Source organism: Lepeophtheirus salmonis, chromosome 8, assembly GCF_016086655.4.
Source record: "Lepeophtheirus salmonis chromosome 8, UVic_Lsal_1.4, whole genome shotgun sequence".
Classification (NCBI taxonomy): Eukaryota; Metazoa; Arthropoda; class Copepoda; order Siphonostomatoida; family Caligidae; genus Lepeophtheirus; species Lepeophtheirus salmonis.
Genome location: NC_052138.2, coordinates 36,919,258 through 37,063,436, shown reverse-complemented (window position 1 = coordinate 37,063,436; position 144,179 = coordinate 36,919,258). Strand labels below are relative to the sequence as shown.

Sequence of the window (144,179 nt, the reverse complement as noted above, 5' to 3'; positions counted from 1 at the left end):
GTTAAATCTAGGCTAGTATAGTCTTGTAAAGATTGTTGAATTCACGTGCAGATAACCTATTTAACTCCTTGTGATCTTTAATTGTCGAGACAGTGACCTAGATGGGCGATTAGTTCGTAATCAATGAATATACAAAGTTCAAAGCTAGGTTGGAGGTTGTGGTTGAAGCTGGAGATGGCTGGTTTGAGTTATTGACTTCACTATGGACCCCTAAATGTAAAAGCAAAAGTCTTGTGAATTGCTGAATTAATTTTGGTTGTTAATAATTTGAAATATAAATTATCCGGTACCGGTAAACCGGACAATACTAACCTATTTAATAATTTTTTTTCAAATGCCCTAATTGTCATTATTTCTGAGCTCATATGCCTAAAATAAGTACGCTGGATGATCATTTATCTCAATTTTAATTTGCCTTTTTCTCTATCAGTATAAAAGGTTAACATCATAATTATGTTTGATTGTTCGACTTGCTTCTGGCCATTTTGACTTAATAAAAAAGGAGTATTTCAACACTTTATAAATGTTAAACAACGCCCAAAACCTAATGTATATTTTTCTTTCCAGATATTATATGTATGTATATCATGAATTAATAACAGCCAGTCATAGGATGATGATGAACTGAGTACCCTAGTCGACGTTGATTTTCGTTAAGCATTTGAAACAATTAATTATGACTACATTCCCCATTCTACGAAGAAATTTCTTTCAAAGTGTTTTTATAACCTTCTTTAATCTTTACTTTTTAACGGATTTATACAATTAATATAGACTAAGAAAAAAGTAATCTGATAATGTTAAAAAGAAGCTGTTGTCAAGCATGTCCAACTGTTCCTCTATTGTTTGTTATGGCCATAGAAGAATTAGCCATAAAAATTAAGCAAAAGTATGGTGGCTGAAGTATTTTATTTGATGACAAACCCTACACAATTGATCTCTAAACCGACAATATGACGTTGTTTATAGAAGCCAACTCATCCACCCGGCTCATTAGGAGGATTGAGCCTATGTTGTCATTTTTGAAAGATTTAAAAAGAAGTCTGGGTCTGAATTTTATTAAAGAAATACTGGTATTCTTCCATTAGGTGAATAGAGTCCAGTTATAGAATTAAATCTTGTGGGTTGCACTATCAAAGGAAAATCAAATGTATTGGGCATTGAGTATGAAAGTAAAGGAGGATTTGATTCAAAATGGGTTACTATGAAGGCTTTCATATATAAAACAAACTATTGTCGTCGAAGTTTCAATCTCCAGACATGTTTTGATTTTTATTATAACATAATAAGTACATATAAAGTAATATAGTTAGAGTTCATGACCTGAACCCCACTACAAACTCCATATTAAATATTGTACAATATCGGGTTTCACTAACAAAATCTACAAGACATCATTTATATCCACGGCCCCTGGCACTTAAAGATAATGATTTCGCATTCATGTGCTGATGTTTAAAATAGGATATGTCAAAATTTCGTAATAAAATTTAAACTACTATAGACTTTGGCTATTATGATAGGCAATCAAAAAATTTACGTCTCAATACCAGATTCTGACAGACTATATTGTTTCATAGGAACCATTTTTTCATGATTTTCCACTATTTTAATTATATATAACTTCAATTTCCTAAGTGTTTTATATTAAAGTATCTTAAATAATCGATGCACCAATTAGCCTTGCATTTGTTGTCCTGGCTTAAGATCTAAGAACACCATTAAAATTGAGAAAATATGGTTAATTCTAGCTTAAAATGAATTATTTCTTCTTAAAAAACATTAATTTCAGAGTATTTTTATCTAATAACAGGATCCCTTAATTTAATCCTTTTTCTCTCCAGAATACCATTAAAAAGCAGTTATCCGGGAAATGAGAGACTCAACCAACTAGGGATTAATTTTAAAACTTTTTTCTTTCTTTTTGGATAAAAAATATGATAAAGGTAACAGTGTGAGATAGTTAATTGATAAAAAAGTATAATTACTACCTATAACTGAATAAGTAGTAACAAGTAATAACAATTAAGTATGAACAAATTATTTCTTGGTCCATCTTTTTTTTTTTTTTTTTTTTTTCGTTTTTGCATTACAGCAATGAAGATCCAATTATATTTTATTATTGAGTCTATAGATATATTAATGTTTGTATGCATCATGGAACTTCTTATAATTATAAGTAATTGCTTCGCTTGGATTGCTATAAATCATAACAGCAGCAAAATTATTTATTTTCCTGTGTTTATATGGTCTACTTTTTAGTATGTAGTGTAGACAGTACCGGGATCGATTCATATTTTTCTTCCCCGGAAAAAGGACCTATTTTGTAATAAGCAATCAAAAACAGACGTTGGTAAAGGTTCAGGACTCTTTGCCCATTTTTGCGTCGTACATGACATTTCAGTTTGGGAAAAATGTTACTTTTAGATGCCTCTTGCACAGGGTTCTACAAAAAATTATAACAAACTTTGACATTATTCAGATACTGGTTCAGTACATCACCTCCTAATTATTCGTGCTGATGTAAAAGTTTAAGTTAGTAAAAAATAATTTTCTTATTAGTTGTGAAGATGGAGAAATACGATCAGACATCAAGTAGTGTTTTTTAATTTGAAATTTTTAAAATTCTTTGAACGCGAATACCTTTATAATTTGTTATACTAGAGTTCTATACTTGGAACCATCGAATTTTCCATCATTCAAAAATGGTGTAGTTGGTCTTAATTTAGTAATTGTAACCAACTGGAGACTCGTTTATGGAATATTAAAATGTATGTAATATCAGTGGTTTAATGGTTAATTTATCCGCAAAAATATTGTGTTTCCTTTTTTTTATTCATTTTATCAAACATACAATATCAAAATGTAATCTTAGTTAAAGGAATAGCGTTTGAATAAAAAAAAAGAACATTATCTTGTGATATGTTGAACTACACAAGGGAACTACAAAAAATTGAGCACATATTGGAGACCTTATTTTTTTCAAAGCAAGGTGTACAATATTTTTAACTAATAATTGAATCCAAAAAATATCAAACATACAATTTTTATCTAATAGCATCATATTAGAACAGTAATAGAGGCCTAAAAGTGGCCTATCTTTACTCCAAAAATACTTTTTGACTTAAAACTATATATCTTAAGAGGCCTCTAATTTTGCAAAAGTCTGGTCTTTTTAATTATCCGAAACACAAAAGATATTTGTGCAGGGTGATACAAATATTAACTTGAAAGCAGTAGAGTTGAATGTATAGTAATACTACAACTACCTAAGTTGTAGGGGGCGCTGATTTCATTCTCTGCAGTAGAGAAGGGAATTCATAAGTACTACTCAAGTAATAGTTATATGATTATATATAAGTTTCTGTCGTTATGTTAGGTATCTTTTTTTTTTAACTTTCTCACATACTAAAAGGTTTTAGCAATTGTTTATCATGAAATTTTGTGAATCTGACATAAGCCATCATTGTGATATTGTATGTCAGGAAATTATAATATAAAATTAAAGGAGCTGAGAAAATAAAGTAGCCTTTTCAGTCAAAAAATCTTTGTATTTCTCCGTCACCGTAGAAAAAATATAGGAAATATTAGCATCACTGAATTCAGAAGTAAAGGCAATTTTTTTTTTTTACAATTATTTAATATCACTACCAATAGCCTATAATAATAGTTTCGAAATGTATTCATTAATTTAATACTAAATGATGAAAAAATAGTTGAAGGTATTCATTTGACGTCAGCTTTGTTGATATTACCTATCTAAGAAGAGGCATAAATAAACAATTACTATACCAAGAATAACTTTTAGTCGATAAGTATTCATTATATAACAGGGTTACCTCAGTCAAAATACAAATTTACATGTAATTGTTGTCAGCTGTCGTTTTTTATACTTATTTCCCTATATTATTATGCTGAATCTTGATTGGTTGAATACGAATTAGCTCTTGTTAAGTTGTGAACATTGAATTTGTTTGATAATTCCTTCTAGTGCTTCATTGTTTTATTTTTTCTCAACAACAAGGTCTTTATTTATAAATACTGGATGTATAAAAATAAATACGTAAAGGAAAATTGTGTTTCTATAAAAATATTATTCAATATTTCAGTAAAAAATTAAAATCCTAATATAATCCTAATTTAATATCCTTCAAAGGACCTAAAAATGAAAAACAATCTATTTAATACAACTATTTAGTACAAAGCAATACAATAATTTCACAATTTTTTTGCCAAAACCATCCTCAAAATAGTGTTTGGCACAATGTTTATTGAATATGTGAGTCCTCAGCTCTAATAATTGCATCAATACAAGGCCTAAATTCCTGACATACCTCAGACTCGAGTGTATTTCACTCCTTCTTGATGGAACCCTCTAAAGACTGTATATTCCTGTGAGGAGTTTTATAAGCCCTCTTCTCCAGACGCGTGTAGATAGAGTAGTCCAATGGGTTCGTACCTGGAGAGGAGGGTGGCCATATGTTGAAAATCCCAGAAAGTTGTGAAAGCTGTCTCTCAGGAAGGCCTGGGGCATAGTGGTGCCATGACACGGATCTTCGTCTTGAGTGAATACAAAGTAATTCCCGAATTTTTATCTGGCCCCAAGTAGCACTTTCTTATCCAGAAGTTCAATGTAAGTATCTGCATTGAACTGCTCCTTCATCTGCATAAAAGTTGGAGGGCATACTTTGCCTGTGCCAGCCGCAACCTCCAAGACCATGGTTACGGTGAATAAGTCCCTGGCAAAATATACAGTAGGCCCTGAGCTCATTAAATATGGGCATGGGGACATGTCCCGTGAAAGAAACTTCAAAATTTCAATTCGTTGTTGCCGCCTTTTACTCGTTCTCGTTTGTTTTGTGTTAATTAAGTCGAAATAATGCAATATGGAATTTTGAGTGACAAAACTTACCCGTCACCGAGTTTGAAGATAACAAATTTCTGATTTATTAAAATTTAAATGATGTTGACTACTGCATAAGATCTACCCTGTATTATATGTACACTCAGACTTAAAGTTTGTCTGTAAAGTTCTGTATACTGTAATATTATAAAAGTACTTCAGTACTTGAACTTTTTAACAGAGTGCTTTATTCATTATTTAATAGTAATTCCAGAGGTGGGAAGATTTTGGTAACTTCTATAAATTGATTTTGGGCCTATTTATCCGGGGTTTTTTTTTGTTTTTATTGGGAAGAAAGATTGCGAGATACAATAAAAGTATTGAAATGTATATTATTTAATGGGGATACTTATTGGCTATGTTGCTGGGTATTAATTTGAGTTTCCACAATATTGCAAATATTTCATATGACCGTCAACAGACAAAAAGGATAGAAAGAAAAATCCAAATAGAGTGTGGATTACATTTGTATATTTCAAAAGAATTATCGTTCATTTATATACACAAATCATTCATATTAACCCTTTGGTTCTGTCAGTAATGTCATCTAAAGTAGTCAAAGTTAACCCTCCGAATAAAAGATTGAAAAATGGTTAGACTTTTATTGAAAGGATCATATCAGGGGCATTTTAAGTCTTAGTGATGGGAGGATTAATCGGAATCTGGAATGGGAGATTCAATTGTTTTTTTTCTGGAATCAGAATCGTGATGGGAAAATAATGTTTATTTGCCATTCCAATTCTTATTTATTACTTTTCTACGTTGTGAAAAAAAATAGCCTCCTCCTACATTAATTTATATTTAATATTTATTCTTCATTAAATTTACAAGAAAATTTAAGATATAATACTTAATTAAATTTTTCAACTTTTTATCTGATAAAATTTAACCTTCTATGAATATCTATGTATTTTTTAAATTCTTGGCGGAAAATTTTAATATTTTGTTCAAAAAATGTTATATTATAAATTAGATTTTTGAATTTATTGTAAAAAAACAGCTTAGATTTGGGAAATTTTTCTCCATAAAATTAAATTATTTGATATTAACTTTGGGATTTGGAATTTTTTTTTTCAAAACATGTAATTATTTTAGAATATTTATATAATCTTGAATAAAATTAAATATACAATTGTAAATCTAAATTTTTTTGTCTCAAAATTTAATATTTTTAATTTTTCAAATTTTTTCCAAAAATAACAACCCTTAATCTGAAATATAATCCTTTAGACACCTTTATAGCGAAATTGTATTTTTGAACTTTTATTTAAAATATTAAAATATTGCAGTGGAATCCGCATTGAGATTTTTTCTTTTTTGCAATATTCCCTTCACTACTAAGTATCTTAATTCAAATAATAGTTTTATACTATAGTAAACATTCTTGGGTATCTTAATTCATCCCAAAATTTACAATAATAAAATTTAAAAAGTTGATATTATCTCATTTATTAGATTTTTGTTCATTTTTTTTTTTGAATTGACGAAGCTAATATTATGTATGTGAGTACTTTCCTGTGTTTTTATTTTAAAGGAGGTACATTTATGTTTGTATACTAAAAAGGTTTATTACAGGCTTATATATATATATACATACTTGTACCTAAATATGAACACATAAACATTTTTATATTTCGTTCTTACATTTAACTCCAAGAGCTTTACAGCAAGAAAAACAAAAAGTTATTCAGGAAAAAAAGTTTGGAAGCAAAATAACTCAAATATTGGGCCTTTTCTTCCAAAGTTTGCTTATTATATTTGTGTGGTGATAACATACACCTAGGGTTCTTATTCTGACTTCTGATTTTTTTATAATTTCTTGAGCTAAAGCTCTTATACTTATAGCTAAATACTTACTGGAACATCCTGAATTTAATTATTTCATAATAATAGGTGGAAGAACGTGTAATTTCACATTTAAGCTAAGTATGTTCTGTTGCCTACGAGAAACCAACTTCATAATGCCCTTCTCATGAAAGCCATTGTCCAAAATGGCAAAAATTCATAGAACCAATTTTCAGAGGCCTCTAATGAGGCCAAATTTGTACCCCATTCACCTTAGCCATAGATAGGAACAGGTGGTATTCACATGGTGCTAGCTCTGGTTTGTAGGATGTATGTATAAGGACTTCGCATTAGAGCTTCTTTAATTATTTTTTAATTATTATTAGTGTTGATATCCCATCTTGAAATGAAATCTCCCTTTATCCAGCATTTTTTTTAAAAAGAAGAAGTGATTAACTTGATCAAATCATACTTCAACTGTACTCCCCTTATACGAAAATAAAAGAAAATAAAATTTTCCCCTTTTTTTAACGTCGTGTACATAAGAAAATAAACAAAAGGTAATCAAGCAGTCAATAATAAACTACAGTAATTAATTTATAAAATTGATCATGTACAGCACACAGTTGGAGAATCTGGTAGGATCCTGGCGATTCCAAAAGAAGGACGGAGTCTATCTTTGGAAACATTGTCGACTTTTGCGCCCAAGTCCAATTTAAAATAACGATCGTATTTTCCCAGGATTTTAAAAGGACCCCAGAAGGTTGGAGAAAGAGATTCTCTGATTGGCTTATTTTTAACAAAATTAAGGATTGTCAAATGTTTCTCTCTGGGTTACTCGTGCGGAAACGTGAGCCACCTTGTCCTTCATCTCGAAGAAGCGCCCCACATCAGCATCTATCTTAGGAATAGGAAACAAATCGAAGAAGCCTGAAGCCAAAGATCCAGAGCGACCAGTAAGTAACTGGAAGGGCGAATATTTATATGTTTCATCCATTGGTACTGAATTCCTCAGCCCCACAAAACAACAGGCAGAGCATTAATCCAATTTTCTTTCTCTTCTAGTATCCGTGCAACAAGTCCAGTTTTTAGGGATATGTGGAACCGTTCAATAAGCCCATTTGATTCAGGATGATGTGATGTGGTCCCCCTGTTCCATGTGTGAAATTCACAATGATGGCAAGTACTTCAAATCTTGATATCCAACCGTCCAAGAAAGCTCCAGCCACTGTAGTTGAGGTGATATTTGAAATTGAGATCACTCCGGCCACCTCGTATACCGATCCATTATTGTCAGGGCAAAGCGCTGTCCTTTGACGAGTGTGAACAGGCCAATTATATCAATGTGAATGAAGGCAAGTCTCGCCAATGGTGGATCGAAAGAGGAAGTGGGCATGGATGTTCTAGAAGGCTTCGATTGTTGACATGCGATGCATTCTTCAGTATATAAAAAATTAAAAATAGAACGTGATTTAGGCTATGCATAGAGAAGTGATGCCCTTCATAAAGTCTCTTTGAATACTGGATGGTTATCTTTGTGGTTTTAATGAATGATTCGTTGTTGAAGTTCTGGAGAGGACACTACGGCCCAAAATAAGTCTTCGTTGCTGAGGCCTGCAAGTAAAGTTTCTGAGACACATTTAAGATAGGGTTAAACTTTAAAATTTGTATTCAATCGAAATTTTGAATGATAATAAGAGACTTTTCTTAAATTTTGCAGATGTTGAGGACTTGGAAAAAGATCCACTAGGACTCTTATTAATCAAAGGTGCAACAGAAGGAGAAGAAGATGGATCCTCGACAGTAGAAATGGAAGTGTTTGTGACTTCCTTCGCAGCAATACACATATCTGCTAAATTATTTGTCGTAAGTGTTGATTGTACTCTCAAATATCTCTGTTGTTCCTTTGGAGCATTCCTTATTAGTGGAAGTTTAATTAAACTTCCACATAAATGGCATTTTCTCGTAATCTATGTTCCACATCCGCTGACTACTGTAGTCGTAGAACCTCTGACCATTGCAAAACAGTCCCATAAATGTAATCATCGTCTTTAAATAATTCAAGCATAACGATCTTTTCTCAAAAAAAGAATCAATCTCAAGCAATTTTGATTCTAGGAGAAGAACAAAACATGTAAATGAAATGACCGAACTAAAGGTGAGCAATTAGCCTCTCCTTTGAAGACTAAGATGATCCGAGATTTTCCTCCGTGAAAAAGACTTATTCATACAAAGCCTTGGAAAGTAATATAAGAAACTTGCTATTAACTGGGAAAAAGAAATAAATATCCTGAAACCAAAGTTATTTTTTACTTGTTGTAAGGTGATATCCTGAAGAGCAGAGAATGATGAGCTCAAAAAAAAAAAAATACGGCTATGATATGGAGTGCAAATACTTTTGCGTTAACAAAGATTTAAAAGAAAGATAGAACAATATGAGGAACATTGATATAAAATGTTGAAAGAATTTGTATCAGAAAGGACTCTCAACTCGCAGCAGAATATTCATGAATTTTACCAAAATAAAATAGAATCAATTTTAGCGGAGAAGCTACAACATTATCAATCTTTTTTTTTTTTTAGTGTTCCTTCAATTGGTTAGATGAAGTTGAACTGATTATATGTCAACATTATAGTATTAAATCAACTCCATCTAGCCTTTAATCTTGTGTAAAGTACACAAGATTTATACGTTATACGAATGACATGTACGCTGACCTACGTACATTGAGTTCAAGAGAATAATTTCTCCCGAGTACATTGTCCATGAGCTACGACTCCATGTTACTATCCTTCATTAAAAAATTAGAGAAAAACATGCTAGAGGAATATAACAAAATTATTACCGACATACAATAAGAGCCAATTTTCATCCTTAAAAGAAAAGTATACAAATGAGTTGAGAGAGTTAATGGCTAGATTTGACTCTGAGCATCTGCCCTTTCGTTCATCTTTGAACCCTGATCGCCAAGAGGCTAACGCTCTGCGTGTTCAAATACGACCCCTCCCTGGTTATGACTCATCTAGTTTGCTTCTTACTAATTGACTGGACGATTTTTCTCCAGTCCCATTCTTAATAGAGGACTTTCTAAAATTCCTTCCTTCCATGAAGAGGATTTGAGTTTTCGTACTGATACAAAAAAAAGACTATATCCCGAAGGGCTATATGTATAAATGAAAATCAAGAGCATTATCTGATAAGTTTTGAATGTCAAGATTAAGTGAAATATTTCACAATTTATTGTTAAAAAAAGTAATAGGCGAAATGTTTCCAAAGTTTTCCTAGGAGAACAAAAGTTATGGTTAGATCATTTGAGCAATTTCTTTAACAGATATTTTTCTAAAAATAATATATAAATTTTACTCTTTTTTAAAAAAAAATATTGTTAAGGAGAAAATTAAATTATCTTTTTCATTACATAACAAATGTATTCATAGTAAGATATAAGAAATAGTCTTTAGTTTGTCAAAAAAATTATAGTAATAAAATTTCCTTGCCCTCCTAAATCTGGGCTTTAACCCCTCAGAGTACTAATTTAGTGATTTTCTCAAATAAGACAGTGTAGACACTGTTTTTAAGTAACAAATAAAGTTCAATACAAATGCTAAATAAAACATTTGCCCTTGAAGAAAATAACATTTTAATAGCAAATGTAAAAGGTATAAGTTCATTAAATTTCTTTTATTTCATGTTATTAAATACTATAAATTTGCATATAAAAGTGTTATTATGGTATAAAAGTTTTACTTTCACTTAAATTCTACAAAAAAAAATACACAATATGAATATTGTATTAAATGCTAATAATCTAAAATATCAACTATGTAAATTAAAAGTTAATTTTGAAGAAGAAAAAAAATGCTAATATTAAACTATATTTTTTTTGTAAATAAGATTAGGTTAATGTAACAAAATCATAGAGAAAGGTAGTGAAGTTTTAGAAACTAATAAAGATAAACTTATCTTTCTACACGATTGTTATGTATGTCATTAAGTCTCGGAAAGAACCTTGTGTTTAAAATTAGCAAGGAAAGTGGTGAGTTCATGTGATGTCCATACATAAATGACTTGTAACACAAACAACATGATCATCAATGACGTTGACTCTTTTGAAGATAAATACATGGGTAGAGATGTAAGTTTTAAGCACAGCTCGTATGTGATAAAAATGATGCCCGTAACAATCTATAAAATGTTTTGGAGGAAAGCAAATAAGCTGGCATGACGTTTTGTTAGATTAGCTACAAGCAGAACAAAGGTCGAACTAACGCGTATGTCAATCTTCAATACAACTCTCGCTATAATAAGGACTTATTTTTATAAATCCCAATTTTTAAATATAATTTTATTTAGCCTTTCAAAATATTAATGATAGATTTGGGAGATTATCCGGGCTTTAATTCAATTCAAGAATCAATAATTATTGAATAAGTATGCTTCAAACTTTGGTTCAATGAATCTAATTATTTTGAAAGTTTTTTTACTTTAAAATGCTTTTATAAATTTTTTGAAATAGATTTAATAAGTGTACATTATTGTTGGATTCAGGAGATGAATCAAAGATATGATCATTAACAGATTGAGAAGACTATTTATTTATCTTAAAAACGATATTTTTTTACATTGGCAAAACTAATTTTATAAAATTGTTGGAGCTTATAGGGGAAATACTTTATTTTAGTTTTTTTGTTCACATATAATTTTTATCTCTTCTGCTGTCGCGACGTCAAATATAATTTTTCTTTCTTCTGCTGTTGCAACGTCAAATAATTTATTTTGCAATTAGTCCGTATCATCACTGGCTCAATTTTTTTCTATCTTATTAGTATGTGACAAGAACAAAAATCGCAAAAGATTGCAACCTTTCTTGCTACCGGCAATGTCCCCAAAACAGTTATTACGGCCAAATATGACATAAATTTAAACTAACAGTTGATTATGTTAGTATATTTATGCAGATTTTAAACTAAGCTGCATTTAAATTTTATTCGAGTTGGTGCCATTGGACGTTGTTTTTCATAAGCCCCACTCACGTGGTTACTTTATACTTAGATATTTTCCACTCAGGAATGAAGAATGACGATACCACTTTTTGGACATTGTAACCTTAATTTTATATTCTAATTTGGTAGGTGAAGTTTTTTGCATTTCTTGGAACCCTCAAGGAAATATATTTTTTAATTTGCTATTTTCATATAAAATAGTACCATGCACAAATATATAAGGATCCCCATTCCCTGATGGTTCCTATACTTGTGTAATATATATATATATACATCTAATTTTTATAGATATAGAATATTAATACTATGTATTATATAAATGTTTTTTATTAGATGTAGCGTTACCCATAATTGAGGCACATATGTATAGGGCTGCTGAAGACAATTGAATAAATTTAAAAATATTATATTTAGTATCCACTCTGAGCTAAATATTTATAGATGTTAAAATAATACAAAATTTCTACAAATCATGATGTAAAAGAAGATTTTTTTAATATCGAAAACGATGTATTTAAACTAATAGCATATATATAAATTATTTTTTTGCGTCAAGTTTTTCTTTTTTATTTCATTTTTCTAAAGAAGTTGTTGTCAATGTACAAATACAATATATTGAAAACTTTTTTCGAAAATACTCAATTGTACTAAAATGTAATACTCTTATGCACGTATAGAAAACTCTCACTTTCTTATACTTTTTTTAGGTTACTCCATGATTAAGGTATTTGTACAAAGCACTTTTGATTTTTTTACTTTTTTTCCTCATAAAGTAATACATAGTCCTTAAATGGCTACGTTAAACTAAGGTCACTTTCCTAAATATAATGTTTGTAGAGTAACTGCTTAAAAACCACCCCACATACATAATTAATCTAGTAAAAGATATGCTTTACAAAGTTAATTTTCATTCTTTTGTGATAATTTTTTTTTTAATTCAGAATATCCTATGAGAAAAATTTATTTAATAATACAATAGTTATTTCAAATGTTTTTTTCTTGTATCCTTCATCAAAAACAATTAATTAGAACTGCAAACGGACAAAAATTGTTTTAATATGATGTTCACAATAACGTATAAACGTTCTAAAACTGAATATGTGTATTTTTTACTCAATGATGTTTTTTTGTGTTATAATATATATGTTATTTACAAACTGTAACTTGTATCCGCCATGTGATGATGTATAATTGCCCAAAACTAGAGGTTGGCACAATTATTTTTTTTGTCCACTAGAGGTGTTGAATATAACTTGATAACTAACAACACAGCCTCAATAAATTCACTCCTATAATTAAAATGCAAAGGATAATTTTGCAAATGCAAGAAAAAATTGATAACATTATTTGGAAAAACTATGAAGTAACGTGTATGTTGTTGTAATAAAAACCACATGACGTAGATACAATGGTCAATGGACTGGATAGCAAAGTTGTAACATTAGTGTTTCCCTGTCCTTTTTTCGTATTGTGTTCACGAACAAGCTGGACTCCCATTACATAAATATGTTACTCATTACCTGTGGTCGCCTTTAATAAAATCAGAATTACAGTCACATAATTTATTTCTGTAGTGAATGTGTTCTCCATGCCTGTAAAAGGAAAGAAAAAGGTTTGGTGAGTTTCTATTCATGGTCCCTAAAACTTTTACTAGCATGACTAAATTACAATGAACGGAATTTTTATGGAATCAAGAAAAGACCACTCAAAACCAATTAGTGATATATAAATACCCTATTTGGCTTATTTTTTATGCAATATGTCCACCTTGACAAAAAATAATAGCCTCGACAAGCTGGCGAACAGATTGGTAACTCATGACGACAAAGGCGTATCCTTAGCGTACCACACTGTCATAATGGCAGCACGAAGTGATCCAAATTTTGATTACATGTGCAAAGGACATTATTCTGTAAGAAGCCCCAAACTGTAAAATCCAGTGTATTGTTGTTAAGGCTGTAAGATGTTAAGGGATGCCAGAAGTCAGCTATATTGCTGTTGCAAAAGTTTCAGTTATTCTTGGCTGTAATGTACTTCCTGATGTTGTAGGCAGTTTGGACGGAGATGGTAATGGTCTCTGAAGCCTTTTCATAACTACCACCGTTGTCGAGGAGATCACAGGAGCGCTGGCTATTTAGTTGTTGCTCTAACATTTTTATTTTTAATGTCATAGGAAAAAAACAAAAGTTATGTTTCAGCTATCTTTTCGTTGCGTAATGAAACAACGGGAATAAAATTGTAATTAAATTCTACTTTTACCTTTGGGTATCCCCTCTGAACTCAAGCCTACAGGTACGTTCTACTACTTCGTTTACATCTTTGGTAGAAGCTAATTTTTCAAATTACGATTTTGTATGTCTCAAAACATCTTGTGTAATTGCATCATCACTCATTTTATAATTTTAATTTGTTCTTTTGTCTTATTTTTATTTGCTTAAATAACTTATTTGTTTTTTATTTACGAGTAATATAATCTTATATTGTTACAACATATTTTTTTTGATTTTTTGAACTTTATTTTGTACTACAAAATACTCCCAGAAAATCATTTAAAAAAAAAAGAAATAACCAAATTTTATTTAATTATCAGTCAATTAAAAAAATATTATAAATTATTCATTTAAAAATATGTGTCTTATTTTTTGGTTGCAATTTGTTTTTCTAGAAAGATGGAGTCCCTTACCAATTCTCAATAGCCATCCAAAAACAAAAGAGGAGTTGCTTGTTAGGTCACCAATAACATGACTTTTTTGGAAGTTTAGTCCTATTTAATATTCCAACATTTTGTATGATATGGTGGAAGATAACAGTCACTTAAGTTAGGAATCGCTTTATTGTCATATTGTTCAAATATGGAAGATTCAATGATTCATCTCCATATTTTGGTAACAGCTTGTACACTTTTCAACTTGTACGAGCAGATTGTAAGAATTACAACTTGTACTTTTTCTTGTTGAGGGTTCCACTAAAGGTGGGTTACCCAATTATCAAGTATGTACGAATATATGTGTATAAGTCTGGAACGGGCCAATAGACAATGTATTGCTCAAAACTGTACATATTATTATCTTCAAATCTCAACAATTCTTCATATCAAAAACAAGAAGTTCCGTAATTTAAAATGACATTTTTTTAAAGGTAAAAATGCCACAAGAAACATATTTTGGATGCCAATATGCTTCCAAAGTTCATTTTCTTAAGAGTAAAATACAATACAGAGGTTTCACGATAAATTTATACAGTATTTAACATGTAGCAATCCAGAAGGGACACAATTTTGAAACTTTGCGGTGACTGACACTCTTCAATCACCATTTCCAAGCTTTTGTGATACAAAAGGAAGAGAAAATAAGAATTCAATGTTTTTAAGCCATATGGGGAGTCAAGAAGAGTTGTATCGAAAGCTCACTAACAAAGAAAAAAAACACATAAGAACCCCGAGATTGATTACTCACCTGAAACAATTAATGTCAATACTGGATGGCCACTTACTAACCTCGTCAATTAAAGAAATGTTCGACTCCATTGATTCACAAGACTGATAACAAGACATTTGATTCAATAATGTTCACTAAGTAAACCATTTTTACTGAGAGGATAAATGATGTCGCGAAGCCTAGGAGAGATTCAATAAGATATGAAGCAAACTTAAAAATTTCGATGCAAGTAAATAAATCCAGTCTTTATAATGACCCTGGGATTCGTTAGTAATTAGGATTTATCATTTATCAAATTAAAAATAGTCAAAACTGATGTGTATTTAAAGATTATCAAGGACAAAGGGAAGTCCTGAATGAACAATATAGGTATTACAGCAGTATTCAACTCTAGGTCATAAACCCAAAATAACCTTGTAATAGAAGAAAGTAATTTTTTTTTTTTGGTACCCTCAAATCTGGTCCTTTAACTCACCCGACATTAACCTTTTAGATCTCTATGTCTAAGTTAAATTCAAAGACAAGTTTGTGAAGGTTCTAGCAACTCCATTGCAAAATTTATGACCGACATTAAGAAGTTTATTGCAGTAATACAGACTCAGGAACTTCTTGCTGTTTGCAAGTCCTTCTTGCATCCCCTGAAGCTTGTATTAAGGTCAAAGGGTATCACATTGAATAAGTATTAAATGTAATATGCATATTTTAAAATGAGTAAAATAGTTTATATACTCCTTTTGTTTTCTAGATGACATTAAAATATCCCTTTTTTTTTTTTGCGTAAATTTATTATAAACATCTTGTAAACTATTTAGATTATTAATCTGTATATAGAAAATAAAGTTTGTGGGTGAGTCCTTTATGGATGCCAACACCATTAGGCCTAGGAGGTTGAAACTTTATGGGTTCCTCTTTTGAACCTTTGAATTCTTTCTTTGTGACTTCTTTGTTGTATGGATTGCCATTGACTGTTTTAGGCGAGAAAACCATATATTTATCACTGACCATTGTTAACGTAATTTACCACTCCATCCTTGGCCTGAGCTATAAACTGGGTAACCTAATGCTAGTATTTTTAGACATATTAAACTAACCAAATGACAAAAATTAGGAATTTAGTAACCCCGGATATTTTTATTTATTCTTCTAAACCAGTAAATAATCATCAAATGTCCAAAAATGGTCATTTTTGGGACACATTTTGATTTAAAATCCGTAAAATGTCCGAAAAATTAAGATTTTGGTGTTGTTTTATTTAAATTATCAAATTGAATCCAGTTACATAATTGTTATTTTATTCAGTATTATGAAAAAAATATTTTTTTAAATTATTTCAACAATCTTTCTCTATCTTTCCTCAAAGTATCTGCATTTTAGTTCCAAGTATGCTGCTAATAAATAAATATTCCCTTTTGGTGCTCCATATAACGCCAATTTATTTAGACATTTCTCTTCATTTTTACTACTCAAATCTCGTTTTTTGATACCAAGTAAAAATATATTATTATTAAATATACTTTCGTTGTTGTTTATTTATGCCAAATAAAGCACCTTATTTTACCAATCTATAATTTTGGACTACAAAAACTATTAATTAAACTTTTCAAAATACATTTTATTTATTTTCTATGAATTTCTGAGTTAGATTTGTTTTTATTTAAGCATATTTTTATATTCTATAACATTAATATTTTTCTTATATTGTACATATTTTTTTTTCTTTTTTGTCGATAAAATTAATCAGTAGACTTTGAAGAATGATTACTGTGGAAAAAGGCTAAGTCGTGTTGTTCAAATCCTTGATATAAAGAATTGAATCATCATCTCGTTTGAGGTTAAGTGAACTGTATGGCAGAACACTGATATTTCCAAAATCACTTCCATCTCAAATGTCACTTAATTTTGATATCCTGAATTGCCTATATTCTTGCTTAGAGCTTGATGTTAGATACAGTAGAACATACTCAGAGTGAGCATCACATACGCCTTTCTCATCAAATTATATGAAGATCTTTTTTACTTTTTTTGAAAGTGCATCTTTTTTTTTCATGTTATGAATTAATTGTATTTGATGTAACATATGTATGTGATGGACAGACTAAAATATTAAAATCTACTTTAATCATTTATTTTAAATCCTTTTTGTTTTATCTCCAATTAACTCATGCATTGGGATGTACAGTCGTACAAAAAGATAATATTTATTTATTGGTAGCATATTTGGAGCTAAAATAATTATACTGTTTGGCAAGTTAGAGAAAGATTGTTAAAATATTATTAGAAAATATATATTTCATCTATAATAAAAAATATTATACAATATTCCAAACTTCGTCATTTAGGTACATTCTAATATATACATGGAATTTTTTTTTTAAATAAAGTTATACAAACTTTATATTATATTATTAAGATTTTTAATACGGTTTTGCATACATTCACATTTAAAATGCAAAACTCATACTAAGTTTGCAGAGAGGGAAGACTCCTCCGAGTCCTAAAAGTTTAATTTATAAACTTCAAAGATATGCACTAGTAAACTGTATTAATTTTTAAAAAAATTATTCATTTCAAAATTTCCCTACTTTTAAAGTACTATGGGTATAATTAATTAACAAGATGCCAAACAATTTAAAAATGTAAATGATTTAAGTGTACAATAATTATTGATAATGATTTCAATAAAATGAATAAATTCAATTTTTTTCAAGAAATAAGCATTAAATACTTACACTTTTTAACTTTTATTTAAGAAGAAAATATATAATTTTATAACTAAATAGTTTTAACAAATTCTTAAATTTTAAATTATAATAAAAATACAGGGTAGGATAGAAGAACAAGGATTGTAAATTAACTTTTTTTTCCTCGTTACAATTAAAGGTTTAGTGATTATTTTTTAATATTCTGTTTTCCTGTTCATTTTATATAAACAAACTATACTTATCTAGTTATTACGTCATCATGAACGAGCAACAAGCAAAAAACAGTTTATCTCGGATCTCCTAGATACTGGAGTTAAATAAAGGATGATATGGACATTATTAAGTGTTCTAGGAGCCTGGTTTTTAAGTTGACCAAGATGACAAAAATTGAGAAAACCTCCCATGATGTCAGAAAGTGGAGTACATAATTTTAATAGGAATACAAAGTTCTTGTTAAGTTTGGAGAAGAATATAAAGGAGAATCCCACTAAGTCGATGAATCGCTTCTTAAACGACTTCTTTGTGCCTCCTAGGACCATTAAAAGGGCTATAAAGCATTATTTGTGATCAATTTGTAAGAATAAGGTGCAAGAAAATCCTCACATCGATCATGGCAAATGTGTCAATTTCGAAAAATTTATCAGGCACGAAGATCTTCATAGTTGATCAATTCAACAACCGCTGGCTTGTAGAAACAAAACAAGAGGTCCAAGGGGCTCACCACACCATATCTCCGGCCCAAACAAGGTTATCCGGCGTGTGACCTCTGATGAAAAGAATAGGTCTTTGTTTTTGTTCAAGGCTGGACAGGAAATCAGCCAGGAGGCCTACTATAAGGTGCTTAGATACACCATCTTGCCATGGCTGAAGACCAACTACCCGGAGGGTAACTAAATGTTTACTCCGGACTGTGACCCCTCTCACATTTCCACCAAGTGCCAAAGTTGTGCGCAGATAACAGGTTCGATTCTGGTACAAAGAGATGTAACACCCTTCGTCGCCAGATTTGTAACCCACTTGTCTTTTGGTGAGAGAAACCAACAGGAACACACACCCAAAGGTGGACTCCCAGTTTGTCATGAACTCTTGCACGGCCTTCAGGTAACGTGTAAAGGCTGTGATTGATAATAAAGGTGGCAATATTGCGTGAAAAAAGTTTTGCAAAAACCTTGACTACATTTTTTGAAAACATTTTTTTTTTTCTTATTATTGAAAATATAAAATTATTGATGTATTATTAAACCCATCTCTCGAGACCATATTTTATTGCCCTACCCTGTAAATTAAGTTTATTCTTTATTTAGATTCTAAATATTATTATAGTTATTTTAATATTTTGTATGCTGATAACATTTTATACTTAATAAATTTGTTAGAATGATTTAAATTTAATTCAACCCAATCTTCTATGCAACGTATCGAGAGGATTGGTAAGGAGGGAAGGGGGGATAAATAGCTTAAGGCCCCTTAAAAATAGTTAAATACCCTTTGCCATCAAATTGGGCCGGGGGTAATGTGGGATTGCTAAAAACCATTGCCAATACATCCAAAGAGCCTCTTTAATGTCAAAAAATATTTCCATCCCCTTGGGTTGTGCAGGGTACTTGAGGGTATCCCTGGATCCTTAAAAACCACTGCCAAAGGATCACATATATCCAACGAATCCCTCTAATACCAAATTATAGTTTCAACCCTTTGGGCCTCAGGTGTTTAACAATCCCATACTACCCCGGGCCAATCTGAGGGCGTAGAGTATTCAACCATATTTTATGAGGCCCTAAGCTATTTATCACCCACCCCTTCTTACCAATCCTCTCGATCCAATTCTTGGAACATTAGACTGAATTTGAGAAATTGCAAGGAAGTTGTATTACCCTTGAAGATGTTCCCTTCCGCGATGCAACAAACAAATATTTTTAGATATTTCTCATAAATAATATTAAGCGAATTTATGATTTTCTATGATTCATCTTGATGTTTGAACAAGATACAGGCAATTTCCCTCCATGGCAATTTTCCCCAATGCCGTTTTCCACGCACGATATTTTATTCTTTTAGATATAATTTTCTAATATATATGCCTCATTATATAAAATTTTATTATAATTGCAATGGCCTTATTTTTAAATTTTAATTTAAAAATAGGTAATAAAATAAATTATGTTCTTTAATAAATGAAATTTTGTGTTCTTAAAAAAGTATAAACAAATTATATTATCTATTTTCTATAAAGTTTATAATGTTTTTTCCAATTCAGAGGAATGGAACTAACATTCAAATTCGTTTCGAATTTCTCAAACGGATCTACTATTTAATTGTAAATTAAGTTAAAAAAATTCAATAGTTTATAAATGGACACTTCTAATCGCACTCTAACTCAATGACATAAATTTTCCATACAATGTATGAAAATGAATATTTCGGCACTATTAGACTTTATTTGCTTAAGTAACATAGACGGTATAAATTATGTTGTGTCCCACTTCACGGTCCTTAAAGGAGGTAAAATCAATACCTTGTCGTGGGTGTACCCAGGATTATATATATATATATTTATTTTTTTTGGAGGGTGCGTTTTTGGTTTTTGGAAAAAAATTGAAAAAATAAATTTTTCGAAAAGAATTTCAAAAATCTACAGCTATTCACAAAAAAAAAATAAAATAATTTAGAAAAATAAATATAAATAAAATATTAAATTTTCTAATAAAAGACTTAAAAATTTCTTCATTGTTTTGGCCTACAACCTCCCAGTCCACCTTCTGCGGACACGCCAGTTTTTGACTTCAATGAGGTTGTTTTTCTCTTTTTTATTATTATGTTATATAATAAAATAAATTATATAACTAAGTAACAAAATAATAATGTTTTAATTGTATTGTATTATAGTGAAAAAATAAAAATTTTGCTCGATATGTGCCATAATCTTAATACATATATTATATACCTTATGGGGCTTAATAAACCATCGATATGATTATCAAAAATTGAAGGACCGGTCCCATTGCTCGACAGCCCTAAGGACCAATGGGACAGATTTTAATACCATATTGGACCTAGTAAATCAGGACCAACATGACACTAGTTACCATTTTACGTAAAGGCAATGATGTAAATCCAGTGTTTTTGAGGTATCCGGTGAATTTGTACTATTAAGGAGGAATTTTCTTTTCGTTAGCAGTTGTCATTATTATTCGATTCCTGAGTAAAGATCATCCTTTCTTAAATAGATTCAATTATATTCATAAGCTGTTGAACGTTCGTGTGTGCTCATAAAAGTCGGAGCGTAACCCTGAAGATTTGTTCCAGATTTATAATTGTAAGTCCTTGTTAAACTCATAATAGAATTGGGAATCGACATCGGTGTAATTCTAACAAATGTCATTGTTTATATATTTTTCTCCTTCTTCTCTTGTCACAGATGAGTGTAGCTGATCTAATGAAAAGTTTTGAGCATTATTATTTCTCTCCTTCAAAACATTCTTCAAAATGTCAGGGTTACCATGGAGATTTTTGGTTTCTTTTTTTAACATGCACATTCAACACTGGATTTTCATAATTGTATATCGGCATCAGTGAAGAAATTTCAATATTTTTTACTATTATATTTTATGCTTGGGAATTCATAATTCAAAATAGCAGTTGGACAAAGGAATATTACAACTTTTAGTTTATTTTTATATTTATAAATCACAATAAAAAAGAGATACTATAAATAACGTTTTCACAGACATAATAAATTCCATCATAACTGACGGCAAGGCCATTTTTGGTACTAAAAATAGGTATTTTAATCACATTAAATGAACAAAATTCCAATATATCTTGATGTAACTCTATGAAATGGTTTTAACGATAAAAACAATTTAATATCTGCATGGAATACTACTTGATACCTAAGATAAACAGGGATATTGGAATTAAATAAAAGTAATATTTACTTAAAATCCCTAAAAATGTCATTTGTACAATTGTATTTTTGAGCTATTAAGGAGGAAAAAAGTATAATCATTAGTAGCAAATATAGCTTTATTTCATGGATCTAGTTTATTTACGGTCTAAAATATGGAAATAAGATTGACAAGCTTGTAAATGTCATATTTGCTACAAATATTAGGATTTAATATATAATAAAACTTGACATTAGAGGAATACTTTTTTGATGCACAATAAGGTTTCCATTCTTTTATTTGTTGGTTCCATTTGAATATCCAATGGTTTACTTTTTTTCCAAAGTATACATAAAAAAGTGTTTTTATGTATTATGAATTAGTTATAAGGATCTAAAGAAGACTGTTGTATTTCATCATTTTTTAGCCTAAAAATGGAAATAATTCCAGTTCAAAAACGGATTCGGAATCTATAGAAACATTTTTATAATCATAAAAAACACTTTTTCATAAGTTTTATTAATTTTACCTTTAATTTGCTGATTGTTTTAACAGTGTAAATGACTCTGAACAATAAAAGTACCAAACTACTATAATCAAAGATATTTCAGAATTCAGAAAACTGAGATCCGTTTTGTATTCTGTGTTAAAAGAAAATTCCTTTTTTGGCTTTAATTCAAAAGTACAAAGTTCGGGTTCCCACGTGTAATATATTCGAAATTTTATGATTGAAGTTTTTTGAAATTGCTCAATACAGGGATTTCAAAAATCATGCATCAATTATGATAAGTATAGTATTATAAGGGTAAAATTTGGTGTAAAATTTATTCAGAGGAAAAAATCACACGAGGCTTATATAAAATTTTTTGGCAACTATCGTCGTTGTAATTGCAGTTTTTGTACGTCTACTAAACACAAGAGGTCCCTAATTAGCATCTTGTTATCTGAAAACGTATCTACTATTATCAAAATCCCCACTGTTTTTATTATTCCGTTAATAATACCCCAAATCTTTAGGATATTATATAACATAAAAGTATATTAAACTACTGCTCAAGGAAACTTTAAAAATCTCCATTATTATGGTACCTTTTAACTTCACGACTATTGCTTCTTGGGTATTTCACCCCCAAAAAATCCCTTTTATTAATCTTATCTATTTCTTTGATAAATTTTTATAAGTCTATATTTTTTGCTGGCGTAAAGCAAAAAATGACCTCGATGTTCGGATGACACACACTGCAGGTCTTCCCTTCCTGAGACACTGAAAATGTGCGGTCAAGGGAGTAGGGGACTATAGGGGGCCAAAAGTGTTCAAAATTAATTAAAATACTCATTCAAAAGAGTCTTGTAACGGAGAAGATTTCATTGATGATGTCCCCATGGGCTCTTCACCCTCACAAGGTTTTTCTTCGCCCACTTTTTTGATAGCTCTTTAACAGTCTGGTGTGAAACCCACAGATCTCTGCCATGGGACTTCGTGGACCTAAGGAAATGGGCCTGGGCTGTTTTCTTTAACATTTCCGGGTTCAATTTGGACTTTATGACAGAGCCATTCATCCTTCCCGGCTTTTCGGACTTGCTGACGGCGTAGACGTGGTCTTGGAGATTAATTTTGTATGCTTTATTATATCGAAGCATATATAAATTTCGATCACTCTATCTTCATTAACTTTGGAATTAGTAATTGTTCAGATTTCAATGGATCATCCGGTATTTTGAGAAAAATCATTCTATCTTGCTTTTGTGTTTATATGCCACAAGTTTGTATAATTATAAATTCATATTCAATTTTTTAATATCAAATAGTAGACAATTATTATTATGAACACACTTGCTTCAGGCTTATTCAATTTACCTTTATACCAGGAAGCGATCCGAGTTATTATGTAGATAAGGTATTTATTTATGTATGAATGAATATTTGATAAAAAATATTGATATTAATCTTATTATTTTAATGCATAATCATCTATAAAACCTAATAAAATACCAATAGTCATTTATTTTTATTTCAAATCATTACTATTTCACTTCGAAACATATTCTAGTACGATGATAATTTTTTCATAAAATCAAAGTATCAGATTTAATGACATTCAACTTCTTTCAGAAAAAAAATCACCGATCTCTTTTCAGCCCCACCCTATTTCTACCCCGAGGTCAGTTCATCCAGAGGAAAGTTTAACCCATGACAAGTGCATACCTTAGAAAAGGCATCCCAAACAATATCACATGGCATTGAAAGTACCAGGTATCACACATAGATGGTGCTGTTTTTTTAATTCACGGTTGTTGTTTTTTTGAATTAGTAAAATACAGCTGTCAAAATTTCTTGACAATCTGTTTTTAGTTCGTGAGTTATTGGCCAAGTGTGATGCGACTCTTGTTATTTCTAAAAAAAACCATTAATAAAAAAATTTCATGTTTAAATTTTAAACTACTTCTTTAAGGGAAAAAATACTGCTTTAACAAAGCATTGGCTTGAAAAGTGGTATGGGGACTCCGCTCCATAAAGAAATAAAAAAAAAGTAAAAATGAACATAATTATTTAAAAACACGACAATCTTTAACAAGAAAATAAATATGTATTTGAAATATATCTTAATGAAATAAAATCAACTTAGTTGTATTAAGTTTAGTAATGAAAATTGTGTGTATTTTTTAGCTCGGGCGTTTTTTTGAGAATTGTTAATCTAAAGAATGATTTTTTTTATTCTTGAGCTCCTGTCATTATTATTGAACGCCTGAGGAGTGAACTTCCTTTTAACTACATTCAATTAGATTCAAAACCTGATTTAAGATTCGTTTGTCCTCATACAGGACAGACAGTAACCTTTAGGATTGGTTGCATTATTGAACTTGTTCGACGTTGGATTAATTCTTGCATATGTTAACGTCGATTTCATTCTCCCCGTCCTCTTTCGTCACGTTATAGCTGATATAATGAAATATCATGATAGCTATGCCGCTCTCCTCCAAAAGATTTTTCAGATTGTCACGGTTACACGGCTTCTGGTTTATTATGCTATCTTAATTACAGATCCTACAGAATGTGTCTAATCATACAAAAATCGAATAAAATAAAGCAACTTAAATGGAAGCTTATCTATTTCAAATTCTACCAATCCAATATTGTAGTTTTATACTCTCATCTATGTCAGCCTAGAGATATCCGTCAATCGTATCACCCAAAGTAAATAGACCACATAGTCTAGTCCTCTGCCTTTCTTAACAAGCCTTCCATAGTTTTTAAAGGACTTTGACTATCTTTTATCAATTAAATCTCTTGTTCTGACCTATACTTGTGATGGTTATGCACAACTTAGTTGCTTAACTTCTCTTCTGTAAAGTTCATAGTTGATTAAACCTAGGCTGCATTCTGCCCTCAAATTATGTATGAGTACTTTTTTTAACTTTTGTGGGTCCATATGAATGACTGAGTGCTGAGGAGACTCATCATATTTACCAAAGCCAAAAATTTCACCTCTCTGGTTTTGAGAAACTCTAGCCAATTCAAGAAGTATTCTATGAAGTGTATTGGCTAAATGAAGTATTTTGCTAAATACTTCTTCTCAGTACTTTGAGTTGTAAAACCTCTCTTTGGAAACAAACTTCAATGCTAGTTTGTCTGCTTGTAGCAAAAGTAAAGGATCTATATCTAATAATTCCTTGTGTTAGTTTCGAAACGATTGAATAATTTTGCTCAATGTTGTTTCAGCCGATGTGGTCATAAATAGCAAAGATTAGTGTCAAATGATTGAATTGTTTATCCTTAAGACTGATTAACTAATTTAATTGTGGTAAAATGCAGACTTCACGTGACTTGTGATCATAGTCATGATTGATTAAGTGAGTCAAAACGGTCTAGTACTTGTTCACTGTCACTCGATGGTGATGTTGTTACATTGATAAGGAAATTGAAATATATTTTATCTCTACCTTATATTATTTCTACTTCAGACCATTGCCTTGTGGTAAGACGATTAAACATAAAACTTGGGTGAACATTGCACAAACGTGAGCAGGGTTTTGTACACAGTTTAAACAATTGGCTAATAATTCATCCAAATTTAAATAGTGAGCTGTTTGATCAATTAAGACATATTCAACTTTCTCAATCAGCGATTTGACTAGACTCATATAATGACTAAATGCACATAAGAAGTTGCAGGGGAGGAATATATCCATGGAAAAGTATAAAATCTTTAACTTTGGAGGTAATGTCCAGGGGATGATAAAGCTGATCAATCAGGAAAAAAAGTACTTCAGTACACATTTAGAGAAGGGGTGTTTTGAAGTGTTTTCAAACCAAATGCTCATTTTAATTGATTTTTATAGTGTAACTTTTTAATTTTCATGTGTACTATTTTATTAATTAGCAATTAACGTTGCTTGAATGTGTTCTGAAATTTAAGATAATTAAATCAATTATTAACTAATGGTAATAAGTATTCATATTTTAAGGGCACGGTGATTTCACCAATTTATGTATAATCAGTATCTAAAGTATTTTAAAAGTAGTATTTATTACAAATTTAATTATCTAATCGACTTATATATATTTCATTTCGTAACTTTTTTACGCCATCTAACACTGCCTATTTATTTAATACTATCAGTTGTACCCGGCATTGTCCAGGGTAATTAGACATCAGTTATAAGACCAATTTGTCTTCGATAATATATAAAATAACTCCCAAAGAAATCATCAGTGTTAATTTAATTTCCGTTTTTATAGGTACACTCCCATGTAATTACTCCATACATTGATAATTATATCAATTCATATGACGTGTTCCTTCCTAAAGAATCAAAGAAGAAGAGTTTTAGAAAAAAATAATAATATGTTTGGATGACTGATGAGTACTTTCGTCTACAGGAGCGCTGTTTATTTGCCTATTTTTGAAGATTATAATGACAGGAAATATGCAAATACAACCTTATCTTGCAAGTGGCAATATGAAACAGCTGGATAAACACACTATCTATACCCAGTAAAACATGACACGTACCATGCTTTGTTAATATGCATTTATAGACGTTGAAAAAACGATAATTTTAAATTAGGTGAAATATCAAAGGTGGTTTTAACTTCATTACAGTTTTTCTATATATATACAGAACGACAAACTTTGTTATATTAGTTTAATATTATATAGGGATTTCAAAATTAAACCTAAAAAACCAATCATAAATAACATTTTTTGCCAGTAAATCTATTTCACACCTAATTTAAGTTTTTTTTGTGTATATAGCTAAAATATAAAGCAACTTAAAAAAATATTAGCTTACAAATATATTCCTCCGGTTTACTTGATTTTGGTATGATTAGACACATTTTGCAGGAACCTTAATAAAAATAACACAATAAATCATTCATCTTTATCATGAAACCATTTTTTTATCAATTGATTCTAACTTACATTTTCATTTACATATATAGATATTTCACGTCAAAATATGTCTATCATTATTATTAAATAATTGATAGTCTTTTTGAACATACCTACAAAAACTGGCTGTTCAAAAAAATAAGTTCTTAGTGTTTGTGAGTCATCATCTGTCTTGAAAACTCAGCTAAGAATGTATACAATTCACAAAAGGTTTGTTTTCTGCGATCTTCGTATAAGTGCAGTATTCTGTACTACTGACGCTTCTTTGTAATTAAGAATATACTACAACAAATTACGATCAGGTATTAAAATACCAGGGTAATTATCTAATTCTACTTGATTTAAAAGTAGATAATCCGTGTCAGCTCCGTTTAAAAAAAAAATTACCAATACTGAATCCTTAGTATTCCCTTGTTTAATTATTTCATATTTATAACACATGGTCTACTTAGATGGCGCTATTTTTAATAATTAATTTTATATTCAATTAATAAAACCTTCAAAAAAATCGATATTTTATGCCAATCTGTTCATTAGTTTGTGAGTTATTTTGCGAAGTCTGACAACACTACTTAACTTATTTTCAAAGCAATGCATCATAAACAGTTCCTTGATTTAATTTTAAACTGTTTCTTGAACAGAAAAAAATACCGTTTAAGCTAAGTAATGGCTTTAAAAGTGTAAGGGTGACTCTGTTCTTTAATGCAAATAAATAAAATAATAGTTTTATTCTAAATTTGATGGATATAAATTAATATAAACATCCAAATCAACGTAATATCTTTTTTTTTCAATTCATAATACGTAGAGTCATCTCCTTTAAAATATGCAAGAGTAGTCAACTTATGAAAATAAATAAAAACTGATGAAATTAATATATATTTCATCTTTGTAAATTTTAAAAAAGCGAGCCAGGAATGTATATCTGTTTCAGTGTCTATCAGAAGAGGGGTCCTCAAAGTGTTTTGAGGTGGGCTTACTGTCCTACACTATGAAAACTTCCCCTTCTAGACATATAAATAAATATGAATATTTCATTAAGTTCTTAACAACCCAAAATATATTATCATTCATCTTAAATAAAACAAACAAAAATGAATGACGTTTTCGTTACGTATGCAATGACGTCAAGCTTTTTCAAATACAGCATAGAAAATTATCTTCATAATACAATAAGGTCATAGATGAATATTACTATGTTAAATTTTTTATAAACATATATATATATATCATTGTAAAATGTATTATGAACATGATTTTCTCTTTATACGTTGTGAAAACAATGAAAGTTAATTTGTACAAAGAGTTAGTTTGTAATTTGGTCTCAGAGCTATGAGGCTTGGAAATTCTTTCGATATTTATTACTAAACTGTAGAGCCACTCATAACTATCTTTCTCATTGTTATCTTTAACTGCGTGACAAAGAATATATATATATTACTTCCACAAAAAAAAAATTATGTATAAAAACAAGGTTAATTACACCAGTTAACAAACTTTTACACTTGGATGATGCTGTGTTCCTCATCGCTTTTACTTTGAGAAACATGAAAATAACAATAAAATAACCCGAAATTTTTGATTTTGGGTTCTACAAAAAAATATATTTTTTATAGTATCAATGAGCCTTGCTAGCTGAATAAATATACAAAATATACCTTTTCAAGCAATCCTGAGATTTTGGGAGATTTCCTCTAGTTACGTGGTTTTCAAATGGGGTAAACGTACTCTTAGGGGTACTTCAAGGCACACCAGATGTACTTGAGATTTTGAACAAATATTTTCAAGTGGTATATAACTCAGGGACGTCCGCAGGAAGTGCCCTGAAGGGGATGTAACCCCCTCCCTATTAAGGACTTCTTCTTTTTCACAAGAAATGTAATATTTGATTTTTTTTCGAAAAAATTAATTTTTGTGAATAGTAATGGATTTTAAAATTTATGTCCAAAGAAATGTTTGGAATTTTTTGTGAATAGCTGTGGATTTTGATTTTTTTTTTTTTCTAATTTTTTTTATGTATTTGTCAAAGATGAGTTCAGAGTCACTCACCCCTAGCCTATGCAAATGTATGTTGATAAGAAATTTAGCAACGGCTGAGGTACTATGGTCTTTTATAGGCTTGTTGAGAGAGAGGATTATTTCAAAGCTGATCTCGTTTTTGGTCTCTGCACTGGTCAAATCATGACTGGAACACCTTGCAGAACTGAACGTTTGTCTTTAATTTTATGGACTATGGATATTATAATCTCCAAAACCTACCTATTTTATAAGGTTTGGTGATTTAAAAAAATCTACTTGTATCCCAAAAAAATTTATTTTGTTGTCAGCTGCAAATCAATTATTGCAAATAGAAGAGAAGATAGGATCCAACACTAACTATGTCAGTGACAACTTTAATACTTGTTAATAAAGAGAAAGACAACCTTGAAATGGAAACACTGAAGTGTACTATTTATGTGTCCTTCTAAAAAAAATGAATTGCATAATGGTTAATCACTCATAAATCAGACCGTTATGAATTGTTACTCATTTCTTTTTAGATTTACGACATTCCATACTATATCACCTATGTAAAATAAATGTTATGCGATGTACACTTACTAGTCTTATTGATACTTTATAAACATGTTATTGTTATGATTAATCTCTCTCCAGAATAATAAAAGTTATTTTGTGTTTATATATGTTACATACGTCATATAAACGTGATGTAATTACAAAAATAGATTCATCTATAACAACAATAAAAATCTTTTGATATTATTTGATTTTATAACATACAAAAAATTTCTTGTTCAAAATAATGTTAATATTTCCGTCTCTTTAACAAAACTGATATGAACAATGGTATTCCTTCAGTAATACGATACGATATGTCTCACTCTCACCCTTCTCCTCGAGCTCTTTCTAAAAAAAAACATCTTTATATACGCTTCAAAAAGACTCATACCATTTAATCTATCAATTAGTGTAGCTATCAACCCTTCGTTATGAAACTGGGATTTTCTGCACCCCTTAAAAAAAAAGGCATTTAATCTATTTAAAATAATGAAAGAAATTTTTATTATGTTCCACAAACATTTTTCCCAATAAATGCAACATTTTTGTTGTTACTAAAATGTATTTCCTTAGAATTATTCACAAATTTTTCAATTTGAAATTAAAGTTTTGTCAATTGAATTAATTTGATCACTTTTAGTTGTTCTTTTACTTTGTTTATTTCATTTTTTTTATTTTTTTTCAATTTAAGGGATAAGCCTTGCTACAAATGTAAAATCACCTGTTATCCCATATATCACACACAAACTCATCAAAGTTAATGAATACATTTTAGTACCAGAAGTTTGTAAAAAGTGCGTAATATTTGTGAAAAGTTTATATTGAGAATGAAATTATAGTATTTCAACTCTAATAACAATTACATATTATATCTTGTTGATGCACACATCTAATTTTGTTCAGATTAATTTGCGTAATTTTGAGTCTATGTCAACTGTGTATCACGAAATAAAACAAGCTTAATATTTGTTTAATGATTAACCCTAGTTCATTAACTATGTCCAAAAAAAGTATATTACCCAACGGAGGGTAAAATATCATATAGAAATATATTTTTCCTAACAGAATATGTGATTCACTGAAATATGAATCGAATTAATTAATTAAAAACGGTTATGGTATATTATTAATAAAATAAAACATTATTTCCTATAAAAAAACGTCGTTTGATAAATATTACAAAAACTATCAATATAAAGAGCCCACTCAAAGATATTGTTTTCACTTGATGAAAGATTTTATAAGAAACAACCTAACATTTTATTAAATAATAAATTCGTTTCTCAAAAATAATCACATTTAAAAATGTTCTTGGACATTTATCTTTGTCCCAAGTGCTGCTGTCGCTAAAACCGGGCCTAACTGGAATGCCATAGCAATAAAACAGACGTTCATGTTATGAGTTGACATGTTAAATCTAAGCAATGACTGGACAACTATTTTATGTTTGAAAATTTGAATTTCCCAACTATTTAAATCTCAATAGGTTTAGTAGATACATACATGAGACCCTTGCCGGTTTTAGAGTTGGGTGAGCCTAGGGCAAAGATATATGTGTGAAGATCTTTCCTTTTCAAAATTGGATTTTTTTTAAATCAATTGTTTTAAAAATAACATGCTGGCTATTTTTTTTAAATTATCTTTCTTTATAAAATAATGTTTATCTTTAACCTTTTAAAATAACCTTTTGTTTCTGTAGTATAAGGTCAATCATTTATCTATGTATAAAATAATAATTTAACAACTCATTAGTCCCTTATTAATATTTATGCGATTCTTTACAGCTTGAGACAACTCTATTTTCTTGAAATTATAGTGTATAATTTGTATGGAAAATTATACATTTCCATACATTTGGTCGATTTAATTACGTGTATAGAAAATAATTTTAATAAAAAAAATATCTAGGGTTACATTTGCATTCATAAACAAATTAGGTCAATTTTTATTCAGAAATTATTCCAATTAACCATTTGGAAGCTTCCCAAATTTCAAGTGCCTAAAATTGAATGTCACAATAAAATAATGATAAATTAATAGGTTTCTATTTGAAAAAGTTATATGGGGGGTAATGTTAGGCTTTCAAATATAAAAAAGTTTTAAACTATAGATACACTTCTTGAGATTCTTCATTCTTGCCGGAAATTCGAATAAAAAGCTTACAATTAACTCAAAAATATCTTTGAATTATTGACTTGTACCGGTTGGTCTATTAAAATCTATACACTTGCTATTTCAATAATTAATGATGGTTGGGAGTTGATATTTATTCGTATTTCGATATATTAAAGCATAAACATTTAGTTATAATACCAAACAAATGTGAGCTACAATCTTTTGTACAAATCGAGAAAATGACTATTTAAAAATGATCGACGAATTTCCATTCACGCTCTCCAAGCAGTTGGGCGTCTCTTGGACCATCATCTATGCCCACAGCAAGTCTTAAACGTTGGAGAGGAAAACGGACTCGGAAAAGAAAAATTGGATCAGGAAGAGTAAAAAGCAAAAACAACCCGTGCCAATCTCCTCTAGTACATGAGGGACCATGCAAGAAATATTGGGGTTTCACACCAGATTGTCCAGATAACAATAAAAAAATGGGGGGAAGAGTTTTGTGAGGGTGGAAAGGCCACTTTGGACACCGGCAATGAAAGAAACCCATCTCCTTTTTCCAAGACTCTTTTAAAAAGTCTTTTAAGTTCTTTTGAACTCATTTTTGATACTTTTGGCCTCTGATGCCAACCACCTCAACTACACCATTTTGGGTGCATGTCGAGGAGAATGCCTGCAGTGTCCTTCATCCAATCACCGAGCCCCTCAATGCCACTGTCAGTCCGCACTGAGATGCAAGACACCATAACAGAGGACTACATCTGCACTGGGTGTCAGCGTTTCCGTCCTCCCCTCGAAGCCATCATTGCTGCTAAGGACGGCTACATAAATGAAAAAGAAAGCTCAGATACACATCTACTTATAGTGTTAATTTTATTGAAACTTTATTATTGATTAATAAACTATATCTTGTTAAAGTTTAAAATTCATAGAGCTCAGATTTTTATGCACCACTTGATATATTAATATGAAATAAATAAATACGTTGGGATTTTCTTCCTTACTTGGTTTTTCCTTAATATTATTTTATTTTGATACATCACATATGAGGTTCATTTATTGAGAGTATTTGATACCTATATTGTATGTAACAATTAATCCTTTCATTGATTCATTGTTCACAGCCTTGTGAATAGCAATTCCACTTCATTCATCTTTAAATAATATATTTATAAATCAAGTATATTAATATTAAGCAAATATTCAAATTATAATAAGACCTATGCATACTTATTTTTTGTGTTTAACAGGTTTTATTTTAAGTACACTTCATTACATCTATGACAATATATTATAAAGTTACCTCAAAAATAACCCATGGGAAGAAAAATTGCACTACTTTTTTTTTAATTCACTTTATTTAACTTCAAAAGACAGCTGTTAAAATTTCATAATAATCAGTGTGACAACGCTACTTTTATTATTACTAAAACAATGGATTAAGAAAAACCTTTTTTTTAGTTAAGTATGTGAATTTTTTGTCTATGTCTTACATAAATTCGCAATGTATTTCTTAGTTAGCTCTAGATCTTTCAACTTATTTTCCTCTTATCTTATTTTAATTCTAATTAGCCCTGATTTTGGGTCTTTCTTATCTTTTGATTTTTGAGAGAAAGGTTGCCATATACAATAAAATTAAGTTCAATATAAACCAATGTAATGGTTCAAAATAAGGTTCCTTTTTTCAGTTATGACTTCTACAAAAACGGAATCGACTCTACATATTTACCAACATACATGGATGTTCAAAAGTCTTAAACATCTTAGATTTGGCGGTAAAGTATACTACCTGCAATCTGAGTTCAATCCCTCTCTTCTGATTTAAAAAGAAGACCATTTAAAGATTTAAGAAGTTTGCTATCTGAACATTGTCTCGTCCGGAGTGGATTGCAATAAGGACACTCTGCCTTTACTATGATTGTGGAATAAATACTTTGTTGATCGATGACATTGTTTTTAAAATGACAACTAGCACTTCAGACTTTCTGCCAAAACAACAAACAACGTCCTCTTTGCGCATGCACTCAAAGTTCATTGTTAAACATTGCCAGCACGCTATATAATATCCATTAAGTAATGAAACGGATACAAAACTTTTGTTTTAGAATGAGTAAAATTTATGTTATAAAAAAATTTGTGCATACATTTTTTATTATCGATAAATCAATCAGAATTTTTTTTGTATAAAAATTATTTTCAATAGTAGTTTATAACTAACGTTTTCTTGATTATTAATAAGGAAATATAAATGCCTATATATTATATTCTCCCCAAGGGAGTGTTGCAAATCAATTTAACAAATAATTTTGCCATAGAAACACTACTTGAAGTTATCATTGCAATTGTTTTGTTATATTAAGTTTAATACAAGTAATGATATTAATTTGAAGGAATCATTAATAAGCTGTAGTTCTATTATTGAATACGTAATTCAAAATAATTATATTCATAACAATATTTTGCACTAGCAATCTTTCGCACCTTCATTCTTTTGTGATCCATGGATTTTATCAATGATTTCTGGAGTAGTACCCTCAATAGGGCGTCCAGAAAGTTCAGTGTCACTTCTGCTCATTTGGCCACTCAAAAAATTTTGAAGCCACATAAAAACTGTTTTTATCAAAGATGCAACGTCACCTTAATGTTCAACAAGCTTCTTTTTAGTACCTCCAGAAATTTTTTCTTCCATAAAGTAATGCTTAATCAACACACAAAATTATTTTTCGTCTTTTTTTTTTTGAAAATCACTCCACTTCCTTTATTCAAACGAATGTCACAAGAAAGAAAAAGACTGATCTTGCTGAAAGTTGGTGTGAGTTCTTCCAAAAGCTGTTACTAACTAAATATAACCTCGATACGAGACAGTAGTGCCATTTCTCGGACTTTGCATGGATTTTTCAAACGACCCTCGTATTATGAACACAAAAAGGTTTCATTGTTATTTGTGTTATTGTTTTGTTCCTTTAATTAGTCTGATGAAGTTGACTTTAATTAAATATTTGTAGTCATTAAAGTATTAAATTTTTTTCATTTTAACTAGAAATTGTCTTTGAAGTCCATATACAGTAACTATATTTCCTCATCCAGGAACAACCAACACATGAACCTACATAAGTTGATTTCAAGAGAATAATTTCTTCCGAGCAACTACGTCGTTCTATTTGGATTATAACTTTTATGTTAATTTATATAAATCAAGGATCTTCGTTTATACCAGTCATTGATAAGATTATTAATTCAATGTAATGATTATTCTCATAATAATAAATAACAGTTAATAACAAGAAAAATACAAAATATTTTTGCAAAAATTTACTCTATTTCTTCGTTATCAAAAAATTCACGATTTTACATTTCGGAGAAGGTTGGGTAGAGGGGCTGTAGCACATGAGTCAAGCAACGAAAAATTACTTTTTCTTTTAAACATGTTTGAAGAAGAATCATTTATTTAAATAATGTACAATTAAAATGTGTAAAATTGAGTTATATTTGTAAATATGTTATTATTTTATTTTAATTAAATTAGTAGTTCTATGTGCCTTGTATTTGGGAATGACTTTAAGGTTCTGGTTGTGTGAAAAGAAGCAGAAAAGTAGATAACTGACAACAAAACACAATGTATATAAAATGTTGGTGAAGAAGTATTACGCCGTGGGCTAAATCTTTTTCAATTTAACATACGGAACCAAAGTTACAAATCGCAACTTCCTTAAAAGACAATGACATGATTAAAAGCAAACTTAACTCAAGATTGCTACTTATATTTATGCATAAAATTTACTTTTGTATGTAACTAATACATAAAGATTTATTCCTATACATACTTTAATAGTACTTGAAAATGACGGAGTGTAAACTCTTTTCTTTTGATAATGAAAACATATATACATACATATATGTATATATGAACATTTCGAACTTAAACTTTTAGCATCAGATGTACGGAATGCGATGCGTTAACTCTAAAATGAAAATTATATCATGTCAACTTTGTTGTAAAATAATTTCCAATTGTTCAAATCCGAGCCTTTCCAAAAAAAGGTATTTTTATAAGCATTTGAACTGTATGTTTAGATTACTTTTTGGAGCAATATACTTTTTAATTATCCTTAAAACAGTTTATACTAACACCAGGACAGTGGAATTTTTTTGCACCCATCGGTGTTTATTTGTCAAACATGTACCTGGACATATTCAAACTCATTGTTTTGATGTTTAGCAGGTAATTACTACTTTTATTGTGAATGCAAAATTGGACTGTTAATTAATATTAATTTTTTCGTATGTAAGAAGGTTTATTGATTATTATAATAAACATTTCGTCATCTCCTCATCATGAGTGAGGAAGACGCCTAAGAGTAGCACATTTCAGATCTCCTAGATGCTAAGTTGAGTTAGTGAAGATGATGAAAAGAGATGTGGCCACTTCCTCGCAAGATTTGAACAGGGTTGACCTTACTCTGTGCGGCACTTTGAAGAGGAAAACTTAAAAAAACTCAACATCAAATGTGGACATACTGAAGGCTGCCATAGTGGTTACGTGGGACAAATTGTCTGAAGTATTGGTCATCAATTCCTGCAAGGTCTTTTGGTGACGTGTAAAGGTCACTAAGTTTGTTCTAAAGCAAAGTTTCGAGATCACGTTTTGCTGACCAACTCAATACATTAGTTTAAAAGACTGAAACATCAAAATTTTGTTGGCCAACGTAGTTTTGATCAATTTTGATACGAGAAGTGCACGAAAAGAGATTCAGCTCTGTCGTTCTAGGGTGTATACTATTATTTCTTGTTTTTTAAATTTCAGTGATTTCAGTAAATTTCATTTTTTTTTTTTTAATTTTTACAAAAATTATTAAAAAGATATAATGAACATTCTAAATCTAAAAACAAAACTTTGTAACTATTATTAAACTTCATAGCCAGCTTAAAATTGTTTAGTTGTTCATGTCAAATATATTATTTGTTAAGAATTCACTTTTTCATCTAATGGCATGGGGTTAAGTTGATATAACCAGTCAAAAAAGTTATAATTTAAATATCTCTTATCCATCTTTTTTTAAATGCTGAATAAAAAAACAATAAACATACCAGGAAAGGGTTAAGGTCAAATTAAGAATAGTCATAATTCAGTCGCATAATAAGTTTTTTATTTACATATAAATCTAGTTGGTACAACTCAGTGACACTGGACTAAATTCGTAGTTTATATTTTCAGATATTTTTGATACTATTTTCATATAAAAATGAGAGGGGGTTTAATAATTATCATGTTATCAGCAGTCAAAGCTTTATATAGTGATCTCTATCGCAGAGATAGTATCTCGGAGTTACCATATTTTTTATGGCATTTTTTTAGACGTAGTATAAACATTTGACAAATTCCAGCTTTTCCTATCATCTATAAATATGTATATTTAAATTCTAAAATGTAATGGTGGGGTTTAAAGTTATGGTTTTTTTTAATACTAATTTTCTACACACACTCAGTTACTCTTCTGCACAAATAATATGTTAAAGCTTCTGAAAAAAATATTATGCCTTGGCGTTATGGAAATAAAATTTTATGTTAAGATGTAATTAATAACTATTTGTATATACCTATTTAACATTGATTAAATTGTTCTTAGTATAAGGATTATAAAATGTAATTCTAGGTTAAATCAATTGCTTCGTTCAAACTATTTAGCTTGAAGGGAAGATTCTATTGAAGAAAAAAAGAACGGAGGAAGGGGATTAGGACTCAAGTTCATATTTTGAAAACCTAAGACTTATATTTATACCAAAATCAAGGTAAAGGATGGACTTGATATAGTTTTATAAGAAAAATATTCAGAATCATTTCAGTGTATAATAAAATACTCTTCAACATATATTTTAAAGGCAAAAAAACTACATTTGAGTCAATACTACAAAACAGTTGAGTTTTAATTACGGCCATTATTTTTGAGTTACTTCTTCTATCTAATTTACAGTTGACTCAGAAAAGCCGTTAGATTCTACTAAACAAGTACATAATAATATACTTGAAATAAACTCGATCAAAAAAATGAATTCGAGGTGTGAGCAACGACTTGAACCACAACTTCAGACTCAATACTTAAGACTTTGAACTAATCTTGGATTTGCAATACAGAGACTTTCTCTCACTTTTTGTCAATCCATGTCAAAATTACACGTGAATTGAATTGTAATTGTGAGTAAACAGTTCATTATATTGAAACAAGTATTTTTAGTGTTTTCAAATATATCTATTATTTAATTAAAAATAATAAGAAATTACGTAAACATAATAATTTTAGTCGTTCAAATGATTTATCATTTAATTAAAACCGTTTTATTCAAAAAAATTACATAATTCTTACAATTCATTTTGCTTGTGGTCATTCTGGGATTAAAAAAACTATCTATAGAACATTTTATATATCGCTGATTTGTTTTTGTTTTTCCACCAAAAAATACAAATCTATCAGGTTTTACTATATACAAATGTATAGAATGATTGTTTAAATTTAAATTTCATTATCATCTTTATTAGACCCTAAAGAATGAACAATAATATTTAATATCCTTCACATTTCCATGAAGCAGAGCAGTTAAAATGCATTTCAATAACATGTCTTTAATAATTAATTTTATTATTGCATGATGCAAAAATTGAATTATCTATGATACACTTAAGAACACATTAATATCCTAAACATCGTCATTAATTAGGTTTATCGTTTCATTAAGCAGTTCTCAAACTTTTTATAGTTTGTTCAGTATAAGAAAATGTCATCATGATTTTCAAGTACATCCATTATTTTCAGAATATAAAATAGCGGCAACTTAATCTATTTACAGAAGTGGGGACATGTAATTAAGACATTCTGCTCGAGCTACGCTTGAGGCCACAGTTTGAAAACGATTGACTCGACTTGATATCACAATCTAAGACTTGAGACTTTAACTTTAACTAGCACATGTAAGGATTTGACCTCAAAGCTTACGACTCAAAAACTTGTAACTCAATTCAAAAGCTATTTTTTTTTACCAAACTCAAGAAAAGCTTTTGCAGTAAGTGGCTTATGTTACAATTTTGAACTAAATAAAAATATTCAAGGACTTGAAACGACTTAGATTTGTGAATAAAGACTTTAGACTAGTGTTTTATGATCCTTAGTTATTCGGATCAGTCCAATCTTATGAAAAGTCCTATTGGTCTTTAGGATTGTGGATCCTTGGGACCGGTTCTTAGGACTTACAGTCCTTATAACTGTCGGTCCTTGGAATATTTCATAATGGTTCATTAAGCTAAATAAGATATAATAGATATGTTTTAAGAGCATTACACATATCTAGCAAAAAAAAACCAACATTTTTGATACGTCATCGGTTTTTCCTTCTTCATGGACTGACAATTGGGACAAGACTTCACCATACACCACTATTTGAGACATGGTTTAGGCTTGCCGTATAAGAACATTTTCCCCACCTCTACCTATCTATGAAGTTTAACTACCATAACAAGGAGCTCGTGCTCTACAGTTTGAGAACTACTCCCATAATTCATTGCTCCTAAAAGAATATCAATTAAAATGATTCAATCACTAACAATTAAAAAGTCGGATAGTTAATAACGTGCAATTCAAATTATATTTACCTTTTTTAAATCCCATGAGTCCAGAATTAATGTTATGTTTGTAATAACTATTATAATTAACAACTATTTAAGTGCAATACCAGGTAGTTTGTTTCTCTATATTTTTGACGAAGTTCGTTAATTTTTTTCTATTTATGGGGGAAAAATGAATTTAAATATAAATCATTTATTCAAATATCGTTTAACATCAGATTTTATTAATAAATAATGTTTAAACAAAGTTATTGCGAATCTAGCTCTCTTGCATCCAAGGGACATCAATGTTCCATAAATTCAATATTAGATACTGCGCATGTTTTAAAACATATTTTTTTTCTACCATTTGTTTGATAGCTATGATTTCAAACTTATTTCATATTTTATACTAATTCATTAAAAGTGAGCTTTGAATATTTTGTATGCTACTAAATATTATAATTTTTCAATTTAAAAAAAACTTTAAACCTATATAACTTGTCTTATTTTTAAAGAAAATTATCTGTTACTCAAAAATATGGTTTTTTTTTTAAATATATTAAGACATATGTATATGTTTAAAATATTGTTTAATTCTAATGGATGTTATGTCAATGATGCAATGTAACAATGTTAGAAGGAATTTAAAATTCAATAGTTTCCTTTTGAACCTGTTAAATCTGATATAAATATTAAAAAAAGACATCTTGATACCAAAATCATCCCTCTAGCTTCAATATTAAGGAAGTTATGATCAATTTATCATCGAAATTTAATCCTTTTTTCATACTATTTATTTATATTAAATATAATTAATCTCAAATTGATTGTCTCTATTTAACTAATGAAAATCCAGCATTTCTATGGGTATTCCCAAAACATCTCAATACTTCCCCGCCCACGCCTCTTGCATGTGTGTTTCTCTTTAAATTGTCATTTTGAACATACGTAATATGTTTGGGCAAATTGTATACCTTTCAATTTCATTGTCTAGAAATGGATTATAAAATTATAAGATTAGGCATTATAATAACCAATTATTATTGATATTTTCATTTCCTTTTGATTTATTAAAACTACTTGGTAATTATGTATTATGATTGCTGTGACTCGTCAGGAATTTAAACTTTATAATGACCCATAGAATACTTACATTTGAGTAATTTGTATTGCAATAGTAAAAAATTAAATTAGTAAGCGATCATCAATAGAATACTCAATTATTGTTCGGTAAATCCTTCATTTAAAATTATTCATCTCATTTTTTGATTACAGCTTGTACAATTTGCTTATACAGGTTGAAAATTTTACAAAAGAAATACATAAGAAGTTATTTTTACTTGAATTTTTGAGTCACTGATATCCCTTTGTCAATCTACTAACTAGTATACTATTGTTATTTTCTGCACAATATCTTTGGTTGTGCTAATTATATTGAGACACCTTGAGTTGAATTAAATGTAGGTGATGGAAAGGAAAGGCAATATAATATAATTTAAAAATTGATGGTGGTCTTACGATTAAAGTTCATTCATCTTATCTTAAAAATACACACATTCAGTCCAGATTTATTTTTAAGTTGCTGTATCTATTGTTTATCGTATCTATATGATAGAAATTGCTCCCAAAAATATTGCCTGTAAAAATTTATTAGAGAAAATAGTTGGTTGTTTTTGCGAAATTATTATTAAATTATATGGAATACCTTGTATCATTTTGTGAAAAATATAATTATAAAACACGTTTTGGCTTTATGTATGTTCATAAGAATGTACAGAGTTTATAAGAGCCACCGGGTCCACCGTATATAGTCCATGATGTATATCGTAATATATTTTGATCTAAGAAATAACAATGTTGTCGTTTTCATGAAGTATTGCAGGTGTATATATATAGGATGGGATGTGTATACAAAATAGTCCTCTATGGTAACCAACCCTATGTTTACGGGCGCCAAGTCGTCTTTTGGCATTTTCTTAGAGGCCAACTGGGCTTGATTTAAAAACATTCTATGTTTTTTTTATTCGTTTATACATATTTTTTTAGCTGATAGCTCTAAAGCTTTTTGGGAATCTTAAAGTAGACCTTAGATTTATAAGAGGTTCGTTACCTCTTATATAAATCATCTTTCTATTTTTAAGTATATAAATTCATGATTCATGTCCCTTTTAATGTATTGTAAGATTTTAATTAAAATTAAATGCTGGTATACTAAAATGAATTTTGTATATTAAAAAAGAAAAAAAATGAGATTTATTTTTTCTCAAACTTTTATTATTATTTTTTTCATTCTCGAGACGAGAATACGTATGAATTAATATAAGCATAAATGTTAATCCGGTCTGTTTTTGAGCTGGCCCGTTAATTTGTACTTGGTAGTATAAAGAATGAATTTTATTTTCCTAAGTATTTTGTGATTATTATTTCATTCCGGAGAAATAAACATCCTCTCCTAAATAGATTCAATTATATTCAAAACCTGTTTGAACGTTCGTGTGTGCTCATAAAAGACGGAGCAGAACCCTGAGGGTTTGTCATATAGTTATAATTCTAAGTCATTGTTGGATTCAGAGTAGAATTGGGGTTCGACATCTGAGTAGTTCTAGCAAATGTCCTTGTTGATATCCCTTTTTCCTTCCTCCCTTGTCACAGCTGATTTTTGGTTTCTTTTTTTTTAACATGCCCATTCCACAATGGATTTTCTTTCACCTTTGAATATAAGTATTAAGAAGTTTCGTGTGAGTGTGCTCATGAAGGACAAAAAGAAACACTAAAGATTTATTCTTCTGTATTATTAATGCAAAAATGATCTTTTAGCCGGCCCCTAATTACTCCAACCAATGCTGGGTACTACCGCTATACAGTATAAAATAATGAACCATTACACTTAATTTTTTAAAGATAAAAAACTCCTTTCAAACTTAAAGGGACGTCAGTGTCTCATAATTTTCTCAGCAAAACAGACAAGAAATAACTTTTTTATAAATTAGAATAATGTAAGTTTCTTTCCTAAAAATCTCAAAAAATCGCTATTCAACAAAAGATACCTTCTGAGTTTGAAAGAGCTAGTGAGATAAACACTAAATAAATAATCAATCCAAAATAATTCAATAAATATGATTTGATTTTTTGTACTTAAAAAAAATTGATTTAACACAATTACGCGGAAAAATATTAAAAAACGAAGAATTTTTCTTTCTTTATTTATTTTTAACAATTCAATTTTCATATTCTTCTTAATACTTTTTCCCGTTTCTACTAATTATGTTTGTCTTGAAAGTACCAAATTGATACCTTTGTAAATTTAATTTAAAAAAAGTAAGCCAAATAAAAAGATTGCGTGGTTAGTTTTATTATAATCTTCCGTACTTTTCAACCTTGATAAATTGGAAGTAGGAACTACACCAGTAATACCCTAACTTTTCACCAATGCAGAGACCCGAAGTGTAATTTTGTACTTATTTTTTTCCAATATTTGTTTTGATAACCTGGTGCCCAGGTTGGGAATCTCCGGTGTAGTATTTTAGGAAAATACAACAGAATATGGATTGAAAACTTGTAAATCCTTATTGTACCAAAGTTACCAATAATAGTACAAAAAATCAATTCAAACTTTTATTGATATTTTCGTCTTCCTCAGTGGATGGAGGGGTGTTGATGTCACACATTTCTTTGATTGCAACATTTATCTAATAAAAACTAGTGAAAGTACATAAAAAAAAGTACTTTTGCATGTTTTTTTATTCCAAAATGATCATATTTAATTATTTTACTGCCCCATTGAAAATGTCCTGATTTGCATTTAAGAAATCTTTGTTATTTTATACTTACTGCAAAAATAAATAAAAATATTACCATTATAAATTACAGTAATATACCTGAGGTTTATCAATAATGAAAATTCACCTAATATGAGTAAACAAAACAGTACAAAAGTGTTAGATAACAACTGGGTTAGGCAATCTACAATTATTTATTTTAAGTAAATCTTCAATTGTCAATTACATGACTATTTGAGATCTTTTATTTATGCAACACTGGGAACAAAGGAATTGAAACGTTCAGTAATATTATACAATCTATATTAATTAATCAACGTGCCCATATTTGTCTTTATGAATGTATGATAAACAGTCAAGGGGCGCACTGAATGTATATAAATAATATATGGAAATACTCTCTGATGTGTATCATAAACGGTTCTAGGGTACATTGCCGAAAAACTTATTTCCAAAAGCATCTTTGCCGCACGGACAATTTGACAAATGAATACTTTTCCGAGCGGGCAGTTTATCGAATAAACAGTTAGCTGAGGGACCATTTTGCCGAATGAAAACTTTGCAAAATAAAAATAATAATGTGCATAATGATGATTTATGCTCCAATACATGATTCCCATTCACGTTACTCCAAAATTAAAAGATAAAATGTTTGATAATTTGTGCAATATATATGTTTATTGCTATTATGTAAGATGCATCTTACCGGTTTTGAATATAGAGTTTTATCAAAGTTTATTAAGACCGAATTTCTCCAATCTATAATATAAATCTAATTTTATCTGAATTTACTAAAATACATTGGGATTTAACAAATCCTAATCCTGAAAAGTATATAATTATAATGTTTATAAAATAATTTTTACTCTCATTTGATTTATTTTTAATTGCATTGGCAACGGGGTTTGATGCAACAATTTGTGAATCGCATTCAAATATAAGCTGTAGAAAAACTATTAATTTTCAAACGGATTAGCACACTATAGGACAAATGTGGTTGTGTTGTATTAAAATTTGAAGTTGAACATCCACTGGATAATTTCCTTGGTCTACCCTACAATGACATGAACTTACTTGCTTTTGTGTTTAAGACCAAATTGTTGTTAGTCCCTTTTCTTATTTGAAACAGAGGTCGTCGGATCAATGACTTATTTATTAACATTAAATATGCATTGTTGTATATTCTATACAATAATACAAATGTACACTATCCATCATTTAACTATGTTAGGTGTAAAGGTATTGTAAGATTTATAAGTTGTTTTTCGAACGAATGCATTATGTTTTTCTTCTACATATAATCATATAACCCAGGGATTTATAGGACATTGACATCAGGACTATTCTTTTTATTGTCTATTATCATATTACACAAATATTAGGATATATACATATAGATAGTCAAACATACCAACAGGGATTGAGAACATAACTTCCTTTTTTATACCAGGTGATCCATTCAAATTATAACACTTACTTATTCAATGATTAATTAAGTTTGAGTGATTGAAATTAATTCATATTTCGATATATTAAAGGATTAGCAATGGTAACAAAACAAAGCAAACATGATCTCTCTGTCTTACGAACAAGCAGAGAAAATGACACTTGAACATGATTGGTAAATTTCCAATGGTACACTCCAAGCATTTGAGTGTCTCTAGAACCCATCTACGCCGTCTTCAAATCCAAAACGTCGTAGAGAAAGAACGCTCTGTCAAAAAGGTCAAACTGGACTTGAAGGAGTTAGAGAAAACAGCTCAGGCTGAGGGTCCATGCAAAATATATCGGAGTTTCTCACCAGGTTGTCCATCAAGCTATCAAAAATGTGGATGGAAATATCTTTGTGAGGTTGGAGAGGCCACTTTTGAGACCAGCAATGAAAGAAACTCCTCCGCTGCAATACTCTTTTTTGTCCCCCCCCCCCCTACAGCCTTGATGTCAACCCCTTTGAAACTATAGGTTATATGTCGAGGGAAGGCCTGCAATGTCTGTCATCCAAACACCTCGGCCCTCAAAGCCATTTTCAGCCAGTTCTGGGACGCAATGAAAGATTATACATCTGCGGCCTGGGCGTTTTCATTAATTACTTAGAGAGCTAAGACACTCGAAATTAAATTTTTTATTTATAAATTAGATTTTTTGGGTTTTATAATTCAAAGTTTTGATATTTTCATGGCCCACTCGGTAATGTATGGCAATTAGTTATGTCAAGTTCAGCCTTGATCTGATCCAGTTTAGTCCTGCATATCATTCCCTAAAACTTATAAAGTTTTGTCATTCAAATTTGTACATTTTGAAACCAAAAAATCAGATAAATAAATTATAATGAAGAATTTACAGCCATTTTCGTGAAAAGGATAATGCAATAACGAAAAATTCCTTTGAGGGTCGCTATAATCGTATTATTAATCTATTTTTTCACAATTTTATTATAAGATGATAAGTATTTTGGGGCACACAACCAAGTGGTCCATTAAAATCTGAATACTTTGAATTTTAAACATCAACAATATATAATTGATTAATTTCAACAAAGTTAATATAATAAATAGAAGTGTGTTGGAGCTCTCTTAATCATTTATGTAGCCACCCTTAGCAGCAATGATGACATCCAAGCGGAGGAAGGTCTGGCACCACCTGGTTGTGCAGTCTTCTAACATGGCGTTCCGTTGCTCGCTTACGGTGGCTTTGAGGCCTCAGTGTTTGGATGACGGACACTACAGGCCTTCCCCTATACATGAATCCTAAGGTGCAGTAAAGAGGTTAGATATCAGGGCATTCGGAGTACCAAATGTATCAAAATAGAGTCCAAAAGGACTTAAAAAGTCTTGCAACAGTTTGGTTTATTGCTGGTGTCAAAAGTACCCTGCCCAACCTCACAAGGCACTTTCCATCAACTTTTTTTGATAGCTCTCCAGACTATCTGGTGTGAAACTCCGAGATCTCTTTCATGGGTCCCCATGGACTTTAGTGAATTAGCTCGAGTTTTTTTCTTTTCTCTGGGTCCAGTTGGGTATTTTTGACAGAGCTCTTCTTCCTCTACAACGTTTTGGACTTGCTGACAGCGCAGCTTAGACGCTGGTCCTAAACTGCTAGGAGTGTACAGTTGACAATTGGAATAATTTTCTGGACTTGTACGTAACTTATAGAGGTCAGGTTTTTAAGCTAATTATTTACGTTTTAATACATCAAAATATCAATTCATTTCAATCACTTAACCTTCATAAATTATTGAATTTCAATTGACGGCCCCCTTAAAGCTCAATGGCTCAATAAATAGTATGTCTGGAATGGTGATGTTAATATGGTGCAATAGGGTTAAAGATTTTGACATTGGCAGATATGAAAACGACATTTAAGTCTTCTAATTTGGTTGCCATATGATTGAAATTCAAAATTAATTCAGTAAATGCTCTAACACAAACTGGATAATTGCTGTTTTATAAAAACAAACTTTGTATGACAAATGATTACTCACCAAAAATACCCATAAGTTTAAGTTTTAAAAATTGAACAAATGCTATAACAAACTGGTTAATTGTTATTTCATAAAATAAAAAAAACTTCATTCAAGATGTGCCTATACAACAAACTCTACTTAAAGTTCTGTTATCAGATGTACAGGGTGGGGATATTAAATACAGATTTATTTCAGGCTAATGTATATACCAATCTATTTCTCAACAATTAGATCACCATTTAACAAATCATTTGCTCTTACAAATTTAATTTTTAGGAGGGTCATGTAATTGCATTTTTGATAAGTGTCCTTTTCTTTTTGAATCTCAAAGTTTCAATTAAATAAAAAAAATTCATATTGGGCATTGGCGACACACAAAAAAAGTTTATATTTTATTTCATTCATGAAAATTATACACTTTATTTTTGATAAAAAGTGACACAAAGACGTATGGCAAAATTGTACAGAATATTATATTAAGTGTCTTTTCTCCACTAAATGAATGAATTTACATTATTTACCTATTGATCTGTTTTGATCAATATCGATATTCATGTATAGATCTGATATTTGGACTACTTCCTGAAAACTATTTGATTAATCCCCTGGAAAAGGTAAAAATGAGTTTGAGTCGTTTACTCTATATCATAGACGTATAATTAAGGATGTTGATACCCTCCGCCGAATTTGAATCAGAAACATACAATGGTTTCCCTCATCCAGGATACTGAACAAAGGCTCTCTGATCATAATACCAATAGCCTCCCAAAGCCAATATAAGGTTTTTCAAGTACAGTTTTTATAGATTGTCTAATTTTGGTAATTTTATAAGCTCTATGCTTTCTTTAGGGAAGTGAAGCTGATATCAAGCAATTTTTAGTTAATTATTTATTTTGTGTGTGTGTGACATATTTATATTTTTAAATAAATAATATCTACGTTTAGGGTTTCTTTTGTTATTATTAGTATATATATATATATTTTTTTTTAAATTTTAATTTCCTTACCTTAAATGTATTTTTACTAACACTGATAACTATTATATTATATAAATACTAAATATAAGTCAGAGAAGATAATTGCAATCCAAGGGAGACCTGCATGTCACTTTGCATCCTTTAATCCTCTTTTTCTTGATGTCATTAAATGAGAGGGATTTTTTTTTTTTTACTATTTTGAAATGTTTCATACCAAGGTCCTTCCCAACAATTCATCTGACTGTTTCCTTTGACATGTAGTCATCTTCTCTCTGATAGCATTGGTAAGCCTAGAGGTCTTTTTTCTTCCCTGTCTTTGCCTCCTCGAAGTTTGGTTAGTTTTTCAAAGACATTTACATCAACAAAATATCAAGTGAAACATTTTTTAATTACACAACAAACCTTACTGAATTCAAGTCAAAGGATTTTAGTAAAGAGATGGAGTAGCCCAAGGAAGACCTTCCAATAAGTCATTGCAGCCGCCCATAAGGCCAAAAAAGTAAAGGATGTCTTAGCTACAAAATTTCCTTTCTTTTAGGATGGGATTTTTAACCTGCAACCCTTACCTGGACATGAAACCCTTGACACTTCCATCTCTGGTTGAAGGTTGAGGTTTATCAAGTATCAAATGACAATGCTCCGAATAAGATCTTCACGAGGTTCGCCCTGGCCTGCTAATGCTTCCGGTGCCGTGTGATAATACCAAGAAAGGAGTATCTCATTTTAAATAATTTAATGTCAATGAATGTAGCAATCAAATATATAAACAATTATGATTTGTTTCTTAATTAGAAGCCTTTTAAGATTTTCCCAATTTATTTAGACCAATACATTAAATTAATAATATTATCAATGGCTGAGGGGTTTTTTGGTTCCGAAAAATGGTCAAATATTGACCCAGATAAACTAATATACTGATAAAATCGTCATTGTTTATCTAAACTACAAAAATCATAGTTTGTCGTAGATTTAAGAAAAATCCAAAAATTAATTATTTCTATTTGTATTAAGCTATCAATGCTTATTGATATTAAATATAAGGTTGTTCTGTGATGACAAACTAAACATAAAATTGCCTATAAAGATTATCGTAATTTTTATCAATGAAAAAGTAATTAGGAACGTACCATCGTAATCCAAGGGGAAACATTTGTTGACTTGTATTATATGATTATATTACTCATCTAGCGTATTTTTAGATTTTTTAATTATTAACACTTATATCAATATTTTAATAAATAAGGTCAAATTAAAAAATGTCATATACATTTAATAGACAACATTTACAAAACAAACGATTGTATTTTTCCATATGTTGTATTTATTCGAAGTTAGAAAAGGGTTATTGTTAAGGCAATTTGATGTCGAATGACCAGGAATGCAGGAAAAGATATTTACTCTCAATAAAAAAAATTGCATATATACAAAATAGACTGATGATAATACTTAACTTAGTTGAGCCCTGATTAAAAAATAATAATAGCCAAAAAATAAGAGAAATGTCTATCCATTCTTCCAATTCTGTCAGAAAATATAAATTTTTAAGTAGATATATATAATTTATTGTATTACGCTGTTAATAATTTTTTGGGGAAACTCTTAAATAATGAAATCTATCAACACCTCTGGTTATAAGTATATTTTCTCTAAATGAAATCCTCATCTTAAATATGTATTTCATTGTAAGCGCTAAAATCTGAACACTTTGAATTATAAAATTCAACCAGAGATAATTTATTAATTAACAATGGAATTTCAACAAAATTAAAACTATAAACAGATATGTATGTGACTAATCTCTATTAATCATGAATGTATCCACACTTAGCAACAATGATGGGTTCCCGGCGGCAGGGGAAGGCCTGACACCCGCTTCAGATATAGTCCTCTGTAATGGTGTCCTATTGCTGGTTGTCAGTTGCTTTCAAGACCTTGTGTTTGGATGACAGACACTGAAGGCCTTCCCCTGAAAATGCACCCAAAAGGTTTAGTCGAGGAAGTGGGCATCAGGGCTTTTGGAGAACCAAAAGTGATAATAAGAGTTCAAAAGAGCTCCAAAAACTCAATCAAAAGAGTTTTGTAGCGGAGGAGATGGGTTTCTTTACCTGCGGGTGTCAAAAGTTATGCCTCCACCTTCACAGGGCTCTTTCTGCCCACTTTTTTTATAGCTCTCTGGGTAGTCTGGTGTGAAAGCCCGATATCTCCTGCATGGGCCCTCATGGAGCTGAGGGGATTGTCCTGGTCTTTTTTCTTTAACTCATCCATGTCCAGTCTTGCCTTTTTGACTAAGTCCTTATTCCTCTCCAACTTTTCGGACTTGCTGACGGGATAATCGTTGGTCCTTGGGATGTCTAACTGCTTGGAGTGTGGGAATGTAAATTCGTCGGTGACGTTCAACTGTCATTTTCTCGACTTGTACGTAAGCTTGAGAGCTCAGGTTTTTTTTTTTTTTGGTAACTATTTTTGTATGATTTAATATATGGAAATATGAATTAATTTCAATGACTCAGCCTTAATTTATTATTGAAGTAGTAAGTTTGCAAATTTCAATAGACCACCCGATATTTAGTAAATTTTTAAGAAAATATGTCAGCTTTATCCAAAAATGAGTTAAATATAGAAACTTAAAGTCCATTATGGTACCTCTAAATATATATTGATTTTTGTTATTTTTCTATTTAAAAAATGTGTTAACCCTCCGTTAATCAACATCCCTTTATAACGTGGTTAATGATCCTAATAAAAAAAAGATATCCCCAAAATAAAACTTCTTTAATGATATGATATTGCTTATGAACTATCATAATAATTACATCATTCCAAGTTGATAGCCTATAAGTTTTATTTAATTTATTCATTTTGCAAACGTAAATACAATTAAAAAAGCTACATATACTTCTATGATATTTAAAAAAATAATGATTATTTTAAAATAATATTAAGAACTTGACTTTGGCTCAAGAATATTTCATAAAATTAAATATTTAATAGTGAATGCTAATTTTGCAAGTCAGTTTTGGTATGTAGTTGTTGCGTGTATTATATGAAATATTTGCTGATATATTATTACATTTCCTCTCGTAAAATAATCTTCAAAAGGGAATAGGAGAAACGCTCTTTAAGAAAAACAGTTAATTATATACACTAAAACTGGGAAAAAAATTGTTCAATTCGCGAATAATTCCTAAACAAAACATTATCAAAACAAATAAAGAATATCATTGGATCAGATTTAATGAAAAAATCAGAAAAAAATGTAGACTCAACAGAATAAAAGAAAACATTCTTATCAACCTCGGGTTCTTATTATTCCAATTAACTAACGGAGGATTAATATGTATTTCAATTAAACTAAATAGATAAGTACCCACATTATTTCAGTAGAATAAGTAAAACGAATTGGATGGAGGAATGTTATTTACCAAAAGAAATGGGTCAATTACCAATCCATGATTTACTCAGTTATTATGACATAAATAATATCAGCTAGGTACATATTATATTAAGGAAAGCATCATAAATGTCCTTTATTAGATGTCTATGACAAACAAAAATCATCTCACTCCCATTGGATACAACACACACAAAGTTTTTATGAACACTGTTAGACATTTCTCCCCAGGAGGGACGTTATTTATCAATATAAAGAAAGAGGTTAATGTATCAATGACGATCCTTATGCATTACAATTATTGGTATTAGTGAAAATCCCCATATTCCCAGGCATTTATAATATCAATTACAAAGTGGTCCATTAATATCGAAAACCTTTGAGTTTTAAAATTCAACAAAATGTAATGTATTAATTAACTATAGAATTTCAACAAAATTAATACTACAAATAGATATTTGTCGGAGCTCCCTTAATCATTAATGTAGCTGTCCTTGGCGGTAATGATGGCTTTCAGGCGGTGACGGAAGGACTGGTACCCGCTGCAAATGCATTCACCGGCCATGGCGTCCCAGTGCTCGCTAATAGTGACTTAGAGGCTCGCGGTGTTTTGATAACAGGCAATACAGGGTCTTTTTGAGTGTATGTCAAGTCGGTTGTCATCAGGGCTGTAGTGGGGTCAAAAGTGTTGAAAAAGAGTTCTAAAGATTCCTTCAAATTTCTTTCATTTTCATTTCATTTCATTAATGAATAATTTTCAATAACTCCAACATTGATTCATTATTGAATTAGAGCGTGCTCAGATTTCTATGGACCACATGGTATAAGACTGTTGTACAATTACTCTGTGCAAAAATTACACTTTGAATGAGGTTGACAAAAAGACAAAAACACTATTAGGTACTATGAGGAAATTGCATGAACAATATTTTTACACGGTAGTGGTCGAAGTGACAATACAACCATCTTACTATTTTATAAAAAAGAACTTAACTCATATAAAACTATTAAAAATGATTAATATAATTTAGAATTAGGTTAAAAAACTATCAATTTAGTAAAACGGAAAAACATTTTCTATGTCTTGTTGTAAGCCGTAAATGAAATGGTTTAAAATATAAATCATTAGTCTATAGAGTTTACAACCCCACAAGCATATCCTCCAGTCCAACTGGAATGTTGATTTCTTTAGATATACAATTGCAAATTAGATAAATAATTTTAGCAAGTGTTGCCTCTACTTTGTATTTGACTTTTCCTTCAATAGAGGGCGCAACCAGCCACTCTGTTAGCAAAAGTTTATTTTCATACTTTGATGGGATGAGATTACCAATTGTTTTTATCAACAGATTCCCTTTTTGACAATTGTAAAAAGGTTGAATTAAGCATTATACTAAAGTGTTACAGAAGTAGTAGTTTTCTTTATTAGATTTGTTCCTAATTGAGTAGTTTGTAAGTCCATATCGGAACCATTTTTGCAGACAAGTTGTTTAGGAGTTGGCATGAATGATTACAGGACATATAGAGGAAATCACTTCACTAATTTAGTATGCAACGTTTTTATCTTTCTTCGAATGAAGAAATCTTTGATTTCTTAAATTTGACCGTTTAAATTGTCATGGAATATGTGAGCCAAATATTTTATCAATCAGGTCTCAATCGGAAACTTCTACTATTGACTGGATGATCCAGTTATTGATTCCTCCGTAGCCAATCTTAAGTTCTCCCACAGAGATGATATTTTCTTCTTCATAAACCTGAAACTAAGTTCCGAATTGGTGTTTATATAGTGACACTTTCTTTAAGTTCACTAGGAGTTTGAAATATTATTCTATAGCTGACTATCCAGCCTCCTTGAATTCACTCTTTTAAGTGAATTAACAAGGTAAATTATACGAAAGGGACAAAACATTGGACACGTCATGAGTTGAAATGATTAAAACCAACATAGGAGAAAAAAAATATCACCTCAACTATGTATCTCCTCAAGCTAACATGTGCGTTTCACTACTTTTTTTTTAAAGCTTTAGATCACCTTATCAATACAGGCCTGTTGCCAGACCTTTATAAAAGAAGGGGTACTCTAAATTATGAGAGGGAAAGGTCTGTGATTGAGGTAGTCTCTGTAAGTTGATAAGCTTCATATGATAATATATGAAAATAAAACCACTACTTTCGTTACAAAAAATTGTGAAATACTTGTGTTTCTTTGAGTCTCAATATAAGATTGACAATTATAAGGACTTAAAACATTATAAAAATATCTTCAAAATTTACCTTTATTACATATCGAAGCCCAATACTCAAAATTTGCTATTAAAATATAATAAATTCGTATTAATATATATTGTAGCCTATAAATTTAACCGAATGATAGTTTTTATTTCTTAAATATGGAAAATGTATTTATATATATATATATTTTTCACAATAAATATGGAATTTAATTTTTTTGGAGGAAGAGTGGAAACGAAAAAAGTAGTTAAAAGGGCTACTTTTCATGGGTAATAACTCCTAAAAATACCAATACTACTTTTAGTGATAAATAAATTCAAGGGCCTAGGATGGTGTGGATTTGGTTTGTATTACAATGTGTAATATTAGTGGAAATACTTTATTGACTGTAGTAGATACAGTTTATTAACGTTAGTGGAAACAATTTATTGACGTTACGTTCATTTCTATTATTGAAATTATTTTACTTTAGTCATCTTTGTTATTTAATAAAGCTCTTCCCTTAACACATAATATTTATTATAATTTAATATAATGGGAGTCTTTGAATTATTTTCAAAGTACTCCTAGCATGGTGTACGTATAAATTGCTTTTTTTATACCAACTCTAGTTCGTTTACATAAGTCTCGTTTTCCTTAATGGGAATAGCCTTAATTGAGAATATTATACAGTCTAATTATTGTTCATAACCCTTTTTTTTAAATGAGTTTTGAATATACTCGTACATTTATATGAATATATAAATGGAACTCAAGAACTGAGTCTATTTTACCTATCCATTTATTAGTTTAGGTAACATAAATAATATATATGTTGTATAAATATAAAAACAATCTGTAAAAAATCAAGATAAAAAGAAAATTTTAGTGTATTTATTTACTTTAAATATAACAGGTGGTCCATTGAAACATCAACACTTACTAGTTCAATAATTAAGTAAGACAGAATGATTGAAACTAAATCATATTTCGATATCTAAAAGCATACACAATTTGTTACAAAACCAAACAGAAATGAGCCCTGTCGCTTACGTAAAAGTGGAGAAAATAACACTTGAACATGATCAAAGAGTTTCCATTCGCGCAATCCAAGCAATTCGGCGTCTTTAAAACCAATTTCAACGCCGTCAGCCAGTTTGAAACGTTGGACAGGAAGAAGGGCACATGGAGTACTCAAAAAAAGTTAGTGGAAAGAGCCTTGTGCGGAGGGATAGGACACTTTTGACACCAGCAATGAACGAAACCCATTGGCCCTGATGCCAAATCTTTCTACTACAACTTTGGGCGCATGTCAAGGGGAAGGCCTGCAGTGTTCGTCATCCAAGCACCGAGGCCCTCAAAGCCATTGTCAACCAGCAATGGGACGCAATGAAAGAGGCCTACATCTGCAGTGGGTACCAGGCCTTCCGCCACCACCTGGAAGCCGTCGTTGCTGCTAAGGATGACTACGTTAATGATTAAGAGAGCATAGACAAATATCTATTTTGTCATTAATTTTGTTGAAATTCTATAGTTAATTAATTAATTATATCCTGTTGAAGTTTAAAATTCAAAGTGTTCGGATAACAGGGGGAGGTAAATTATAATTATAATTTTTTACTCATTTATTCTTTTTTTCTTTTTTTTCAATCCAAAGGCGTACATTTATTCATTCTAAACAATTTATTTATAAGCCAACGGAAACACTATTATCATGTTGTGGCAACGACACTTGCATATTAAGATAAAATTAGGTCAACGACACCAGGAGAAAAAAAAAGAATAAGCGGTAAATCTAGAGATCTGATAAATAAATCATATCACGAATAGTGAATCTTGCAAGGTGACTACATATAAGGGGTATCAATAAAAGATTTATTTGCTTTTGTTTACTAACTATTTTGATGACGTCACAGACGACGCAATTTAGGACAAAATTTGATTATACAAATTGTATTAATATATAGTATAGTATTTTACTTTCTCATCAGACAATAGTATTATTGCAAACTTTTACCCTCCAACGATTATGGTACTAAAATTATTATAAATTAAAAGTTGTATTTTATGAAAAATAGGTCAAAACATAAATTATCAAATAAATATACAAAACTAGTGGGCATCTCCACAAATACGCAAAGTACCTCTGCAATTACACATAATTCTTGGAATAATATGAGTTATTACTTAACTCTAGTCAGTAACACTGAAAATGGCTTCCGCCATGACGTCATCAAAAAAGCTGTCATTTATAGTCAACCAGACTGTGTTGCAAGTTTCTGATCGAAACAACTTGGGATCTCGAGCTAGTTCTGACAAATAATTATTAATAAACATTCTATATTGGGTATTAGTATTTCCCATCAATGGAGAGAGAGATGAAGAATTATAATAGCCTGAGAGATGTAATCATAGAGCCAAGAAGGGAGATCTTGGTTCTTGTGCTTCACTGCGTATATTATACTTTATTTTTTGGAGACGGCCACTCAGTTTACCACCTACCCGTGAAGACTTTACACTGATTCTACCTGAGGGACTCAGTTTCGTATCAAAGTTCATTCAGATCTCTTCATCCCCATTTCATTTATGGTATTTTAAGTAGTCCATAATTTAAGATTTTATCTTCTCATATTATATAAATTAGATCAGTATATTAAGTAAGCTGAACATATATTTATTATATGATAAACTCTCTGAGTTTATTAGTCCTTTAACACATAGAAGTATTGTAATACTTTAAATATATCATAAGATTTATTCCACATTTTCAATATTTCAAAAAAGATAGTCTTTTTAGTAGAAGCACGTTTTCTTATTGATTAGGTTGTGTGAAAAGGAGATACGTTGAGTTTTGTTTTTATTTAAAAAAAATGTTTTTCTATAGACAAGATGGAAGAATGGGAATCGAAAATAAAACTCGGGGTATTCTTTCGGTTTTGCACATATGGTTCATCTTCCCCATTTGCAATGCTATGAACCCAAAACACAAATTCCCACACAACCATCTGGTTTTATACAATGCCTCGCAGTTATATTCCAATATTAATCCAAAATAGAACCAGAAAAAGAAACAAAAGTATTTACAGAATCTAGCCATAACAGCTGATGCTTTACTCCTTCTCTCCCTCCATAAGTTTTCAATTCCCTGGAGGTTGGTTTTCAAACTACAAATATCTGTATATTTGGGATTAGCCAAAATAGATGCAATTATTGTCACGAATACTAATGTGTTCATAATTGCATAAATTCAAAATGTTCCATTTATTAAATGTATTATTAAATGAATTTTTCATATTTTTGCCTCTCATTGCCACATGCCTTAAATTGGCCTTAAAAAAAGTGAGATAGGTATTAATACAAGTTATTTTTTGATTGGTTATTTATAATTTTACAGGTATTAAATTTATATTTTTGGAATTAATATGTTTAACATAAGTATTGCCTACTAACAAACTTTGAGTATTTTAGAATAAAAATTGAGCAAGTTAAAAAAAAAACTCGTGGAGATAATGTCCTTTTATGCGGAATTTCCATTGTGTATCAGCTCAGGGATTTGTCTCTCAACAGAAAATTGATTACTTGATTACCAGTTGATCCATTGAAATATAAACAATTACATATTCAATAATTAATTAAGGCTAAGTGATTGAAATTAATTCATATTTCGATATATTAAAGCATATATAATTAGTTACAAAATAAACTTTAGCTCTTTAGTATAAGTAAAAGTGTAGAAAATTACACTTGAACGTGAGCGAAAAAAAATTCCATTCGTACCATCCAAGCAGTTTGATGTCTCCTGGATACACCATCTACGTCGTCAGCAAGTCCAAAACGTTGGAAAGGAAGAAAATCACTGTCAAAAAGCCAAAACTGGAGTAGTTAAGGAAAACATTCGAGGTCAATCCCCTCAAGGTCATGAGGCCATATGCAAGAGATCTTGGAGTTTCATACCAGACTGGCAAAAGAGTCTTGTGAGGGTTGAGAGGCCACTTTTGACACCAGCAATGAAAGAAACCCATCTCCTTCATTGCAAGACTCTTTGGAATGAGTTTTGAATTAGTCTTTTGAACACTTTTTTGTCAATTTTGTCCTCCCTTCATCCCTGATGCTAACACACTTTACTACAGCTTTTGGGTGCATTTCGAAGGGAAGGCCTTCAATATCAATCATCCAAACACCCATGCCTTCAAAGCCACTGTCAGCCAGCATTATAACGTTATGGCGGAGGACAAAATCTGCAGCGGATGCCAGACCTTTTGCCACCACCTGGAATCCATAATTGCCGCTAATGATTAAGAGAGTTCAGATAAACATCTATTAAAACTATTAATTTAGTTATTATTCTAATGTTAAATAATAAGTTATATCTTGTTAAAGCTTAAAATTCAAAGTGCTCAGATTTTAATAAACCATACGTTATAAACTGCTATAAAATTTGTGGAAAATGTTTCTAGAAAACCTGGCTACGGAAGAAAGATAAATATTTCTACAAAGGCTGTTCTTAAGGTATTAAATATCAGATTGTTTATAATTTCCACCTCATGGTCAGAGCAATGGGTATTGGGTATGTCTCAAAAAATATATGAAAAGGATCATAAAAGTGGACCTAGGAGCTAAGTCAAAAGCTAGATGGAAAAAACATAGATTTAAAGGGAACACAAAAGAGAAATGGCTCTCTAGATAAAAACATACATAAGTTTTTGTAAGGATAGTAGGCACATGCCCCTTTTCTTGTTCATGAATATAAGCTATAGATATAGACACAAAATTTACATAACAGTTGTATAATATTAGCTGTAGTAAAAAAATATTTTATTTAAATAATTATTTTCCTATTAATGTTTATCTTTTTGGCAAACAAAACAGTACTTATATCAGGGTCCGACTTGACGATTTTTAATATTTTATTCTCATTTTTGGTATATGGACTTCCAGGGAGTGGTGTATCCTGGAAATCAAAATTGCTGGAGTCCATTTTTTGACAGGCGCTCAAACAATCACAAAACTGTCTTTGAAGTGTTTTTAGGAACCAATATTATTTTCTTATGCCATTTAGCGTAAACCGATTGCACTGATACAACGTGAAATACACATTACTATAGCGGTCTATTGGAAAAATAACTGATTTCTTTATAATACTTCTATTATTATGGTGATTATTGAAACAAAAAGTCAATTATTTTATTGGATTAAAAACTAATTTGGAGAGATGTAAGGCATTTTTGAAGGGAATTGACAGGATTATACCCAAGAAATCATTTCTTTTGCTCTACATTTCTCATGAGCACTCTCAAGCGTCATTACTCCTCAATACCTTATCCTATACATCTTATATCCTCAAGATGAAAAAATAATAATAACAGCTGAATAAAAAATGATATGACATTATGAGCCAGGGAGTACTTTACAGCCCCACACACACTCGTTTTGAACCTCATGTTAATTCACATTAATTATTTTTTACTTTATATAATGTATTTTTATTTTTTTAATATGAGATTTAGCAACATACACTTGTTGTTAAAAATAAGTCCTTAAATGATATTTCCATACCGTATAAAGTTCTTTAAAATATGACCTGACCTAAACAACTGCAAGATTTCATGTTTATTTAAATAACATTTTTATACAACTCTATACATATATACTCGTGCACGCTCGATTCTATGGTTATTTCTTTAGTTAAGTATATGCCAGTCCTTAGATAAAATGGATACAGAAAATTCATACATATATACAGACGGACAAACTAAATAAAATATTTTTTTTCCGTCTATGTACGATCCAAACAAAAATAAATAGCTTAACATAGTGTCATTTCCACTCTAAGAATATAGTTGTTAGCTGTTGATTTATTAGATCCTCCCCCTAAACAATTGTTGAATGATAAATCCATAGTGGGGATGGAATTGACAAGATCCTACCTTGGGTTTTTGTTTTTCTGAAGAGCGAGCGGTTGCGATATACAATAAAAGTAATAGAATGGTAATTTTGATAAACATAGTCAGAATTAACAATCTAATATTTGTTTTAATTTAACCATTATGCACCTATTATTTAAAAGTTGAACATTAAAATCTTTTGTACTTAAAATATTATTTTCATATTTAAGGATACTTTCATAAAGACAACCATATAAAATATATTTTAACCCGTTTTACACGAGAAAAGAAAAGTTATTGAAATTTGATAAAATTAATTTTATATAATCATTGGAACATAATAAATGCAATTATTAAAAAAAAATTAACATATACCTTTAAACAAATAACTATTTTTCCCTAAAGTACTTTACAAACACATAAATATAGTGTAATATTAACGAATATAATACTTTTGAAAGTATAAACAACATTACCCGATATTGCATTATGAACATTTTAAGGTATCTGCAAATTGCACATCTCTCTTTGACATCTTTGTCTTTTCCCATTGGGAGTGGATTGAACCAAATGAGCCATTTGATGGTAGAGTATATCATTTCCCCCAGTTTTGATATGGACACCGTGCTTGAATACTTTTGTTCATTTGTAAGCATAAAAGCTAAGCCTTTGCATTGTCTCTATGGAACTTTAATTGACACATAATTTTTCCCATAAGTCTTTCAAGAGGTTCTACTCCATTTGCTTATTTATTGTTATATTAGTAGTTGAAGTCATTTGACACTTTCTCTCTGAACTGGGACTGGCAACAAAGTATTTGTCTTCCATAAGAGGACGTATCGAGTGTTTCCAGTGAAAACAGAGTTCCGCATGAGCTCTTAGTTGACTATGAGAGAGCATTTCCACACAGTATTTTCAATTCATGTTTTCATTCTGAGATCAAGTCTAAAATCTCATTCGAAGAGAGAAATCTCTAAAGTTCAAAACAATGAGTATTTGTGCCTATGTATTCATATCGGTACCATGCGATACATTAGAGCACGAACATTTATACCCTCATTTTTGTTATCCATATATTTTCATCAAATTATTTATAATCTTACATATAAATCCGGTGTGTTTTTACGAATTTTATTTTCCTTAGCAGTTGTCGTTGTTATTTAATTCCTGAGTAGAAATAATCATCATCTCCTAAATAGATTCAATTATATCCCAAACCTGTTTGAACGTTTGTTTTTTGCATTTTTCAAATTGTTAGGGTTAACATGTTGATTTTCGGTTTCTTTTTTTTAACATGCCCATTCCACACTGGATTTTCACCTTTGTTTAAAGCACTATATGCAATCAAAATATCCGTTGAAAAAAAAATATAGAAAAATTACAAAAAATAATTATTTTAACTTATTTTTTATGTGTCGACATAATGAAAGTGATTTTTTTTTTCGTAGCTAAAAATAAAATGTACATTGTATAGCTTTGCATAAGTCAATGAGGTTAGAACTAATACATGTAGAAGTTGCAAGTAATTTTAAGATAATCAAAAAGTTTCAACAAGTAGTAACATACTTATTAACTGTTAATCCAAGTTATGGCTTTCACAAGACAAAAAAGGTTGAGCATCAGTAAGTTTGAAATTGTTCCGTAAAATAAATATATAATTATTTTTATTTATTATTCATTTTGTTTATCATTTATTTAAGGAAGACCCAATACGATAAAACACTTATCGTTTATGGCTCATTTGATCTGGGATGGTTTGACTCCGACATTTTCAAATTAAACATGCCTGCTATTGTTTGAATCTATTTAGAGAGTACACTAGTCAATAGTTTTTCCACAATTTTCATTTGTAAATTGTCAAATGTTTTAACTGTCCACATAGGACCAAAGACAGTTGCAACAATTAAAAAAGTAGATTTTGAAAGATAAATTAAGCAAATTAGAATAAATAATATTTTTGGAAGGGTAATAAACTAGATTCTGTAAATTGAGTGATTAAATTTAAATTAAGATGTAATCAGATTTTTATTTTAGACATTAGACAGTGCTGGTTATTTACGAATAGTTATTAATATCTAACATTATCACTTGTTTAGTAAATAATATTATAACAATATTACTTTTCGAAAGAAGAAACACGTAATATGACGAAATTATTTTTTACTTGAGTAATGTGAAATAAATTATTATACATATATTAATTCATTAAATCTGTCATGACTTTAGTTCTTTATAAAATCCCATAATCCAATCAGAAAATGAGCAAAAAAGAGGCAAAGTAACTATCTCTGGTTTTTTGGGAAAAACATTATTCACGGATAACATATGGTTTCTCTAGAAACACAATTAAAATGAACCATCCTTCTAATAGAGCGCTTCTTTTTGCAGTTGATCCTCGACCTTACTCAACCTAGGTGTCCTCATGGACCACGGGCAACCATTTGTTGGTATGTCATCAACGGTCATCGGTCTCCTTGTACCACTTTATCATGTAGTGGACCAATGACTTGAACACATTTAGGCCTTTCAGGACCTTGTTAATGGTACTAAAGCTCTTCCCTTCCAAATGAAGCGAAATGATGGGTTCTTTGGGCTTATGATGTCCTCATAAGGGGCTCAAGAACAGGTTTTACAAAAGAGTTATTTTATAAAAAAACAAATAAGGGTAGAGGTTGCGTGAATTATATACAACAAACAGTATCAAAAAATATACATCCTTCTAGGATAAATATTAAAAAGAAGTGTTGTCCTAAGACTTTTGGATCCCTCTGTATATTCGGGAAAGAAGTACTTAAAACATAATGTACTTGTAAGATGCTCAAGAACACATACTTTAAAAATTACTAAAACAACGGAAAGTTGGTCAATTATGAAACCTGCCACTATGTTTTATTATTTGTACAAATACTAAATCAAATGTAACTTCCTTGGTCTGTGAATCGGAGGATAAATAGTTTTGGAAGGTTTAGTAATGAATAAGTTAAGTTGGTAAATTAAACGATGCAAAGTTAGAAAAGAACCTGCTGCTTCATATATAAATAATTCATTATTGTTAAGGTGTCAAAAACTATATTTCGTAATTTTATTCAGATAATCAAGAGAAAAAAATTATAAATGATTTAAAAAATTGCTAAAATAGAAAATATGCTATAAATTAGTTTTTGAATGGTAGGACTGTTTATTAATTCAAAAATACTCACTTAAGATTTATTAATCTAAGTAGTATAACTGAATCACTTTTTTACTGAGTAGTATGTAATATCTAACTTATTACTCAACACTAATTATGTATCAATAATGTATGTAAACACAAAGCTTAAAACCATAGATAAAAATTATCTTTTTAAAGCAGATACGTATCGAGGTTATGTGTTGAAATTTTAAAGTTCCGTAATAATGAATAATATTCAATAAAAAAGGAAAAAAATATAACAATAAGTAGAGTTTGAATATTTGAGCAATTATTTTTGGCTTAATGAGCAAAAAAAACAAAAGAAACTGGGCTAAAATTTTGAAAACTGGGCACCCAAAATATCAATATTGAGGAATTTGTATTCAAAGAAAATATTGTTGTTTTATATTTAAAGAAGCCTTGAATCCAAGAAAAGATAAATCAATTCCTGGAGCAGTTATCATGAATCTCTTGTCCCAGGTCCTCACTTCCAACATATTTGAGTTACACAAGGATTTATTCATTCAACTACTAGGAACTGCTAAAGGAAAAAAGTTGGCACCTACATGAGCCAATATCTTCATGGGATTCATTGACAAACTCATTAAAGGAGTGGACAATCTTATTCTCGGAATGCTTCTCACAAATGATTCATTGATGACATGTTCTTGATATGGATTGGTACAGAAGAAGATTCAAGACCTTCATGAATAATATAAATAGACTTCACCCCACAATAAAATCAACTTGCTCATATGAATTCCAGAACAAATCCACAACTTTCCTTGGCACTACTGTCTCCATCAAAAAAGGCGAGTTAATGACTGACCTGTACAGGAAAGAATGTGACAGTGTTCAGTACTTGCTTCATTCTTCCTTATATCCTGCTCATGTGACTAAAAACATACCTTACTGTCTGGCCCTCATAATTGTTAGGACATGCAGTAACTCTCTGAACAAAGAAAGTAAAGGATGGTGGAACTGAAAGAGATGTTGATGAGTAAAAGTTACTCTGGAAAAGTTGTTGAAGACTGTCTCAACATAGCCATGGTCATATCTAGAGAAGAAGCACTCAAGCCCAGTGTCAAAGTGGAATTTAATAGACTTGTATTTCCCATTCCATTTTATCCACAGTTACCAAGTGTTTCACGGATTATTTAGAATCACTAGTGCCATAGACCTACAAGGTTAAATGTGGGGCTTAAAAATTGCACAAAAATGACAAATGCAGTTTCTGGATATTAACAAAGAAGTATGTTCTAATCAATCAAAAACTGTTGAATTAATTCGTCATTTGGTTGACTGCAAGACAACTGGAGTAGTAAATTTCATTATTTCTCAAAGCCCAACTGTAGAGCCCAATATATAGGCCAAACAGGAAGAAGATTAAAAGACAGAGTGAGATAACATATAGATTACATAGCTACTTAATTATATTTCACCGGTGCCCATAAGATGAATTAAATGAAAGTACAAATAATTCAAAAAGAGACTTCAGATACGGAAGTGATGAGATTGATCAGAGAGGGAGAGTGGATTCGGAAATTCAACACCAAGAGAGCAGGATTAAATATGAAATCGAGAGGAAACTACAACGACTACTGTATCATAGTTTCCTACTTTTTTTTTTTTTTAAATATTTAATCATCATATTATATAGTTCTTTTATTTATTATTTTGACAAATCAAAATTTTCTTCCGTTAATTTTACATTCTATCAGTATTGGTAGTTTTAAGGATATCCAAAGACCGTTGAATATCCACATTAGTAGTTGAAGTACATTGAAAGAGGTTAAGATCTTCAGGAGTCGCTTTAGTCGTATACTACTCATCACCACACCACCACTTATTATACATCCTACCTTTGGCATAAACGGAAGATCAAGATTTCGCAATTTGGTATAAAAGTATTGCTATTTTAATGCAAAATTCAAGAGCAAAAGTTATGTGCGCAGTTTTTCATCTCTCTCATTAGCTGTTATTAGAATCTGGCTCCCTCACTTATCCAATCATGTCATTACATATATACATAAATTTCCCTCAAAAAGAGAGAAGGTATTTTTAGGTTCTCAAAACCACAGGCATTTTAATAAGTTTGGTTAAGAAAACATGTGTTATATTTAAGAATTTGAAGCTTGATATTTTCCCAATGTCGTCAGTGAAACCAGGGTCGAATCTCAAACTCTCTCATGTGTATAATAAGTATACAAATTTGCCTAAAATAAATTCTTTTTTATGTAAATTAATTACTTTTGTTCCTTTTTAAAAGTTGACTCAAGCCTGTAAAAAGAGATTAAAAAACTGCCCAAAATTTCAATCAAAAATTATAAAAAAGCAGATTTGATAAGAAAAAACCAATCACAGATTTGTTTTCAATTACTACTATAATTGAATACTGACATCATATGATTTTCGTTGTTGTAGACTCGTGTAATCACTATTATAGATCAAATAAATGCACTCCTCCCACATACCTCTCTAGAAACATTCCATGGCTTGTATATATGCGTGATGTGAAACGTAAATATACATCTAAAATAATAAATAAAAATAACTAGTACGTGGAACATGTAAACACATAATGCAACTGAAGCCTTAGTAACAAAAGTATCAATACCACAATGTCTTAGAAATGAGTCAGATTTGAATTTTTGCAAAATATATTAACTGATTGCAAAGAGATCAATAATTCAAATGATTCCGATTACAGAAAAAAACAATAGGGACACTAAGTGCATTATTACAAATACAAGATCCCTCCCCAAAATATCTTATACTTCTCAAAAGTATTTTTTATTGAATATTTCTTAACAAGTTAACAAACATTATTGATTTTTTTTTCCCACTGGAATTTGCATCTTATTATAAAGTTGAAATGTAAATTTTGTTAGTGTAGTTATTTTGATGTTTGCTAAAAAATACATATTGTAACCAAGGGTAACCAACTCCAACACAAAATTTTGCAATATTATATTTTATAGCCAATAAAAGTTCCATCGAGTCATTTGAAAGTAAAGACTATAAGTATAGATATAATTTATAGCTATAGATTGTTTTAGTTATATGTAGTAAATACTAAGCCGTAGAACACCAAAATGATTAAACAGCAATAGATGTGGTTTTTAGAGGCTTTATTTTATAATTTCATTTTAGAGTATAGTTACAATTCAGAGACACATTTCTTCATGAAACAACTATATACCTAAATTACCTGTGATTACTGGAACACTGGAAGTGTCAGCAACGACAAACTTCGCTACTTTTGAAGGGAAGAGCAAGAAGCAACATCTTACATTCTATGTGAAGGTAAAACACTGTGGCCAATATATGACACATTGGCAGAAGAACTAGAAGTGGTTTTTGGAAGGCCAATAAAGCGACAGGTTTTTTTTTCTTATATAAAAAAAGTGATGTAAACCTACATGGAGTTTTCGTAAAATTACAGTACTGTGTGTATGCAACCAAAGCAAAGAAAATGGAAATTTGTACATTTATTTTTAACATTGCAAGGAATTATTTAAAAAATTCTAAAAAAAACTATGGTTTTTTTTTTTTTTTTTTTTTTTTTTTTTTTTTTTTTTTTGGTGTCATTTTATTATTCCTTGAAAATTTATATGGTCTTTATATTTTTCTATGTAGTTAGATACTTTTACTGTTTTGGTATTGCCATTAATTGAGCACCAGAATCAATTGATACTGGTTTTTAAAAAAATATCCCCAAACGAAAATTAAAGCTAAGATAATAGAGAAAAAAAAACATAATATAATATAATTAAATTATTATCAATGTTAATTTCAATACAGTTTCTACAAAAAAAAATTTAATCATACAAAAATCGATAAAATTGAAATATCTTATTTAGAAACAATATATACTTAAAAGGATTTGCTCTAAAAAAAAGTTAATTTTCATTAATTTTATCAATTTAAATTTTAATTCTCTTATGGAATATTTAATCAATAAGCAGAGACAAAGGTTATATATTTTGAAGTTAAATATAAATATGTCGATTAAATTATTCAATCCATAAAAAATGAATATTAATTTAATTTATTGAATATAAATCCTGTTTAAGCTGTGGTCAATCTTCTTGTCCATAAGATTAAATTATCATTACAATTAATGATATAATAATAAAAAAATTATATTCTATTTTGGAATGTCTTTTTCATGCAACTTTAAAATGCATATTCATTTAGTAGTCCATAAGAAAATTAAAAGTTACACTGAAAAATCAATCAAATTGAGCTTTTTTATGGCAAATCTTTATAGTGTTAATTTTTATTTTTTACCAAAAACAAAAAGCAATGTAAAAAAATGGAACGACGTAGCTAAATGGGCAACATGCTCGGGAGAAATTATTCTCTAGAGCTCAATGTGCCTAGGTTCGAGTTATTCCTACAGAAGGAAATATACATGACGTATATGGACTTCATAGACAATTCCTTGGTCCCAAAGAGCAATTTTAATACTATAATGTTTACTTATCCTTAATCAGTGCAACTCCATCTAACCAATAACAGCAGAGTTTCCCGATCTTTTCTCAGGCTGGCACCCTTTTGTTTCAATATAAACTTGTAGGGTTGAACTTAGTAAAAAGAAGACGTTTATACCCAAGTTCGGTAATTCTAAGCTTGTTCATTTGATTGAAGAAAAAAACAAGGCAATTACACTAAAGGCCCATCCAACAAAATTTGATTTTGGAAAAGTAACAAAATTTCATTTACACATTATATCATAACATAGGATACAGGTAATATATTTTGAGCTTTGGACCTAGCTCAATGTCGTGTTTGGGTACAGTGTATAACTTTGCCCACACGTCATACTTTCTCTTTCTATCTTGAAATTGGAGAGAGCGACAGTGGATAGTCTAAAATGAATAATTGCAATCTTTTACTAATAAATATTTATGTATGTTTATAGAAATATTCTGGTACAGGAATTATTGGATTTCATGACATAGAAGTTCATCACCATGATTGATACTAATTACATTTATCCTCTAATTATACTGTAATGATTCATGGTCGATACAAAGAAAAACTATGGTGCTTTACTTTATTATGGGGGATATCCTCCGGCCTCAGTCCACTGACAATGATAATCCGCATTATGAGATCTTCCATTTGATTTCATGATCCTCAAAGTGCTAATTGCCCGAATATCTTGAAAAAGTCTGGATACCTCTCTTACGAATCCAATGATATATTCTTAACTTTTAGAAGGTTGCAATAATTGAATTTCAACTATCCATTGTCGTTGTCTCCAATTCCAGGACAGACAGACGTGCAGACAAACTTATACAATGTACCCGTTGTGTTTGATTAAAAAAGATATTTCTTGCTTTACCACTCGTGTTTCCTCACTGCCGACTTTTAAGAATGGATTGACAACCCAGTCGTGTACTATTACCTACAAAAGATCCTGATATCGTTCAGACATGTATCGTTGTAACTCTTCCGGGAGAGCACAATATGTATACTTGAAGGTGATAATTAGATGTTTTATTTTCGTTATCCAAGTCATAGCGGCTTGGAAACTGGTAAATTTCAGGGCAGGCTAAATTGCATTTGAATAACATAAAGGAAGGTGGAGATAACAGATCAAACTAAGAAATGATTGATATAATATCCTTGCAACTGCAAATTAATTTCAATGAGCTTTGTGATTATATCTGAAAATATGTAATGTCATCCTTTACGTTTTTAGATCCATACAAAGATCTGTTTTAGAGTCGGACAAAATATATAAAGTTTCAAAAGTTTCCCTTTGATAGACATGTAATTTCCATGTGTATCAATAAACGCTCCAAATCTGCATCATTATTAATTTCAAGCTGTCGAAATAGTCTATAAATTAAAAGAATGTCTTATTTACTGCTGTGATTATAGCATTGATTGATTTGTGAAGGTGACTACTAAGATGTTAAGACTACCAGATGTGGCATGTAAATTACACAAAGAACAACACGTATACCAGGTACGGATTTTCAAGAAACGGATGAAGCAACAATGAGGAGCTATCATGGATGGTTCACCATCTATTGCACTGCAAGAATTTGAGCAAGTGGGATGTTTTTTCTCTTGGAAAAATTATCAATGCTTATTTAGCATAACAGAAGAAAGAAGCACTTATTCACTTCCTAGTAAAATAGACTCATTTAATTGCAAGATGAATTAAGTTGCACAATTTATTTTCTATGTTTTCAGCCATTGCATTTATTCTTCCTGGAACTGAGTTATTACTGAGAGATATAAACTCCATGATTGGCTTTCTTACTAACCAATCGTGTTAGCTTTACCGGATCGAGCAATCAGTAAAAATATGTCTTTAACTTTTATCGAAGTAGCAAACAAGTAGTTTATATGACTCTCAAGGACCTGCAGTTTAAATATTTAAAGAAATTAAAGAGAGTCGATGCAAAGAATGTCTTAATATATACAGTTTCAAATTTACTAGACATTAATGAATACATGCTTGAAGTTTTAAGGACTGAATTTGGGATTTAGTTGTGGGATCTTACTTTTCTGTAATTCTGTGTTTTTAACAAAACTATAAGTATTTATTCTTAGCAGTATGAATAATATAAATTAAAACAATCTAGATATAACGTACTTGTATCGTATCAAGAGGACAATAGTCAATACTGCTACCTTGTAGTTACATTTTTTTTAAATTTTGAAGATCAATTTGTATGTTTTTTGTAAAGATATCTAATCACCACTTTTTGTTCTACCACCCTGTAATCATCCTTTTTCACATCACCGCCCCAGGGTGCAGTATCGTCCACTTTGGGAAACGCTGAAGTAAGGGAACATTAAAATATGTATATTAGCTTTTTTATTAGATTTACTTGAATTTTGGTATGATTAGACCCATCCTGTAGAAAGTAAATTCAAGGTAACTTTGTAAATAGTTTATCTTTCGAATGCTGAAATGTATTTTTTCAATGTTTATTACCTTTAAATTGCATCTATTTAACTTCAAAGTATTACTCTAAGACGAAGTTTTAACTAAAAAAATATATATTAACAAAGATTTGAAAAGACAAACCAATTGCAGGATGAATTTTGTAATATTCATTTTAGTGTCTATAATTAAAATGAATATATAAATGTGGGTTTTACCCTGCGGACAAAAAAAAAATGTTGCATAGTGTTATGGATATATCATGTTGTTAACTTAATTGTGTAACCCCATGTTTGAATAATTAAGGAACATCAAAAAACCCATATCAATTAATAGTGAGCCTATTCCACCCAAATGTTCAATATATAATTGTTGATAATTTATAACAACTGAACCAAAGCTTATTCGAATTCAACTTTCATCGTAAAAAAAACTCATATGAGGAACATACGCAAATAATCGATAGGTGATAATAAAATATACAGTAATTTTTTGTAATGGTGAGGAAGCACAGTGTTACATTACACTTTTTGACCGTTATTTTTCTTAGACTACTGAGTTTACATAGTTTTATCATGAGACATTAAAGAAAACATTACAAAAAAAAAAAAATAATAAGTCTGACTGTATGATACTTGTCGTAGAATGAGTGTTTGTTTTTTTTATCTTTTATCATTCTTTTTTCATGTCTTATACCTTTCAGAAAAGGTTTCTTGATAAATTTCTTAGTCGGGTTTTATATTCTTTTAGTGTATGTGTAAATATGATTGTTTTTGGTTTATTTTTTATTCTTAGGTACTTAGAAGGGAAATTAATTTTTAACTATAATGTTGAATTATGTTTTTATACAAACGCAATTTTCCTGTTAAGAATTTTATTTTTTTTGGTAGAAACAATTAAAAATAAAGACATTGTTGTTAAAAAAAAAAGAAACAATTTTTTTTTTAACATTTGAAATAATTGTTTCATGAACAGAGATATAAAAAAGTAGTTGTTTTCAATCATTTATAATACAAGTAAATACCATCAACAGGGTTTTAAAAAAAGTGAAGCGCATAAAGTTTCATGATACCTATAAAAAATAATAATAATTTCAATGTCAACATATTCCATACTTAAAAGTTTTAAGTAAAACAAATTATTATAGAGTAGTCCCAATGGATTTTTGTATCTTTGAAGTGCACAAAAAATATTACCAAGCTTGTTATTTTAATGCATAAAGAGGCCTTTCATATAGGGTTGAAACTAAGATTGTACATATTACTTATTTCAAATTATAGTTACTTGCCTTACGGGTATTTATAAAAAAGTTGTAGATTGAGTATAATGTAGTTATAACCAGACATCCATCTTGTACAAATATCATTAAGTTTAAATATATTATAGTTGATGCTCTATTATATATATATACAGGGTCATGCACAAGAATTGAAACCAACTTTGATACATTTATTATGGGCCTAATTTACTTACTTTTTATTTAAGGATCGGTGTAAGGTTATAAAGACTCACAAGTAAATATTTCACTTGGCGTTAGCTTGAATGTAGGAGTCGCTTATTTCAGCTGAGACTTGTCCTGGACTTTTCTGGTGATGTTGTTAGAAATCTCCAGCTTCTTAGTGACCCTTTAAATTGTATTTCTGGGGTTGGCAGAGAGTTGGGCGATGGAGTTTGTTTTGTTGTTTCAGCAGCACCTTTGAATGATCTCATACCAGTCAACAACTTAATCAGCAATATAAAGGGCAATACTACTTGTGAAAATCACATTTATGGTACCTAACTGACGAACTCATACCATAAGTATTATTTTTTGATCAAGATAGAAATGACATCAAAACATACATACATGGTATCGAAATTACTGACTTTGAGACAAAGAGTCTACAGCAAGGGGCATGGCACAAGAAATATCTTGTGCCATGCCCTGAAGGGAATACCCTTCAAAATCAAAGAAGCAGTTAGCAAAAAAAAGTAGTTGGTATTTAAAAATCGACGAATGATCGATGTATGTATGTGTAAAGTAGTTACTAATTTAATTTTAATTATAAATTTATATAATTATATAAAGATAATAATTAGTGAAAAAAGAAAATAACTGAAAAAGAAAAACTATTATTATTTTATTTAATTTTCTTGAACATTCTTTATTTGGTTTATATATTATATAGAAGATATACATATATAAATAAACCGAAGCAATTGCGTAATAAGTACATATATAAACATTATAGTTTATACTTAATGCTCCAGGGGTAGAATTTCAACAAATATTTTAAAAATTAATCCTTAAATAAACAACAGTAAAAATTCAAGATAACAATCATTATAAATATTTGTTAAAATTTATTAATACCCTTTTTAAAATACTTTTATGATTCTGTGAAGTTGATGGAAGGTGCCGGATTTATTTTCCTTCGAAATACCATGACTCAGATCTGGATTTAGGAATTTTATTGAGTGAGAGACATAGCAGGCTGAACCTGCCAAGATGATACTTCTCAACTCATCTTCCCAAATAGTCTGATAGTTAATTAGTCGGCTGGTCATGAGGGATTTACAATTAAAAAATTGCAAAACCAATGTTACTTATTCTTTCAAATTCCAAAAAGAACCAGACCTTTAACATATTTTTCTTTCTCATTCGTCAGCCCTTGTAGATTACTTTTTTTTTTTCAATTTTCTGAAACAAAGTTTGATAATGTCTTCTTTACTTAATTAACAGTCTAAGAGCGATCACTTATTGCTTGATAGAATCAAGGAAAGTTAAGTTACATTAAAAAATTGTTAGATATCCCTGATTTGATTATAAAAATATGTTACTTTTCAGTATGTTTGTTTACCCCCATAATATTTATTTTTTTACTTCATACACGTTTAGAAATTTCAATTGTATTTGAGGTTAATGTTTAGCAAATTTGCTAAAATTTTGTATTTGTGTCCTACTTACTTCTTTGCAGTACTAAAATTAGGTTCTGCTGATTCTGAGAATGTTGAGGTAACTGCATCGCCCTAATATATAACAATACTTCTTCATGACAAAAAAAAATATTTTTTTAGATTAGATAAATACAGATGATGTAGGGATTATCAACTCCTTCTGGAAATTCTATAGCATGTTTTGATAATCCTTCATATTGATATTAGTAAGGACTTTAAATTTAAGCTATAATTTATAAAAATCCCTGGTTTATTTATAGCAAATTAAAAAAAAAAGTTACACCGAACATTCAGTTTTATAAGAAAAAATAATTTAACTGTAAAAAATAACATATATAGATGAAAATATGATAGTTAACCGTTACACCATTACTCCTAAGACCATGACTTTCAAATCTACAATTTTCTTTTGAAATTAGAAGGGTTCTACATTTAATATGTGAGTGAAAATATGCTTGTGAGGGTGGAGGGTCCACTTTTTACACCAGAAATGAAATACCCCCATCATCTCCATTGCAAGACACTTTTGAATGAGTCTTTTGAACTCTATTTGACAATTTTGGCACCCCTACTACCCTGATACCAACCTGACTGATTACACTTTTTTGGGTGCACGTTAAGGGGAAGGCGACAGCGGTTTTCACGCCTTCCATCACTCCCTGAAAGCCATCATTGCCACTAAGGGTCGCTATATTAATGATTAAGATAGCTCAGACTCACATTTATGTATGGTATTAATTTTGTTAATATTCTATTGGTAATTAATAAATTATATATTGTTGAAGATTAAAAATCAAAGTGTCTCAATTTTAATGTCCTGCTATGTATAGCTTGTCTATAATTACTTTTGTTTACGAGATGTCACTAATCAAATATTCATCAAAATGATCATTTATACATCTTTGAGGCCTCAAAACTCAGAGTTGGATGGAGTTACAGATCCAAAATTTCAATAAATTAAATAGAACTATCAATACTACCACATCAAAATTTTATTCAAATCTATTCTATCGTGAAAAACTCTCATATATACATAAATATTTCTTTATCGAAACGGTACCTACAAAATGATGATATTGTAGATATTATTTTTTTATTAATTTGATTTATTATAATGTAATTAATATTTCATAGTAATTTTTATCAAAAACAAACAATTTAATGTTTTTTAATACAAGAATAATAATCTATATCCTATTGGAACACCAATCTACTGTTGCTAAGATTATTTTAATACAAGGATTTATAAATATAAGGGAAAATCTTGCAGGAAGCGCGTGCGCAGAAGTGAAGAAGTGTTTTGGGGTCCCCGTGGAAATATTGGATGTTTATTACTTCAAATTGGGAAAATCAATTTGACGTCACATATATTTAATGTAGATAAATTCTTAATCTTTCACCCTGTTAATTTCTTTTTCAACTGTTACTTTGTTTAATTGCCCCATTTTCTAGGAAATAAGTCTTCTTAAGATAGCTTTTAAAGTTACATGAAAAGTCTAATGGATCAAATAAAAGTTATAATGAATTTTGTAACATTTATTTATTTAGTTTTTTGTAAAGTGTTCAAAAATTCTGTTTATGAAACGTATATTAATTTTAAACCCAACATTAGGTAGGACCTTTGATTTTTATTTCTGTGAACATAAAAGTACTTTGTATTAATTTTTAACCTCTCTTTTATTTTCAATAACTATCATTAACTGTGTGGAGAGCATGGAAAGATATTCATATACTCGAATTTCATATTATACAACTCAATTGCAAGTATTTAAAAGCAACATCTTTTGCACATATTGTATTCTGTAATTCATGAAAATTTCAATTAATTCTCTTGATGTTTCAGAAAATTGTATTGTTTTATTAAAATATTATGTTTTATTAGATCATGGATTTTGGTGTAGGTTATAACATAAACAATACAAAAAAAAAGACGTCAAACTTTGAAAATAAAATTGGCCATAACTTACCTAATATTGTAGCTAGAGACATCCTTTTTGTATCAAAAGGTTTTTTTAGCATTATTTATTAGATAAATTATGTTTAAAAGGAAAAAATAGAATTAGAATTTTTTTGTAACATATCTAACTATAAATATATTTATACAAATATTTTTAGCATTTTAATTAATATTTAAGAAGGCGAAGTGGATGGAACAATTTAAAATATTAAATATTTATGATAATCATTTAACTGATTATCATGTAATTTTTTGAGTTGTCATAATACCCAGTTCCCTAATGGCGTTATAAAAAGCATTTTCACTGTGGGAAGCTTAGCATTATTGTTATTAGTAAGCCCTTTGTAATCAAAAGTCGGGGAAGTGTATCTTAAAAAACGGAAATGGACACTCAGTAAATCAAAAATCTCCCACTAAAAATTATTTTCCTCAAAAATGTAATTTGAGTAATATATCTCAATTTGTTCAAAAGTTATGGGCGATTTTATGCTTTGACTTCTCAAAATTTAATGGCATTTTACCTTCAAGATATACAGGGTGGGGATTTCAAATTTAGAAAATTGAAATATAATGTATACTACAATTTATTTCACTCAGCAATTCACAAACCTTGTGATCTTGGGAGCGGGGATCAGATTGTCGCCTAATTTAAACCTTGATAACTTGAAGACGACATTATCAAATAAAAAACCGGTTACCAAATAGGAAAGCTATTCATCTCAGCTGACGATACGTAGTTCAGTTAGCATCATGGCATTATCATATGAGGAGATAAAGAGCTATAAGTGAAACGAGGAGCTTTCGAGGTCCGCCGTAGTCATGGCATTGGTTAATAATGGAGGTGAAATCTCCAATTCAACGATTGCTTCAACCTTAGGAGTGAATTTACGGACTGTTCAGCGTATCCGTAAGAAGTTAGAGGACATCCGGGATGTTGATCAAATTTCTACTATGTTAAGATTTATATTTTAATTAGTGGTACAACAGTCGTTTTTTTAGGGAGTAGACACAGACCCCAATGCCACTCTTATCCTTAAATATCATTGACTTTGAACCAATAATAGGTCAATATAAGTTTGTTCTAGTCTAAAATTAAATTGAAAATGTTTATTTTTTTATTGAAAGGGTTGTAAATAGCAGTAATGTTAAGATTATCTTTCAATCATATTTAAACTCTGCCGAAAAATGATTTGATTTTAAATTCCTTTCTAGCATTCTAAAAGTTTCCGGTGTGCTTTCGCCAAAAACAATGTGCAATTTCTATCAGGCTATTTCCTACAAAATAGTCCATCTCTTGCAGGAATGTCCGAAAATACAAGGAGCTATTGAGTCAGGTATTACTGCCATAAAGAAATTTAATTATGTCGCTGAGATAAAAAAGAATTGTACATGTGTTTGGCGGAAAAAACGAATGAAAATTTACTCCACATTTATAAAAATATGGCAAAGGATTTACGGAAAGAGATGTAACAAAGACAATGTGGGTAATGTACATATTCAAATATTCAGAGGATTTAAAAAAAAGTTTTTTTGACATTGGTGCTTATGGAAGTATTGTAGTAGCATATTTCATTTTTAGATTTTATATATTTTTTTGTAGAAATGTAATGAGTAGAGGATTGGGATTATATTTTTGGGTATGTTTATTCGTTTTTTGTTCTTATTACACAAAACAATAAATTTATCCGTAAATTTAGAAATTATATATTCCTTTATAAATTATAACTTGCTCATAAGTTATATCATTTTATAGGAATAGTTGTTATTTTTGGGGTCATTCAAATAAATTTGTCTTATAGATATGAACAAGTCAATGGGTATGTTGTATTTGTTAGTTAATGAAACATATGAAAAACAATGATATTTCATAGGAAAAGTTATAACTAATTAAAGAAACAAAAGAAATAACACAATAATTATCTGTTAATTTTTAAATCAAATATACACATTTAAAAAAAAGTATCGGATTAGATATGTCGTTTTCCATTCGCTCAGTAATTCAAATGATAAATTTTCCACTCACATCAAACCTCTTCAGCACCTAGTGAAATCTTTAAGGAGTATGTCCATACCAATAGTCTTAACTTTTTGCTGCGTAAAGAATAAATAGGACTTTCACAATTATACAGAGTGCGACAGGAAAATTTTCCACGATCTCGAATCAAAACCAAAACCTTAATAACTTTTTATTACAAAAGTATAATCAAAAATGTTATTGGAAAAATTTCAGCAATCAATCTCGGTAAGAATGATTAAATATGGCCCGCCTCCAGCCTCTATCACTGCCTAAATACGAGGTCGTAACTTTGCACAGGTTGCCACAGGTCGGCGGAAATGTTGGCCCATTGCTTTTTGATGCTGGCCTGGAGATCTGGCACATTTCTGTGTAATGTCTTACGGACCATCCTCTCTAAGACACTATACACACTGAAGTCGAGGGGATTGAGATCAGGGCTGGACGGGGCCCTTTTCCCCCTCAGGCCCCTATAATAGGCCTCAGCGCGATTTTCTCATTGGGCTTGGGAAAAAAGGATCCATTTTCTTTGCATCATAGGCCACGACTCCCAAGCACATTTTTGGGCCGGATGTTTTGTCTTGAAGGTGTCCTGGACTTCCTCAGATGTTGCTGCTATAAATCTGACGTTTCTATGGTTCAAAACCTGGTCGATTTTAGAAGATCTTCACAGTAAACCGATTACTCTTTAAGGAATAAAGAATTTTTTTGCATCTCTCAAGCCTTTATCCTGTCGGTAAGGAGATGTCTTGGAGTCCTAAAAAAAAGCTCTTAAGGCCAAAGTCATCATAAACTGCCCTTTTGATGGTGATCTCGTTCACGTTGAACTTGTGAACCAAGCGGCGCATTGATACTGTTGGATCTTCCTTGATCTTGGCCTCCAGAGACTTGAGAAATGTTTCATCTCCCTTCAAACCATTTCCTCCACTCCCTGCCTTCCTTTTTACTCCTTGGCCACCCTGATGTTCTGGACTGTCCTCACGGTCACGCCCACAATGTCTGAATTTTTTTAATCAACATCTACGTCGAGAAGATCCGAAACTTTTTGATTCCTTTTCACTCATGTTTTGTCCAATTTTGATCAAATCAAAACAATGCACAAGAAAAAAAAACACACATGTATTGGAACATTGCTTGAGATATCACCTGAAACCTTAATTAGGACAAGAACTTAATTTTAATGATGCAGAAAATTTCCTTGTTGTACTTTGTATACTCTATTTTAAAGTGAAATTCCTGGTTAGGCCTTGACATTACAAACCAAGCTTTACTTGTTATTTTTTATTATTTTTTTTGTTCTACCATATAAACTACATAACGTTAGTAAAAGGATAAACAAACTGTGCTTAATCCAAAAAAAGGAATAGTCTGTCATCCTATGAGGCCTTCTGATTATATCGCCGAATGAGACTTTAATGACAACCCTATCTTTTTTCTTCTCTGTCTGATCTACCATAAATATTCCGTTATTCTGTATTTGCAGTATTGCCTCGGAAATTTAGTGTTCATGTGCACTAAGGGAATTCCTTTTGGGCAATTGTAGAACAGATGTTTAGAAGGTTATAGACTGAACTTACAAAACGTGCAATATCTTTCTCTCTCTATCTTCAACTCTATATTTATGCGTGAAAAGTGTTGAAGTAGCCATTCTGGAGAGTTATTTTGAGTCCATGAAAGGGTTACATAATATTTTTTTCATGTTCCTTTAATTGGTCAGATGGAGTTGAACTGATTAAGTATAAGAAACATTATATTTTTACAATTACTCCATTTGACAAACGATTCTTCTTTATTTTCATTAAACATAAAGTATATTTCCTATTCTAGGACCTACCGGGGCGCAAACAAACGCATATTGAGTTCAAGAGAATAATTTTCCCTGAACGCGTTGTCCATTGAGCTACGTTGTTCCATTCAGTTTTTTTTAATGGTATGCACGTTTTTCGGCTGATAACAACCTAAACAGATGAAATATTTACGTACCCAATCAATCGGGGGTTGGCTGTCAGTGGTTTGGTTGTAGGTATTTTATTTTTTATGGTTAATGCTTGTATTTAATAAGGATAACATAAATACATCATTCGTAATCGTTAAAAAAATCCCATCTATCAATTCAAAGAAAACCCCTGTTTAAGTTACTTTCCAATTATTTTATTTTTTTGTATCGGACCCAGATTTTATTGTTGTTTTTGTGACAAAAAAATGTACTTAATTCTTTTAATTAAATTGAATTGAGTTGAAACTTAGACATTAAGAAAGTAATTTTACTGCTACAAAACAATATTTTTTTGTATTCATTTTATTTGAATTAATAGTGTCTCAACTTTTGAGCATAACCTTCATAATTGACATTTATTTTATGTATAGAACTATTAAAAAGCACTGAAAACTTTTATTCACAACCAAGGTCACATTAAAGCAGGCATTAATTATTAGGATGTTCAACATGTATTTGAAATACAATCATGTAACTTAACAAAAAAAAAAAATTCACTTTTCAATTGAAGTAACACTTTTTATTATATATTTTACTTACTTCTAATTAGTGTTCTGCCAGTAAAGTTCCTTGGGACGGTCAGGTCTAAAACTGATTTATAAACAAGAAATAAACCGTCATTTGATGATCATCCCTTCAATCTTTTATTTTTCTTAATTCTATATTTACGTCATACATCCTATGCCATAGAGATAATTTCTAAATTAATTTTTTTATTATTGTAAAATGTTTAAGGTAAAATTTGTGGCAATCCCAGGTTGAAGCCCTTATTCAACTCTCATTTTTTTTTTTTAATCGAACAATTTTTTCTTTCAGTTCCGAAATTTTATCATTGTGGAAGGTATATTAATTGTAGCACGTGACTTCACATAGATATTCTGATGCTGAGGAAATTTAAATGGAGTATATTACACATAGTCAAATAAGTTTCGCCATTTTCATTTTTAACCATAAAAAATAAACTCCCGCCTACATAAGGATAACTGATTAAGCCTCGCTTCCTCCAGTTATTAGTAGAGCTCATTAACTCAAGAGTGCCACAAGTCTCAAACATTATAATGTATATACATTATACATTTATAAATCGCTTAGCCCTTCAGTGCTCATAGGGTCTACAGTCATTTGTGTTTCTAAATAAGTATTTTGTAATAATTTTATTAGCATGAATACAATACCCAAAATTTTAAATTTGTAATTTTCATATTTTTATGCATAATATCCATTATTCGGTTATGAAATTACAAATATATGTGCTTGATCTTACATAACTTAAAAATTTCGATAGATGCGTTCGAATAAAAATCTGCCTTCACTCCAATTATATTTTAAAATTGATCACTGATGTAGTGTTGAATATAGGTGAAGAAAGTTTGCTTATGTTATAAATATTGCAAGAGCAGAATGATGTATCCAAAAAACCATTATCGAATCTCTAATTGTTTGGTTCGTTAATTTTTATTTTCATCAATGATCACTATTTAAAAGGAATTATTGACTTGCTTGCATTTACATATTATTAACTATTCTGAAATATATACAAAGGTAATAACTCCAGATTTTTTTTTTTTTTTTTTTTTGCACAACATCATTACACTAACAAATTAATATTTTTTCTTTTAAACATCCATTCTTCTACAACAATGGAAGTATAATAAGTTGAGACATCTTCATTCCTTCTTGAAAGTCCAAGATATGAGTTTTGCTTCGCGAAATAAATAATTAAATAGAATTTTAAGTATAACATTTTTAAATAAATCAATCAAATTTTGAGAGTTCAAAGTTTAGTCTACAACAGTGGTGCTTAATAACCAGGAAAGGAGGAAGGTCACAATAGGGTCATCTCAATCTATCTACCTATATAAACCCCTCTTTTTTTCAAACAAAATTTTTTTATGAGCTTTAGGAAAAAGGCATTCATTGAGAGCGGCGAAGGGCGAAAAATGAATTCATTATTTTATGTTCCAATTCGCCGAGGGGTGAAATTAATGATAATCTCCTGGTAATAGGTATGTTGTTTACTTTTTTATATGAGACTTGTAATCCAAAATAGGATTAAATAGAAGAAGAAAAATCATTTACAAGAGGAATCTGAATCAGTGCATTTTTGTCACATGAAGAAACTTTTTTTTAAAATGGACGAATTATAATTGAAATATGTCTAAGAAATAAAATACAAATATTTTTTTTATTAAAATTGATAATGTGTTCTTTTCATTTAGAGGCTTATGGTTTCACGAAGACAATATTTAAAAAGTTTAAAAATAGATCATTTGATAGTTGAAAGCCATAACTTTAACTCAAAAACATTCTCCATCATTGTCAATTTGAAAGAAGACTGTGAATAGTCGGATCAGTAGTGAAGGGATACTTTTTCATTACCGTTCTGAGAAGTTTTTAGTGGTTAACTTTGCTTTTCTCCATGAATCCGCAGTTTTTCTTCTGTTTTGAAGTTTTAACATAAAATTAATATGATACTTTTGTATATTTATAACATGATTCCTACAGAAAAGAGTTTTGTTGGGGTTATTGTGACATACTTTATCCCCACAAAACTGACGGATTAGATGTCCAAGATGCTGGGTGTTTTTCTGTTTATATATATATATATATGAATTATTTGTATATTTAACGACTATGAGTTTTTCTGAAAGGAAATTAGAAAATAATCACAATAAAAAGAGAGATGGTGTAAACAAGCGAGTGCTAATTGATCCCTTCCTAAAAAAATATGGTTCCTCTTACAAAATTGATAATAAACAAAATCAATTTATCATAGTCTTAGTTCTCTTCCATTTTCGTCAAACACCGCCAAGAGGTCCAACGTTCAATCCATGAGTCTGTAGAGACCAGAGGGACCTTGGACCTATTTGAGAGACCAGCATATATAACTAGCCGTACTTTGTTTATATTAAAATCTATCCATTTAAAAACCGACTCATAATTATAATTATTATTAAGTTAATTTTGTTTAAATATCACTGTTTTTTGTTGTTGTTGTTTGTTTGTTTTGCACCAAATTACCTTATGTGTGTTTCTTTTTAAAGCAGTTTGATGGTGTTCATTTGAGTTGTTTTGAAAATTCGTCCATATATGTTTTTTTAAATATATTAGCTCTAGATCCTCCAAGAAAGCGTCACTTTGTCTGATAATGCATTATGTGACGTCAGGAAAAACCTTACATGTATTATTAATAGTAGTTTACTCTAGATATTTTTGTGTTCATAGCATAAAAATCTCCATTTGTATTCATACAAAAGCGTCCTGTCAAAATGTTACATTTGTCATTTTGATTGATAAGCTTAGAGTTTTATTTCAAATAATAGATAACTCAATATTGTTTAAATAAAGGCGTAATAAACTCATTAAATAAAACTTTCATAAAAGAAGAAGTTAAATTACTGACAAACTCTCTATATTATTACTAATAAAACTTTATCTTATTAAATAAATATACGTCTGCGAAAAAAACTAACTCAAAAGCAAGGAGGTGATAATTCCATATAATATAATTATCCTTTTACTCAAACAAATTGATTTTTTCTACTTTTTTGAAAGTTCATTGCACTAACAAAATGTCAAAGAAATTAATCAAAAATCCTTTAGAATGGTAATAAGATAAGGTTAATGCGCCTACCACTTTTATAATATTAGCGTTACTTTAGTATTCTCAAATTACAGGAAATACCGAAAAAAAATTACAAATTTATGGCATAAGTATTTAGTAGTATCGTCTTGTGGTGTCTCATAAGATGCAAAAGATCGCAGGATATTGGTAGTGAAAGTGACTTGGGTAAGCCCTCGGGTAGAGCGGACTTCAAGATGTAGACGTTGATCTGGTCTTGACATTAGATGATAATGTTCAACTCGGCTGCTTAGTATCTCTTCTGTAAAGTTTGTAGTTGATTAAGTATTCACTGTGTTCTGTGTAAAATTTGTAGTTGATTAAGTCTTCACTGTGTTCTGCCCTCAAACTGTGTGTGGGGAATTTTTCTAACTTTGGTGGATCATGTGAATGAGGGATTATTAAGCAGACTTGTCATATTCATCAAAGCCAAAAATGTCATTTTTCTACCTTTAAAATCCTTTGACCAATTCAGAAAGTATCGTCTAAATAATCATGTTTGATTATACTTACTGCATCAAATATACTATTGCAACGTTTTTCTTAATACTTTCAGTCATAGAACCTCTCCTACAACAAGGCTAGTTCCTCTTCTTGTAGTAAAAGTAAAGGATCTAGGTATATCTGTAATTCCTTGCGTAAGTTTTGGAAAAGTTTTGCTATGAGTTGTTTTTATTACCGATGTAGTCAATGAAAGGAAAGGCTCAACCAGATGTAGTCGAATGAGGACACCTTCACAGAATATAACTTTCTGGAATTTTAAGTTTATAAAACATGTAGCAATACAAACTACCTGATTAGTTACATCGTCATACTTCAGAAGAAAAGATGCAACATCTTCTATATGGTACAGAGTACTTATTATTGTCAAATGATTGAATTATTCATTCTTAGGATTGAAAAACCTATTTAATTTTTGTTGAAATGTGGATATCAAATTCATACGACTTGTGATAAAAGATAAGGTTCATGAAGCAAATCAAACAGTCTAAGTCTTGTTAACTGACAATTGATGTTGTTACATTGAAAAATAAATAAGAATATATTCAACACCTAGCAACCTTTCTTTCTACTTTAGACCATTGTATTGTGGTAACAAGATTGAGCATAAAAGTCAGGTGAACACTGAGCTTCGTAGAAAAGGTGGATAGAATAGTGTACAGAGGTTACACAATCGGCTAACAAATTCATCCACATTGAAGTTGAGAGCTGTATGATCTGTTAAGACAAATATTGATCTTTCTCAAATAGTAATTTGATGTATCCAATATAATAGCTAAATACACAAAAGAGTTTGCTGGGGCGTTCTCTGGGAGTGGCCTGGAAGGGCATTAGATCCCCTCCCCCACCAAATATAATCCTGTGGATCTCCCTGTGTTGGGAGAGGGAAATATATCAAAAGGGAAGTATAAACCGAGTTACTGTTGCTTAAAAAAATATATACATTTTTGAAACCACATGACATTATTACATATTTTAAGGGTGACGGGCCACGCTGTCAAAATCAAATTTCAAAAGTATGAATAAATACACCATTTACTCATGTCTAGGCTGACTTTTTATATCTCATTGTGTTCATAAATTTGAAAATATTGTCGTCTATCATTGTCATTTTTTTTATTTAATAATTTGTTCTTGCATTTAAACTTGCATAAAATTATATTTCTTTTCTATTTCTACTACAAAAACGTTTTTTTGTTTTATTTTGAAATCGGTCCAAATAGAAGATTTTTGGTTCAAAACAAGGTTTTGAAAGGAATTGAATAATATTTTTAGATGTTTATATTTTTTTTAGAAAATGAATAATTTGCTGCAAATATCACCTCTTTAATTAGAAATCAAAGTTTTTTCTGAAAACGAATAATTTGCTCCAAATAACAAATCTAAAATTAGAATTGAAAGTTTCCAAAAAAAAGTGATTAAAACCGAAGTCATATGCTAAGAAAGTAACATTTTCCCCTGTTTAATGGTCCATTAAAAATTTATTTGCAATTGCATCAATGATTTTTTTAAATGGTGGAGTAGTATGTGATGACATCTCCTCTACAATCCAACCATTTTAAGAAATATTATAGTGTCAGCCAAGTGCAGTTAGGGACATATGCTGCTCCCTCAAATAGGTACAAGATCCCCTTTGGCCTCCACAGACTTCAAAGGGGTCCTTAAGGGGAGGGCTGGAAGGGTTGTAGGCCCCACCAAATTAAGGATTTTTTGCTAGAAATTATATGAATTTATGTTGCTAAAATTTTAAGAATTTATGTTACCAAAATTTTAATATTTTAAGATAAATTTAGTCTGTCAAAAAATTTCAAAAAAAATAATTTCCCCATTTTTTTTCCAAAAAAATTTTATTATATGAATAACTATTATTTTTTTTTTTTTTTTTTTTTTTTGAAAAAGTTTAATATTAAAAGTTTAATTTTTTAATCAAAAAAATTAATTTTCTGATAATAGCTATGAGTTTTTTAAATTTTTTGAAATTTAATTTTTGAAACTGTTTTCCAAAACAATTATTTTCTATGAATACTAAGGATTTTTGATTTTTTTTTTCAAAAAGTCTAAAAAAAATTTATTTTATTGCAGAAAATTTAATTTTTGAATAACTATGGATTTTGAAATCTTTTTCCAAAAAATTTATTCTTTTGTGAATAGGATTTTTGAACTTTTTGAAGAAAAAAAATAAAAAAACAAGCCCCACCACAAAGTTTAATCATCTATGACGCCCGTAGACTTGTGGATCGAATGCACCGACCTATATAATAACTGAATACTCAATAAGAACAGAAAAGAAGAGTCAAGTGATATTTTATTGTATAATCTATGAAATAAATAAACCAAGTAGTAGTATTTTAAGTTGTTGTCAACAGCTGAAAGACAAGTCGTTCTTTTTCTCTTGTGCGTCCAGTTATTATATAGGTCGGTGATCAACCGTTGGACCTCTTGGACGAAAACAGAAAAGAGCTTTAAGACTCTGATATATTGATTTGCTATTTAATCACTATTTAGATTTACTAGAATTTATTAAGGCTCGCTTGTCCCTCTAATTTTTTCTACTTTCCCCCCCCCCTTGTATGAAACAAAACAATTTATCATAAGAAAACCATTTTTATATATATATATTTTACAAATCGATATATTATATATCTACAATGTAAAAACATAACTTGTATATTATATTATATCATAAATTTTATTTATAGTTAAAAGTAATTGTGATTTGTTATATTCATATTAGATAATCAATCAAATCAATACGAAAAAAGGATATTATTACGTCAATGAACTAAATTTGATCTTCTATTATATACAGTAAAATATAATTAGTCTTTTTTTTAAATGATTTTTTAACAACTGATAGTTATTCCTTCAAATAGTTGAAACACAACTTGTTTAACTGCTGGGCCAAAATATGGTTTAAACTTTACTGCAGCCGTGTTTCTAGGCACCAGTGAACCCTTCTGGTATTCTATAATACAAGCCAGCCCACGGGCTGTGCAGGTAAACTCCTGGTCCCAAGGCAAGCTCAATTAATCTGTTGTCCCTTCCTGAGCATCAAGGAACTCCAAAATACACCCTGGCTGTATTTTTGTACATACTTGGCCTCCAGGCAGTTAAAACTGCACCATGTCTGAATTTCTAGGCTCCAAAAACCCTTTAAAATGTGATAGAATACACAAACGCCCACGGGTTGTGTATGCTGGCCCCTGAGGCAGGTTAAATTCTTCCATCAGGGCGTCTCTGAGCATAAAAACTCTTCTAATATCCAAAATACACCCTGGACCTCAAGTTACATAGAAGAAGTGCTTAAAAAATGCTATTGAAAGCATTAAACAACCTCGTAAAAGGTAAATTAAATATGCCAAATTAGAGTGAGTACAATGGCCACGCAAGATCTGCGCGAGGTTGCTTAGGACCGCCAAAACCTGTGATACCTTGTCGCCATGGTTATCAAGAGAGGGAAACCTCATTATAGATAATTGAATATCATTAAATTTACCTTTCAAATAAAAAAAAAATATAGCTTTACTGTATATAGTTCGTTCGTTACAAGCAATTAAATATTTTACCAATTTATCTGGACCACACTGTATTTGTGAATTTTATAGAAGCAATGTCGATTTACCCCAATATTCCTCGTGGAACACTCAAATTTTGCCTTTACCTTATATATCGGACATTTACAACGTCTTCACTGAGAGATGCATCAAATTAATGGAAGACCGTTGTCGACTTTGTCAATATAACGGATAAACCATAAACAAGGCAAATTTCATGAGTCACTAGGCTTGAACAGAAGGAACAAAGGTTATATGTAAAACACCTTCTTTTTTTCATCTAATTCTCCTTTCATAGACAGCTGTTATTGAATCAAAGATATCAACTCTGGTTATGTTTAAGAGCACTATCAGGAAATGTCAGGCTCACATAGGATTTTTTCAGTTCTTATATATGACTAAAGACTGCAGATTTGAAAGTTATGAATCTGACTTTCCAAAATTATAGGGGAGTGTTATCTTTTTTTAATTTCAATGAACCCTGTAAATAGATCAAGGTAATGTCTAACTAACCTTGTGATTTAAATTGTGCTTGTGTCATTATTTATTATAAATATTATTCACATACATACATATATTTATATATAAGTTAATGCAACCTTTTCATGGCCTATTTTTTTTTCATTTATGTAAATTTTGAAGTCATTGAAGTTACTGAACCCCGGTTGATTTTGCAACTCTTTCTGTAAAAATCTTATATACATATAATTATTTAATAAACCTTCATAAAGTACTTCTTTTTTTTCTTTTTTTTGCATGGAATATTTTGAAATTAGAGTTGTAAAAAGTATGAAGTGACGAGGTGTTGAAAAATAAAAAAATGATCTGGTATTCCTGACAATTGGGTGAATGTTTGAAATTACAGTAGCTTGGCTTTCATGATGTTGAATTAGATTAGATATAAACAGCACTGATCGAAAAGAAATTTAAAAAATCTATATTTAGTAAGTAAATTTACAAACATTTTTGAGCACAAAGAGATGGGATGGAAATATGAACCATGAGAGACCATCATGCTTTTTATTGACCTCAAACACTGTTTTGAAAACTTTTTACAAATTCAAAACATTTATTTTCTACGATCAAAAACTATCTAACATACTTTATTCCTCCTAAAATTATTCATAATAACTAATAATTGCACTTTCGTTGGAAAAGGGACTCTTTTCCTTTTACGTCCTCCATCTAAGTGAAAGATTTTTCTTTTATACAAATAATTTGCAAAATCTTACTTATAAAGTATATATAATATATATAGAGCTTCACTTGAGATTGGTATACCAAAAAAGTTTCTAATACTTGCACAAAAAATATTGTATATTTAAAGGCTTTCACATTTATATATAAGTTATTGTTTGTTAAATTGTTCTTTTTTTTTATTTAAAAATATATATATTTAGTTCAAATATATTATTTGACTTTTGAAGTAGTTTCAAACTAATGGTAGTTCGAAATAAAAATTCCTTGTAGAAGGAATACATTTTTATAATGAAGAAATAAATATATATATATATAACACAATCATGGTATATACAGAGTGGTGAGCACTTTGAATTTTAAACTTCTAAAAGATTTCATTTATTAATGAAAAATATAATTTCAACAAATTAATAGTATAACTAGTTAGTATCATTGCTGGAAGAGGGATCAAAAGTGTCAAAAAAGAGTTCAAAAGAGTCTCACAATAAAGAAGATGGGTTTCTTTCATTGTTGATATCAAAAGGAGTCTCTCTACTCTCATGACTCTTCTACACAATTTTTTAAAAAGCTCTGGACAGTTTGGTTAGAATGCACGAGATATCTTGCATGAGCCCACATGGACTTGAGAGGATTTGCCTGGACTGTTTTCTTTCACTCCTCCGGATCCAATTCGGCTTTTTGACGGATCATTTCTTCATCTCCAACATTTTGGATCTGCTGACGCTGCATTTCCCTTTATTTCTCCCAAAAAGCAGCAAGAACTATAAAAATTGCTTTTATCTATTGATTTATACCATTCCAGTTTTAAAAGGGCATGTACATTGTTTACATATATTCGTTTGTAAACGCATCATCAGTGAGACGTGCCACATTGTGGGAAAATAATAAACCTGGCCAAAGAGTACTAGCTAAAGAAAGACTTCAGACGAAGTAGAATCACCTGTTGACAAAAGCACTATAATTTTATTACTCATTATTATTTGAGACTTTATGAAAGGGATTTTACTATGTGATCATTAAATTAAAAGTATTCTTGACTCAAAGTGGTTCTTTCAAAGATGAGTTGGACTACCCAAGAAGTTAATTTCAAGAATCTACTCTTTTCAAGAAATCAGAAACGTATGAAATCCTTGTCGCTCGTTGTCCTTCTATTACAATTTGGATTTAAATACATTAAAAATAATCCATCTATTAGTCACTGTTACTATTACAGGGTTTTACAATGCTGTTGTGTTTTTCTCTTTTTAGAACGTGTTTCCAGATGAGTATGGTCTGCCTTTTCTCATTTTGATGCCAATGTAAATTAAGTTCAATCCTTGGAATCTCTTTCTTTAGTTAGCAAGGACTGACTCACGAAGATATCGAAGAGCTATCATCCTTTTGGATAAGGATATTTCAAGATAATACGAATATATTTCATTCATTAATTAGTCATTCTCATGAAGCAGAGGAAAGGGACCAAGATTTCTTCTCATCAAAGTCCAGATATTTTTTGATTGAGAAATGATTACCTTGTAGTTCCTTTAAATAAAGACAACCACAACGGTCAATCAATTAGTTAAGGCTAATACCAAATTATTTGATTTAAATTTAATTAATCCCTTGTTTGAATATTACAATACTATTGAAAATTAGTAAAAAATAGTGTTTTCTATACTATGCATACAAATTTATAATTTAGGAATACGACGTGCATGAGGAAAGTGATGATGAGAGTTACAACAGTTATTTTAAATATTTGATTAGAAATTGATAAGATCCAATATCATATTCGTATTTGAGAATTTCTACTTAAAGTCCTCTGGCATCTATGATGTCATTGGGCAAGAAAAGATCAATTTCTTTAAATTGATAATGCATAAAGTTCAACAATGTTCAAAAGACTTTTCCGACTGATGTATGGTGCATTATAAAAAAAAATATCAATCTAAAAGCATCCTTGTTTTGGTGTAACTTTGTCAATTTGAGGAATAACTCGTTAAGGTCTCAATTTTTTAGTTTACATCATCAACACCCGGTCCAAAAGAAAAATACAAACATCTTAACTGACTTTAGTTACTACGTCATGTGTAGTAGGCGATTGCTGAAATAAATGGAATTGTTTACAGGCAAATTTACGCTATTCTATGTATAAGATCGATCATGAATATTTTATAGATGAATAAATATTCATCTTGATGGAATAAAGATGAATAATGTTAAAAAAGAAAAAATGTGTTTCAGCATTTTTCTTTTACAAACCCATAGATACTGATTTAATATGCAACTTTAGTATCCTTCTATAAAATATCCCAGGATATTTATTATTTTATTCATCTACCTCATGGATTATTAACAAGGTTTTAGATCGAGAACGTAGGTCAAAGAAGTTCTACTTTGTTACAAATAGTTTGAGCATATTGATCCTTTTTGGTCAACGGATCTAATTAGTCTTCTTTGTCTTGCATTGGAGTTAAAATACCCTCACTGATGTTCTAGCTCTGTACCTCCTCCACTAACACATCCAAGTATCGATCAGGAGTCATGATGATGCTATTGTCATCTATAATAATTAAGTTACCATTCTATAAAAAGTAATGAAATCGCCGTAGCTCATAGACAACGCTCTCGCGAGAAGTTATTCTCTTGAATTCAATGTGCATTCGTGCCCAGGCGATTCCTAGAGAAAGAAATATACTTTCAGTATACGGATTTCACCAAAAGATTCCAAGGTCAGATGAAGTAAATGCAATACTAGAATGTTTACTTATACTTAATCAGTGCAACTCCATCTAACAAATTAAAGGAACATTTAAAAAAGTAAGGGTTTATAAACTAAAATTTCTTAGGAAGATTTTAAGACCTTAAACTTGCCCCATTTTCAATGTTGATCTAATAAATATTTCCTCAAATGGATTTTTACTTACCTGGGACCAAGGGAAAAGAGATGGGACTGCATCTCGTTTCAAATGCCAATATATTTTTCCTCCAACATAAGCTATAATTTATCTTGGCACTCGGATATCTTCTTGCTTGAAATGTTTTTCTCATAATACAGAGTATGGTGATGGCCTCCAGAGTGAGCCATTGTCGTCTTCTTGTTTCAGAGCAATCCACCATTCAAGACATATAGCTTCATTTGAAGGGAATCGGAATGATCCTCCTATCGAGCACTTAGGGACAACACAAGACGAAGGTATGTATATAAATTATAATAATAATTAATAACTATCTTACAAATAAATAATACCGTAATATTGCATTGTAAGGAACTATCTTACAAATAAATAATACCGTAATATTGCATTGTAAAGAAACATTTTAATTAAAAAATTAGATAAGTGGACAATCAGTAGAAGAAGCACATGTTTTTTCCTTCTCTTTGCTAATTAACTTAAAATTGTCAGCTGAAATAAGGTCTACATTCTTTCAAAAAAAACCGGGAATTGTTAATTTAAAATACCCACGCTGAAGGGATTTAAAATAATTTTTTTTTTTCCAGGTCAGGTCCTATGAGTGGTATGAAGCGTTCAGGGAAGGCCGTGAGATAGTCGAAGACATGCCGCTTTTGGAAGACCTTCGTCCTGTATTACCGAACTGAACATCCACATATTGAAGGAAATTGTATTGAAACATCGTCATACCTGTTTAATGGAGGGATCACATTGCCTTAACATTGCCTTAATTATGGAAGAATAACGTGTGGATTTTACATGACGATAACGCGCCATCGTATAGAGCCATGATTATGAGCTAACTCAAAGCCAAGCACGCAATAAATACCATCAATTTACCACCATATTCACCTGATTTAGCTCCGTATGACTCTTTCTTTTTTGTTTCCCAAACATAAATTGCCACTCCGTGGAACAAATTTTGAGTCAATTGAATCCATAAAACAAAATACGTGGAAGGAGATAAAGGTCATGCCAAAAAATGCCTATAATTTTTTTTTTTTAATTATGCATGAAATTGTAAAACATATGTCGTGATTATTGGCCACATTTAATTATGATTAATTATTTAAATGTATTATTATTTAAGTATATAGTTTAAAATTGTCTTAAGTATTTAATATTTAAAAAGTAAATTAAGTTCTTTTTTAACTTTATATTTATTTTTAAAAATTTAACTTGTAATTGAAATTCTTTAATAAAGATAATAAAACAAAATATTAACAACTATATTATAAAAAATTTTAAATTATGAATCATGAGAGAATAATGAGTACATATCAGTCAAAGTACTAGCTAAAGATGATTATTTATTTCCCTTATATTTTTGTTGTTATAGATTTTTTGTCTGTCCGCTCTTTCCATTGAGTCCGTTAGACTGGACAAAAGTAGTCTATAACATTCTACACAATATATATATATATACTAAAAATATCAGACACTACATTTATTAAAAGTTACTGATGTGCTCCTCAAATCTATAAGCCAAGTGGTTGAACAAATATTTTGACAAGGTAGTGGAAACTTTTTTTGTCGTCTAGGAGCGTTCCCCAAATAAATATGCAGCCATTAGTAAATCACCCATTTATGTGAAGGTAAATTTTGCTTTGGAAAGAAAAAGTCCCATGCGGTATAAGAGAATATGACAAAAAATGTCCTAGTGACGTCATCTGTGCCATCAAAAAGCGACATCTAGAGTGGAAAAAAACATAACAGTAGAATCATGCATCTATTCAAACTAACTGGTGAGTTATTCTACTTTGTTTAGGTATCCTGTATAATAAGCTGACCCGCACGTCATACTTTCTCATTCTATCTCGAAATTATAGACAGCAACAGCGGAAAGTTGAAATTCAATTATAGAAACCTTTAAATAATAAGAATATAACTTCCCTAGAAGAATACCGAGTGGTCCATTAAAATCTGAGAACATTGAATTTTTAAGCATCAAGAAGGTTTAATACAAAAACGAATACATTAAATAAATGTGTGGCTGAGCTCTCGTAATCATTAATGTAGCCGCCCTGAGCAGTAATGATGACTTCTAGACGGAAGGCCTGGTAGACGCTGCGGAGGTAGTTTCTGTCATAGTGTCACAGTGAAGGTTTTTGAGGGCCACGGGGTTTGGATGATGGAGACTACCAGCCTTCCCCTCAACATGCACACAAAATTTGTAGTCGAGGGGATCGGCATCAGGGATGTAGAACGGCCAAAAGTTTAAACAAACATACTTCAAAAGAACTCAAAATACCCATTCATAAGAGTCTTAAAACGAATAAGATGAGATAATTTTTATACTTAAGTGACTCCTAATAAATTTATTTTTTTAACTATTTTATTTTTCAAATAATTATATGATTTTTTCTTCAAATAAAGGGCATAAAAAGTTCAACCAGGTCAAAGTATTATAAACTAGCACTTTTTTGCGTATTTAAGTAAACAATATACGTATCTACAAATTTTGATATCTATGAAATGAATTGTTTGTCTATGATACACTAAAGAACAGATTGATAGGCGTAAAGGGACCATGCATTTATCTTCATTTGGAAACGTAGCACGGAAATCTCATAAAACTTTATAGAATACTGTTGATAGAAATTTTATTTAACCAAATTTGTTATTTTTCACAAAAAGCTGTAATGTGTACTGAATAGTTGATATTGTAGATATGTCCTTCAAAAGTTAGAACCAAAGGTAGATAGAGGGAATTGAAAGAAGGTACTTCTAACTTGATCGTCCATCTCAAGATCTATGCTCTTGTTCGAAAATCTACATTCCAGGGGTGACATCGTAATGAAAATTCATCAAAGGAAAACTACCAGGCTCCGTAAGGGGGGGAAGAAGATTCCAGGATTGCAACATGGAAGAAATTCATTCACGATGAGTAGGAAATTTCAAATATAATTAGTAGTTACTTTATTTAAATTTGTACGAAGAGTAGTATTATATTGAAATTGTCTGATTGTGATATTAATTATTATTATTTTTAGAGGGTATGAAGTCGTTATCGTTACATTGAAATGGTAAATAATGTTGCATATTTACTAGTATACCTCCGTAAAAAAATAGAATCACTCAAAAAATACAAAATCGAACCCAAATCCTGGATATGTGTATTTCTTAAATAAATAAAAAATTTAATCAAAAACGTTTTATGAATAAGTTATAAGGTTTTAAAGAAGAGTCTCGTTTTTCATCATTTTGCAGCCCAAAAATGGAAATATTTCGAGTTCAGAACATGATGCAGAATCAATAAACACATTTTTATAATTATAAAAAAATCCTTTTACATCAGTTATATTCATTATCCTTCAATTTGGTGATTGTCTTAATGATGAAAAATGATATTGCACGATAACAGTCCCGAAATACTATTATCACAGATATTTATGAAGCTTCATATGCTATATAAAAACTGAGACCAGTTTTGGATTCTGTGCTCAAATATTAATCTTATTCTTGGGTTCATTTTATTGGTAAAAATTTTATCCTGATAATTGTTCCCTTTTGTAAAAAACTATTATATACTCAAACAGGTTAATTCAATCCTTCATTACTGACAAAAATATTTTTGTAGACCATTTTTTTTAAGAAAAAAAAATATCAACACAGTCTTTATTTAATGCCTTCTTTTTACGGCTTTGTAGAAATGAATACTCAGACAGTTTTCATTTATTGGTCCAACCAAAAGGATTGAATTTTGAGTCCTAAGAAATTATATAAGGTAAGATCCTTCTTATTTTACATAAAAATGATAATTATTGTAATTAAAAGTTTTAAGAATATAAAATTATCAGCTAAATAAAATTATATTTATTCTACTGTAAATTTTACAATAATTTACTAAAACATGACATAGAGTTACAAAATGATGGAAGTTTTTTTTGAAAACTTTTTTAGCAGGTTCGGTACGAAACACCATAGCATTTTGCTCATTCCTTAGAGCTCAAAAACTGGAGTTTTAATCTCTTTTAATTTGTTTTTCAGACTCAAAAATATATATTAGTCCATTTTCCAGAATAATTATTTTGGTTTTTCAAAACGTTTTACTAATAAATTTACTAATTTAATTTTTGTGGAATATATTTGTATTTTCTTAATAGCAAACGAATATATTTGTAATTCGTAGTGTATGTGTGAGCTTTAACATAGAAAATTAAACGACGAAATGGGAAAAATAAGTAGTTATTTTTGTTATAAGGAATGACTGACTATCAAAAAAATTAAATGACCTTCTGTATCCTTTTAGAACAATGGATATAATTTATGCTTGTGTGAGATTAAGTATAATGATATATTATTTTTTGTTAGTTAGTTTAAGATTTACAAAAACATTATTCGACGGCCTAAACGTTTCTTAATATTTAATTTAATCAATAAATAAATCCTTGATTGGCTCAATCTAGTATAGTAAATACATATTACCAACGTTTTAATAATTGATGTAAATAAAGGTATGGAAAAGAAATGTTGTTGTTTTTCAGGTTATACAAGTTTTTCTAAGATTATTAAGTATTACTCATCATTTTTTAAGATTATATATATGTTGACATCAACATTTTTATATACTTTATACTTTCTATCCTTTTTTTTATAAATTTATTTCGAAACTAGGGTAATACTTTCACGATAGTAATCGTTTCGAACTGGTACATTATTCCTTAATTCTTGAGGAGTATGCAAGTGTTTATGAACCCTAAACTCATCTTCCCCCCCCAAAAAAAAATTGCAATTTCCAGGGTGACAAAGTCAATTTCCTGTTTCTTTTACGTTTATATACCGACGGGACATATATTACACTATGGAATAACATTTTCTCCCCTATTATTAAACCCACATGTACTATTTAAGGCATACAAGAAAAAATAAGCATTAAAATTTTCAATCGAAGTAGTTTGCTCTTCAAAGCTTATTTTTTCAATCACGTTTTTGATTATGATTTCGAATCAGAGCAATATTTTGAATTGAAATAACTATATAGATGAAAATTTAATATAATAACAAACGATAAAAATAATATAGCATTCAAAAAATAAAATATTGATTAAGTTACTACAAAAAAGGTATGATTCTACAAAAATGAAATAAAACCAATGGTCTTCCTTAGAAGCTATTATATTTTTCCACTGCATTATGTTATAACTAAAACTATAAAATAAATGTTATAATAATAATTACCTTGGTGAAAAATTAATTTCGTATTTTCCATCCCCTTTTTTTTAACTAAACATCCAATTCATTATTTGTGCCAATAAGTCGTTATAAAGGAGGTAGTGTATTCTAAAAACGATTTTTTTTAAATATTGCACTGGGCTGGTTTAGTCGTGAATTATCGTCCGTCGAGTATTGAGGTCTCACAAAAAAAAAAAAAAAATCGACATATTTGACGTCTTTACTACCTGAAAGGAAAAAAGGAGTCGATAACTACCAAGGAAATTTGCAATGTTTATATGGTCTATACTTTTCGATTCGTGTTGTACAACAGTGGTTCGAGTTATTATTTTCCTTGCTCAATTCTGCCCTTGGTTGTAAAAAAAACTCGAGTGTTTGAACCTGGCAATCGAGTAGGAGCGCCCGGCATTGTTGAATATGAGACAACATGACACCATCAAGACAACTCTAAGCCCCATATACTTTTAATGACGCTCCAAAAGCTCCGAGAGCTCATATGGGAAGTTCTTATGCATCAACGCCACAGTCCGGACCTGGCACCAAGTGACTACTACATTTGCCTGTATATGACAAACGCGCTTGGGGTTACAAATTTGGCCTCAATACAGGGCTGTGAGAATTGGTTCTTCAATTTTTTTTTTTTTTTTTGACAATAGGAATAAGGACTTCTACGAGAAGGGCATTATGAAATTGGATTCTTGTTGGGAATAAGTTATCAATCACAACAGGGCATACTTGCCTTAAATTGAATGATTGTAACACTTCTTATAAAGTATTGAAATAAAAAAAATAATACGGAATTACTTTTTCCTCAGGTTGAAATTAAAAAATACAATAACATTTTAGCCAGTTATCTAAAACCCACATGTAGTATTTAAGGCATAAAAGAAAAAATGACTATTAAAATTTCCAAACGAAGTAATTTGGCCTGGAAGCAATTATTGTAGCTCGGAGAGCTCAAACATTCATATATTTATTGTATAGATACTTGTTGAAGTTTAAAATTCAAAGTGTTTAGATTTTAATGGACCGCTCGGTATAATGGAATAAGAATATAAATGTCTGTAATATATATTGCAATATAACGAAAACAGGAATATTTTTTTAAAGATATTTGCTATGCATTTATTAGACATATCATAGATCTGTTTTGTTTTAATAACCCATTAACATTTTTAAGAAACATTTCAAGGACACATAGTAACAGTCCTATAAATATACTGGATTGCACCGAATAAACAAGGACCTACACAGCACCAATAATATTGACATACAATAAAATCTGTTTTCACTTTACAAATTTAGAACTTTTACAAAGTAGAAAACTTAGTGTAAGTGTTTATTTGCACCCAGCGGTCATTTTTTCAATATATCTTTCTGACCATTTCATACAAGTTTGGTAATAGAATATTTTATAGATAGTCGATATATTGATGATGTAATTTCTGACTCAAAAATTATAATTCTCTTCGAGGCTGTTTTACCTCGGTTCTAAAAGACTGACAATTTTGTAATTGAAGCCTTGTGAAAAAACTGACAAAAAGGTAGAATTTGATGTTTGTTTTGTTTTTATATAATAAAAAACGTCAGACCATACGCAAAACGGCACAGGGTGTACGATTTTCTCTGCACACAAAAAAAGATCTTCACAGTTGACGCTGTTCTGAACAGGAAATATGATCCCTTCTTAATTGAATCAATAGTTCCGGTCAAGGGACCTTCAGGATCAAAACATCCAGCTCAGATCATGTTCCTCGGCGTCGCGGCGTCTGACTACAGCAAGATGACTCCCTACTTCTTGAAGGGCAAGGAGAAAGTTCAAGGGACGTCTACTTCAAGGCCTTATGGAGCCATATCTTACAATGGTTGAAAAGCACGTTCCCAAGGACAATTATGTGGTTACCCAAGACTTGCAAACTCCTTAATCAAAGCGTCCAGAAACACCACAAACTGTGGCAAAAACCAAATACTAATAGTCAAAAGACGAATCAAAAGATTGAATTTGCAGAATAAATCAATTCAAGAATTGCTTAGTAATATTGTATATGTACCGACTTCTTTCAAAAATGGTTACGTTATAGATTGGCCACGTCATCTAAATTTACAAATAAATTTCTTAAGATAAAGTGTTTACCTTCTGCAAAAATGAAACAGAGACGTCCTCCCATTTGTTTCATGAATGCTCCAAAATTACTCTCGTCGTAAGGATAATAGAGTCAGAGATCAAAGAAGAATTTAACCGAGAACTGACTCGGAAAGATTGGTCATTGTCACATAATCTACATTAAAGGATTGCCTGCCAATAGAATACCTGATCTCTCCAAAATTCAAGGGATTCAGTATGCTGGGAAAAAAAAAAAAAAAAACGGTATTCGACATACTCCAACGAGGCTCAGAGAGTATGTGTTTATTTGTTTTAAGTTTTGAAGAATCAATCTCTACCAAAGCCAAACCAATTAACAAAATTAATATTTAGTGTGTGTGTGTGTTTTTCTCTCTCTTTTTGTTGATATATGTCCCCATACCAAAACTAGTATATATTTTAATCACGTATAGATAATATGCAGGGGTTGTAACTTCTTTTTCGAGACGAAAAGAAATAGACCGTTTTCAAGTGATCCTAAACAACCAAATTTTATAACAATACAAACCTTTATTCATAAATATTAAGTAAATAGTGAACTAATGGATGTCACAATGGGAATAAGTAATAAAAAGGATTAAAACTGTACTGTCTATCAAAAATGTATCCTCTAATGGCAAGTTTTATTATATGCCCGACCCTAATAGGTATTACAAATATGTTATTTCATGGTTATACAATCTTATATCTGTGTAAAGAATAAATGTTTTTTGTCTCTAATTATTTTTCTCGTCGCTAATCGAACAAAAAAAATTGTATATATTTAGTCATTTTGATGGATTTTCAGTATATATTACTTTTGATTGAATTAATACATCACTTACATCAAAATTGTTGTTTTTAATTCTTAAAACCATTTGATGAAGTTTGATCAAGATTTATTGGAAATTTATCGATTTTAAAGGGTATCTCCTTCAATGGCAATGCAATTTATTATGTCAATAAAAACACTTGAAAAGGAAAAAAAAAACCCAAATTTTGATTACTTACATCTAATCCATAAATACTAATCAAATACATTGGATGAGGAAAATATTTCAATTCATATTTTTTATTTATATTTTTCTTTTGAAATCTCATTCATCAAATTTCAATAACTTTAACAAAGTCTTCAGAAACAAAGTCTAGGGATTTTGTATGAAACAAACCCTGTTTATAATTGAATTACTTATTCAATAAGGAAAAGTATTGTTCTAATTATATGTGTGATGTATGAGAATATGGTTTTGATATTTACTTTATTTTATACAAAAGAACTCAAAATAAATATACACAAGTATTTTAATATGATTAAACATACAAAAGACGGAACATAACCACAAACGGTCAAAAAACCTATTAGATATGAAGCTACATAACAAAATGTATTTGGTACTTATATTATGAGTCATAACCGCCATTGCTTCTCATCATATCCTAACCCGAACTCTTCAATGGGGTATTTAACCATCTGAATACTAAAATTGACAAATAATGAGAAGAAACTATTATTTTTGAGTGAAATTAAAACGATATTTAATACATTTATCCGAATTGGATCAAGTATGCATTGTTTCTTCTTTGATAACTTATGGGCCGTTTAAATGTAATTTAATTATTTCTCTTTTGTATAAAATTATTTTTATTACTCAAAACAAACCGAGACTGTCGATTTTCACAAACTTCTATTGAGTCTAATTTTATAGCTGAAAAATCATTCAACATAGACACAATGTTAACTCGCTAACAAATAAATACCCCAAGTATTTTGCTATAAACTGCCTCACTTGATAAGTCATGGGGCTATTTCATATTCTATTATGTTGATAAATAATAAGTTATACAAAACTTATACTACATTTCTAGGAATAAAATTTATTGTTGATCCCTCATCATTCAGAGCTCCATATTCCACGAGGGACAACGGGATGAAAATTCATAGGTAGAAAACTACTAGACTTCATATGAGAATAGAGTCGACTCTCTCCTAGGAAAGGAGATTCCAAAATTGTCTCAAAGAACTCTCAAAAATAAACAAAACATATTATATAGCCTTAAACAATAAATATATCTTCTTTTCGAATGCACTAACTAAAAAATCTAGCATATTTTCTGCCCGTGAATTATGAAAAGTCAACTTACTGTTTGAATACACCTCCTACATATCAAGGTTAAGAAAAATATAAGGTTATACCATAACGTGTGTAGGACTGGTATTTGATGTTTTTTAATAGTGACGTTATAGAATATGATTGGCTGTATGCTTTGTCAAAATCTGGGTGTCTTGCCTCGCAGTCGGTACTATACATCAAATTAAAAATTCTAGCAACCCAAATTACATGATGGTCTAACCTTGTATTTCTATTAACGTTGGTATATATGAAGTGAAAATAGGAACGGCAAGTACTACCAGTTTTAACCAGTTGCACTAATATAGCGGAAGATATTAATTACTAAAGACATCTGTTGGAAAAATAATTGATTTCTTTTTACTATATAAATATATATCTGGTGGGTCAATGAGGTACGAGGCTGACAAATAAAACAAGTTTATTTTTCAAATTCGAATTTTAATTTTCAAGATAGTTTCCTTCAAGAGCGATACAATCCGTCCAGGTACGATTGTTACGATTAGTTTTGTTACGATTTGGCAATCCCCTCATCGTTCGATCCTTATCTTTTTCCCTGGAGCATTGTTACACGGTGCATTGTCTTGATAAAACATCACTTTTTCTTCTTAATTTGGAGCCGTTTTTCTACGAATCTGCCGTCTAAGGAACGTATTGACACACCGAGTACATAGAGATATTTTTTTTTCTCTATTTATCTATAAAAGCTGCATCTTGCATATATAGAAATATACATACTAGTTTCCTAGACAAAAGAACAATAATTAATACAATGGACTCAAACAAACGGGTTTAAAACAATGACAAAAATGACTTAAGGTTGGTTATCATGTCTATCACGCGTGTACATGTATATGTGTAAATATTGGTTAAAGAAATATATATCTAGATATTTATAAATGATATTGGGAAACAAATTGCTCTAACAAACATATCATTAATATGTATATATATACATATACGTGTACACACACAATCGATCAGGTAACCTACCTAAACAACTAGTTTATAAAGAATAGAAAAAAAACATTTTTAAGATTACAAATAATCTTATTCCAAGCCATCATGTATCTTCCAAATTTATTTCCTGAAACATTTCCTAAGTATACCTACAGGAGTAATACGTAGGGTGAACCTTCCAGATAAACCTCCGTACCACGGCTCACTTACGAGAAAGTGATTCAATAAAACCATTAGAGAGGATTTAGATGAAAGATCAATTAAAACTTTTTCATTAAGTTGGAGGAAGGAACGTTACAAAGAGAACGAATCCTCCCCTAAATTATTTTTGGGTTTCTTTATGAAAAAATACTGTTTGACTTTTGATACCTTGCAATGTTAATCAAATTTTATTAAAGATCAATTTCTACGTAATATATTTATTGGCAAATCTCCTTCTACTACAGCCTTTACACCTTCTTTCGAGGTAAAAAGGCAAGCTCTAGGAAAAGGGGTGGGAGTGACGTCATAAAGGAAAGGTTTTTCAAAAAATAAGCGGTCTAAATAAACGGGTATCTTTGATATTTAGAAGTTTATAGCGGAGTGGAAAGTGGAACAAAATATGATAAATACAAAATGTTATAATGATATTTGAGTCTTATCGTGGATGAATATGCCAAGGCATTTATTGTCAGCATTGGCTAGGACTACTAGATAGAAGGACTGGAGTTAGCTCGGCTGTTGATTGTACAGGGCTGTCCATTGAAATCTGAACACTTATTAATTCAATCATTAATAAAGATTGAAATTAATTTATATTTTAATATATTAAATCATTAGTTACAAAACAAATCAAACCTGAACTCTCTAATTTACGTTCAAGTCGAGAAAATGACACTTGAATGTGATGGACAAATTTCCATTCGCGTACTCTACATAGATGGATGTCTCCAGAACCACTGTCTACGATGTCAACAAGCCCCAAAAGTTGAAGATGAAGAAGAGCTCTGTCAAAAACATTGAAGAATTAAAGAAAATAGGTCAGGCAATCCCTTTAGGTCCATTAGGGACCATGCAAGATATATCGAGGTTTCACACCATACTGTCAAGAGCTATCTAAAAAGTGGGTTTTAAATTAGTCTGTTGAGTTCTTTTTACCTCTTTTTTGAAACTTTGGGCACCCAAATAGCCCTGACTCCCTCGACTACACTTTTTGGGTCCATGTCGAGGTGAAGGCCTGCAGTGTCCGTCATCCAAACTTCAAGGCCCTCAAAGCCACTATCAGCTGGCACTGTGACGCCATGACGGAAAACTACATCCCCAGCGGGTACCAGGCCTTCCACCGCCACCTGGAAGCCATTTTTGCGCTACGGGCAGCTGAATTAATTATTAAGAGAGCTCAGACACACATCTATTAATATTATTAATTTTGTTGAAATTTTATTCTTAATTAATACATAATATCTTGTTAAAGTAAAAAATTCAGAGTTTTCCGATTTTAATGGATCACACCGTAATTCTTTCACTTCAAATGGACTATGTATAATAAAATATCCACTAGTTTGCCTTTACCCAATCAAAACCTGACAGGATCTCAAATTTTAAACACTAAGATGAAATTAAGTTTCTATCAAAAAAATGTAATTTATCCGTGGCATTATTTTAATGTGATATAAACTTTGTATTGAGCTCGGATTTTTCACATTGAATAAAGTTTTAAGTAATAATTATAGTCTAAAATCCTATTGAGTTTTGTGACGGCATTAGGACTGTGCAATTTCACTACCAAATGGAAAAAAAATCTTTGGAGAGGCATATTTTTTGAATAGATCTTTTTTTCAAATTATACATTGGACATTTTTTTATAATATGAGGTATGATTTTCCACATCACTACGTAATATGAGTAAGTTATACGTGTCTAAATAAGAATCTCGTTTTTCATCATTTTCAGCCTAAAAGCGGAAATATATCGAGTTCCGAACAAGATACAGAATCATCAAAAACACTTTTGAGTCATAAAAACACTTTTACATAAGTTTTATTAATCCGACTACTTCTAATTTGGGAATTGTTTTAAGGGTTAAAAAATGACTCTGAATTACTATTATCCAAGATATTTCAGATTTTAGATGACTGAGAGAAAAACCGATGTCAGTTTTGGATTCTGCGCTCAAATATAAATTCCTTTTTATGCTTGAATTCTTATGTACAAAATGAGTGTTCCCTTGTGTAATGTATAAAAAGACTAAAGGGATTTTATCAATGTGAAAATGACTAAAATAAAGGCCATAGATATAATGTTTTTCTGTAATAGTATATAAGATCAATGAACTTTGTACGTATAACGTCCTACCATTCAGAGTCTTATTTGATTTGTATGTGTTTGCTCACACAAAATAGAAAATACTGTAATTATAAATAAATATATAAAGGGATAAGTATATTAATAAGGAAGCAGGTACCATTGTTAGACCTATTAAAGGATACAAAATGAGTAATTAATACCTTTTAATTATAAATAAATTGAAATCCAATAATTATTATTTCTATTTTGTTAATTTACTTTCTGTGTACATGGTACTGTTACACCATTAGATTAGATAGTTAGATTCAAGTTATAAGCATTGAGTTTGTTTTAAGCAATTGAATGTAGAATTAAGCCAAGTATTAATTTTTGAGCATAGATTCAAGTCGAGCTCAAAAAAAGGCATAAGCAAGGAAAAATATTTATTTTCTTTGAATTTATAAAATCTTTATTCAAAAATTAAGTCAGTTTGACTTTTTTAACAAGGCAGTCAATTACAATTAATTAAATAATGAAAAAGTGGGAGCCCAAAACTTTCAGTAGTGGATAATTACACTTTTATCCCTGTTATTTTTAATTAAGAGATTTAATTACTCAGCCAAATGACAGTCAAAACAAAATAAACTAGTTTTGTTTCTATCCCAAGTGTAAAATCAAAGAAGGCAACGCGTGTACAATCTCCTCCAAGCCGTAGTCAGTAACAAGAAGGCTGTAAAGACTGTTGGTATCTAGACTGCCTACAAAATCAATACAAGAATTACAGACACATACAGCCATGAAGAACCAAAACTTGTACAGCAATCATATGCCCCACTTCTGGGCTGCTTCCATTTGGACCTTTATAGGCCTGACCTCAACCTCCTGTACTTTGCTTATTGGAACATTTTGAAGAAGAACTTTTGCTGCACCTCTCATTCAAATTTGGATTTACTATCCCATCATGGCGTCGTGGTACGTCATAGATAATGCCTTCATCTTCAAAAGCTGCCAATTTGTTCGCCGGCGTGTTGACAGTGTTATTGCTTTTGAAGACGGGCATATTCATTGAAAAATATATCTAAATGTACTATTTAAACGTATCACAAATTAGTTTTGAGACTTGGCTTGTCTTTATTCCATAAAAATCACGTTTTTTGTCATTTAGTTTTTAATTTTTACTATGCCTGGGAGATATTGTAAATCGTCTTCCTTGAGCCCTCAGTCTGCTCCTACTGGGCTACTGGGACAATCCCCCGTGGAGGAGTGCTGCTATCCCTATCCTCTTCTCGAACTGTGTGCTCATAGTGGCGGCTAGTACAATGTTTTTCTAGGCAATCGACAGCTAATTATGTCTTTCTACAACATTGTTCATATAAAGATTGTAAAAAAGGACTTTAAATTTTTATTGACTTCAAAATACCCATAAAAGAGATGAGTGAAAAATAACTCGGTATGATTAAAAATGAGTAAGTGTTCAGATTTCAACGGACTACCCGGTAATAGCTGAAGACAGCCCATATAATGAAACATTCCAAACATTTTTTCAAATTTCAGGGTGGTCACGTTAATTTTCGGGGTTTATTTGTTTTTATTTATCATACGGGTAGATCATATTATTTTCAATTACAGGCATAATGATCAATCAATTTTACAAACGAGGATTCAATATTTATAATAATAATCAAAACTTTTATTAGGCCCAGAATTTGAATAATGTTCATGAAAGATTCTTTACATTAACTAAACTAAATAAATTAGTAAATTGGAAGGTGCTTTAAAACTTTTGGACGTTTTTCAAAGGCAAATAACAAGGACTGGACAGGAAGAGGGACCTGACCGGTATGATGCCCATATTAAGAAGCCATACTACCCTATTTAAGACCAATTTAAATACTACTAGCATTAATATATACATATTTATTGGGTATTTGAAAGTAGTTTATTAAATATTGGTATTGATAAATAAGAAATCCTGACACTCAAAAGTAGGAAAAATAGGATACGGTGCAAGTTAAAATCTTGGACTTTTTGATTACGAACGAATAGGGAAAATATTTTCAAAAATGAAAAGGAGTTCAATGGTTACCCTTTATTAGAGAATTCTTTATGGATGGTCATTTTTCAAAATGATTTACTTTGGCTGCTAACGTGGCCTCCAATCTGGGCTTAAATATGCTGCAGTACTTTTTGATGAATGTCTCAAACATGATCACCCTCTTCTGCTCAATGGAGACTATGAGAGCATCCAGAGGTGATAGAGAGGTTCTCTTCATGGCTACGCCCCAAATGGCTTAATCGAAGGGGGAAAAGTCTGGATAGGAGGGTGGCAGAACTGGCATTTATACGTTAACCAAGTCAACAATTTATCCTCTCTATTGACCCGGTTGTCCTTGATTGCTGTTGAAAGCAGTTCCCAATGTCGTCGTACATAAGAGGCTTTCACCAAATCCTTCATGTACTTCCTCATAGTCCAATCACTGACATTGAGAGCCTTGACATGCTGCCTCATCTACTCAGCCAGACTTCTGGTGATGGGGGTGTCCACGTCCTCTATGATGCTGTTTTTCCGGCACTGCCAAGGGACCACTGAAAGCTCTGACCTGAAGCCACCATACTTTTCTCTTGTAAACAAGAGCACCCTATGACATTTATGATCTCCTCTGCACTCATTTGGACGTGGACCAAATCACACACTTTTTGCCTTTTCACCTCTATGCGACAGCTGTTGATGTTTGAAAGTTGTTTTAGTTATTAACCTAAAAGTATCTACTGTTAATAAAGTAACATAATATTTTCAAATTCTCTAATACAGTCAATTATAAGTACTATGGACTATATTAAAGAAAAATAGTGGGCTTAGTTTTTCAATGATATTACTAGCCGGCCTGCTTGAGATCAGATTAATCTGCATTCGGCCTCACAAACAAAATGAGTTTGAAACCCCTGATTTAAAGTTTTTTATAGCCTGAGTGAGTCATTAAAGACTTATTGATAAGAGATCCTCAACAAAAAAATTGAGGTTGAAGGATTTATCTAAAAATTAAAAATGGATTTTTTTATATCAACAAATTATCATTTAAATGGGCACAGTATATAAGTTTGCCCGCATACCATACTTTATCTTGAAACAAGAGACCATAGATGCAGAAAGTTTTTTTTTTTTTTTGCTGTTGGAACCTGAAAAGTTGTTCTTAATTTTTCAAAGCTGTTATTTTTTTAACATTACAAAAATCAATTTAATTAAATATTAGGCAGAATATACATAAATTAAGCTATTTATGAAATAAAAAATAAAGGAAAGAACACGACATTCGTAGATTAAAGGGCTTAGGTAACGAGGGGACTCATTAACGCAACCTTTTAATAAAAAGAAAATAACTTCACTGCGTAAAGTGAAGCGAAGCGAATATTCATTTCATTAAATTATGCTTCTTTTAGATTATATTAGTTTATGTCGTTCTAAACTTCTAATTACTTTAAACATACATAAATAGAAATATACAGTCCAAACTCCAACGATTGTTTAATACTATGCGAGAACTTGCTCGAACAATTGTGAGCGATAAAACACAAGAAAATTTAGTTAAAACTGTAATTATAATAAAGAATTTAACTTAAACAAAAAACATAATTATAGACTGAAAATACATGTTTATTGATGTTTAAGGGCAAAAATGCTGGAAGAGATTGAGAAAAATGGATTTGCCCACACTACAACTCCTGAACGAAGGTACGAATGGATCAAGAAAGCATATGCTCAATTTGGTAGAGTTTGATCGCTTGATTCCAAATATGTCCTTATTTTTTCTTTCTTAGCCTTGTGGCCTTCAGAAAAATGACATACATTTTTTGTCATTTTTGGCTATTTTTAAAGTCTTCAGCTTTTTTAACCCCTCTATCTTGAAGATGAGGATGAATTATTTAAAATATATTTTAAAGCCGAATGTTTAAAAATTCTAAAACCATTCTAAAATGGCTGTATCATGCTTATAACTCGATTTATCTTTGTTGAAAGTTGAAAATTAGTGATTTTTATTCAGAGACTCATAGCTTCAAGACGAACATATTCAAAAAGCTTAAAATTATCTCATTTCATAGCTGAAAGTCTGAACTAGAACTTTTTTAAAAAGAGCCTTTTCAAAAACGATCTATATCGTTGTCAATTTGAGATAAGGTCACGATAACATTTCAAGGATAAAACTCATTTTTGAATGAATATCATCAGATAATTTCATATATTTGTATGCCATAGCTTAACAAAGAGAGAAAAGTGGAAAGATAAAAACACTAGGCACTAGAGCTTTGAGATGAAATCCCTCTTTAAAATAGGATCCCGAATTTGGGATTGGTATTCGTCAATGGAAAAGAGTGCATTTGTGAGAAGGAATCCCTGGCAACGAAACCTTTTCACAACTACCCTTACCCACTAGGATTTTATTTTGTGAGGATTTACTCCGAGGACTCCTTTGAATGTCTAATTTATGGAATCCCTCACTCACTATGGATCTGCAACAAGTCATCCGGTTTTCCACCTTTCTATTCTCGATTATTTCCAAAGCTGGAATTGGTGCCCTATCAACAATATTATTTGCATTTAGAAAACTTTGTCATTCTGCTTTCAGAGCTAGTAAGTTTTTTGCTGTTATCTTCAATGGCAAAAATATATAATAACCATGTTATTTGAAATTATCAAAACTAAAATCAATTTATATTTGGCAATTAAAACACAAAGAAATTGTTATTGCTTCTAATCAGAAGCTCACAATTTAGACGCTGTAATAACTTGGTTTTCCCGTTGAAACTGTTTATTTTTTCCAGTAGTGACATGTATCTGGTACACGTTATTTAAAGGGATATATTTAGCGTAAGCAGGGCCTGAGGTCAAAGATGACTGCCTTTTTCTTAATTTACTTTTCTTTTCATTTGTTTTTTTTAAATAAAATAAATATATTCAAGAGGACTTTTTAACACATCTCTTAATGATATTAATAGAATGACCTTATAAAGAAACAAATTGTCGGGTTACGTAAAGTTAAGTTTTTTAATTTGAGTAATAAATGAATCCAACACTAATGTTAACCATATGAAATATAAGTATATTTTTTGAGAACCATTTTATAATCCAAATTATGAAGGGTAAAAGTTTTTTCATATCTCCTTAGTTATAAAGTTTTCTTTTTTGTAAATGCCTTTCTCTGTTCTTAAATAGATTGGTACTTATATACGTTTTTCTGAATTGTAGGAGATGAAACATTATCCAAAAATGTTCTTTTTGGTTAAAAAAAATGAAGAGGTATAAATTTTAAGGTAAATATATTGATCAATATTCAGAGGTTGCGCATCGTCTTTGAAGTTTCTGAGTTTCTTAAATTTTAGAAAAAAAATAATTTTTACCTAAAAATCATCAATATAAGTCAAAGTAGAGGATTTGTGGCTTGTCAACATAAAATTCTGCATTAATATTTTTTCTCAAAATTGAGTGTAGATTACATTTGTATTCTTCGACAAAATATCCACAATTTATAGCAACAATTGTTTTTAGAAACATTTAAAAGACGCCACGAAGTTGATCGTCACATTTTAAATCATGATAAATTTATATCATGGATTATATTTGAAATGCCATATCGGCTCCAAATAAGTCTCTGAAATCAAATAAAAGTTTTAAACTATAGAATAAATACTAGGGTATGTTATCACATTCTAGAAATTTGATTACAAATCCTATAATTGACTTAAATATGTCTATGCATATATGAAGCCAAAAAAAAAAAGCCAATTTTTGTCCAAGATAGGTTTGTTTAATGGCCCAACATTATTTATTAAGTGGTCTAATATATTCATGATAGGCTCACTCAACTACGTAAAACGGTATGATTTAAAATTACTACGTAATTTGTAATGAATCTACAATGTAAACTTGAGTTTAAAACATCATAGAAAGGGATTATAAATGTGTAAATGAAAATATATTTCATAATTTTCCACTTAGTTTTATCCTTTATTACTTAACTCAACAATAATGATTTTACTTTTAGAATTTACAACTCCGCTTAAAGAAATAGAATTTAATGAAACTTTAATATGTATATGATAGGAAAATCACTAAACTTATTGAAAATTATGTATTCTTAATTTATAAATTTCAATCAACAGTAATGAGTGATCAATTACCCAAAATCATTTGCAAAAGTGCAATAGACGAGTAATATAATAATAAAATATTCAAAAAAATGCTAAATTTTAGAAAATTTTAAAATTTATTTTTGAAAAAAAATAATCTTGAAGTAAAAATAATAAAGTAAAAGAATTTCTACATCACTCTTTCTGTGAGTAAAACACATACATACATTTATTGGAAATCCAAAACTTGCAAAAGTTTTAAAGTACGATTTTATCTCCGTTATTGATAGTTACGAGGCTTTATTACGCATCCAAAAGACAGCTGAAACAAAAATAGTAAAAAGTTCAAAGCAACAACCAAAAAGGCAATGCACATACGATCTCCACCACGCCAGTGTCAGTGCCGATAAGACTCTTGGTATTTTCTAAGATTGCCAAGGTTAATAGAAATAGAAGGTTAGACCATCATGTAATTGGGCTTGCTAGAAGAAGACCATTAAAACCACATACAGCCAAGAAGAACCAAAAATTCTGTGGATTCAATATGGCTGACTTCTGGCCAACCTCCATGTGGCTCCCTCCACCCTTCCTTTAACCCCCAGCAGTTTGTGGTGTGGATAATTATTTTTTACCACACATCTCATTCAAATTTAGATTTGCTCCAAGCTGCAATAATGGCAGCGTGGTACGCCATGGACACAGCTTTCATCGTCAAAAGCTGACAATCTGTTCACCGGCGTGTATAGGCTATAAATATTTTATCAATTAAACAGTACGAAATTATAAAGATAATATTTTGACAATTCCAGAAACCTGGATTACAATATTCTGGGAGAGAAAGTTTAATCTCTACAGGGTTATCCAGAATTAGAATTCCATGAACTTTATCGTAACGACATATATTAAGAAACTGGACAGACTCTCAAACATATTCTTCTGGATTATGACCTTTCCCCCCTGACTGGTGTCAAAAAGTCACAGACTTGGGTGAAATGTCACAATATTTTACATGTATAAAAAAAGACAATGTTATTTGATTTTCAAATCATGTTTTATGATCTTATGTGTATTGTGGGGTTTTTACACAGTTACACTTTTGCTTAGTGCATTCATAAAAATAAAATAAAAACAACCGTTTTTATTTACTTATAATTCATTATGCAGACAATACAAAGGCCTCAAAAGAGGACAGTAGCCATGTTAAACTAGACAAAGATATTGTCATTTATATTCAGGAAGCATATTTAACAATGTCCTCAATGAACATAAGAACACTTTTGGTGCGGTGTGTTCCTCGAAAAGGTTCATTAGATTTCCTTAGAAGTGAAATTATGTATCTTTTGTGCACGGATCAAATTTCAGCATTATTGAAATGCACATACTTGTTTAGTACTTTTTCGCTTCACTTGAGGTATTCAACTTCAAGTCTCCATCCTTGTCAATCAACTTCTTCACAATCCCTACATAGAAAGTGTTTGACTTCTTGCCTTGGCATGTGAAGAAAATGAAATTGTCAAGGACAGTTCTCAATGATGGACAGTTCTAAGGACCAATAATGTTTGTCCTAAAACTAGACTTGACTGGAAAAATACGAAGCAAGACAACACTTAGACACAAGCAAAGAGTAAATCAGCCCTATTTTGCAGTTTTTCTTCAAACAAGGGGAAAATGCGAGCCAGGCAGACGAGAATGTGAAAAGTTTGTATGGTTCTGATACTGTAATAAACAATTAGGCGCATTTTTGGTTTCGTCAATTCCATTTCTGTAACTTTTATGGCAAAGATGCATCACGTTCTGGAAAGCTAATTGTCAAAAATGTAGATAAATAATGGAATTCGTCGAGCTCGAACATCATGTAAGCACTGTTTTGATTGCCTTTGGAGATAAACAATAATGTTAGAAAAATCAATTAAAAATAATAGATTTCTTTTTACTCCGGCCATTTCTGACCCAAAAGTAACATTAATAATATAACATACAAGTAAATGCATAAAATCCTCTATTGAGATGTGTATTTCGTGCATATCAAATGAATAGGAGGCTATTATACTCATGCGTATTTTTTTATGAATGAACATTTGAAATTAATAGAATCAAATCATTTTTTATGAGAAAGTCTATAAAAAGTGCATTCAAATACGCTTTAGATATTTGAAATGATAGTGCTTAAAAAAAACCATTTTAGCGAGATGTACAAAGATTTGTACATATAATCTATGCAGTACATCAACATTAAAACAATCTTGAACAAAAATGAAGACAAAGGGAAAATCGTATTGCATTTTTTAGATCTATAAATACATACATTTCATAGACATCATTTCAGTCAGTCTAATTTTTTTAATATAAATGATGTTTGTCTGAGCTCTTTTAATCATTAATGTAGCCTTCTTTAGCGGCAAAGATGGCTTCCAGGTGGGAGTGGAATGCCTGGCACGCCCTGCAGATGTATTATTTTGTATATATAACCAAAAGGTGTAGTCAAAGGGATTGGCATCAGGTCTAGAGGGGGGGGACCAAAAGTGTCAAAAATATTTTAAAAGAACTCTAAATACTCTTTCAAAACTTGCAAAGAAAGAGATGGGTTTCTTTCATTCCTGGTATCAAAAGTGGCCTCTCCATTCTCATAAGGTTCTTTTCATCCACTTTTTGTCTGTTGTGAAACCCCGATATCTCTTGCGTGGACCCTCATGTACTTTAGGGTATTGGTCTGGGCTCTTTTCTTTTACTCCTCCGGGTCCAGTTTCGCCTTTTTGACAGAGCCCTTCTTCTTCTACAACGTTTTGGATTTGCTGTTGGCGTAGAAGGTGGTCCTGGAGACGCCCAACTGCTTGGAGGGGGAGAATATAAATTCGTCAATCACGTTCAAATGTATTTTCTCGACTTGCACATAAGCTAAAGAGCTCAGATTTGTTTGGTTGTAGTGCTCATTGTTTATTCTTTAATTAAGTCGAAATATACATTTCTTTCAATCACTCAATCTTAATTAATTATTGAATTAGTAAGTGTTCAGATTTCGATGAACCACCCGATATCTGTGAGCATTTTGTTTGGAAAATTGATTGTCCTTCAAGTCAGAAATGGGGACTTGATGTCACAATCAAATAAAGTGACTTTTCCTGGACTTAATGACTAACCCTTGTGGACATGAAACTAGTTTATACAATAAGGTTTCGGATCTGCCCACTGGCTTTCGAGCCAAAGTATATGATAATCTTTACAATATATTTAAAACAGGATATCTCATAGAATTATTATTTTTTTTTTTTTTTTTTTAACAAATTAATCATCATTTAAAGTTAAATTAAAATAAAAAGAGATTCATCCAAGATATAAGTATACTACTGGCATACGTTAACTTTTTATGTACGCACGATGGGTTTCCCCTGTTTTTCCCTTTTCCTTCTTCCCCCTACACACACCCACCCTGTGTGCGCGTACGTACTTATGAAGTGGTTGTATTTGGAAGGATAAGTAGAAAAATAAAAAGGAAGACACATTTCACCATGTATATGTCATCGTGAGAATATTTTTGATAAAATGTCAAATCGAGGATGACGTCATCGAATTGACGCTAATGAATTATTTTACTTTAGAATCTTATGACGGGATGGAAGGTTCGAGCTTCTAGGTTATACTGAGCTCTAGAAAATCTTTAACAGATCCTTTTTTTTAAGTTTCAGCCTACAAAATAATTCGAACAACGAAATCCCTCAAGGACAAATCCCTTCGAAAAATAACACTTTTAAGAATTATAATACCCATGGATAGAAAAAATCATCCTTTGGCGTGGTTTTTTTATCTGGAGGGGATCTGGGAAGGAGTTGTCAAAGAGGGGCATGGCGACCGGAGGCTTTTGTTCTTGAACCAACGGTATCATACAATTTCAAAATGTGTATTGTAGTGTTGTTTTGTTCGGTATATCCCTACAAATAGTAGTACCGCTTTACTGACGGGACGTGGGCTGATATAACGGATGGAAGTGGGAAAAAATATATTTGGCAAAATTTTCAATATCAACAACGTATTGTTAACAAAAAATTCTTAGAAATTTTGATATTTCATCGAATATTTTATATGATGCAATCAGACAAAAAGGAAGGAACGTTGAATCCTTTTTTGCCATAAAATCCTATATAAACTGAGTGCTCACAATTACATGAAAGAATGAAAAATGCATCTGTTATAAGTATGACTATTGTACTTCTTGGTCCAAGGATGTTTCACTCCAGGAACATTCGCCTTCATATACATATATTATTAAGTAAAATTTTATTTTCTAACATAAAATTTAAGGTTTAAAACTTTAGATCATTTATAATGCATTTTTGCAATCATTTTACAAATAAATCATGCTTCAATTCCTTCGAGAGTGATGTAATCTTTGTCCCACTGACTGGGGTATGGAATCTTTACCCCAAGACGGATTCACAAAATTTCTAAAATTTAAAGTAGAAGTTCGGACTGTATATATTCAAATTAAATTGTCTGTTTTCTTTCTTTCTCTTGTCTCTTAGCTAAAGTACACCGGTAAAAAAAATGGCTCTAATTGATTAAAATAAAAAATAACATACATTTAATATAAATGTTATACATCCAAATTGAATTAAAATCTCCTCATTTCTGGTTATCCCATTTTTTTTTTAAAATAAATAACAAAGGTCTTCAACTGAGGGAAGACCCATTTTAACGTCGAAAAATAACCAGAAAGATACATAATAGATGAAGAAAATTGTTCTGGCTTAATTAATTTATTTTGACAATAAATGTATATGCCGATTCAATTCGACGATTTCCCTTACTTTATCAACATTTTTGATGATTGGCTTACAAAATCGTGCCTCATCTTGGACATCTATATTACCAAAACCACCGGATTGTTGTTGCATGCTCTGGGTCCATAATCAGCAGACATTTTTTTGGCCACCTGCTCTCACTTTTCACCTTGGTTGTACTAATACTGAAGAATGAATCGAAATTTCTCTTTTTTTTTGTGCCATTTTGAAACTCTGTAAAACACAACTGGCTTCACAAAATACAAAACTGTATGTGCATTTTTTAAAGTGTAAGCATTACATTTTAAGCATGGTTTCTCATGGGATATAGTGCACTAAAGACATCTAGCAACAAACGCTCAGAACTTTTTACTTGACCTAATACAGGGAGCGGGAATCAAATTGTCGCCAAAATATTTTTCTACAAAAAACAACACAAAATATACATTTTTTAACTTTTTTATTGAAAATCAAAACTATGACAAGCATATAAGTATAGAGTAGCCATTCATTCGATATAATCACCGTTGGCATCAATAACGGCCTCAATGCAGCTACTGAACCGGCCGCAGGCTCTTCTGACCATCTCATTGTCCATGTTGCCGAATACTTCCTTGATGGAGTCCATCAGGCTGGCCTGTGTGCTATGGGGATGTCTCTTGACATAGCCCCAGACAAAATAGTCCAAAGGATTAAGGTCGGGAGCGTCAGGAGGCCACAAATCCTTGGTTACGACGTCATAACAGTTCTCGGTTAACCACTGCATGGAGATTTTGGACACATGGCAGGGTGCTGAGTCCTGTTGCCACACCCAGGGCCTGTCTCCGGCACCCTTTGGACCTGGTAGGGTCATCCTCAACCATCTTCTTCACCTTGTTGACAAGGTCGGTGTCCCTGACCTTCCTGACAGCGCCCTCCTCCTTGGGTGCCCTCTTTATGGTGGCATCAACATCCCAGGTGTCCTCTAGCTTCTTACAGATACGCTGAACAGCCCGTAAATTCACTCCTAAGGTTGAAGCAATCGTTGAATTGGAGATTTCACCTCCATTATTAACCAATGCCATGACTACGGTGGACCTCGAAAGCTCCTCGTTCCACTTATAGCTCTTTATCTCCTCATATGATGACGGCATGATGCTAACTGAACTACGTATCGTCAGCTGACAAGAATAGCTTTCCTATTTGGTAACCGTTTTTTTATTTGATAATGTCGTCTTCAAGTTATCAAGGTTTAAAGTAGGCGAAAATTTGATCCCTGCTCCCTGTATATGTGAGGGCGAAAAGTCTCAACGTACTTTATTTATTTATCCAAACTAAGATTTATTCATTATCAAGCTTGTCATGTTTTTTTCCACTAAAATCGATCTCTTTTCTTATAACGGGCATCTAACTTAACAGATGAATTGATAAATCCATAATTTATAACTCAGCTATTTTCTATTCAAATAAATGCGTCTCTCACAAAACAGCATTTTCCATCATGTTAACAAGCACGCTCTAACAAAGGGTTTAAAAAAAAGGAACAAGCAAATTTATGTTCTTAAATTATTACAACTCCAATCTGATTCAATAGTGTAATAAAGTTTTTGTCAATGAATATCAACTTATAATTTCCTTTTTTTTAAATATTGTTGGTGACAAAACAAAAAAATGCTATTAGGGATATCATTTGTAAAATATCGGATCCAAAAATATTTTTTTGATTATATCGGATCAGAAAATATTTTGGCATCCGCCTTGACATTTATAAAATGGTAATATACTAAATTAATTTTGGAACCGTTTCTTGCAGCGTCATTACGTAATAACAATATATATTCGTTGATGACGTGACCCCCTCCAAATATATGAACTAGACTCTTTAAAAAATGTATTTTATAATAAATAACTTATCTTACTACGGGCACCCCTGAGAAGACAAAGTAATAACCCGTTTAATTACAAAAAGTACCGTAAATTATGGAAATACCGATCCCAATTTTAGGACCGGAAGTGGTACCAAAATATTGGTATCGTGAGTACACTTGCTCATTCTATATCTTTCATCAAGGTGGGACTGTCATTTATAATTAAATCAGAGATGAAAAATTTAGGTAATTATCTATAGACTAGGGTCGTTTATGTTCATAGCACATAAGCTGAAAAGTCCTAGGCTTCACGAATAGATGGTGTGCTTATTTAGATAACTTTCCTCATTTCCAGTTAGTACCAACCTTCAAAAAGTAGCTGTCAAAATGTCATGCCAGTCTGTTTTTAAGTTTGTGAGTTATTGTACAAAATGAAACGCTTTTTTGGTTATTTTAAAAACAATTTTGTGTTTTAATTTAACACAGCCTGTCGATGGGAAAAATTACTGTTAAAACCAAGGAACTTTGTTTTATACAGCGAGTAAAAATAATAATTTCAAAAACGCCAATTTTGAACGAAAAGCCCGCGTTTTCTTTGTTCAGTCCTTGACTTTTCCGCTCATGTGTTATGTATATGAAATTTATTAAAATAAATTTACGTGATTACTCTGATAATTTGAAGAATTCAGAGATTTAATGTAAGAAATCCCCGTAAATAAATAAATTGTAGATTTTAGGGAGATCATCCAATCATATTACAAAAAAATTAATGGATTAAAAACAAATAAATATTGCTGTTGAACTAAACCTTTCAAAGCTTAATACTATTTTACTCTTTGAGGTGAGACTGAGTCCCTCAGATTCACTCATTGTAACGTCCTTATGATATAAGGATAGGTGGAAGATTGAGTGGCTCATCTACAAGGTACAATGCATAGTATACTAGCACAAGAATCAAGAGCTCCCTTCCTAGCTCCATGATTACCTCTCTCAAACAGTTGTTATCCTCAACTCTTTCTCCATCGATGCAAAATACTAATTCTGAATAGATATAGAATGTCCAGAAATTAAAAGTAATAAAATGCCCCCAAAATACAACAATAAAATGACGTCATAAATAGTGTACAAGTACCATGAATAAAGAAAGAGAAAGGGCGCAAGATGAGATACGGTATGGGATATAATTATGTTTTTACTTCAATAGTAGGTATATTACCGTACACTATTGTAAATAAGAGTAGATTGTAATAAATATTAATAATAATATTGTACAATTAGACAAGCAAAATTTGTATAAAGGTTGAAGAACATTACCAATATTTCGAATAGAATAAATCATCATTATGTTCCTCACTATTCAATTTTTAATCCGTTTTTACTCTTTAGTGTTTATTTTTATGTCCTTTTGAAAATTATCATTGACTTCAGAAACGAACAGTTTTGTCATGTACTTGAAAATTCGACCGAAATATAAAACGATCCAAATGATGCTCTTCATAACATTCAACGTCAAGAATTTCTAGCAAATATAGGTCTTCCACTATTGGTTATAATTAGTGAAAATATTATTTTGGATTTTTGTTGTAGATGTAATTTATGAAAATGTTGAAAAACAAAACGTACAGACTAAGAAAAGTAATCCCTATACAGAATTTTTTCAGACTTGAATGCCTTAAAACTACTAACAGCATTCTGGAACGAAGCAAAGAAGCGTACTAATAAACCTTAGACCTTTGAGATTAGTCAACAAAATCTTACATCATATCTATCTTTGCTGATAAATATATCTAGAAAAGAGGACCACATTAAATTCTTGCTCCGGGATTGTCTTCTACTTTGTTGCCAATGACAGAAGAGACTCACAAGTAATAATGGGTTAGGAAGCGAGGATGAAGTGTCTAGAATTACAAAAATAATACAGCCTAAAAAATGGACTCAGTGTCATAGATATGAGTTATTTGTTTGTTATATACATCAATGACATTGAAGGACTCAAATTAATGAAAGAGTTTTGTAAGAATATTAAGAGACGAAATAGAGAAGACTTTAGAAGGAGTTTAAATGGAAAAGATGCTGATTCAGTCTTTTTGTTCCTCACTGTACATACATTGCATTCCAATATTATTCCTCTTGATTCAACATATCCTCAGTTATTATAGAAGTATTATAGTATACAACGTTTCCATACAAGATATAGAGGGGCGGATGTGTATTTGAACCAATGTATGATGAAGTAACATTTTTGAAAGTTAAAGGACGTCTGTACAATTAATGACACTCCATTAAACGAGATGATATCCATCGAGTAAGACACAATAACATTTTTAAAGAGATGAGATCCCTGAACAAGATGGATATCCCATTTTCATAAACACAAAGGAACTGAACGGAACTGTGAGTTGACTCAGATCCATATATTTGGATGTTCCATGAAAAGATCCGTCCAAACCATCCTTATTATTCTTATGCGTAATTAATTTGATGACTAAAGTTTATCACAATAACTGTTTGCGAAAACAGTTATTGTTCACTTCACCCGATGAAGTATTTTGTTTGTAGGAGGGTTAATGAAATGTATCATTCTCTCTTGCTTAGATATTATTGACAAGTTATATCAAATTAATGTACAAATTAATCCCTTTGAAAAATACTACATATAAAACTACGCAACCTCAAGTCTATTAACTGTATTGACGTACAATCCACATAGTCCTAATACTATTTTATTATTCCTAATGTAGTTTTTATTACTTTCTTCCATTATTTTAACAATTTTATATAATCATTATTATTGTGTTTACTATATTTTCTCAATTAATCTATTTACCATTGCAATTGGTTTGCAATAAATGACGATTGAAAATTTAGTATATACTCTTTTTTTTAAATAAAAGACCAATTATATACGCTTTAAATGAACTCATTTGACTTAAAAACAAATGAAAAAATCCTTCCAAACGAAATCCTTACAAAATATGTTTTTGACAACTATCTACATCGCATTTTCTCAGAGTGATCCCACATGAAATATAGACTGGTACCGGGTCGTGTAAATGTTTTGAACCCATTTCTAAAACTTAATAGCTGACTGTAAATTAGAACAATTACATTATTTTTCCCTATTTCAGAGAATGACGTTAAAAATATAACAGTTTATTATCATTTTGCAAGAACAACAAAAGAGAAGAGTGCAGCCTGTCATGCCACCAAAATGTCCCAAAAAGCAGTTATTGAGAGCAAATATGGCGCAAAATTAACCGTGTGGAAGGTAAGGGTGAAGGAGTCCCTCCATGACGGAGATAGTCATGGACGTCAATGTCTCACGGTCAACCGTGTCAAGGTATATCAAAGGGACTGCTTGTATCTCTCTTCGAGCCAAAAATAGTTCCACTCCAGACAGCAGAGACGGTGAAAAAGTGAGCCGTTACTTCAGTTCCATATTTTTGCGTGAACTCTGGGTATCTCCAATCACTATATATGAATGCGTGTAGGGTTCTCATGTCAGAGACCTCCATCAAAAGCACCTGTAGCAAATTACACCGCCTCTTTGAAGTCATTATTGATACATACAGTGGTCATATTCTAGATAAATTATCTTTAATATCATAATTATAAATTATTTTTATACAATTGTTTTGAATACTAAATGTACATCAAGTTTTACATCATTGTTTACTTCAGGGGTCGGCAACCTTTTGTAGAGTAGGGGGCAAACAGCTATCACTGCAGAATTCAATAACAGGAAAACCATTTTATTGAATTTATAATTGATTTTTTGGGTGTTTACGGAAAACAAGGAGTCAATATAATTTTATTCCAACAATATTGTTATTTATTTACAACAGGAACTACAATAAAAAAAATGAAATATAAACACAATTTAAAAGAAAAATCAATGTTTTACTATTAAAACGTTTTTGCTTATTTTGTAATTTTATAATGGTTATGTGGAGTTTCATAGCGCTGTTTAATGTTAGTAACTTTTATTTTGGATTAGTATGCCTATATTTAGATTGTTGTACATAATAAGATGGCGGCCCACTAAAATTCAAATCGCTGGCCGGTGGTTGCCAACCTTTGTTTTAATTAATTCATAATTGTATTTTACCGAAAATTAAATATGGAGGTTTTTATCTACACCCTAATATTACGTGAGTCTCATATTTTTGCTCCAATTTCCATGTACAATTTTTTTGGGTGTGTTATTTTGTGATTTTTTACCATCTTTTGGAATTAATTATCGAGGATTCAAAGAATTTATAATTATTCTTAATTTTTATCTACTACCCCAACGATGAATATGAAAAAAGAGATGGAGAGAGGTTGCAAAAAGTCAAATTCTATAGATAATGTGTTCACGTATTTCAACATAAACAATCTTAAACAAACATCCAGGAAAGGATATTCAGGGGCATGCAAAGATTAAGGACTGAAACTTTGATCCGCACCGGCCATGACACCTCCGTCATGGACAAGCATCTTGGTATCAACCCATTTACTGCGTATGTAAGAAAGGGGCCGGTCACGAGGTTCGTCTTTGAAGTGGTAGGGAAGACAAGGTAACTCCCAAATCTGCTAAAGTCTCTTGAGACCAGCCAAGCCATAACCATGCCCGAATTTGTAAACTAAAGTACCTAGGCTGTTTACTGTATCAAAAGTGGGTAAGCCACAACATGGATGTCGTCAGCTTCATACACACATATACCTGCACCTGCACCGCCTCGTCCTGGACTAACAAATGAGACCTCATATAGGCCTCCCCATTTTCAGCACTTAACTCTTTTGCCTCTTGTCGGTTTCGGAAAGCTGGTAAGGGACGAGGCAACTGAGGACGTTAATGAGCCCAAGATCCTCCTTGATGATCCTGTTGACAGTTGTGTGTGGTAGGGAAACCTCAGCAGCAACCTCACGAGTGCTCATTCGGGGGTTTTGCTCGATCAGACGCTTTCACTCTGGGCTCTGAGGGGGCCTTGTGTCGTTTTTGCAGGCCTTAGTCTGTCCTTCCAAAAGTTCAGGTTGTCCTTGAGCAACTCTTGAGCTTTCTTGGAAGCGTGGGCAGGTGCTCCATCTTGTTGAAAACCCCAGGAGAGTTGGGAAGACTATGGATTTGATCCACAGTTGCACCTTGAACGCCAGAATATTCACATAATCCTCCGTGTTAATCTGAGCCAGTGAAGAACCATAGCGGCTTCATGGCTTTGGATCTCCAAAGCTCACAACACGGTCATTTTGCCTGTTGATAACAGAATCGACCCCACATCTGAAAAAATGATCATGTGTCCTCTCTTGATATCATTCAAGATTTTCTTGGCACGCTCAAGTCTGACTTCTCGCTGACGTTCAGTATAGAGAGGGCGTTCAGTACGCCAGGGACTTTCCTCCAGCCCTTTTCAAAAAGCCCTTGAAACAGTTGATAAATCGACGTTTCCATCTTTCTGGGCCATGTCGGCAATGGACCTGTTGGGAGTCCTCTTTCTGATCTTGAACACTGCCTTTACTTGCTTTGTTGAGACAGTGGGATCAAATTCCTGCCAGCCCCAGGGGAATGACACTGAGATCACCCCAGCCTCCAAGCGCTTGGAAACGTTGTAAATTGTCTTCAACGAGGCCCCAACCTGTTCCTTAATGTTGTTATTTTGAACTCCCGCTCGGAGGAGGGCTACAATTTCGATCCTCTTTGTTTCCTGATTGGACATGGTCTCACGTGTGGAAGTTGTTACGCTCTCACAGGAAGGATTTTTGTTTATTTTAACAGTAAAAAAACGAAACAATCAGATTGGTTGCGACAAAACATCTTAAAAAGTATATTTACATCATTGGTAAATAATTTTGCACGGCCCGGTACATCGTTCGGGTGGATACTAATGAAAACGCATTTTAAATATTCCTTATAACCTTGATAATTAACTCAATTATTTATTATCTATTCATTACTCAAAAAATAGACAACGTGTTTTTAGCAAATGCGGTTGGGTGCACTACTTGATTCGTCCAAAACTGCAGAAAACGTATCGAATTGGATAGTGAGGATATACTTATGATGATTTTCCGGAAGTTTTATGATCTGGAAGTTGCCAAAATTGTCAAAATCCCTGTATCGTTGAGGAAAATAAACAAAAGAACTGAGAATAGTCCAAGCTGACTGCATCAATGGAGCGTCTTGTTGAACCTTCTATATAGTTATTAATGACCGCTATAGTACCACAGATATCCACGTGGCAAGGGACAGCTTCTAACACCTTCAAATAGGGAATCAAGGGTCACCCACACTTTGATTAGAATTCTTCAAATTGCCAGAGTTAGTACGTAAATTAAATTTTTAGTTACTTTTCAAACCTCTCAAAAACATGATTTACATCATTGGTAAATAATTTTGCACGGCCCAGTAAGTACTAATGAGTCATCAAATATTTAAAAAAAAAACTTAATTAGAGCCAAATTGTAAGATTTATGAATAAACCATAACAATATAGCTTTAACAAGTAGATTATTTATCCCATTAAATAGTTTTATGTTTGTGCACTAATTGGTGAAAAAATTATCAAAACTGGTCAAGACGGAGTAAGGAAATTGCTGTTTAAAGTTGAGAAGTGAAACACCTTAGTTTCATGTTTGTAGTGAAACAAAAATAATAAGTTGAAAGTTAACTCAACAAGTAAGCTCAAGAGATTAAATGAAATTAAAATATCCCAAATCATTTTCCACAATCATTTTATTTTATAATTAGAGATGTAAATAAATATCAAAATCACAGATGGTTGCCTTGACCATTTGAGAGGAAAGTAGGATGCTGTCACAATGTTTTGTTAAAATTCGTTGCAAGCAACTATAAAATGAACACAAATTCCACTTTGTAACTTGCAATAGCATATTTCCATGTGACTAGGGGTTTTTTTAAATAAGTGTAACACATAACTTACCATTAAAAATTGTTAAATTTTATATTAAAGGGATACATAATAAATATTTCAGACGTGGGCGTGTGGTCAAGAAAAGTGGGACAATAACACTAACAATTCTTCAGGTGTAATTTTTTACAATATTAAAGTAAAATTTGTCTGTTACCCGACGCTTAATTACGACGGGCAATGGTGGGCAATACCACTTGTAATATATTATACTACAAAAGTAAAACAATATAGAAATTCATTTCAAATGTGTAGTAATAGTCCGAACTGTCCATAGCCGTGAAAAAAGAAAAAAATATGAGACAAACTCTCCATCCGCTAATTTTGTATTTAATTTTTTATATTCCCTATCCAGGGCACCAAAATGTCTATACACATAGGCTTCATAACTCAATGAAAAAATAGACAACATTTGTAGGCATGTATCTCCTTGTAAATAACCACATTTATAATAAAACCAATTAGAACAAGAATTTTTGTTTCCTAATGGATCTGATGGTCTCAGAGAATAGAAACAACCGTTTCCAAGATATTTTTCAATCATACTTTCTACATCCACATTACAAAATGTGGCGTCTCCTTGGTCCAATGTTGGGGTATCAGAGATATTGTTAATAGATGAAGAACAAATCTGGGAATTCATCACAAAAATATATTATATATAGAAATATAAAAATGGCGTCGAATGATGTCTTCAAGTGGCCATTGCGGTTTTTTGAAGCAATATACTTTTTAAAAAATGCATTCAAATTAAACTAAAGATTCTAAGCAATACGGTTTTCTCTAGGGTTTTAGAGTTTATATCTATAAGTGTGGAAATTAGGTGTTACAAGTATAATCTTTTTCCTTAAGAAACAAAAGAGCTAGAAATATAAAAACCCGTATTTCTCTTTGTCATATATTTTTTTTTAATTTTTGTGATGGCCTCACATGAGTACTTTATAAATTTAAAGATACAGAAAAAATTATATTCCTTCGTCATTACATTAAAATTGCTCTTTTTTTATAACGACCATCTTGCAAATGCTACCAAACCCGCATCAAATTGATAAATCTGTACTTTATAACTCAAATATTTTAATTCTAATTTATTATCACACGTCAATCTTTTCAATCAAGTTAACAAACATTAACTAGCAAGAGCTAAAAAAATATGAATAAACAATTTGTGTTTAAATTATTACAACTTCCAAAATGGCTAGTCTGACTATATAGACTAATAAAATATTGTCAATGAATATCAACCAACATATAGTTAATTTTGACTCTTTTTAAACAACTATCCATAGTATACGTTTATGTTGTCAAACGAAACAAACCACTTTTGATCAAGCAACATATATGTTCTGTGGGAAACAGGTACACTAATCATTTGTACAGTATCAGAAAATACAGGAAAATATTTTAACATCAGGACATGCCTAGTGTATACACCTGACGTCAAATGTATCTATACAGAGTGGGGACCCAAAACTTTCAGTTGATTTTAATTGCAATTGTCCTGTTATTTTTAAATACGAGGTTTCATTACTCAACCAAGGCAGAGAACATGTCTGTAGATTTCCTTCGCGATGGTCTCAGTACAAATAAGGCTGCAAATACTGTGTGCATCTTCACAACATTAAGAAGTGTATTACAGCCTCATACAGTCAAACTTTTTGTGATCTTATATTTAATACCTTGCAACTTCTTCCGTTGGGTGACGTAAAATATAAGGTATACGCCAACAGACCAGCGTCGATTCAAGACCTCAAAGATGGAATTTGTGAAGCTATTGAGGGCATACAATAACCACTTTGCGATAAGATTGATGAAACAATTCGTAAAAAGAATACGGTTCTGTAAACGTAGAGGTGGCGGTCATTTGGCTGATATTGTTTTCCACTATTAAAGACAATCTTTTCTCTTTACTTTGAAATAAGCATCCAATCATTTATCTCAAAAAATGCCATTTTTCTTTGAATATCAAAATGACAACTCTTCTTGGAAAACCCTTTATTTAGCGATATAGGCAAGATTATACCTTTATGAAACAAATAAATTACTTTGGGAAGGGTATTAAATGTATCAACATACATAATTGACTACTCTCGAACCATGTTACTGACTTTTACTTTAGATAAGAAAAATTTATTTTATAATGGAAATTTTGTTATATGAATAATAAATATATATTTTCTTTCATTTTTAGTCGCGTAAAACAATGGGGTCCAGCATTTGGTGGTCAGATTTCTTTGGCGGATGGGTCGGAGGTACGTCTTGATAAATAAGATAGCGCTATTTTAAAAATTTTGCCCCTGAATTAAGTTGACGTATTCCTTATTGTTTTTAGCTCGATAAACATTCAAATGACCTTATAGATCAAAATTTCAGATTTTGAAGACTACAAGGAGCAACAATTCATATACTATCAATAATACATAATATTTCAATAAATATATAAATGCTTCTTCAAACAACTAATCTAAAATGAATCTTCAAAATCAGCCCTAAAAAATTATAAAAGCTGTCCTTGATGCATCACTCACTATGTTTCGGATTTTTTTAAATCCGTTCCTGTGCTGACAGTCAAGGACCAAAAGTCCTATAGACCGGTCCCAAGGACTGATAGAACTAATCCTATAACTGGACCGGACCAAAAATACAAGGATCGACACACAACTAATTGTATATTTTCACTTTTTTTTTTCATTTTGATTAAAAATTAGGAATTTATTAGATCAAAAAGAAATTGTCCATTTTTTTCGATTTCAGAGTATTTTCTTCAATTTAGAACAAGATACAGAAATAAGTAAAATAAGTTTTTCTTTACTTACTTTATTTAATATTATTTTTATATTCTTTCACAGCAAAAAATCACACATAATTATGTATCTCTCTATAACTTTTTTAGATCGTTTTAATGTGTATTGAGATAAACCCAATAGAAAATAACAAGTTAATTCAAGAGCAAAAAAAGTTGAAATTTTGTCCACTACTGTAATCGCTTACGACACAGAGTCATGTATTTACCTGAATATTATTTGCAGGATGTATGGGGATCTTAATTGGTCAACCGTTTGACACTATAAAAGTAAGTTAACTCATATATATATATGTAAAGTAATTTTCTAATTGATTTAATCTTGAACTAATATATTCAAAATTTACGGCTCTATTGAACTTTTAATTTATTTATTAGTAGAGTAGACCTTTTTGAAACAAAAAAGTTACAAATTAGAAAAGGAAAAACGGTTGTGACGTATTCTCTTAATTATTTTTTGTTCATTATTTAATAGGTCGTAGTGGTGTTAATTTATCTTTCTGAAGTAAGCATTCTCGCCCATTTTTGTTGTAAATTGTTTTATAAATGTTTTTTATATGATAAAAAAAATATATACGAGCTTACAAATTATGATATTTTCCGTACACAAATGCTGTTCTAAATTTAGAAGGTTCTTCTCTTTATAGGAATAATTCATTTTCTAGCCCCCCCCCAAATTATATATAACAACTGAGTTGCAGAGTTAATACATAAAATATAGGACAGGTACTCCAATTCCGAATTGATTTTATAATAATGTATTTTATAGCTTATGTAACGTTACATATTACACTAATAAAATTGACTATTTAGAAAAACTAAGTAACAGAATAGGATGTGTAGTGGCTAGGCTCTATGCAGAATAATAATTTAGATTTGAGAAGTGTTTGGGAATTGTGATTGCATAGACTATAAAATATGTTTGAAATTTGTAAATTATACTTATAAATTACGTAGTTCCCACTTTCAAGTTTTATAAATTAATAATACTTAATACCTATGCGTAATTTATAACCATTTAAAAAAAAAAAAAACTTTAGAAACACTCATAAATTATAAATAAGTTTTAATTACATGTATTATTATAATATTTTTCTTAGCTAGAGATGAAGTTGATACACATTTTCTAATTCCTGATTCCGACTGTGCAGCTATCTATAACAGGCAGCTGATATTAATTAGGTTATTATTTCAGAAGTACTATTCGTCCACCTCCCCCTTCCTCCTTGCAATCTTTTTTCTAAACAAAAATATCAACCCTATTTATTGTACACTTACATACGATTAGTGCCTTGTCAACTTGAGGAAAAAAAAAAGGAAGAGATAAAAATGAAATATTGTGCATGCTGAATGTCATTTTATAATCATTGTACACTTTATGAATATTGTCTGTTTTAGTCTTGTAGTATTTTTTTAATTTTTTATTTGATAAAAAATGACTTCATTCAAAGGTATTTAACAATAAAAACGATGATGAATATTAACTGGCATTTAACTTATAGGTTTCTCTTTCCTAACTTTGATTCCTAAACTTAGAAAGGGGGAAGGGGCAAAAAATGATTGGAGTTAGTGTCAAAGCTTGGAGTCGAACAGTATAAGAATTCGTATAATATTCTTAATACCTTATAAAAAATGAATTTTTTGATGAGTGAAGATTTCATATTGAGAGACAGTTTTTGACAATATTTCATAAAAGTGACTATTACGTTTATAAGTCCGATTCTTTTAAACGGCTTGTAACTGTCAAATAACTCGTTAGTTGGTTAAATTGTGATTGAGTAGAATATTAATCAGTGACAGCAGAGCCACGAAGCTGAAAGCATCATTGGATGAGACTTAGTAATAAAAATCAAGTGTACTCAATAAAAATAAAAAGTATACTCGTGCTTTTTCAAATTTAAAAAACTACTCATTCGAATCGAGTAAATAATTGTTCATTTGACCTAAAATTAACTTTTTTGCCCAACATGACTACGTTTAGTTTTTACTGTAAGCAAAGCTTAAGGCAAAGATAATTAAAAAAATATGTATATATTGTATCCGACCTAGAGGGGGATTTCGTCTAGGCCCAAGCTTGAAATTCCAGCGTCCGATCCTTATTTTACCAAGCCCGAAAAGCCCGTGACCCAAACCTTCGAGCCCGACATTTATTTGTAATGTAAAACAATTTTTTTACAACTTATTGATTACGTCATTTTGAACTGACACCCTATGAAGAGTATGTGTTCAAATACAAATTTATATTTTAAGTAGATCCTAATTTCATAATTGATTTTGAATAAATATACGCTAAACATATAAAATTGTCTAATCAATCAAACTTCAATTTTAGAAATTGAAAAATAGGCTTAAAAAATCATTAACACAAAGAAATAAGTTTAATTATATTACATCGGTCAATAAGTCCCGGGCCTAACTACCAGATGGCGCCACTAACAAAATAACAAAATATTTTTCGAAAGTTCAAACATTAAAAAGGTCCATGACGTTTGGTTTATTATGTATCGAGTTACAGTGGTTTAAATGATGCCACTTTTGTTATTCTTAAAAACGATGGATTCAATGCAATTTCGTGTGTTCATTTATCATTGCTTTTTGATGTGAAAAAACACCGTTCAAGCCCAAGCTTGGTTTGAAAAATGTTATCCGGAATATGCCCTATCAAAAACAACCTCAAACGATGGTTTGCCGATTTCAAACTTGGTCGTACGGACACCGATGATGCTGAATGCCCTGGTCGGCCAAATGAGGCGGTTATTCCGGAAAACATTGAAAAAACCATGAAAATCATCATGGGCATTCGCAAAGTAAAGTTGCAAAAGATAGCTGACACTCTGATGTTATCAAAGGGTAGTGTTTACACCATCATACACGAACATTTGGGTATGAAAAAGCTGTTTTCCAAATGAGTACCCCGTTTGCTCACACCAGAGCAAAAGCAACAACGACCAGATGATTCAAAGAGCTGTTTGGAGATGTTCACGAAAAATAAGAAGGAGTTTTTGTGTCGGTACATCACAATAGCTGAAACATGGATTCACCATTTCATTCTAGAATCAAAACGGCAGTCTCCTGAGGGGTGTGCAGACGGAGAAAGCCGTTCAAAGACTCAAACATCGGCTGGCAAGGTCATGGCCTCTGTATTTTGGGATTCAGATGGAGTTTTATTCATTAACTACTTGGAACATGGAAAAAAAATCAACAGCGACTATAATATAGGTTTGTTGAATCGTTTGAAGGACAAAATTACCCAGAAAAGACCTCAATTGAAGAAGAAAAAGGTGCTCTTTCACCAAGACAATGCACCGTGTCAAAAGTCAATAAAAACAGCCGCAAAAGTGGTCGAATTGTTTTTCAAATTGCTATTGCACCCATCTTATTCTCCAAATTTTGCCCCCAGCGACTACTGGCTTTTCGCAGAACTCAAAAAGATGCTCCGTGGAAAGAGATTTGGCTCAGATGAGGAAGTGATAGTCTAAAGGGAAGCATATTTTGAAGGTCTCGATAAATCGTTCTACATCCGTGATATCGAAAAGCTAGAGAAACTTTGGAATGATCTTATTGTTCTAAAAAGAAATTATAATGATGAGTAAAAATGAATTGTGGCCAAAAAATGTTGTTTTCCTATCTAGGGCCGGTACTTATTGACCGATGTGTTATATGAAGCTACAAAATTAATGTTTTTTAATTAAATTGATTGGGGTTTGATTGTACAGGGGCAGGGGATGTAGGACCTCTCCTTAGGAGAGGGGGGTTCCAAATGAAGAATTTCATTCAAATATAATCATGGGGACGCCCTGTTGTATGATGTAGGACTTAATCAATTAGTTATTAGATTCTGATGTTTGAAATATCTTTAGCTCTATCTTTAAGGATATTTTGGAATACATTTATAGCATAGATTCTCTTATTCTGGCCCAAAAGCCCGCAAGCTACCCAAAACCCGACACCTTGTAGCCCGACGTAGTTCCATATTTTCTAGAACAATACACCACTAATCCGTCCCTACTTTAAAAATAAAAAGCGCAGGAACCTTGATGAGACCGTATTTTTTAAAACGATTTATTTTTAGATAAATGAATATTTAATCAATGTTAATAAAATACTATATCTATAAATATAGTGATTTTTATGAAGCAGAGCATTAATCCTATTCTATGAAATATCCTATGTTCAGTTTTAAATAAGGTTTCTATATTTGGATGGTTAAAAATGGGGGGGAGGGGGGGAAAGGTGAGATTCATTATTAGATATAAGCTGGCAAAGTTTAGGGAAAAGTTTTTTATTTTTTATACTAACCTCAAAGATCATGCATCTCTGGAAGAATATAATGGAATTCTTACCATTCATGATATTGATAGTTATTTACCGTTTGGGGACGGAAGATTTAAGTTATGGGCTCACGAGAGCAGCAAATTCATACAATATTCCTTAAAGTAAAAATTCCACATTCATCATATGTAGGGAAGGGGGAGTATATATCATATCAAGCCTTTTGGGTTTACTGCTCAATTCGAAATATCCACTGGATAATTAAGTTATTTATACCTTTCAAGGATTGTGGTAAACTTTTTCATGACACTCTATGCACATGCCTTTGTGGATTGTCCGGATGTGGACATTTTAAATTGCTTGGTAAAGCTAAATAAAAAAGGATTAGAACATGATAGTATAAACATTCCTAAAGGTATTTTATTGTTCAGGATTTCGTTATTAGAAAACAGAATAACAAATACTGATGTGTTACATCCTCAGGAGATGAAAGCAATTGTTAATGCTACAGCAGGAAAATATACAACTCTTTTTATTAAAATTCCATTAAAACTCTGCGGAATAATTCCTGGACTTTGGAGGGAGAAGAAATTAAGTATCTTTCGTCAACTTCAAGACACCGTTTAAGGGCTTTAAAAAGGATTTTAAGACAATTTAAATTTGAGGCTTGGTTTTTGTATTTTAATCAATTATCTTAGTTTCATTGTGAATGCAGTATTTTTTTAATCTAGGATATTATTGAAAGTATCAGTTTTATATACGATTTTGTGTAAATTCTACTAACTTTGTAATGTAATCTTACGCCGAATCTTTAATTTTAAGCTAAAATGTTTATTTTAGTATATATTTTACATAACTCCATTGGTATTTAAGTGTAAAAACGAAATAAAAAATCATTGACTTTGAAAAACTAAAGGTAACAGTTTAATTTTTTTCCCCTTTAAAAAAATTAATTTATAGTTTTTGTTAAGCTGAAAGATTTTTAACGATGTATTACATTTGCATATCACTACTTTGACTTACGATGTATCGCTAACCAAATATTCATCGAAATATTTTTTTTTTATGTTCAAACCTCTGAATTGGATTGAGTTAATATCAAAAATTTCATTTCTAATTTTGACTACCGGCAAAAATACTACAGGCACATTTTAGTCAAATCTCTTTCCTCTTAACAATTTATCATGAAATGATCAAATTATCTATCTTGTCATAGTATTTGTAGATTTACAAGTATCGAATAACTATTTTGCTAATTTTAATTTATAAAAATAAACTCCATATGTTATTAGGTTCGACAACAAGCATTTCAAAATTCATCAATAATTTTCCAAACTAAGAATTTGATTACCAATGAAGGGGTAAGCATTTGTTTTAATCAATTTATTTACTCAAGAGGAGATTATTCTTTAATTTTCAAAATGAACATTAATCATTTTAAAACATTATTCATAAGCATCGGAGCTTCTTTCGTGGAATGACATTTCCATTAATATTTGTTGGAGCACAAAATTCTCTATTCTTCGGGTTTTACGGCATTGCAAAGGATTTAAATGGGGTTCAAGACATGAATAAGTATCTTAAAGCGTTTACATGTGGATGTTTAGGTGGAGTTGGTCAGTTAGTAGTTTCTTGTCCAGTGGATCTGGTCAAAATCAAAATGCAAGTACAAAAAGACAGTAAGTACGTCAAATAAGATCTAAAGAGTGGGGATTTTAAATCCAGACAAATTTAAACCTCAATATTTTGGAAATCCTGAGATGTCTGTTTATGAAAATGTGGCCATCAGATTGAGTAGACAAAATGTATCCTGAAGATATCCTCTGAATACAAACACTTCATGAAGGAAGACTCATGATCCTTCTTAGAGCAAAAAATGCTCTCCACACTGCCTGAAATTTTGAGTAAAGGAAATGCGGCCTCCTAGTTCACCGGATCTGGACCCTTTGGATTAGTATGTGATGTCTGCTGACATCATAGAGAGGTAGACCAACTAACATTTACAAAAAACTGTTGACTCCTGGCAGGCTTCCGTCCTCGAAGCAGTGGCTAATATAAATAGGTAGTTCTTTATCAATGTATTAATAGGTAGTTCTTTATTCAGGTTCAGGGTCAGGTTGGGGCCTGTGGTTAAAGCTGTAGTTGGTTGGTTTGATTGACCTTTCCTTAAGCCCCCTCCTGTAAAATCAAAATATTAGTGAATTGCTGAATAATTTTGTGAAATAAAATGTAACATACATTACCCAGCAATTTTCCGGATTTAAAATCCCTACCCAGTGGATTGAAATATATATTCGAATATTAATCAAATATTATTGACAATGTACATTGACTATAGATAAAACCTATCAGGGAAGCTTTAATGTTGCCAGACGAATATACAAACATCATGGATTTCGTGGACTATTTCATGGTTTTGGAATCGTTTCTTTAAGGGACGTTGTATCATATGGACTTTATATGAGTACATATACGTGGCTTACTGATAAAATGTCCATACAAAATGAGACTGTTAATACGTTTATAGCCGGGGGAATTGCAGGTAGTATACATTTATTAATGATAGTGTCAGGTAATAACAGCAAATTGTGTCTTAATGTAGATGTTCAATGTAAAAATTAATAATTTAACTGCAAGGAGAGCAAATTATAATTGGCAATCTGAGTAGTGTTTCTAATCGAGTTTTAGTAAAATTAATTAATTAAATCCTCTCGAAGATGCTATTTTATAGCGTATGACCTAAGGTCACCAGCGTCAGCTATACTTAGAGATTTGGAAGAGCTAGTGAAGAAGCACATAAGAATTTTTGGTGTTTTTAACTAGAAAGGAGAGATGGTGGGTTCAGAATTGTAAAGGAAAAATAATGTTTGTTTTTTTAAATTGGATCAAGATCCACTCTGGATCTACAGGTTACTCTTTTTTTCCCCTCATTTTTTCGTTGCTTGATAATAATATATGAATACTAATTTTATGAAATTTTTAGATAGGTAATGGGTGAGTACATATATGTAGATGGTTATTCTAATGAAATAAATAATCAAATTATCAAAATATATATATATATATATCATCCACTACAAGAAATACGGTTATTTTGGAAACTAAATATTGCAATTTTTTTGTATTAAAAAACTTATCAGACGCCAAAGCATCTTTTAGGCACATTGCAATAAAAAAATCCGGTCAAAAAAAACAAAGGAACTTTCATGAAACTTTTGAACTTCAACAACATAACTTTAAAATTCAAACTTCCGAATCCCTTTACAAATAGAGAATCTCGTTAAAAAAAATCTTTTCAAATGTCTACAGAGCTCAAAAATCGCCTTTTGAAGACTGAAACTTTACAAACACTAATTTTTCATTAAAATACACCAGAAGATTGAATTATCATGTTTCTCTAAAATTGGACAGCCTAGTACACACACTAAAATAAAAATGTAGCAAAAGTTGACATTTTTTGTGACCTAAGACCCTTTATATGACCTTAAAACTTAACTTTTTAGAACTAAAATGTTGTATAACTATTCCTTCAAGCATAAAAAGGCTTCAATGATCACGAGATTTACAAATCACTTCGTACTAAATTGAAATTAGATAAAAGAAAGTACGCATTATTTTTTCTAAAGTGCTTGAAAGATGCTTTTGCATCCGAAAAGTTGAGCTAAAATTGAATTTAATTTTAACCCCTACATCAAAATTTCGTTATAAAAAGTTACTTAAAAAGAAAAGAAGACTAATCAATATGAAACAAAAATAAAAGTTGACATAAATAATTTTTTTGCATAAAAGGCGTTCTTTTTGCTTTTGCTTTGTTCAACTCTATTTATTTTTAATTTGCGGACTGAGGCAAGTTCAAACAAGTTTCTGTGCAGCATTTCATTTGATATTTACAAGTACAAAATGATACAAAAAGTTAATAAAATTTTTTAACTGTTAATTACAGAATAAAATACATTTCTCGATAGATACGGACTGGAATTTATGCTTAAGCTCATCCTCTAATAGCCTGTTGCAGAAAATATAATGAAACGTCAAGACAGATAAAGTACTGTCTTCCTAAACTTTCAACAAATTGTCAGAGATAATATGTGATTTTTCAGAGTTTTTAACAGAATAATAATGCTAAAAATGTTTCACATTTTTAGCATTTATTTTTTCAAAAAAAGACTAAAATTCCTTTTTCATTTCTTGCCTTTTACATTTATAAAACTAAATTATTCAGACAATATTTTTGTTAGTAATTTTAGTAGTCAACAAAAACAGAGCTATATTAAAAAGAAAAGCGAAATAAAAAAAAATTACTAGAGAGAAAAATGATATTTTCACAACATCAAAAACTTTAATGTGTTTTTTGGTAGCTGTCAGGTGTGCCTTGCCCTTATTAACAATGTTATTACTGTTGATTATTTTGAAAAGTAAATGATTGTTTTTAAGTGTGAACAACGCCCTATTTTTTAAACGAAGAGTAGTTCCACAACATTTGGGAAGAATTAGCAAACTAGATCCGTTCATTCCAGGTCATTTCTTCTCCTTTTTTTAATGAAGAAAATCCCTTGTTACAATTTATCCATTTTTCAACTCTTTAATTGAATATTTATTATTATAGGTTGGATTTCTTGGGCGAGTATCTTACCATTTGACGTAGTGAAATCAAAACTTCAAGCAGATTGCTATTATTTTCCAAAATACCGTGGAATAAGCCATTGTGCTATGGATATATTCAGAAATGGAGGTCTCAAAGCATTTTCTCGAGGATTTCTCACAATATCCGTTCGATCCTTTCCTGTCAATGGATTTACTTTTATAGGGTAATTATTTTTTCACGATCACTTCCTCTCTTACAACTTCAAAGAAATGATCTAAGAAATAAGCTTTAACCGAAAGGATTTGTTCCTCTGAGTTTGAAAATGAAGAGGGGGATTCAAAATTAAAGCTTCAATAACATAAACGATGTAATTTATTTGTTAACAATAGAATTTCAACAAAAGTAATGCTATAAATAAATGTGTGGCTGAGTTATATTATTCAATAATGTAGCCGCCCTTAGCACCAATGATAACTTTCAGACGACGTCTATAGGCCTCGCACCCGGTGCCGATGTATTAATCTCGTCATGCTGACCCAGTGCTGGCTGACAGTCACTTTGAGGGCCTCTGTATTAGGATGAAGGACACTGTAGGTTTAGTCGAGGGGGTTTGTATCAGGGTTGTAGGGGGGCCAAAAGTGTCCAAAAACAGTTCAAAAGAACTTAAATACTCATTTAAAAGAGCCTTGCACCGGAGGAGATGGGTTTTCTGTAATTTTTGCTGTAAAAAGTGGCTTCAGAAAACCCTTTCCATCAACTTTTTTGGTAGCTCTCTGGTCAGTCTGGTGTTAAACTTATTGTTTATGCTAAAATATACAAAAATATGAATTTATTTATATAAATTCGTATTTTTGAATTAGTAAGTGTTAAGATTTCAATGGACCACCTGCTAAATTATAAGTACTTGATGCTTGATGGGAGATTTTGATACCCAAGTAATAAATATTGCTACAGGAGAAAGGAGCCTGCACTGCAAATGCATTGCAAAAATGGTTCAAAGACGTTTTCGAGTACTTTTGAGACAAAAATTTCCCTTTTCTACTGATCTTAATCTCTTAGACTCTATTAAGTAGTATATGGTCGAGAGGAAGGCTCAACAGCAAAGTTTTTGTTTATAGATATCGGTGTATTAATAAATATATATACACTCGGAAAATTGCACGTATGAAGGAACTTCACTCGAGAAGGTTTCAGTATATAATTATTTTATTGAGAGTTCTTTTTTTATAATTCAATGTTATTCTTATTTGACTACAGAAGACAATTTATTCTTCAATAAATTCACAAAATTACATGTTATGTTATAAATTATACTATGATCATAAATCATTGAATAAGGGATTTTTATTTTTGGGGTCATTCAAATAAATTTGTTTTTATACGGGTCAATGGTTATGTTGTAATCTTGTATTTGTTCGTCAATCAAACATATTAAAAACAAAAAACGAAACAACGTGTAGCCCCATATATTTAAATCAAATATGCACATATAAATAAGATTTCCCATTAGATGTGTTGTTTTCCATTCGTCTAGTTATTCAAACGATTCCGTTCACATTGAACCTCTCCAGCACTCCGTCGGATCTTATGAGAATTATTTCCAGACCAATAGCTATGCAAGAGTCGTTACTTCTTTCTCCGTAAAGAATAAATATCATTTTATTGTGATATTTAATCTATTTGTTAGCGGTAACATTGCAAGGCAATCTCTAATCATTATTGACGATTAAGAATATTCCATCTGAAACTTTGTGGTCCTTTGCACTAAGGGATCCACTTTTGACCAATCGCAGAACAGATGACTAGAAGTCTCTAGACAAGACTTACAGAATGTGCAGTCTCTCTCTGTATCTTCAACTCTGGATTTATTCGTAAAAAGGGTTGAAATAGGCATTGAGTAGTAGAACCACTTTCCTTTTGAGTCCATTGAAGGGTTGCAAAATATTTTTGGGAGTTTGTGAGTACATCTTTCTACCGTTTACAGCCTAAACGAAGGAAATGTTTACGTACCAAATCAGTGGGGGAATCCACAATTTGTTTTTTTTTTGTAGATACTTGAAAGAGGAAGGTTTTTTTTTCCGGGTAGCAGGGGATTTAGGGGTTATTAAGCCTTGTATGTATTATGCAGCTTTCTCAAATTTTTAGTTCCATTAATAGGCAAGAAGGTTGTGTTTGTGGTTTCTATGGTCTTTCTCCACAATTTGTATAATTGCCAAAAGTCCAAATGTCTTGAAGAATCCATTTCTAGTGTTTTATCCATGGTTAAAGTTCAGTGGATCGTCTAAAGAACAAAGTATACAATTGATTTCTTTCAATTGCTTCCAGCAAGTACTTACAATACCCGACGATTTAAACAGCACTTCAGGACCCATCGAAATTATTTCGTTAAAGGGAACCCCAGTATTCATTTTTAAATAGTATTTAACGCATTATGGCAAACTAAGTTTAAGTTTAATAAGTAATGTAAAGTTTCGATATTTCTACACAGTTTTAATGTTTATGGTGCCTATGTTTTATTGTCCCATGATGTAATTTCAGTACAATCGCGGCTGTTTGAAAGATATCCCAAAAATTATATTTGATTTGCTGGTGTATGTCAAGGATGTCGACAACCTGTACCGAAACCACTTCTGTGACCATGTAGTTGATTGCTTCTTCTTCCATATTTAGGTTTTTCCAGCCCTCTGTCCCCAACAAAGTTATTTATTCATAATAATTCATTGATAATATATGCACTTATACATTTAAGACAATATAATATGTTCGGAAGAAATGCGTTACTAAAACCATAAATAAACATTTTAGTTTAAAATTAAACCACTTAGTCATTAATGAAGTACAATAAAAATATCAAAAACAATTAACTAATTAAAACACAACAAGGATAAATTAATGTAACACTTGTGTAAAACTCTTCAATTTCAGTTTAACAGTGATTTTTTTTTATAAATCATACAACATGATGATTTTTTTACACGTAGATAACCTATACGATACCTAAGCACATAAAGGACAATGTCCTAGGAGCTACAAAACATGTTTGGGATTTTTAGAGAAAAGCCACCATATCTCACAGAGTCAGATAAAATTATTGCCTATATTGCTTGCAAATTGTTTCAACATAAACCAGTATAAATTTCTATCTTGAATAGTTATATATCAATTTGCATTCCACAGGAATCATTAAATATTTCTGGATATCAACAATAAATAATTAGATACTTGATTACTCAAGAAGTATATGAGTATTTCAAGCTCCCATGGTTCGAATTCAAGCAATGTAAAAAAATTTAATTGAGTAATTTACAAGTAAATAAATATCTAATTTTTACTTGTGTCAAGTATTTTTCGAGTTTGAGTAATAATTTAATCCAACTCTATCCCCATTTTTGTTCTTTTTTGGTCCAAAGGCATATCTGTAAGATAAAATCCATAATACATTATGAATAAAATTCTTAAAGGGTAGTCACATAAAAGCAAAAACACATGTAGGGGGGTATTGAGGGTAGGCCTTAAAATAGATAATGTTACATAAAATAAACAGATAATTAAAATAATATTAAAAGAAATAACCAAAAAGAACATATTATTAAAGGAGAATTAACTTTTTTTTAATATTATTCTGTAAAGTTTAACTTTTGCTAAAATATCTGAAACTCTAAAATCGGTGGAAACTCTCTTTGCGTAAAATACATTTTTACGACCGTCTTTATGATATTTTTTGCCCCCTGCGTAAAAAGAAATAAAATCCTTTCTTTTAAATACAAAAAACTTATCATTTCTCAAATTAGCAACAGATTGATAAAGAAGTTTTAATGATTTGGAATCGTTGTGGAATTTAGAATGTTAATTATCAATATCTGTAATTACAAAGAAGGAACTGAATAAGTTATGTTCTAGTAACTACTAACCATAGTTCACTAAATTCGAATTGTTTTGATGAGTAATGCGCATGGCACCATAGTATTATCATTACTTAAAAGTTCATTAACCACTTTTGCAGACTTTTAGCTAATTAATAATAATTAAAAAGGAAACTACAAACTCAAAACAATGATATTCAAAAGAATAAAACGTAATTTATACATGGTGAGATGGGTTCAAGGCTTATTGATTCATCTTTAGTATACAGTTTAAAAAATATAAATATTGAGGAAAAAGGTACATGAACTATCCTTTTTCAAGGATGACTTCAGTTCATTGTATCATTGCTTTTGCAATTTCTCTCGATATTCTATAAAAAACATAAGAATATATTATTCATAACATGAATGATATTTTCTTACATTATTTCATATGATATGACATATGGTAACTTGAAAAAAAAAAAAAATTTATGCTTTCTTTTTGTCAGGCATATTTATTAAACCTAGTTTTAAATTTTTGAATAGGAAAACAATAGAGTGTGTAATACAAAATCGTTGACTTTTTGATAACGAAAAAATAGGATAAGCTTTTGCAATAATAAAAAGGAGTTCAACATTGAGGCTTTCATAAAGACTTCTTTATTGATATACCTTTATATTTTTCAAAATGATTTCCTTTGGCTGATATCATGGTCGCCAACCTGGGCATAAAGACACTACTCTACATCTTGATAAAGGCCTTGGACACGGCAGTCCACTACTGCTAGACAGAGGCGTTGAGTTTATCCAAATTTTGGAGTAGGGAGTACATTATTTTATCATCGAAAAAAAAGGATTTTTTTTATTTTACTAGAAAATGTAAAATTTTCATTTAATTTAATTTTTCTATTCTTTTTTCAAAAAAAAAATTAATTTTCTGTAAATAGCTATAACTGTTTCAAATTTTTCAACAAAAATTAAATATCACAAATTTTTTTTCAATAAAATTTGATACTTGAAACTTAATTTTTGAAATTTTTCTACAAAAGTTTAATATTAGAAATGTTTTTCCGATAAAATTTAATACTTGGAACTTAATTTTTCGAAATTTATTTCAAAAAAATTTAATTTTTGAAGTTTGTTTATGAAAAAATTTAATTTTTTTTCAAAAACTGTCGTTTTTGAATTTTTTTTGTGAATAGCTATAGAATTTTGAATTTTTTTGTTACAAAAAATTTAATGTGTCAAATTTAATTTTTGAATTTTTATTCCAAAAAATTTAACTTTGGATTTTTTTAAAAATCAAAATCAAAACACACAGAGAAAAATTACAGGCAAATAATTTTCGTTTGATCGATACTGTCCCCCATCAATAAATTAATTATTAATTTTACCATTATAAAAATAGCAAGGCATTCTGCATAAATTTAAAAGTACGAGGACTCATTTACCCGCTTATATTTTAGATTTTTGTGTACAAGATTTGTGGTATGTATTAACATTATAATTCTATGATATATAAGAGCAAATAGTGTAATGTAAATAGAGTTATTTATTTTGTTTAATTAAGAAAAGATAACGAAGAATATTGTTCAATTTTTTTTATTGTTATTAGAAATGACGACTGAAAAATGCATATCCGAACCCTTGTGTCCAAAGGACTAAAAGTCAATCCACCCCCACTACAATTTACAACTACATATATACTATTTATTTTTTTATTATTACCTAGGTACGAATATACTATGAAACTTTGTCATAGGTTGAAAGAACTAAATTTATGAGGTTATGAGGATAAAAGGATACAAATCCAAGGAAAATTACAGAAGGTGAGCAATTGGTATCAAAGACAACTTTATGGACTATCTATTTTTAGTATTTGTTATTACCTTTGTGTATTTGTACAAAATTTATATTATACTCAGTGGTTATCCTTTATCTTAATTAGGATTTTTAGCTAAATTTAAAAAATGTCTATGTAATATGTATTCTTTACAATGTCTCTGAATGTATTCTATTAAAGATAATTAATTAATAAATAAACAATTTACCAAAAATATATTTCCCTTAATATTCCGTATACCATTTTGACATTAGGGGATCTTAAAATAGGTAGATAATAGACTAGTAGAGTGAATATCAAACTTGACTCAATGCAGGAGTATGTGCAGAGTGGAAACCCAAAACAATATGCCTGACTTCTGCCCTGCATCCATGTAGCCCTCCTCCTGTCCTGACCTTAATCCACTTGTCTTTGCAGTTTGGGCGTCTTGGAGAAGAATGTTTACCACACCTCTTGTTCAAATTTGGATTCACTCTGAGCTTCCATCCTGACAGCATGGTACGTCAAGGCACGGCCTTTATCTAAAAAAGCTCTTGCCAGCAAGACAAAGCTGTTATTAGATGTTAAGAAGGACATATTGAATAAAAATATAGCTAAATAAGAGGTTTTTCATTTGGGCCGCTTCAATTGTTTTGTTCAGTTATGGAAAAAACGACTTCCTATTTATTTTCTTCTTCGTCATATAGAAACTTCATTAGTAGACATTTCATCACGGAGCCATACATACTTGATCAGCGATTGCAAATCATCCAAATTTATTATTAAAATAACTGTTTAATTGTCGCAAAGGTTTTTTATAAAGAGCACTTCAATTTTTTTATAAACAAAACACAAAAGGTTAAAGATATTGGCATTTTTTTTATTACAACTTATAAACATATGCATTAATGTGTATAAATCAATTTCGCTAGTGTGACCACTACGACCACATTTACAGAAGTGCAATCGCTTAGCCCAATTTTTCACAACTTTTTTTCAATAAATTGGCTGATATTGCAGCAATTTTGCTTTCGATATTTTCCTTGACCTCTTTTAACATCACTGGCTTATTGGTGTGGACCAATGACTTCACATGACTCCAAAGAAAATAATCCAAGGGTGTTAAATCGTAAAATCACAAAAATTATTTCAGCAAACTGAAATAACCCCCTCACCAAATTTTCTTTGCAATAAATCGATTGTAACTTTTGGTTTGTAACAAGCACACGATTTCCATGTCTATACTTGAATTTAAATTGGTTTTGAATTGCCTTTCTTAATTCCATAAAACTCACATTTTCCGTAATTTACTCTTGTAACTGCAAGTCTTGGATCCCCACTATATAATGTTAATATATAAGGCTAATCGTCTGAATTCATTAAATTCTACATGGTCTAGGAACATGAATGTTCCAACGTGGCTATATAACCCCGAGAAAACCAGGATCTTGGAAGAGAACCCCTAGTATCCACCTTCCTGATAAGTTAATCATTTCTGGATTTCATACAGTCCTTATAGATTTCAGTTTCTTTTTGATGATGACTATAGGTTTTCCTTTGTGTTCTTCCAAAGTACAGTGGCCTTAAGAGCTATAAGGTCACTTTGGTCTTTTATATTGACCAGGGCAAACACTATGGCGGTCTTCTTGTTGAAATCAACCTCTTTTAATTTATCATACAACAGGGATGTCAATTACTTACGAAATTACTTAAAATCAAAATATGATAGAAAAAAAAAAACATTATTTCGTGATGATCTATTTTTGTTGTATCTAGCATGTATTAGTGGCTCTGTAAAACGAAAGTAACGATTCATTTTCTATTTAAGAGTTTTAACATTATTTGAGTTAACTTTCTCAGAAAGGGACTCAATTACTTAAAAAAAAAACGTGACTAAAGAATGTGGGTCATCTTGCTTTGTAAACTTACATAATTATAATTGGATAATTTTCACTAATAAGGTCGAATTTGGTGTATGAGTACCTTTGAATAATTGGTATCTTGTTTTTATAAATGTATGTTTGAATGAAAAACAGTAATTATTGATACAGAAAAAAACAATGTAGTCATTTTATAAAATCTCACATGCGTTTTGCATCTGGTATGTGTAGCTAAGAATTATCAAAGTATACTGATACATATTGCGTGTAAAAATTGTAGTTTGGACATGTTAAAAAACAAAACGACTATCAACATTATTTATATATAACTTCCGTATAAATAACTATATAATTAATTAATGTTATGTTTTTTTTGAATTGCGAAAGATAAAAGATGTTGTCAGTTAATTAGAAAACATTAAACCCGTCAGTACATGGGTCAGTTGGTATTGCTTAGAAAGAATATCTAAGAATCTTTGGACCTGAGAAACCAGTATAACTTCTATTTGAAAGAACATTAAAGGATGATGTTTAATAAGGAAACCAAATTAACAGAAGTCCGAAGATTTAGAGAAGATGAAGATTATTTGATGCACAAATAAAATATGTGAATGATATATAAATGGAGAAAACGCCAAATAACTTCAAAATTAAAAGAAATATGGATACAATAAGGGAACTATTGAAAAATTTAATTTTAAATTGGGATAAATTTATAACTAATGGATAAATCACCTCCAGAGATTGAAGCCAAAATAGATAAGATTATCCATATAAAAATTAGGTTAATAGAAATTGAATGTGAAGTAGATCAATATTTGGAATCAAACCTATTAGCTGATTTAATAATTTTGCGTCATCCACAACAAAAGTTATTGGAGCAGACTCCCCAGTTAAATTTAAAAGATACTCCCACGTTATGTAGAATAGTAGCAAAAAATTAGAAACAATAATCCAAATAGTATAAATGATTTAGTATCAAAGGGAGTCAACGCAAATACAAAGTCAAGTGGAGTCAATATAAATCGAAGAAGAAGTGAAAGCCAAGAGAGATCGTGGAGCAAGAGCCAATAAAAATTGTGTTGACAGTCTGGTTTTCAACTTCCTCATAAGAATGGAAAACTTTGCCCTGAAAAAAAAGTCGAATGTACAAGATCTGGTATGAGAGGCCCTGAAGAGCCCTGAAGAAGAAGAAAATACCTATTTGGAAAAATGAGATAAAAATATAATACGCTTAGCAGGGATAAAATTAGCAATCGTGGAAGAAAAAATTAGCTTGTTCCAATAATTGAAAGCCTTCAAAGTACTGCAAAGGGAGATGAAAATGGTAAAGTTTTAGTTAAGATTGTCGATCGAAGTAATCAGAAGACATTAGAAAATAGATTCGTTAAATTATTAAAAAATATGGAAAAATCTTATTTGTTGATTATTATTTAGTTCTGAAAGGTACGCGAATTGTAATCCCCAAAGCTTTCCTATGAGATGTGCTTCTGAAACGCCATTCTTCTCATAAAGGAATCTCCAAAAACAAAAGAAGAGCCCCAGATAATATGTACTTTGGCCAGGAATAAATAACGAAATTGAAAGTATGGTTGAGAAATGTGAGTCATGCCAAATAAAAAAAAACCAACCCAATGTGAAGAGACCCGACCATATTTGAATCAATCTCAACAAACTTGTTTACAATGAATGGAAAATCATATTTAGTTTGTTTAAATCCATTGTTTGGCTATATCAAGAAGATCCCAATACAATACAAAAAAAATATTAGATAGTTTTTCAAAATGGTTTTTGAATTTTGGATATCCTAAAAACTTCAGATCCCGCTTAAGTCCAATATTTTCATCAAACAAATTCCTAAATTTTTGAAAAAGAATGCCATAATGTGATCACCATCAAACCCATAACACCCACACCACTGAAGCAGATGTGAAAAACATGGGAAGAATTTCCTCAACAAATGTATGTAGGTTTAGAACAATAAGTTCAGATGAATTCAGAGATGTATTATTAGAATATAAAAATACATAACTATTTAATGACTTTATATTATATTTTGTAAAATTGTATTAAATAGAATATATTGTCAGTTAATTAGAGTATTATAACGCCACAACAAATTTTCAATATTTTGAGGTGAAAAGGAATCACTTATGAGCATAATTAATCAATTATTTTTAATATAAAGTACCTATAAATTTGTTTTAATCCTGACAGATCAAAAGAGTCGGATACTCTAACAAAATCCAAAATTCCAAGTTTATGAAGTCTTTACTGAAATTGGCAAGTAAAGATATATCATATCATGTAATCCAAATACATGTCAAATAACTATTTTAAACTCCCTTCATCTGTAAAAGGATGTGCAAAATATCCACCTATGTATAGTTTTTTCACCAACACACACAAAGGAGAAAATGATTTTTGCGAAGAAATATATCAAGATCATTAGAATAATTTTTGGGAAGAGAGCAGATTAGTTGTCCGGAATTGTTTTTAGATCAGCTGCAAACAGCCTTTAAATGAAAGAAATAAACACAAATCAAACTCCGTAGGAAGAAAGGATATATACACAGGAATCACTCCGATGTCAGACCTCAATTCGATTCTAAATACATCAAGGACTTACACAACTCCGAGGAACAAACTTTTTTCGTCTTTGATTTGCAGAAGCAATAGTTATTAGTTTTATTCTTATATATTCGGTCTTTAAGAATTAAATCACAATTACAATAGCTTTGAAAAATACAAAATTCTGTTCAAATAACAGCTATA

The 144,179-nt window shown here is 30.6% G+C and overlaps 1 protein-coding gene and 1 long non-coding RNA gene across 3 annotated transcripts; both read left to right on the top strand.

Annotated features, from left to right (window-relative positions):
- The first annotated feature begins 7,204 nt into the window (after positions 1 to 7,204).
- Positions 7,205 to 8,987, top strand: LOC139906182 (uncharacterized). The gene is made up of 3 exons (XR_011781525.1): positions 7,205 to 7,644; positions 7,754 to 8,308; positions 8,409 to 8,987. It is a non-coding gene; the product is annotated as an uncharacterized lncRNA (long non-coding RNA).
- An 84,532-nt stretch (positions 8,988 to 93,519) lies between these two features.
- On the top strand, positions 93,520 to 139,761 carry LOC121122827 (solute carrier family 25 member 45). Of its 2 annotated transcripts, none has more exons than XM_040717888.2 (7): positions 93,520 to 93,620; positions 125,227 to 125,270; positions 130,565 to 130,633; positions 130,729 to 130,951; positions 131,611 to 131,814; positions 133,879 to 134,080; positions 139,435 to 139,761. In XM_040717888.2, exons 2-7 carry the CDS (start codon positions 125,232 to 125,234, stop codon positions 139,484 to 139,486), a joined length of 789 nt encoding a protein of 262 aa, XP_040573822.1. In that variant the 5' UTR covers positions 93,520 to 93,620; positions 125,227 to 125,231; the 3' UTR covers positions 139,487 to 139,761. The 2 variants fall into 2 exon arrangements, with proteins under 2 accessions (XP_040573822.1, XP_040573821.1); XM_040717887.2 differs by lacking the exon at positions 93,520 to 93,620 and adding an exon at positions 124,369 to 124,449.
- Positions 139,762 to 144,179: the final 4,418 nt, after the last annotated feature.

What these genes read in the sequence shown, in the direction of transcription:
- LOC121122827 (XM_040717887.2), top strand. Translation starts at nt 124,401, where the DNA reads ATGGGGTCCAGCATTTGGTGGTCAGATTTCTTTGGCGGATGGGTCGGA. An exon ending in CTTTGGCGGATGGGTCGGAG is followed by an intron (nt 124,450 to 125,226) that starts GTACGTCTTGAT and finishes TATTATTTGCAG; the next exon opens with GATGTATGGGGATCTTAATT. An exon ending in AATGGATTTACTTTTATAGG is followed by an intron (nt 134,081 to 139,434) that starts GTAATTATTTTT and finishes ATTATTACCTAG; the next exon opens with GTACGAATATACTATGAAAC.